The following is a 144179-nucleotide window of genomic DNA, read 5'->3' as shown; positions in this document are numbered from 1 at the left end:
TTTGAGAGTCCCGTGCATAATTTTAACATCCGTGGCCATAGGGTAAGCAATTTATATTTGAAATCTGAACGTTTCTATAGATGTACGGACCGTAAATGGAGAAAGTGCAAACACCAGGTTGAAGTTGATCCATGACTGTAACGGGAGTTTATGTACCGCAGGGTTAAGACTACAGTAGCAGTTAATAAATAGACGAACAAATGAATAAATATACTTTAACGTGCGGAATCCGAAACAGGCAGCGATGTGATTCTGAATTTTGTTATGATTACGGTGATTAGTGACACCTGGGCGAGTGAGTCGTGTAACTTTCCCGACGTTAAACTGTGTATGTGTTCAACAACACAACCATGCAGCCTTGCAGTTTAAACGCAGATTTCAGCTTGGGAAAATAACCCTCCAACTGTTTTGGGTACGTGGAATCTGTTGCTGGTTCATAGTCATTAGTCACCATTGCGTTATCGTGGTATTATTCCTGTTCTTGCTATTATGTTGCAAATTAGTGTGTGTGTGTGTGTGTGTGTGTGTGTGTGTGTGTGTGTGCGGGGGGACAAAGACTCGGTCGAGAGAGGCAGAGAAATGCAGACGATGCCTTGCATTGCACAGAGGTGCGTGAGCATGACAAGGATTTAACTTCATTTAAATCAGCACAGTGTAAGCACAGTGTAAGTTAATGTCAGTCAGCGCCGTCAGCGCCATCTTCATAATAGATAAATACACATTCAGAACAGAATAATAATATTAAAAAAAAAAAAATACAAAAAAATATTTTTTTCTTTTTTTTTTCCTCGGGTTTTTTTCGGGTTTCGGGCCTAACATGATGGAAATAGTCGGGGTCGGGCCGAGCCTCGGGCCGGCCCAGTCGGGCCCAGTTAGGGCCGAGCCTTAATTTTCAGGCCCGTTGAGAACTCTACCATGAAGTGACTCACCACATAGGCAAAAAAACGCCTACCCTGAAAGTGGGAGTTCCAAGTAAATCTTCTGTCATTTTCTACCTGCTGGTTGTTTTTAGATCATACTTGCACAGATGGTCTACAGGTAGTGTCCCTACATCCCAAAACAATCAGAATGCCAATATGTGGTTCTATTGTGAATCAGCAGCCTTTTATATAAGGCCTTAAATAGGCGGAAATAGCAAAAAGTTTACTTTTCTGAGCAATATTTACTTGTAACTTTGGTCCAGCTCTTTATCAGGGGTAGAACTAGATGTGACATTGTTTTTTCATGTCTTTAAGATGTCCTCTTCCTGAAATGGATGGTCAGAAGTTTTACTTTTACTGCAAAAGTCATGAAATTCATCCACAAAGTGACTCACCACTGCCAAAACACGCCTACCCTGAAAAAGGGAGTTTGAAGTCAATCCTTTCTCATTTTCTACCTGATGTTTTTTGTTTTACATCATACTTGCACAGATGGTCTACAGGTAGTGTCCCTACTCCCTACATCCTAAAGCATCAGAATGCCAACATTTGGTTCTATTGTGAATCAGCAGCCTTTTATACAAGGCTTTATTATAGGCGGAAATAGCAAAAAGTGGACTTTAAAATATTCACGTGGAATACTGGTCCTACTCTTTTATCAGGGGTAGCTTTTTTTCCATAACTTTGACTTGTCCTCTTCATGAAATGGATGGTCCGAATTTTTTCTTAGATGTCGAAATTCATGAGATGTATCCATGAACATTTGCAAAAAGAAAAAAACAATGCCTAAAAGTCCCTACCTACCTAAGTTAATCCTGCTTTAATGACCACCTACTGGTTGGATTTACATCATATTTGCACAGATTGTCTACAGGTAGGACCCCAACACCCAAAATAACCAGAAAGATATGTCAAAAATATTCTGTATTGTGAATCAGCAGGATTTTAGGCTCCTAGGCCTTGTTAAATATTATATTATGACGTGTTTTTTTTCAGAGTTACTTCTAATCCTAATATATTACTGTAAAATGCCTGCAAACAAAATGACTGCTTACTAACAGGACATGTATTCTGATACCATGTTTTTACCCACTCCATATTCATGTGGAATCTAAGGATGTTTCTCAGGTAGGCCAAATATCCTGATGCCTCAAAACAGATGGAATGACAAAATATAGTTCTATAAGCCTTCTATGGTAGCCAGACTTAAAATGCTGTATGGGCTAAGTAGAATACACTACTGTGAGCCATTCTTAATGAATAATCATCAATCAGCAGCTTATTCTCAATTTCATAAATTTATTTACTTTTTTGAGCAGTGTGAGGGGGGGGGTGACTGACTGACGGGGGCCAAACCGTTTTCCATAAGCTGCTGATTGATGATTATTCATTAAGAATGGCACACAAAAAGTGTATTCTACAGCATGTACTTAAGCCATTCTGCATTTAGGTTGTATGGGCTTATAGAAATATATTTTGTCATTCCTGAAGCTTTGAGGTGTAGAGATATTAGGCCTACCTGAGGATCATAGATTCCATATGAATATGAAGTGGCAGGGTAAAACATGGTATCAAATTGTATTCCCTGAAGCAGTCATTTTGTTGTATTCGTAGGCATTTTACAGTATTAATAGATCAGGATTAGAAGTAACTCAGATTTATTTTATGCCTTTAACCAGGCCCAAGAGCCTATAAAACCCTGCGGATTCACAATACAAGACAATTTTAACATTTGTCTGGTTGCTTTGGGGTGTAGGGGTCTTACCTGTAGACAATCTGGGCAAATATGATCCCTTTTTCATGCATTTCACTTTCTTGGTGCAGAAACTTTATTGAAGAATGTCATGACCTTTGCAGTCAATGTAAATAGTTGATTGGTTGATAGTTAGATGACAAGTCAAAGTTATGAAAAAACAAGGTCAGGTTTTGTTCTACCTCTGACCAAAATCACAAGTGAATATTCCTATTTCTGCCTTGAATAAGGCCTTATATTATATCAAGGGCTGCTGGACACTACCTGTACGACCATCTGTGTATAAGTACAATGTGAAAACAACCAGCGTGTAGAAAATGAACTCCCTATTTCAGGGTAGGTGTGTTTTTGCAGTGGTGAGCCACTTCATGGATGAATTTCATGACTTTTGCAGTAAAAGTAAAATTTGGGACAAAAAAAACAATGTCACATTTTGTTTTACCACTCAAGGGTCCTTCTGGCCGATCTTCACGGTCACAACTTTTTTCTGTTCTGGCCCCACAGTGGTGGAATGAACTCCCCACTGATGTCAGGACAGCAGAGTCACTGCTGAAAACCCACCTCTTCAGGAAACACTACCCTTCCTCTTCGCCTTGCCTACTTGTTGTTAACTAGTTGTACAAACTCTTGTTTTATTGTTTTATTGGATCTTGTTTATTCGATACACTTATTTGGTTTAGCACTTGCTCATTTGCATTTGATTTTCCTATTTTGCCTCATCTGTTTATGAAAGTAGGTATCTGATATATTGCACTTTTACTTTAGCGCTAGGTACAGTATACTCTTGGTTGCTTGTTTTAGAAGAGAATGCACTTAATACTTCTGGTGAATCAGTGTGATTAGTAGTTTCGTTCTCTACCTATGTTGAATGCACTTATTGTAAGCTTTGGATAAAAGCGTCTGCTAAATGACTGTAATGTAATGTAATGTACCCCTGATAGAAGAGTAGGACCAGTATTACATGTGAATATTCCTCAGAAAAGTCCACTTTTTGCTATTTCCACCCATAATAAAGCCTCATATAAAAGGCTGTAGACCATCTGTGCAAGTATGATGTGAAAACAACCAGCAAGTAAAATGAGAAGGGATTGGCTTGGAACGCCCTATTTCAGGGTAGGCGTTTCTTTGCAGTGGTCACTTAATGGATGAATTTCATGACTTTTGCAGTAAAAGTAAAACTTCTGACCATCCATTTCAGGAAGAGGACATCTTAAAGAGGTGAAAAAACAATGTCACATCTAGTTCTACCCCTGATAAAGAGTTGGACCAAAGTTAGAAGTATATATTGCCCAGAAAAGTCAACTTTTTGCTATTTCCGCCTATTTAAGGCCTTATATAAAAGGCTGCTGATTCACAATAGAACCACATATTGGCATTCTGATTGTTTTGGGATGTAGGGACACTACCTGTAGACCATCTGTGCAAGTATGATCTAAAAACAACCAGCAGGTAGAAAATGACAGAGGATTTACTTGGAACTCCCACTTTCAGGGTAGGCGTTTTTTTTTGCCTATGTGGTGAGTCACTTCATGGATCAATTTCATGACTTTTGCAGTAAAAGTAAAACTTGGGACAATCCATTTCACGAAGGGGACATCCTAAAGATGTGAAAAAACTATGTCCCGTTTTGTTCTACCCCGGGGAGGGGTATAGTCAACTTTTGGGCTTTTGGTTCCTGCACTATGTGTGTGTGTGTGTGTGTGTGTGTGTGTGTGTTTTATCCTCTGAACAGATATGTACAAGTTATGTTTGTGTATTATAATGCATTTTTGTTTTATAACGTCAAACAATCCTAAAAGGTGATGTTGTGCTGCTAATGAACAGACTAACAGAAGCATTGTTTGAGTTTGACGCTCCAGCGTAGACCTGTTACAATTATTACATAATCGCCATAGTCGCAAATATTTGAGATAATCACAATTATTTTTGCATAATCGTTTCCATATTGAAAGATTTTCACACATTTTCAAATATAAAAAATAGCAGAAATAGCTGACAAGCTTACAATGAGTCACTTCGTGACGCGTTGTAAGCTTGTAGATTTGCTAGTATTTTTTTATTTATTTTTCTTAGTTAAAAAAAGAAGAAGTCAATAATAGTTATTTGTCATATCTGCCCTGTGCAATTAACTCATTCCCTGCCAAGAACGTAAAAAACGTAATTATTTCCAATTAACAATTCTGCCAAGAACGTAAAAAACGTAATTTTTATAAAACATTGATTTTATAAAGATCTCACCGTCCTTCATCTCTGGAAGTGACACATTTCATTGTAACACACCCGGATACGGAAATGACGTCAATCGAAGATTTTCGTTTCCGCCTGCTTCCTGTTTAAGTCCCCCTCTAAAACGCCATTATCTCGGCTTTGTTTAACTCCGCCGTGGAACGCTGTTTAGAAACGCTGTTTAGAAACGCTGTTTAGAAACTGCTACTGCTGCAAAATGGAACGTCGCCGATTGAAAATGTCTTCTCTGGGCCACTCACACAACTACCCTGTGTGTCTACAAACAGTTGAACACGCGATCATAAGGGATTTAGCGAGGTCTGTGGCAAGGTGAAAAAGTTAAAATAGTTTTTACGCTGGGCTGGAGGAGAAGGACTCCGCCCCGATCGGAATGTCTGTTGTCTGAGCGACGTGCACGGATCGCCGGTGTGTTTATAAACGATTGGACTTGCGATCATAATGGAAAAAAAAATTTGTGAAAATGTTTTAAGTTATAAAAATAAAAAAAAACACTAAATTGCTGGCAGTGGGCAAACACAGCCAGAAATAAGTCTGGCAGAGAATGAGTTAAAAACACTATTAAATCGTTAATCGCAATTATTTGAGTGACAATTAATCGTCAACTTAAATTTGGAATCGTGACAGCCCTAGTTCAATGTTCTGATACAGTGTTGTTTGTGTTTGTAGGTCCAGTGTTCTGCTATGATACAGTGTTGTTTGTGTTTGTAGGTCCAGTGTTCTCCTATGATACAGTGTTGTTTGTGTTTGTAGGTCCAGTGTTCTCCTATGATACAGTGTTGTTTGTGTTTGTAGGTCCAGTGTTCTCCTATGATAAGTCCACCTCCTCTTGCATCGGAACACATGTCCTGCTGCCCGACCCTTATGAGACTCAACGGTAAGACCACCACCATCTAGTCCACTGCTGCTCAAAGTGGGGTCCGGGGACCCCCAGGGGTCCTTGACTGTCTCCCAGGCGGGCAGAGATCATTCTATATGTTCCAGTTCCAACGTTGTCTGCTCATTCTTTTAGTTTTCTGTCCTCACTTCCACTGTCACTGGTTTTCATCCTGTATCGTGTGTGTGTGTGTGTGTGTGTGTGTGTGTGTGTGTGTGTGTGTGTGTGTGTGTGTGTGTGTGTGTGTGTGTGTGTGTGTGTGTGTGTGTGTGTGTGTGTGTGTGTGTGTGTGTGTGTGTGTGTGTGTGTGTGTGTGTGTGTGTGTGTGTGTGTGTGTGTGTGTGTGTGTGTGTGTCAGGGTGTTAGTAGCAGACTCTCTGATCAAAGGAGGAGGACAGGGACTGTTTGCCAAGATAGATGCTGATGCTGACACTGTGGTGTCCTTCTACAACGGAGTACGCATCACACACTCTGAGGTACAGCTTGTGTGTGTGTGTGTGTGTCGTCAACTAATTCAACTGTAGAATTTGATTGAATACGTTATTAATAAATTGCAAACATTACAGCAAGTACAATCACCAAAGCAATGCTAAAAGAATAACACAAAAAACCCTTTTAGGGTGGTTTAGAATGAGCATAGGAAGTGGTGAAGTTTGATGGCTGGTGGTACAGAAGGGCGTTCCACATTTGGTGGCAGAGTAGTATACAAGTAAGACGCGCGAACGCTGGAAGCGAACGCAGCTCGAAAATATTGTGTATTTACGGACTTGTAATCTGTGTTATTTCACCGTGATGGGGAGAGAACTGTGTGTGTGTGTGTGTGTGTGTGTGTGTGTGTGTGTGTGTGTAAGCTCCACTTGGTCGGAGGCGCGGCTTCTCCTCCTCCCGCGTTCGCAAACACATTCATATCCACGTTTGTGCCGAATTTGGGGGGAACAAAAAATTACAAAATTTAAAAAAAGAGTTATCATAATGAAACTTCCTGAGTTGATTACTTACATGAAGACAATGATTTATCGTATTACAAGTTTTCTGAAATTGTGTATTTAAATATGCAAATTAGGCATTTAGTCCATGAGCCAGAGCCCCAAAATTTAGCCAGATATTGAATATTCCCTCTTTAAAAACCTTTGACTCCAACATCTTAACAAAATGAATTAAGAATGTTGACTCTGGCTTTGTCCAAAGTTCCAATGTTGATTCTGGAAAGTTATGCAAATTCAGTTATGCATATTTTCCTAATGCCTAATTTGCATATTTAAATATACAATTTCAGAAAACTTGTAATACGATAAATCATTGTCTTCATGTAAGTAATCAACTCAGGAAGCTTCATTATGATAACTCTTTTTTAAAAGTTGTCATTTTTTTTCACCTGTCATGTACGTATGGGGAAAATAACAAAATGTGTGATAACCATGAAAAAGCTACTCCTGTGGAAAGGTTATCATATATTTATTTACTCGTATTGACCCTATGAACAATTTAATATAGGTTTGGTTTTGCCCACTCTTTCGATAATCATTGCTCAATTTTGTGGCTCTGGCTCATGGACTACCTAGCATAATGAGCAGGGCTTATAGGTGAGTCTAGGTGTGAGGTAGAGTTCTCAAATTAGACGTTTTCGGGCCCAAAATCTACGCTAATTAGTCAGGCCGGGCCGAGCCTCGGGTTCTGTGAAGAAGAAAAAAGACCTCTAGTTGTATAAAGTGGTACTACATACATAATGAATCCTCTCTTTTTCTTTGTGTCTCTGTGTGGGCGTGGCCAGGTGGACAACAGGGATTGGTCCCTGAATGGAAACACCATCTCATTGGACGAGGACACGGTGATTGACGTCCCTCAGCCCTTCGACCAGACGGACAAATACTGTGCTTCACTGGGTCATAAAGCGAACCACTCCTTCACCCCCAACTGTAAATATGACCCGTAAGTATGTAGATATGACCCAAATATGATCCATAAATACTGTAAAATATACTGTAAATATGACCCGTAAGTATGTAGATATGACCCAAATATGATCCATAAATACTGTAAAATATACTGTAAATATGACCCGTAAGTATGTAGATATGACCCAAATATGATCCATAAATACTGTAAAATATACTGTAAATATGACCCGTAAGTATGTAGATATGACCCAAATATGATCTATAAATACTGTAAAATATACTGTAAATATGACCCGTAAGTATGTAGATATGACCCAAATATGATCTATAAATACTGTAAAATATACTGTAAATATGACCCGTAAGTATGTAGATATGACCCAAATATGATCTATAAATACTGTAAAATATACTGTAAATATGCCCCGTAAGTATGTAGATATGACCCAAATATGATCCATAAATACTGTAAAATATACTGTAAATATGACCCGTAAGTATGTAGATATGACCCAAATATGATCCATAAATACTGTAAAATATACTGTAAATATGACCCTTAAGTATGTAGATATGACCCAAATATGATCCATAAATACTGTAAAATATACTGTAAATATGACCCGTAAGTATGTAGATATGACCCAAATATGATCCATAAATACTGTAAAATATACTGTAAATATGACCCTTAAGTATGTAGATATGACCCAAATATGATCCATAAATACTGTAAAATATACTGTAAATATGACCCGTAAGTATGTAGATATGACCCAAATATGATCTATAAATACTGTAAAATATACTGTAAATATGACCCTTAACTCATTCAGTGCCAATGACGTCGCAGACGTCACGTTTTTCATAAGCCCAGAGTGCCAATGACGTCTGAGACGTCATGAAAAAAAAAAAAAAAAAAAACTGAATGAGTTAAGTATGTAGATATGACCCAAATATGATCCACAAATACTGTGCTTCACTGGGTCATAAAGGGAACCACTCCTCCACCCCCAACTGTAAATATGACCCGTAAGTTACTTTAACTCTTTAACTGCCAGACAGAGTAACAGTGTAATAGTGTGCCACTAGTGCCGGCCAAAACGAACTGTACCTTCGGAAAATCATGGAATAATCTCTGTGAGCCCCGGCCCGTCCTCACGGAGAATATCACTAGACGCACGGGGGTGTCGTAGCATAGGTGATCCATTGCAGAGCTGTGGCCATTTGAATGCGGCTTGTTTTTGCCGATAACTCTTTCACTGCCAGAGTATATTCATTAATAAACTCACCCACTGCCAGCGATGTTCGTGTTTTATAACCTTTTCAACCGGTCACAGAAATGTTATATTCATTATAACCCATCGTCTGATCGGGTGCGTAGACACACAGGATCCACGACCTGGACCCCCAGAGGAAAAACACCCGCGAGGTAACTTTCATGGGCGGAGACACGCTGAAAGCAGCATATAACGGCACAAATGCACGTCTGTCCCACCTCCCCAACTGACCACAGAACATTTATATATGTTATGATCCGCGAGTCAGACCGTTGGTAAACACAAAGGGGAGAACTGTTCGTCGTCCAGAGAAAAGAAAATATAACCGGAGCTTTCCCTTCGTTTGTCAGACCATGTTAAAACTACCATGTCTAGCCAAAACCTAAGCAAAAGTAAACAAGCTTTTATTTTTCAATCAAGCAAGTCAATTCCGGGTCTATCGTCATCAGGCAGTGAAAGCATCATTCATAGGGTAGATCAGCGCTACTCAACCCGCGGCCCGCGGGCCGCACGCGGCCCCAACGCAGCGTCTTGGCGGCCCCTCATGGTCAAACCACTCATGGTCAAACCCCATGGTTAAGCACAGGATAAAATATACATTTCCATTCAAATATATGGGTTGCTAAAAATTTTTTTTTTCAAAAACAAACATCAATTGTTACAGGTATAATGCATAGTTTTCTATGCATTTCAGTTTTTTTGGGGGGTTTGACCCCCATTTTTTTGCAGCCGCGCGGCTATGCCGCGCGCCCAGGGTAGGTGTCCCTTATTTCAATCTCTGGGAGTTGGCAACCCTAACCTTGCCATACCTTAGCTTTTGCTGAACTGATGCCACTGGACATACACACAAAATAAACAGGTACAGTGAAAAGAATATGATGTCAAAATGTACATTTTCTTATAACAATAACAATGCGTAGTGTGTGTTACAAAATCTAAAAATCTAAAATAGGACCGTCATTTTTAGCTTGCGGCCCCTCGGACTTTTGGTATTTTGCTGAGTGGCCCCTGAGCCATCTTAAGTTGAGTAACCCTGGGGTAGATGGTGGAGAACCCCTGAAAACTTGTTGGTGGCAGGCTACGCCTTGGCAGAATTTGACGAGAAATCTCTTCGTTGGCAGGCAGAGAGTTATAAATATGACCCAACCATTCAAACCAATCATCAAAAGGTGCCCAGAAAGGTGCTCAAGGTGCTCATTGTGCGGCACCGAGTGCCGCACAATGAGCAATATATTTTTTAAAACAAACATTTTTAACTAGAATCTTTGCTTCTGGGGGGTCCCTGGAACAAATATTTTTGAGATGGGGGAGGGGTCGGCGGCCAAATACATATAATTTCGGGGGTCCTTGACATGAAAAAGTTTGAGAACCACTGATTATAGCAACATAAGTAAAAAAAAAAACCAAAAAACTGTTAGGATTTAGAAGACATTTGTAGAACCCCCAGAAGCAAAGAGTTACAAATGTTCGCTTTAAAAACATATATTAAAAGATTTGCACACATTTTCATGATTAAAAAAAAAATAGCAGATCTACAAGCTCATAGCATGGCACTCGGTCTTAAAATGACACAGATGCGTTAATGGATTAAGTGCACGTTGATGATTTGACACACTTTGACTGTGTGTGTGTGTGTGTGTGTGTGTTCTTCTTTTTTTCCCTCAGTTATAACCATCCCCGGTTAGGACCTCTGAAATGCCTGCGCACGCTGCGGGCGGTGCGCGCGGACGAGGAGCTGACGGTGGCGTACGGCTACGACCACCAGGGGGCGGCGGACCGCAGCGGCCCCGAGGCCCCGGACTGGTACAAACTGGAGCTGGAGGCCTTCAAACAGACACACCCCGGCCAATGAGAACGCAGCGCGGGGTCACCCGGGCCGATGAGACGCGGCTGGCCAATGAGAACCAATGTCTGACAATGACATCACTGCCGCCGGGAGTTATTTTCTCCATTGAAAATACCATAGCGTGTGCTTAGCATCGTGTCTTAGAAGAACTGTGTTCCAAAAATAAGCGAATGAGCCTTGAAGTTGAAGCTTCAACTGAAGGTGAAAGGACTCTTATTTATCCAAAGATTGTGAAAATAAATCGCCGCCTACATGAATGACTACAATTCTCAGGCTTAAAAATGACCTAAAGACTACATCTCCCATTTTACCCAGCTGCGTCCGGATCACGGCTCTACTGTCGCACATAATCAGCATCACGTTGTGTTGCTCTGGATTTATTCTTTGTGTAGGAGAGTAGCGTTGTCACTTCTCTGTTTGTTCCATCAAACACACTGAATAATAACTAAACTAACCAAATAATAACTAAACAAACTAAATAATAACTAAACTAACCAAATAATAACTAAACAGACCAAATAATAACTAAACAAACTAAATAATAACTAAACAAACTGAATAATAACTAAACAAACTAAATAATAACTAAACAAACTGAATAATAACTAAACAAACTAAATAATAACTAAACAAACTAAATAATAACTAAACAAACTAAATAATAACTAAACAAACTGAAGTCACCAAATCTAAAGAATGTCGGGCCGGAACGTTTTTGATGGAGCTTCAGTGGGGGGGACTCTGAGTCACGTGACTTCCTACTGTAGTTTCCAACGCCACTTCCTGTTACCTGTCGAGGAAGGTTGTGAAAGGAAAAGACGTGCAGTCCGTCCGTTCTCTAGATATATCGACATTGACAGTCTCGCGATACTTTGGCCGTTCAGAAACATACTTTGTGCCCTTTAGATACCTCTTATAACATGATACAGTGTACACATCTCTTTAGATACCTCTATAAAATGATACAGTGTTCACATCTAGAAGCAACACAAACAATGTGTGATAATTATGTCTTCTTTAACCCATTAAGACCTGAGGCGATTCTTAAAAATGTTTTTTAAATCCTAACAGTTTTTTGAAAAAAAATCTAAAATATATCTTTTCACGATTTTTCAAAAATAGCAGATCTACAAGCTCATAGCGCGGCACTCGGTGCCGCGCTATGAGCTTGTATATCTGCTATTTTTGAATAGCCAAAGAAATCTAAAGTGACACAGATGCGTTCCAGGTCTTAACACATTCCATGCCAGAGTTTAATATCATAATGTACTCACCAGTGCCAGCGATTTATTGTTGTTTTTTAGTTTTTTTCACCTCGCCACAGACCTCGCTAAATACCTTATGATCGCGCGTTCAACTGTTTGTAGACACACAGGGTAGCTGTGTGAGTGGCCCAGAGAAGACATTTTCAATCAGCGATCGTCCATTTTGCAGTAGTCTCAGTTTCTATTAAACAGCGTTCAGCGCGGAGAAAAACAACACCGGAGATAATGGCGGATTAGGGGAAGCTTAAGAGCGGCGGCGGATGGGAACGAAAATCTTCGATTGACATTCTATTTCCGTTTCCGGTGTGCTACAATGAAAGTGTCACTGTGAGGGAGGCCTACAATGAAATGTGTCACTGTGAGGGAGGCCTACAACGAAATGTGTCACTGTGAGGGAGGCCTACAACGAAATGTGTCACTGCGAGGGAGGCCTACAACGAAATGTGTCACTGCGAGGGAGGCCTACAATGAAAGTGTCACTGCGAGAAAAATAAAAAATAAAAGACCACTTCGCGTAGAACTACGCGACTGGCACGCTGCGCAATTATTTAGGTTTGCGTAGAACTACGCGATTGGCACGCAATGTGTTAATGGGTTAATATTCCTGAACCGATTATATGACAAAGGTCGCAATCGTACAGAAATAATGTTTGTTCATGAGCTGGTCCAGACGGCTCCATCCACTGCCATGGATTTCATCAAACCTCCGGTGTGAGGTTTGCCACCCATGAGCGTCATGTCATATCATATCTAGAGAACGGACGGGACTGCGCGTCTTTTCCTTTAAAAACCTTCCTTGACAGGTACCAGGAAGTAATAACTAAACGTGCACGTCTTTTCCTTTCAAAACCTTCCTTGGTACGGCAGCAGAACTCATTGTATTTTCCCCAAACACGGACGTTGTAACAAATGTAACTCGATATCAGAAACGACACCAGAGTCACGAACCTGATGATAGAACGAACCTCTTGGCTGGTTTGTTTGTGTTTGGAACACAAGTAGCATCAGTGACGTCAGGACTTCTCTCTCTACAAAATATCGCAGCATGGCACCCGTGGACGCCAAAAATGACCCCCCCCCCCCCCTTTCCTGTCCGTACCGCCCGTGTTATGACGAGAAACACCCAGAGGAGGGCGCAGTTATTTGGCCACCACACAGAACTTGTTCCCCTGTAGCTGCTAACTGCCTCCAAGACCAGGCTTTGGGTCAGAAAGCGTCACACGTGACACTAACCTTAAAGGAGAGACATTTTAAGTGTTATCTTTGATGTGTCGCTTATCACTCACCATCCTTGAAAGGGACGTTGAGTTATTTCAGAGAGTCCCGTGTCGTCATTTTTTCGACCCCCTCCGTTGGCATAATGGGAGCGCGTGCCTAAGTGAAATTCGTCTATTATAACCGATGCAAAGTTATTTTTTTCTCTACTACTACTCATTGTAGAGTCTCATGATACTCAAACATGCACTGAAAGTTCCTGAGAGGCTAACGCTAATGCCGAACGAGCTAACGCTGTTTGCTTATTTCTGTTGCCAGGTTCTGGGAGAGAGTAGTAGTAGAGAAAAAAATAACTTTGCATCGGTTATAATAGACGAATTTCACTTAGGCACGCGCTCCCATTATGCCAACGGAGGGGGTCGAAAAAATTACGACACGGGACTCTCTGAAATAACTCAACGTCCCTTTCAAGGATGGTGAGTGATAAGCGACACATCAAAGATAACACTTAAAATGTCCGGATCTCTCCTTTAACTCATTGAATCCGGTGGAACGCATCTGTGTCATTTTTTGATTTATTTGGCTATTCAAAAATAGCAGATATACAAGCAGATATAGAACTGCTATATTTTGAAAAAAAATTAGAAAAATGTGTGCAAATCTTTAAATCTATATTTTTTTAAAACGAACTTTTGTTCCAGGGACTTCCAGAAGCAAAGATTAGAGTTACAAATGTTCGCTTTAAAAAACATATATATTCAAAGATTATATTTCACGATTTTTCAAAAATAGCAGATCTACAAGCTCACAGCGCGGCACCGAGTGCCGCGCTGTGAGCTCGTAGATCTGCTATTTTTGAATAGCCAAAGAAATCTAAAATGACGGAGATGCGTCCCCCGGGATTGAATGAGTTAAATAAGCAGCTAAATGTGACGCCTCTCTCTGCCCTCTGTAGCTCACATACAGCTAACACTGTTCACCCTGAGCGGGTCTGGTGCTTGTAGATCAGTGTTTCTGGTGCTTTTAGATGAGTGGTTCTGGTGCTTTTAGATTAGTGGTTCTGGTGCTTGTAGATCAGTGTTTTCCAAAAGGTGTGTGGAGGCACACAGGTATCCAGGTGTGCCTTTGGATTTTGGGACAATGACACATTATTATTAATTGCAATATATATACAGGTATACAACAACATATTTTGTAATGAACTATGAATGAACTATGAATACATATAAATGAACTATAAATAGCTAACCTAGCAGCTCACGTTGTGAGCAAACGTGAGCTTGTAGATCGGCTATTTTCTTTTCTATTTTTGAAAATGTGTGAAGGTATGAAATAGGACATAAATGGTTGAAGTTTTTATTTGACGTTAGTCAATAAAAATAAACATTGACAAAGCTGTGTTTATAGAGGCTGTTCTGAACAGATGTGAATACAGATGTGACAACCACTGCCTTTGACAATAGGACAATTCTACTGTGACTGTACAATTACGTGTGTGTGTGTGTGTGTGTGTGTGTGTGTGTGTGTGTGTGTGTGTGTGTGTGTGTGTGTGTGTGTGTGTGTGTGTGTGTGTGTGTGTGTGTGTGTGTGTGTGTGTGTGTGTGTGTGTGTGTGTGTGTGTGTGTGTGTGTGTGTATAATTAATAGTAATACAAGTAATTTATTAAAATATCTCAACCTGACATCTGGAAGTCCTTTACAGCTGTGGACCTGCCTGGTTGTGAAGAATAAAAACCTGCATCATCTCATGTCTATCATGAAGATATATATATATTGTTCTATACATTTTACAACTATTATGTACTTCATAGTCTACACATCATGTCTGTCTGTCTGTCTGTCTGTCTGCCTGCCTGCCTGTCTGCCTGCCTGCATGTCTGTCTGTGTCTCATGGATTGTCTTGCTTCATGATTTGCTTAAAACTAGGATGTAAAAAAATTATTTTCTGTTGAAGGACAATCTGAAACAGCAAAGCATCATTGAATGTTTTTCTTTTTTCTGCCATCTCTGCATAGATGAAAGCTGAACTGGACCAAATCTCACCTGTAGTAAAGGAAAGCAAACAACATTTTCTGTATAGGTGTTAAATATCTCTATATTGTGATAGTAATCATTGCTATAGAGTGTTTGTTCAGTAACAAGAGTCTCCCTGTCTCTCCAGGTCTTTAGTAAACAGAAAATTCATTTTCAGGTCGGGATATCAATTTCATCCAATCAGGAGAGATGCACTACATGATGCAACAAGTTAAATTGAAAGTGAGGAAACAAAGAAGTGAGCAGACAAAATTGTAGATGTAGGAATGATAGGATGAAATTGGCCCCCATGAAAATGTATATTCTTCTGTTGGGGAGACAAGGAGACCTCTGGTTACTGAGCAAACACAATATAGTTTTAACTTTAAAAAAAAATCACTCAAATGAATTTTAAATCACTCAAACTGGCTCCATTTTAATATATTTGTCTCTCTTCATGAAAGTCGCTTTTGGCCTTGTTGTATACATTGATTATTGAACAAAAATGCAACCTGCCAGTTGCACTTTAGAGCCTATTGACGAAGTATCCTGCACTTGTTCACTACCTTTAAAGAAGTAGCCTACCAGCACTTGAAGAAGTAGTCTGTCTACCTACCTACCAACCAGTGAAAAGGTAAAGCTGTTCACTTCAATGCAAATGATCTTGAACACACCTGCAGTCAGTCAGGTGGTTAATGTCTAACCTGCACCTGAGTCAACACACACACACACACATACACACACACACACACACACACACACACACACACACACACACACACCGGAATACATGCACCATACAGTAGGCTACACCGCGCTGGAAACAAACAAGTAGGTTAAATACAGCTTTATGTATTTTATAATGTAATATAAAGCACATTTGTGTTGGTGTTAACACCCTCAGTAACCTCAGTAAGCTGTGATAAATGGTTAAACACAGTCTAACTTTATAAATATCCACACAGTTCAAAACAAAAGGAGCCACGATTCATCAAACTGTTGTTTCATTTTGCTCTGGATTGTAAAAAGTCAAAGTTGAGATGTGATCTAACGTCTTTCAACGTTTCTACCGTCCTATAGTCTGTCTATAGGTTTGAAGCATGTGTAAATGAAATGGACCAGTATCATACAGGGATAGTTTTAAAGGATCTGCTGTGTTTTCCAGGTGTGAAGTGTGAATGGACCAGTACAGATATTATGTGTTTATCAGGTGTAATGGACAGGTATTATGTGTTTTCCAGGTGTAATGGACAGGTATTATCATGTGTTTACCAGGTGTAATGGACAGGTATTATGTGTTTTCCAGGTGTAATGGACAGGTATTATGTGTTTTCCAGGTGTAATGCACAGGTATTATGTGTTTTCCAGGTGTAATGGACAGGTATTATGTGTTTTCCAGGTGTAATGGACAGGTATTATCATGTGTTTACCAGGTGTAATGGACAGGTATTATGTGTTTTCCAGGTGTAATGGACAGGTATTATGTGTTTTCCAGGTGTAATGCACAGGTATTATGTGTTTTCCAGGTGTAATGGACAGGTATTATGTGTTTTCCAGGTGTAATGGACAGGTATTATCATGTGTTTACCAGGTGTAATGGACAGGTATTATGTGTTTTCCAGGTGTAATGGACAGGTATTATGTGTTTTCCAGGTGTAATGCACAGGTATTATGTGTTTTCCAGGTGTAATGGACAGGTATTATGTGTTTTCCAGGTGTAATGGACAGGTATTATGTGTTTTCCAGGTGTAATGGACAGGTATTATGTGTTTACCAGGTGTAATGGACAGGTATTATGTGTTTACCAGGTGTAATGGACAGGTATTATGTGTTTACCAGGTGTAATGGACAGGTATTATGTGTTTTCCAGGTGTAATGGACAGGTATTATGTGTTTACCAGGTGTAATGGACAGGTATTATGTGTTTACCAGGTGTAATGGACAGGTATTATGTGTTTACCAGGTGTAATGGACAGGTACTATGTGTTTACCAGGTGTAATGGACAGGTATTATGTGTTTACCAGGTGTAATGGACAGGTATTATGTGTTTACCAGGTGTAATGGACAGGTATTATGTGTTTACCAGGTGTAATGGACAGGTATTATGTGTTTTCCAGGTGTAATGGACAGGTATTATGTGTTTTCCAGGTGTGAAGTGTGAATGGACCGCTACAGGTACTTGGTGTTGAACCAGCAGGGGGTCCTGGGTCTGGGGGTCCTCCAGGTGGCCTGTGCGGGGCTGTGTGTGGTGTGTGGATTCATAGACGCTGCTTTCCGTAAGACCACCGCGCTGAGCTCCACCCGGACCCCGGTGTGGGGGGGACTGGTAAGACCCTTTATCATCCTACAATACTATTTATATAATACAGTGGTTCTCAACCTGTGGGTCTGGTCCCCCAGGGGTTGTGTTGTTAAAATGTTTTTAAAATATTCAAGAATGTTAAAATGAAAATAAACTAGAAAATGTGCTCCTCGGAGCACAAGTCTCCGCCAGCAGACCCGTGCTATTTTAATCAAATGAAATCACTTACCCTATCTTTAACCATAGTTCTCTAGGAATGTTCTAATATCCTTTCGATGTTCTTTACAGACTCTTGTACTTTTTCTTCCAGAGATTATAGCAATCTTTGCTGTGTCATGTTGTCAGCATTTGTGGCTCGTCTTCGTTTTTTGTCATTTAGGGATTCTTTGTCTCTGTTTAGTGTTCTTTGTCTCTGTTTCTTAGCTTTGGCCTTCTGCGCCTTTGCTTCTTCATCAGGTTTCAGATGATGATTTGCTGCTTCTTCAGTTTGCGTAATGGGAGTTAGTTTCATTGTGTGATCTCAGCCTCTCCTGTCTAAGCTATTTATATATTTATATTACATATTGTGATGTCACGTGAAACTGACCAATGTTAGGTGTTCTCAGAGGGACACACACACGCACGGACGGGTGATTTGTACTGGAAGGTACTGTTCCAATCAAGACTGATTGATCCTGTCTTACCTCACTTCAAAAACATAAATGCATTTTTGAAGTGACACACCTATTTATAGGATTTAATTTCGTCATGCGTCCCTCTAGCCAATCAAAAGCATTGGTGTCAACATATTGTCACGTGTCACGTGGAGCTTGACCAATGTTAGCTTGGCTAGGGGGGGGGGACACACAGCGGGACGAAGCGAAAACATACTCTCCGCCTCCGGCGGAGACAAAAAGATGAAAATAAATAAATAGCAGATCTACAACAACGTGGTCTACTCTAGCCTGTCTAATTCCCAGAAAATAATTAGATTTTTGAACTGAATATAATCTTTACAACAGTGGTTCTCAAAGTGGGGGCCGGGGACCACCAGGGGTCCGTGAGAAGGTTCCAGGGGGTCCCTAGCAAAATGAAATAATATAGCGTCAACATCTGTTAATTACTTTAAACTTATATACGTACGTGAAAATGGCAGATCTACAAGCTCACAACTTGTGATCTTATAGATTTGCTATTGTTTTTATTTTGTATCTTGAAAACATTTGATAAATCCATGTTGTAATATAATTTAATACATGTTGAATGGGCAAAAACTAATATGTTGGCCCAGGGGCTCCCAAACCTTTTAGCTCCAGACCCAAAAGAGAAATGTGACGTCTCCCCGGGACACAAACTAGTGAAAATAGCAGATCTACAAGCTCACAACACGTCGCCATGTTGGCGACGCATTGTGAGCTTGTAGATCTGCTATTTTCACCACTTCTTAAAATATATACATTTTCTTTTTCTAATTTTTTTTTTTTTAAATTAATTTTTTTTTTGGTTTATTTCGGAAATTCTTTTGAAAAATGTATTTGTTTTTAATGTATTAATTTATTTGAAAAAATAATAAAGAATGGGTCTCGACCCAGTGTTTGGGAACCACTGCCGTACAGACAACAGACGGTAAACGGCTCCAGGTTTATTTCCTGTTACAGTGTTTATCAGGAGCTGACAGGAAATAAACAAGTGGTTGCCTAGCAACGTAGTTCCACTGACATGATCTACATCATGATAACGTAAAGGGGTCATTTTAACACTCTGTATTTTACTGTGCACTAACTTTATAAAACACGTGTCTTATAGCCTTGTTAATGTTTAATTAAAGGAGCACTTCACCCTCTTTCAACCTTATCTTCATATAACTGCTCCTAACTAAACCATTATAATATGACACCATGTCTGTCTACTCTGTGTCTCATTGTTCAGAAACCTACCTACCAGTGACATCATCGATGGGGATTCTAAGCTAATAGAAACTACAGCCTTTCTCTTCCTGGAAAGGTAGCATGCTGAAATAGAGGCCATTGTTCTTGTATTCATCATTTAAAAGAAGAGTTTAAAATCTTGTTTGAAATGACCAACTTGCTTACCGATGATGTCACTGGTAGGCAGGTTTCTAAACTGTCCACAGCCCTCCTCTGAGACAGAGTAGACAGAAATGGTGTCATTATTATAATGAGCATTAATGAGGACCAGTTATATGAAGATAAGGTTGAAAATGGGTGATGTGCTCCTTTAATCTTCTTTGTGGTTTGTGTCTGCTTGTAGATTACAGCTGTTCCAGGAGTTCTGGCCTTGTTGGCCTCCCAGAGGAAAAACCCCACACTGGTAAGTAGACAATATATCATGTATTTATATCTCTGCTGTCTGTCGGGTAGAAACCAGCTATGTCCAGAATATTAACTTTTCGGCAAATGAAAAAAACAAAACATGTTTTTAAAACGACACAATACTGCCTCAGAGTTTGTATTGTGACTTTATAACTCCACCAGAAACTCCCTCCTTGCTGGCGCCCCGGCGTCTGCCATCAGACCTCTGGAGCTTGTTCAGAAAGCTGCGGCTCGTCTGGTGTTCAACCGCCCCAAGTTCTCCCACACAACCATCCTTCTCCGTTCTCTACACTGGCTCCCCGTAGCGGCTCGCATCCAGTTTAAAACCCTGGTGCTATAGCTAAAGGAACAGCTCCTTCTTACCTCCCGGCTATGGTCGATGCTTACACCCCTGCCCGACCACTTCGGTCTGCCGCCTCGGGGCGACTGATTGCCTCGTCGCTCTAGAGTCCTTCTGGCTGATCTACACGGTCAAAACTTTTTTCTGTTCTGGCCCCACAGTGGTGGAATGAACTCCCCACTGATGTCAGGACAGCAGAGTCACTGATGTCAGGACAGCAGAGTCACTGATGTCAGGACGGCAGAGTCACTGGTGTCAGGACGGCAGAGACACTGGTGTCAGGACAGCAGAGTCACCATAGACATATAAAGGTAGACGCCTCCTCTGGCTCCGAAGCGTCTGTATGGCGGGCGCGCTTCCGCTTCCCAAGCTTCCTTGGGGGGCAGCTGGAAATGTCCGCGTGCGTCACAGAAGGGGGCGTTCAGTAGGCCAATGAGAGGCAGGTGGGGGCGGGACAACTAGATTCTGACAAGTCCTGGAAAAGACGCGCTGTGATTGGCCAGTGCCCGTTCCCCCCATTTCCGGGGGGAACGGGCACTGGCCAATCACAGCGCGTATGGCGGCCACCATACGAAACGGGTCACTCCAACGAACTGCAGAGGCCAATGAGGTATCTAGGTTTCTATATCTATGAGAGTCACTGCCTATCTTTCGCCGCAGGCTGAAAACCCACCTCTTCAGGAAACACTACCCTTCCTCTTTGCCTGGCCTACTTGTTGTCAATTAGTTGTACGAGCTCTTGTCTTATTGGATCTTGTTTAGTCGATACACTTATTTGTTTTAGCTCATGCTCATTTGATTTAGCTATTTTGTCTCATCTGTTTAAGGAAAATAGGTAGCTGATATATTGCACTTTTACTTTAGCGCTAGGTATACTCTTAGTTGCTTGTTTTAGAAGAGAATGCTCTTAAGACTTCTGGTGATTAGTAGTTTCGTCGCTTTGGGTAAAAGCGTCTGCTAAATGACTGTAATGTAATGTTTATACAGTGCATTGTCAGATACTTGAATGTGTCCTTATACTCCACTAACTCCATTTGAGCTGTATGTGGGTAAAGTGATGATAATATAAGGACACATTCAAGTATCTGACAGTGTATAAAGTCACCATACCAACTGTGATGAGACAGTATTGTGTTGTTCTAAAAACATTTTTTTTTTGTATTTCCTGAAAAGTTCATATTTTGGACATTGCTGGTTTCAGCCTGACAGCAGAGATATACAGCTCTGAGGCACTGTTATACATTTGGTCTAATGTGTCTATCTGTCTGTCTGTGTGTCTGTGTGTCTGTGTGTGTGTGTGTGTGTGTGTGTGTGTGTGTGTGTGTGTGTGTGTGTGTGTCTGTCTGTGTATCAGGTCAGTTGTATGGTGGTGTCGGCCATCTTGTCGTGCGTTGCCGTGGTGATGATGTCTGTTTACTCCTGTGTGACGCTGAGCTACGGAGAGGAAGAGGAGGAGGTCTTCTACCATCACCACAGTCCTGATGTGGTAACACACACACACACACACACACACACACACACACTAATTTTAACATGTTAAAAATAAAATATTTCATTCATTCATATGACGGAGACGCTGTTACTTACATAGAGTACTGAGTACTTCTACCAGTAGAGTACTGAGTGATATGCTGTTACTTATAGAGTACTGAGTACATATACCCATAGCCTACTGAGTACTACCCATAGAGTACTGAGTGACATGCTTATTGTATCATGAAGACATATGTCATGATGATTTTGTGAATGTAACCTTAACTGTACCTTTAATATGTGTGTCCTTGTTTGCTCTCCTTTATGTGAACATAAGTAAATTAACCCATTAACTCTTTCACTGCCAGACTTATTTCAGACTGTGTCGTCCCAGTGCCAGGAAAAAGGTGCATTTTTCCTCTGTTTGTTTTTTAACATTGAAGTGAATGGAGCAGCAATTTTTTGGATAGCGTTATCTCCTAGTTCCTTTGAGATAAAAAAAAAAAAAAAAAATCAGAAAAAAATAATAATAATAATAAATAATAATAATATATTTTTTTTTTTTTTTTTTTATATATTTTCGTCATTCCGTCATTGGCCATGATAGCCATAGAGCCATTGGATGGGAATTCCTGTTTTTGGCAGTTAAAGAGTTAAGACCTGAGGCCGATTCTAAAAACGCCGTCTAAATCCTACGTTTTCTGGAAAACTTGAAAAGAAAAAGAAAAAGAATCCTGCTATTTATCGTCTCTTTCGGGTGGAAACCTTGTATGTCCAAAACTGTAACTTTTCAGGATTCAAATTCAAAAGCATCAAAAGTAGCAGATCTACAAGCTCGAAACGCGTCGCTTCGCGCCGCGTTTCGAGCTTGTAGATCTGCTACTTTTGATGCTTTTGTGTGACGCTGTAGTGTGATCAAGTATGGAGTTAATTTACGAAAAAACACACACAAAGTTAGAATATGGAGATAAGAGTTTTCTGCCCGACAACAACGATATATAGCAACAACTAAAATGACACAGAGGGGTTCCCAGCTTTAAGTGTGTGTGTGTGTGTGTGTGTGTGTGTGTGTGTGTGTGTGTGTGTGTGTGTGTGTGTGTGTGTGTGTGTGTGTGTGTGTGTGTGTGTGTGTGTGTGTGTGTGTGTGTGTGTGTGTGTGTGTGTGTGTGTGTGTGTGTGTGTGTGTGTGTGTGTGTGTGTCAGACCTTCGTGCTCCATGGCATGGTGAAAGGAGCCAACGCCACCATCCTGCTGACCTGCTCACTGAGCCTGCTGCTCTGCAGCCTCATGTCCTACGCAGGCTGTCGCAGTCTGCCCTCTAGTGGATGCTACGATGCTCGCACCGGACTGGTGCGTCTCTCACACACTTTTATTCATAAAGCACATTCACATCCACCAGGGTCGACCAAAGTGCTGTACAGGGTCACATTAGGTAGGTACGGTAAAACAGACTGACCAAAAATGAAAGAAAAGATTAAAACAGGAAGAATGAAGAGAGGCAAAACAAATAAAAACATTATACAATAGGAGTGTAGAAATGGGGCTAAAAACAGCATTTCAGGATTATACTGTAAAGGCCAGGGTTCACACTTTAGACTGAGCTAAAGGTCAGGGTTCACACTATCAGACTGAGCTAAAGGTCAGGGTTCACACTATCAGACTGAGTTAAAGGTCAGGGTTCACACTATCAGACTGAGTTAAAGGTCAGGGTTCACACTATCAGACTGAGTTAAAGGTCAGGGTTCACACTATCAGACTGAGTTAAAGGTCAGGGTTCACACTATCAGACTGAGTTAAAGGTCAGGGTTCACACTATCAGACTGAATTAAAGGTCAGGGTTCACACTATCAGACTGAGTTAAAGGTCAGGGTTCACACTATCAGACTGAGTTAAAGGTCAGGGTTCACACTATCAGACTGAGTTAAAGGTCAGGGTTCACACTATCAGACTGAGTTAAAGGTCAGGGTTCACACTATCAGACTGAATTAAAGGTCAGGGTTCACACTATCAGACTGAGTTAAAGGTCAGGGTTCACACTATCAGACTGAGTTAAAGGTCAGGGTTCACACTATCAGACTGAGTTAAAGGTCAGGGTTCACACTATCAGACTGAGTTAAAGGTCAGGGTTCACACTATCAGACTGAATTAAAGGTCAGGGTTCACACTATCAGACTGAGTTAAAGGTCAGGGTTCACACTATCAGACTGAGTTAAAGGTCAGGGTTCACACTATCAGACTGAGTTAAAGTCCAGGGAGAAGAAATGAGTCTTTAGTAAAGATTTAAACACATCTAATGAATGAGAAGAGTGCATGATCCATGGACTACAGATGCAAATGAGCTCTACACTGAAGTCCAGCATATTCACACCTGATCATGTCTACGATAAGTGTTCTTTAACGTGCACTGTCCCTGTCAAATAAACAAAGAAAGTTAAGTAACTCTAGAATACACCACTGTTTCTCAACAATCGGTCCGGGGACCACTAGGGGTCCAAAGGGACCCTTAAGGGTCTATCACGCTCAGTAAACACTGATGGTTTTACAGTGTAGATTGGAGTCCCAGAGATGAAACATGGTAGTAAATGGGGGTTTGTGGTCTAATGCATATAAAATGGTGGAGAATCACTGAACTAAACTATACTGGAAGCCCCGCTCTACACTGTACGATCCTCAGTGTTTATTTAACTCTGAGTTACAGACCTGTAAGGGTCCATTTTAGGCCTCCTGGTGGTCCACAGACCAGCCTTTGAGAACCAGGGGTCTACACTGTGAGTGACAGCGTTCCATACTGTCCCTCGTCCAGTGGATGAATCTGTCAGTTCACACAATGACCTGAATCCTGAAACGTATGAATAAATAATGAACAACGTGTGTGTGTGTGTGTGTGTGTGTGTGTGTGTGTGTGTGTGTGTGTGTGTGTGTGTGTGTGTGTGTGTGTGTGTGTGTGTGTGTGTGTGTGTGTGTGTGTGTGTGTGTGTGTGTGTGTGTGTGTGTGTGTGTGTGTGTGTGTGTGTGTGTGTGTGTGTGTGTGTGTGTGTGTGTGCGCGCGCGCGCTTTCAGGAGACCCTGGTTCCTCAGACAGACCCCTACACAGACACAGAGTTGTGTGCCTGGCAGGGTAAGTTTTTACCCAAAATAACTCATCTACAAGATCACAACGCATGCACCACCCACCTCTATTACACCTGCTTTTCACCACCAGAACAAGATCCATTGCAAGTTTAAAACAAAGTAAAGCACAGGGAACGTATATTTGCTAACTTTATTATCTAATCACAAATGTCATTGCTTTACATTATAAAGCAGAGGGAGAAGTCTTCAAGGTCTGGTACTGGATGGTGTGGAAGCTCTTTCTGGCTTCATCCTGCAACACACATTACAACAACACACAATACAACAACACACAATACAACAACACACATTACAACAACACACAATACAACAACACACAATACAACAACACACAATACAACAACACACAATACAACAACACACAATACAACAACACACAATACAACAACACACATTACAACAACACACAATACAACAACACACAATACAACAACACACATTACAACAACACACAATACAACAACACACAATACAACAACACACAATACAACAACACACATTACAACAACACACATTACAACAACACACAATACAACAACACACAATACAACAACACACAATACAACAACACACAATACAACAACACACAATACAACAACACATTGTTATGTCACAATGACAGTGTAGAATCACATGTTCATGCATAGTTTGATTCAATGTGTGCTTACAGACCTGAGTTATTATTAATACTGAAAAATAGAGAGTCTACTTACCATCTATTTCTTGTATTTCACACCTTTGTGGGCTGCCTCCAGGAGTGGCCTTTTGGACAGGAACACATAGCTGTGCACTCTTCAGTGAAGTTTATACACATTTTGTACAATTATCTATTATTGTACCTCTGCCTTTGCTGCTGATGTCAAAGTCCGTTCTACACACAGTGCAAAATGCATGAACTTCGTCAATGCGAAATCATTCTATGAACTCTAGTTCCTTGCTCCATTGCTCACAAAAAGAAAAAAAAGTGGTTGATTATCTGCGTTTCACAAACCGTAAGCCTACTAGAGCAGTGAGCGCAGTTTCATCCACAACACCGGCCGGTTCCCACGGCAGTCACATGTAAACAAGCATGGGAGGCGTTCTCAGTGTGAGTGACTGTTGAGCGAGCCAATGACGAAACAAAACACTTGCAAAAAACGCAGCAATGCGGAGCCAATAGGCTGGCTGGCTGCCAGCTGATATTATACCAATGAAACGTGAGAATGACCGTGATATGTAAATGTATGCCAGTAGGCTGGCTGGCAGAGCTGTATTCTATAACAATAACACAGGAGATTTATGTAAACGACACATACACTGTAATCACTCTCACAAAAACCAGACAATTACTCGTCCGGCCAGAGGTTGAGCTGGAAGGAGGACAGCTGGGTCAAATACCGGACTGTCCGGCCTTAAATCGGACGATTATTTTTTTACTTTTGATACTGGCATACTTAACTCTGCATATTCTTGTATTTGTATATACTTCTGATTCCTGAAATAAACAAAACTGGGGAAAAAAAAGGTTTATACAGATTTACAGCTCTGCCTTGACACTGTCTATTTGGAGACTATTTATTTCATCCCTCCACGCTGTTGTCATCATAGAGAACACCCTTTCAGTGTGACATTACTGCAGGCAGGGTATTGAGCAGCCACTTTCTTCAGATTTGGCAGTGGAACATCTTTTTCGCAGAGCAGCTTCAGGTATCGCTCCTCACCGTGGGCCTCCTCCATTTCAGCAGAGCTCAAAACTGCCTCCACAGTCCCATACTCCTCATAGAGGTCATCCATGGTGATGTCCTTCAAATTGCAGGCCTTGGCAGCAGCACTGAACTCTTCAAAGGGAACACTTGAATCACTTGACAGATCCAATTTGGAGATTTTGCTGTGAAGGCTGCTGTCATCAAAGTCATACATATCTCCCAAGTACTTCCTAGCCCTCTCATAGAATGTAGTGAAGTCAGCATCACACTTCCTGGTCTGGTCTGGAGTCAGCTGACTCAGCTTGGTGTTTACAGCAAATCCAAAGAAGTGGTCATCATGTCGCGTTGTGTAGGATAAGGGCTAAGCAGTTAGCAGCAATCATATCTTTCTGGGCCTGTTTTAATTTTTGATAGACACTGTTGCGCCTTCCGTAGTGCACACGTGCATTGTCTGCAGTGTATGCTGAGACTTTATTCAAATCCAGCTCAGATTCTTCTAACTTGGTTAAAAGCTGATGGGTGATGGCTGCTGATGTTTCATCACCATCACTATAGAAGTTCAGAAGGGCATTCTGCACACCTTTCTCAAAATGCAAATATCTCAGGCTCAGCGTGATGGGAAAGCACTTTGTTGTTGTGCCTTTATTGGAAGCATCTCTCTCTCTCTCTAGGTCGTCCTCAGACGAGCCCTCCATCGTTGCTTCCAGTCATCCCGACTCTCCATACATCTGGCCAGCTCATTGGTGCTATGGGCTCCTGCATCCTTCTTGAGCGTGTCCACATATGTTAGTGTGGGGCGTCCTCTTGACCGGTGCCCATGTGTTGGTTCCCACAGCACCAGTTTGCTGGCTGGCAGCTCTCGGTGCCTTTGGCAGTGTCCTGCTAGTCTCATTCTCCTTACAGCAATCTTCTCGCTCACCCTTGGTATTCCCTCATACAGGATTCTGTTGGTAACATGCGCACTCTTGCTGATGTTAAGCACTGCACGCAGCATCCTGGTGTAGCACCCGTCCAGGGACTTCTCAAGGGCTGGTTTCAGGGTCCAGCATTCACTGCCATAGAGAAGAACGGACTCTACTGTCGCGTAGAAGAAGCTGAGTTTGATTTGGCGGGGGAGATTGGAGTTCCATACACTGGTCATGCCATTCAGGGCCCTCCATGCAAGTGCCTTCCTCACCTTAAGATCTTTCTCAGTTGAGTTGACCCATGAGCCCAGGTATTTGAAGTCCTCGACTTCTTTCAGCACAGATCAGCAGAGAGAACGGAAGCTCATTGTCCTTTATAATCAGTGTGGGTCTACACCGTGGGTCTCCACCGAAAATGGTGCCGGTACATTTTCACAGAGTGCTTTAGCCTTTGTTTGTCCACATGTGATGCCTATAGCTATGGGTGAATCGTTGTAGATTTCTCTATTTCTCTATCCACTTTAATGCCACAGTGAACACTACCTGTAGGACTGATGGTGTTTGACAGAGTGATATACTTTACAGAGCTCTGCTGCTGTTGTTCTGTCCTCAACTGGTGATCCAACAGGGTGGAAAAAGGATGAGAGGCTTGATGCACAGCACTCTTCACATTTGCGCGATGTTTATCTGTCAAAGAAAGCAGGCCTTTCAATTGTACCTCTGCCTTTGCTGCTGATGTCAAAGTCCGTTCTACACACAGTGCAAAATGCATGAAATTCGTCAATGCGAAAGAATTTCATGAACTCCAGTTCCTTGCTCCATTGCTCACTAAAAGAAAAAAAAGTGGTTGATTATCTGCGTTTCACAAACAGTAAGCCTACTAGAGCAGTGAGCGCAGTTTCATCCACAACACCGGCCGGTTCCCACGGCAGTCACATGTAAACAAGCATGGGAGGCGTTCTCAGTGTGAGTGACTGTTGAGCGAGCCAATGACGAAACAAAACACTTGCAAAAAAAACCTCAGCGCGTTCACGCAGCAATGCAGAGCCAATAGGCTGGCTGCCAGTGGTGATAAAATTACTCAAATTATTTACTTAAGTAAAAGTACCAATACTGCAATATAAAAATACTCTGTTACAAGTTAAAGTCCAGAATTCAAAATGTACTTGACAAAAAGTACAAAAGTATTGGCATCAAAATGTACTTAAAGTACCAAAAGTAAAAGTACTAAATATTTGAAAATAGCAGATCTACAAGCTCACAACGAGTTGTGAGCTTGTAGATCGGCTATTTTCAAATAGCCTAGGTATAAAATAGGGCTAAAGTGGTTAATGTATGTTTCATTATATCATCATTTATATCTGAAAAGTAACTAGTAACTAAAGTTTTCAAATAATTGTAGTGGAGTAAAAGTACAATATTTGCCTCTGAGATGTAGTGGAGTAGAAGTAAAAGTAGTGAAAATTGGAAATACTCAAGTAAAGTACAAATACCTCACAATTGTACTTAAGTACAGTATTTAAGTAAATGTACTTAGTTACTTTACACCACTGCTGGCTGCCAGCTGATATTATACCAATGAAAGGTGAGAATGACCGTGATATGTAAATGTATGCCAGTAGGCTGGCTGGCAGAGCTGTATTCTATAACAATAACACAGGAGATTTACAGAGACATGTAAATGACACATACACTGTAATATCTCTCACAAAAAAACGGACAATTATGAGTCCGGCCAGAGATTGAGCTGGAAGGAGGACGGCTGGGTCAAAAACCCACAGGGCTCTATAATGTACTTGGTCCCCTCCTTTTCCCCCTCTACACCAAATCCCTTCAGATCATATCTGTTGTCATGTTCCTTCTGTGCCCACTAGGTGGCGATGACGTCAGGCTCTTCAACTGTCCAGCCGGGTCAACAGTGGACAGGGAGGAGGAGGCCCCGCCCACACTGCCTGCCTACAGCCGACTGACATGACCCCATGATGACCCCATGTGACCTCTAAGAGGACTACAACACACTGACATGACCCCATGATGACCTCTAATAGAGGACTACAACACACTGACATGACCCCCTGATGACCTCTATTAGAGGACTACAACACACTGACATGACCCCATGATGACCTCTAATAGAGGACTACAACACACTGACATGACCCCATGATGACCTCTAATAGAGGACTACAACACACTGACATGACCCCATGTGACCTCTAATAGAGGACTACAACACACTGACATGACCCCATGATGACCTCTAATAGAGGACTACAACACACTGACATGACCCCCTGATGACCTCTAATAGAGGACTACAACACACTGACATGACCCCATGATGACCTCTATTAGAGGACTACAACACACTGACATGACCCCCTGATGACCTCTAATAGAGGACTACAACACACTGACATGACCCCATGTGACCTCTAGAGGACTACAACCATAGATATATAAACCTAGACACCTCATTGGTCTCTGCAGTTCATTGGAGCGACCTGTATCGCGGCCGCCATTTTGGAGAAGGTAAGCTTCCTGACTACTGGTATCTATTTTTAGACAACTAGATTCTACCAAGTCCCGCAAAAGACGCGCTGTGATTGGCCAGTAGTCAGGAAGCTTACCTTCTCCAAAATGGCGGCCGCGATACAGACGCCTCAGAGCCGGAGGAGGCGTCTACCTTTTATATGTCTACAGACATTTAAAAAAACACCAACGTGTGTCAGCTTGCACCAGCTTCAGGGTGTGATAAACAAAGTCACAGAGTAGGCCTTATAGGTGTGTCCCAGTGAGGACCTGCAGTCTTTCCTCTGGCCACCTGGGGGCATCATACAAATACTGTTTTTTTGATTGATTGAATATTTTATTAGGCATACATGTAAAAACAATGGGGGGGGGGCGGGGTGGCTCTCTAACAGGAAAAATGGTACTACCTCCCCTTTTGGCCTCCTGAAAGGTGAAATAATTTCTGCCAGGGACTCAACGTAAGAGAAGATTTGTGCATTTTTCAAAATATTTCAAGATTTATCAAAATGTTTTAAATGAAATAAAAATCACACCCTGTGTGAAGTGGGCGGTGTCTTGCTAGCTAATCACAATACTGAATGGAGTCAACCAATCATGTACAAAAAATAAATACATTTATTGAAACACTCTTTATGAAAGAGTGAAAGAGTGTGTGATTCACTTAAAAAAAACAATAAATGTGTTTTTTTTAAAGTGCATAGTCCTATTTATAGGGCTATGCACATGTGTCATGTTTCCCTAGCCAATCACAGTCCTGAATAGACTGTGATTGGCCAATCACGGTGCAGGGTTAGGGGGGTACACTGGTGGCCAATCACAGCGCAGGATTTGGTGTGCAAATATCCAAACCTCACATATAAGGGCGGTTTTCACCGCCCAAAAATAGCCGATCGCTTGTAAGCTTGTAAGCTCAAAACGTGATTGGAATGCGTTGTGATCATGTAGATCAGCTATCCCAAACAAAGTATAACATAGGATTAAAGTTGTTTATTTTGTTTATAAAGTTGTGGATTTTCTGTCTTCTCCAGCCTAATGTCTGAGATATCTCCCTTTGAACGGGGTGACTTGAGTGGAGGAGTCATTAAGCGAATTACTCAAACCTGGTGTCTTTTAAGATGGTTTATTTACTACACACACATATACAAACATAAATCTCTAGTCTAGTACACTCTAATACCACTACAAGGAGCACAGTAAGTTACATGGTCAGTTGTTAGACACCAGTCAGGTTAGGTTAGTACCCTGTTACCAGGTACCGGTTAGGTAATTAAACCTGATGAGAGAGAGAACAAGCACACAACACACAACAGTATTAAGGATATGAATTCACCCCATTATGAACACATCAGAAATACAAACATTACAGTGTTAAACTCACGTACTATATTCCACTCTCGTCATGATGAATCTGACACCACTAGCGAATCAAGACCCTTTATAACTCTTGGTTACATCCAGGAAGAGCTGCCTCTGGGGTTGGACTTATCCCCCATAAAGCATTGCAGTTTGCAGGCACTGGTTTCCTGTTATGTTTCCCCTCATTGGATCACTCCAATGTGGGTATCACTCCGCGGCGGAGGGATACATTCGAGGTAAGGATTAACTGATTCACTACCGTGCGCACCTGTGCGTGCGTGGGGGTGTGGCCTCCCCTATATAGGCACACCACACCCACGCGCGCCTGCTTTTTCATTTCTCGGCGGAACATTCAGGTTCAAGGTCGGTAAGTGAGCAGAGAAGGTATGTAACCTCTACTATAGCTCAATTATTTCACATCCAAGTGTTCTCAGTGGCTAGGTTTAGCCTGGAGCTGCTAACTTTGTAGCCCTCCTCACGAGAACTCTTTATTATTGTGCCGTGTGTACCATTTATGCTGGTTGCTAAATGTTTGTAGCGCTGTTAGCGCTGGTTAGCAGCCGGCTGCACTAACCAAGCCTCAGCTTGTACTAGCTTTGCTAGCTGTTCTGAGGTCTTTTTGTGCTTTCTTTCCTTGTTTCGCAGGAATCCCAATTAAAGGAAATTCTGCTTTATATTATTATATATATATTATAGTTTGTATTTACAGTCAGTTTTACCATAACCTGGTGCTGACTGTTATTCCCCTTAGCTGACAGGCATCTCCATAACCTGGAAGCCTGGTCAGACTGTTGTGCTTTATATTTCAAATTTTGTGTTTTCAGTCAGTTTTACCATAACCTGGTGCTGACTGTTATTCCCCTTAGCTGACAGGCATCTCCATAACCTGGAAGCCTGGTCAGTCTGTTGTTTGCTGACTACATTTATTGCTGTTTAGGGGATAAGTGTAGTGTTTTCAGTTACAACTGTGACCCAGGTGTAAGACCCTTACGGGGCGGCCATTGTCTTTGGGCCTCTCCCCTGGTAATTCCCTTACCGGGTGCAGTGCGTAGGGAGAGGCGACCCTGCCACGGCGTGCCAGGGGCACGGGGCCACTACAGGATGTCAGCCCTTTGTGTCAAGTGCAGAGAGGACATCCCACCTGGGGATGCGCATGCATCTTGCATGCACTGCCTGGGGCTGGTCCATGCAGAGGAGGCGGTTAGGCGCCCTAATGGCTGCCTGTACTGCTGTGTCTTCTCTGAGCGCCTGAGAGTGGCCCGACTGGGGGCCATGCGGGCCTGGGTGGCTCAGGCCTTGGCTCCAGCTGAGGACCGTAGATCTCCGCCTCCCTCCGGTGTGGTGAGCCGCCATCACAGTAGTCCTGCCCGCAGTGCGGGCGGGCGTGGAGAGCTGACCTGGCATCAGCAGGTGGACGCTGACCAGGGAGACGACATTCTCTCAGTGGAGGCCAGCGAGGGCCTTTGGCTGGGAGATGACGCCGGCACTGTTAACCGCAGGTCCGAGCAGTCAGCGGGGCCCTCTGAGGGGGGCAGTGACCGCCCTGATGTGGCCCCTGCCATGCAGGAAGGGGTCCAGGACCTTGTAGAGAGGATCAGAGTTACCCTGGACATTGCCCAGGAGGGTCCTCCGGGCAGCCCAACAGTGGTGCCCATATCCAGTGCCTTCAAGGAGGCCATGATGGAAGGCTGGGCTGAAAAAAGAGGCCGCTTCCACTTTACCTCTGATTCAGGGCCATGGGCTTTCATGGCAGAGCCTGATTCCCTTGGCCTCCGGGAGTACCCAACCATGGACTCCATGATTGCAGCCATGGTCCTGCCAGATAAGGACATCATTGGCAAAACCCCCCGTCTTAAGCCTGGTCCTCCCAGGACGTTTGACGAGGACCTCAAGACGGTCTATGGTTCACTGACAGCGGGGGGACGCCTGTCTAATGCAGTGATGCTCCTCCACGCCTACCTGCAGAGCTTGCTGCCCCAGGTCACAGGGGATAGAGGACCTCTCACTCAAGAGGTGAAACTGGTCTCTGACCTGATCGGCCAGATCCAGAGAGACATGGCCCGGGCTAATGGGAAAGCCTTGGGCCAGATCGTGACTGCTAGGCGCCACCTTTGGCTGGCACAGACCAAGCTGCCTTCCTCTATGCAGAGCACGTTTGCTGACCTCCCCCTGACCCCCGGTGTTACCTTTGGGCCCGGGGTCGATGATATCTTGCGGCAGACGGACAGGGTCCGAAAGGATCGGGAGACCCTGAAACATTTCATGCCTCCACCTCGGGTCCGTGCCCCTCCTTTCAGGCCAGGCCGACCAGACCGAGGTGGCCCTCCACCGTCCGGGAGGACGGCAGAGTCCTTGCCTACTCGGCAGCCCCAGGCTGCGTCACCTAACCCGGCTCAGAGGCGAGTCGACAGGCGCAGAGAGGGGGACCGCCGTCGGGGACGCAACGAGACTGGAAGGCCCAGACGCGCCACTCCTAAGGGGGGCGGGCCTCAGCAGTCAACCTGACAGTGTCGCCGGCCTCGGCCGCTTCTCCCAGGCCCAAAGGGCAATCTGGGAGGAGCGGGTGGAGTCCCCATGGGTTCTTTCTACCATGCTCCAAGGGTACAGACTCCAATTCCAAGGCCGGCCGCCTCCATTCACGGGTATCCATCCTACAACAGTGGCCGACCCCCTGAAGAGGGAAGTGCTACGGAAGGAGATATCCGTACTGCTGGACAAGGACGCCATCAGGATACTACGGCCGCTAGAACGGCTAGGTGGGTTCTACTCGACCTATTTTGTCATTCCCAAAAAGGGCGGGGGGCTTCGCCCTATTCTCGATCTGCGAAGGGTGAATCGCTGGCTAAAGCGGTTAAAGTTCCGTATGCTTTCCCCAGCTCGTGTTCTTCAGGCCATGTCGAAGGGCCTATGGTTCACGACGATCGACTTGAAGGATGCGTATTTCCAAATTCCCATGCATCCATCCTGTTGGAAGTACCTCCGGTTCGCCTTCGAAGGGAGGGCTTACGAATTCATGGTCCTTCCCTTCGGGCTTTCGCTGGCGCCACGGACATTTACCAAATGCATGGTGGCAGTCCTCGCGCCCTTGGCAGCCAGAGGTCTGACGATACTAAACTATCTGGACGACTGGCTAATTTGCGCTCACTCCGAGGAGGAAGCGAATTTAGCCACACACAAGGTTGTGCTCCACATACAGCAGTTGGGGTTGGTGTTGAACCACGAGAAGAGTCACTTGACTCCATCCCAGGCTGTGACATTCATAGGGATGTCTTTGGATGCACAGACAATGAGGGCGTCTCTACCGCGGGTAAGGGTAGAGACGATCCTCTCATTCCTGAGCCGCTTTCAGCGCGGTCAGAAGGTGACAGTGTGGGAGTGCCAGCGTCTGTTGGGCTTGCTAACAGCGGCCTCACTGCTGGTTCCTCTAGGCCTGCTCCATCTCAGGCCTCTACAACTGTGGTTCAACTCCCACAGATTTCACCCGAAACGACACAGACATCGTCGCCTTGTGGTGACAGCACAGTGCCTGAGGGCGCTGTCGAGGTGGCACTCACGCTCCTTTCTATGTCAAGGAGTGGAGCTGCACAGGGTGTGTCGCAGGGAGCTAGTGTGCACGGACGCCTCCCTGGCAGGTTGGGGAGCAGTGCACAATGGCAGGTCAGCGAGTGGCCAGTGGAAGGCCCCGTGGCTGGGCAGACATATCAATGTCTTGGAGCTCAGGGCAGTGCACCTGGCTCTTCAGAGTTTCCTCCCGTCCCTAAGGGACAGACATGTGTTGGTGAGGACAGACAATGCCTCAGTGGTGGCCTACATCAACCACCAGGGGGGGGTGAGATCTCCCCGTCTGCACAGAGTGGCAGAGAGGTTGCTCTTGTGGGCTCATGCGCATCTAGCTTCTCTACATGCAGCGTTCATTCCTGGGGCTCACAACACAGCAGCGGACATGCTCTCGAGGGCAGGGCCGCAAGAGGGGGACTGGCGCCTGCACCCTCAGGTGGTGCAGCAGCTGTGGATGAGGTTTGGCCGGGCCCAAGTGGACCTCTTTGCCGCCTCAGGGAACACTCAGTGTCCCCTCTGGTTCTCAGTGACGGGGCCTCCGGGACCCCTGGGACTGGATGCTCTGGCCCACGACTGGCCAGAGGAACCGCTGTATGCATTTCCTCCAATTCCCTTGATCCCTGCAGTGCTGGACAGGACCAAGCAGGCAGGTCACAGGTTGATACTAATTGCCCCATTTTGGCCGAGGCGCCCATGGTTCAGTCTCCTGTCTCTCCTTGCAGGGACTGCATGGCAGTTGCCCCTGAGGCCCGACCTGCTCTCGCAGGCCGGGGGGACCCTGTGGCACCCCGAACCACGGCGGCTCAATCTGTGGGCCTGGCCCCTGAGCGGCGCCAGTGGTCAGAGCTAGGCCTCCAAGAGGGGGTGAACGCTACTTTGCAGGGAGCCAGGGCTCCTTCTACTAATGCAGCATATCACTTGCGCTGGCGAATCTTTAGTTCTTGGTGTGCAGCGCACAGCCTGGACCCAGAATCCTGCAATGTGCAGGCCATATTGCAGTTCTTGCAATCCTGTCTGGATAAGGGATTGTCTGCCTCCACTGTGAGGGTGTACTTGGCAGCCATCTCTGCTGGTCATGTCCAGCTTCCAGAGGGTTCGGTGGGGAGACACCCCTGGGTCTCTAAGTTCATGAAGGGGGCCAGACGTCTGCGTCCAGCCAGAGCTAAGAAGGCTGTACGCTGGGATCTGGACATTGTTTTGTCAGCCCTTACTAGGCCTCCATTCGAACCCCTCGAGGCTGCTTCGTTGAAGCACCTTTCCTTGAAGGTGGCCTTTCTACTAGCAATCACTTCCACCAAGAGGGTTGGCGAGTTGCATGCTCTTTCAGTAAGCCCTGAGTGCTTCCAGATGGGGCCTGACCGGAGGAGTGTGGTTCTTCGACCAAATCCTTCCTTCTTGCCGAAGGTCCTGTCTGAGGGGTACGTCAACAGTTCCTGGTCTCTATCTGCTTTCTCCCCATCTGCAGACGAGGAGGGGCATGGTTCCGCTCCCAGTGTGCTTTGCCCTGTAAGGGCTCTGCAAGCTTATGTGAGTCGCACGCAGTCGCTGCGCAGGACAGACCAGCTCTTTGTGTGCTATGCAGAGCGGGTCCTGGGGTCAGGTCTGTCTAAGCAGAGGCTGTCCCATTGGATTGTGGACGCAATCCAGTTGGCGTATGGGCTGGCTGGTAGGCCTGGGCCAGTTGGTGTGGTGGCTCATTCCACCAGGGGAATGGCCACATCTAGAGCCCTCCTGCGGGGGGTTCCACTCTCTGAGGTGTGTGCCGCAGCCAGTTGGGCCTCATCTGCCACCTTTGCCAGATTTTATAATGTCAACGTGGCGACACCTAATGCATTGGTGTCGGCAGTTCTGGGCAGCTCCTCCTGACCTCACAGACAAGGCGGCCAGTTCGGGGTAGGTTCTATGCTTTCAGCCTTCTTTGTTGGCCTGACTGTTCCTACCTCAACCACCAGGTGAATCGGGTACTTCTATACCCACATTGGAGTGATCCAATGAGGGGAAACATAACGTAGGTTACGAAGGTAACCACGGTTATGTGACCCTATTGGATCACTCCAATCCTGTCGTGGTGCTTGAGGCGCCTCGAAATGTTCTTCAAGCAGGCGCGCGTGGGTGTGGTGTGCCTATATAGGGGAGGCCACACCCCCACGCACGCACAGGTGCGCACGGTAGTGAATCAGTTAATCCTTACCTCGAATGTATCCCTCCGCCGCGGAGTGATACCCACATTGGAGTGATCCAATAGGGTCACATAACCGTGGTTACCTTCGTAACCTACGTTCTCCCAGGGCAGGCTAGCTCTGGCCTTCTGCTTAGTCAGCCATTAAGGTCAGCTCTTATTAGGGCATTAAACGAATAGTGATTTATGGTATTCGAATTATTCGACCCAAAAGTATTCGAATAGTCGATTATTCGGTTTGATTATAAAAAATAAAATAATAAAAAAAAGTTTTTTTTTTTTTTTTTTTTTTTTTTCAATGGCATTGATGACTCGACTCAATGAATGCGAGTTGACGTCACACCAGAGCTCACAGCTGCGTGTCTGCTCTAGAAAAGCCACTAAAAAAAAAAAAATCTTAAAAAAAAAAAAAGAAATCCCTTTTTTTTCTTTTCTTTTTTTTCTCGAATAATCGAATAGTCGGTTTGATATTCGAATATTCGAATATTCGGCTATTCGGTGAATGCCCTAGCTCTTATCTCTAGTTTGGAAACCCCCCACCTGATAGTGACGTCAGTTTCCTCCTAACATACATGTTATCTGTCCCCCTCTCTTCTCCTTGGATGAGATGTTACAAGTTATTTATGGCTTACAGACCCTGGGCTTCCCAGTAATGAAGCCTCACTTACTGGGACTTGTGCCTATATCTGTCTGCCATTCACTATGGTTATACTCCTAAATATAAACACATTACTACTGTATATGGCACTTAATCATATGCAATTTCCCTGCTGGACACATGGATTATTGTACAAAAGTGGTTAAACTGTTCCTTGATATGATACCAATATTATTGTAATTTATTGTAATCCTAGTTTATACAATTGTAGAATTGTATAATATAGTTAATGCACAAGCATATCAGCACCCAAATGTGCCTATAAGAGCCCTTACGGGTCCATTTGGTTCCATTTGTACACTCTCAGAGTTACAGACCCGTATGGGGTCCATTTAGAACCCCCTCAAGGACCCATGAGGGTCCCTGGACCACACTTTGAGACCCACTGGTGTAGCAGAGTGTTTCCAGTGAGTCAACACCCTGACTCTGTTTGACCAGAATGGAACAGAGCCTTCATTAGTATCATTGGTAACAACCTGTGAAGGAAGTAAGGAAGAGGCCCAGTTTCTTTACAATATGTCTGCTGTGCATAGAGAGACCTCTGTTCCACTTTGTGGTGAAGATGTAACAGGTTGTTTGTTGAGATAAACTACATTGTGTTTATACCTGATGCATTATTAAGTAAGTCATGTTTCCTTTCTGTTTATTGTCTCCGCCAGGCCGAAAGGCATGGCGAGAGAGTATGTTTTACCCCCTGTCCGTCCGTCTGTCCGTCCGTGTGTCCTGTCCGTCCGTTACCACCTAATCTCCGGCACCGTTTGCCCAGCCGCTGCGAAACTGTGCACACACACTCCCTGGATGCCAAGTCAGAACCTCTGGCCCAAATGCTTCAGATTGGCCTGTTATAGCGCCACCAGGAGGCCGATTTGTGCAAAACACATTTATTGATACTACTCCCTCAGATTTTGTCCAAACATCACACAAATCGGTACACAGTATCTCTATAGTCATGTGATCAACACGGATCTATCCGATTTCCCACATTACCTCCTGATTGCCTAAGATTGGCTTCCAAAGTTTACAGGATTGGTCCGTTTTCAACAAAATGCCTCAAATCATGAACGCAGCTTGCGATTTCCGTGAAATTTCACACGCACATTTCTATTAGGCCAAGGAAGACATGCCACCCTTTTACCATTGGCCTGTTATAGCGCCACCAGCAGGTCTAATTGTGAAAACACATTTTTGGAACAAAATGCCTCAAATCATGAATGCAGTGTCCGATTGCAGTGAAAAGCCTAAGAAGAAATGGCACACTTTTCACATCGGCCTATTATAGCGCCGCCAGGAGGACACAATAACCTACCTGACCTGGCGGAGACCTGTGCTCCGAGGAGCACTTTTTCTAGTTTGAGTTTGTTTCCTTTCTGTAGTATTTGTTGAGTTGGTAAATATGTATGCCTGTAAGTTTGTTCATGCCTTAGTTTATTGATCGATGAGTTATTTTTCTCCATTTAGTTCAATCATCATTTCATCCTTGCATTTATCTGCATGGCGTTTGAATTTAACAGGCATACTGATGTAGGAGTTATCTGTGTGTGAAAAGACATTCAACTTCACACCCAACCTGATAGCTTTTACAAAGCAATTAATCGCTAATCAGATGTCGGCCAAAATTACAATATAGTTTATAAATAAATGTAATTGCTGTCGCGTCGTTTACAACTCTGCTGATTACAATGAAGAACTGGTGTTGGTCACTACTTGGATGTTGTCTTTTTGATTTATTTGTGCATTTATATATATTTATTCAAATGACATGACAGAATAAGTGACATGATTGTAATGTTACCCATGGCTGGTGTTTAGGTGTGACTGATTAGACAACATGTTAGACTCTGATGTAGACTTACAGTATTGGGTCATATTGTTGCTTCCCTCAAAATAAATCTCTAAATATTGTTTTAATCAAAGACGGAGTGCCTTGGATTTATTTTCTTTGCCAGTCTGCAGTCCTGCACCTCACCCTAGGTCGTCCTCAGACGAGCCCTCCATCGTTGCTTCCAGTGATCCCGGTTCTCCATACATCTGGCCAGTTCGTTAGTACTTTGCGCTCCTGCATCATTCTTGAGTACGTCCACGTATGTCCTTGTGGGACGTCCTCGTGACCGATGACCGTGTGTTGGTTCCCACAGTAACCAATTTGCTGGCTGGCAGTTCTTGATGTCTTTGGCAGTGTCCTGCTAGTCTCATTCTCCTGGATGCTATTTTCTCGCTCACCCTTGGGCATTCCTTCATACAGGGTCTTGTTGGTAACATGTGTACTCTTGCTGATGTTAAGTACTGCACGCAACATTCTGGTGTAGCACCCATCTAGAGACTTCTGCAGGGTTGGCTTCAGGGTCCAGCATTCACTGCCATAGAGGAGAACAGACTCTACCGTTGCATAGAAGAAGCTGAGTTTGATTTGACGGGGGATTTCCACTTGGGAGTGAAGCAGTACTTCTTTGAAAAACCTTTTGGTCAGAGATAAAGTACCTTTAACAGCCAATAGGGGGAAACCTCACACTTCTAAATGCTAATTGTGAACGCAAAGAGGTTGATTACATAATACATACCGTTTACTTTTAGTTGCAAAATATCAAAAAAACAAAGCTTACATGTATAGCCTTTATAGACAAAGTGAAATCTATTGTTTTTTCAAATTGAATAAATGTGTATATACGTACGTATGCCAATATTTTCTCCACTTTTCGTAATGTCTGTCAGCAGATTTTGTGTTTCACACTATTATCACACTTAGTACTTTTTACGTCAATTCAGCTGTGAAGAAACCCACAGCATGAAACAGCATAATGTCAACATCAGTGTTATCGTCCATCTATAGAAATAACTTCCGCTTTCTCACTGTTCTCTGTCTTATCATCTTACTGTAGCATCCTGGACTGGGCTATTATTGGGTGGGGGTGATTACCCAGAATGCCCTGCAGCACATACAGTTCTGTTATTATTTGTATTGGGTCTGAGAGGGATTGTGGTGTGAGGATGAATGTGTAATGCTATTTCATGAAAAAAAGCATGTTTTAATTTCTTGTGACGGTAGAGATGTGAGGCATCTCTTACAGGTTCACTGTCTTGCTCAAGGGCAGTGAAGGCCTGGAAGTTCATCATTATAGGGGCCAAAGGTCATTTGAGCTTTGGTGTTTATTGCACCCATTTCGGTTGCTGTCAATGCACTGAATGGGACATTATCACGTTTAATCAGACTATTGACTAGTGTCTAAATCACACAATGGTTGCTTGTTTCTCTACCTGGCAACACCAAGTTGCCAGGTTCTGGGAGAGAAACAAGCAACCAGTGTTAAATCGTTCGGCATTAGCGGTAGCCTCTCAGGAACTTTCAGCGCATGTTTGACTATCATGAGACTCTACAATGAGTAGTAGTAGAGAAAAAAATAACTTTGCATCGGTTATAATAGACGAATTTCCCTAAGCCACGCACTCCCATTATGACAACGGAGGGGGTTGAAAAAATGACGACAGGGGAATCTCTGGAAAAAAACAACGCCACTTTTTACGTCGGTAGGTGAGTAACGACACATCAAAGATAACACTTAAAATGTCCGGAATTCTCCTTTAATACAAATCTAAATAAAATGTTTTAAATCTTGTTGAAAAAAAAAATCCTGCCTAATGATGATGTCACTGGTAGACGGGTTTCTGGACTGTCCACGGTACTCCTATGAGACCAAGTACACAATAATTGTACCATTTTATCATGAGCATTAGTGAGGGCCTATTATATGAAGATAGGTTGAAAATGGGTGAAGTCCTTTAATGGTCTAAAACCTCCTAACTCCACTTGAACTGTATTTGGGTAAAGTGATGATAATATAATGTATTTGGGTAAAGTGATGATAATGTATTTGGGTAAAGTGATAATATATGGACACATTCAAGTATCTGACAATGTTTAAATGCCTGATGGAGGGGAAAGGATCTGGTTGGAATAACGTGTTCCTTCCACGTGCTACGTCCTACCGGGGGAAACTCCCCTCTGTCTGTCAGGTGATAAGAAGTGGCTTGCTAGCTTCTCATGCATTGAAGGAGGCATGAGCTCAGTTCTGGGCTCTTCCTAGGCTGGCAGAGGGAGAGTAGCGCCCAGGATTACATAGGCAATTGGCACTGTGTGGAGAAAAAAAAGGGTTACAAAATCGTGGGATACAAATAAAATAAAAAACGTTATTTTCCCCCCCGTTTCATGACAAGTTAATATTTTGGACATAGTTGGTTTCTGCGCAACAGCAGAGATATAGTACACTTCACATTGAAAATAATGGTTTTATTTGATGGCCTTGCAGATCTGATATTCGACAACATCAAAGGTCAAGTGGCCTTGACCCTAAAATGATGAAATTCCGTGCCTGGTGTGAGATATGATCTCCATGTTGAAATGTTGTCCAGTAGATTCTACTGGACAACATTTCAACATGCATTTCAACATGCATTTCAACATGCATTTCAACATGCATGTACCCAGACAGCAGAGCTGACAGGTGGGGAGGAGAAACACAGACCTGGGGCTGGTCTCTGGAAGATGGTAAACAAAGAGCCATATATTTTAGGTGATACGATGCCATACTTTTGCCCAATCTTTATTACTTTTTATTTGGCCAAATATGTATTACTTCCAGATCTACTAGTTTAAAACTTAGTTATGTTTAGTTCAGTAAGTTCCATTTATAGAGTTATACTGAAGTGTGTTTCAGTCAGTCATGTGACCACCTCCACCACCTCTTCTTCTTTTTCATCTGAAAAACCCTCCAGACAGCGTTTATTTTTTCTTCATAAAAGGCGGTTTCACTTCCTGTTTCCTCTAAACAGACCAACAAACACCACATGTTTTATCATTGGTCAGAATGTTGTGTTGCAACGTAATGATTGGCTGATCCACAGAGAGGGTGTGTCAGAGTGGAGCGTTTGGTTTCATGTTGAATCTATCAGCCGTCACAGAGACACATCTCTACATCCACCTCTGACCTATGACCTCCACCTGCCTCTCCATCTGACCTACGACCTCCACCTGCCTCTCCATCTGACCTACGACCTCCACCTGCCTCTCCTCCGACCAGCCCTCCTCTCCTCTATTCTCCTCTCCTCTCCTCTCCTCCGACCAGCCCTCCTCTCCTCTATTCTCCTCTCCTCTCCTCTCCTCTCCTCCGACCAGCCCTCCTCTCCTCTATTCTCCTCTCCTCTCCTCTCCTCTGACCAGCCTTCACCTCTCCTCTATTCTCCTCTCCTCTCCTCCGACCAGCCCTCCTCTCCTCTATTCTCCTCTCCTCTCCTCTCCTCTCCTCTGACCAGCCCTCCTCTCCTCTCCTCTCCTCTCCTCTCCTCTCCTCTCCTCTCCTCTCCATCCAGAACACATGGAGTCTGTGTTTGTTCTACTGATGATGACAGTTGGACTGTCTCATGGTGAGAAGCTGCTTTATTCACTATTTAACACATTATTCATATTCACCATTATATCTACTAATCATATTCATTATTATATCTACTAATCATAATATTCACTATTATATATTCGCTATTATAATCTGCTACTCATATTCATATTCACTTTTATATCTACTAATCATATTCACTATTATATGTACTAATCATATTCACTATTAAATATACTAATCATTTTCATATTCACTATTATATCTAGTGTCAACAAGTTGTTTAATTCCATTCACTCTATGAAAAAGAAACACATTTATTCAGATAAATGTGATTTGCTTTCATCAGTCACATTTCCCAGTGATTAATTGTTTCGTATGAAAGCAAATACAGTGCATGTTTTTTACTCTCCATTGACAATGTTATGAAGTCACATGCATTTTGACTTTGTGTATGAACACGGTTTAGGAAGCATATGGGTAACGTGCGGCCCGAGGGCCAGACCTAAAAAATAAATCAGAATTTGAGGCAAATTATTTTAGCTCGATTCCAAATTTTGGTAATTAATATTTACAATTTCAGTCCATACCTGTATTCCACTGATGGAGGTTAATTGTACTGTATGTACTCAAATGGTAAATATCAAATGTTTATAATTGTGAAACATTCTGCCTTGAGTCTTGAGACAAACTTGACCTACTGTATGACTTTATGAACAGTGCTACAGCGATCAGCTGTTTCATACGTGCTCTTCAAAGAGATAGCGTCTGGGGACAGGAGTCTCTGTCTCCGGCTTCAGACAGCAGGCATAAATGTAACTTTGAAAAGTTAATCTGTGTAACTTAAGAAGGCCTACATATTATTTACTCTGTCTACCAGTGAATCATTTTTAGGGTATCCATGTTTCACTCAAGAGTGTAAATGTAACCATTTCCTAAACCCTGTTCATGTGCCTAATCCAAGCTCACCACTACAGCGATCGATCATGCTGTATACGTTTTTGTCATAAAGATTTTACATATCGGATCTCATGGTTACCATTCACGTTCCCATTCGCGTTCCCATATAGCCTATATTATTATTTCTCTGCCTGTAAACCAAATGAAGCGTAGCACTAGACAACATGTGAGGTGTGAGTGGGATTGAAACGATATTTAAAATGGTACCCCTGCTGTGTGGGGGAGGAGGAGACAGAGCCTGTGAAGCCCAGAGGCGAGACAGTGGTCAATGGAATTGAGGAAAAAACGGTCAATTTGATCTGAAGTTGGTCTGTGTGGTAGTTGGTCTGTGTGGTAGTTGGTCTGTGTGGTAGTTGGTCTGTGTGGTAGTTGGTCTGTGTGGTAGTTGGTCTGTGTGGTAGTTGGTCTTACTGCCGTCATGCAAGTGTTAACTCACTGCCAGCCCGGGCGGGGAGGAGGGGCCGCTTCAGAGCAGATCCACATGGACACCATGTGACTTGAGGACGCACACAGGTTGTGACTCGTTATTATTTAGGCGGCGGAGAAAATTCCAGTTTAGGCTTATCTTATTGTCTACTGTATATATATTTCAGCCATTTGAAAATAGACGATCTACAAGCTCACAATGTGTGGAGCGTTGTCCAGGGTGTTTTAGAGAAGAGAGAAGAGTTTTAACCATAATAGATCTGTATGTGTATAGATGGGATTGGGATGGGATTAATAGAACTGTGTTAATTACCCATTACGGGTCCATTTGGTTACATTTGTACACTCAGGGTCCATTTGGTTACATTTGTACACTCGGGGTCCATTTGGTTACATTTGCACACTCGGGGTCCATTTGGTTACATTTGTACACTCGCGGTCCATTTGGTTACATTTGTACACTCGGGGTCCATTTGGTTACATTTGCACACTCGGTGTCCATTTGGTTACATTTACACACTCGGGGTCCATTTGGTTACATTTACACACTCGGGGTCCATTTGGTTACATTTGTACACTCGGGGTCCATTTGGTTACATTTACACACTCTGGGTCCATTTGGTTACATTTGTACACTCGGGGTCCATTTGTTTACATTTGCACACTCGGGGTCCATTTGGTTACATTTACACACTCGGGGTCCATTTGGTTACATTTGTACACTCGGGGTCCATTTGGTTACATTTACACACTCGGGGTCCATTTGGTTACTGTACATTTGTACACTCGGGGTCCATTTGGTTACATTTGTACACTCGGGGGCCATTTGGTTACATTTGTACACTCGGGGTCCATTTGGTTACATTTACACACTCGGGGTCCATTTTGTTACATTTACACACTCGGGGTCCATTTGGTTACATTTGCACACTCGGGGTCCATTTGGTTACATTTACACACTCGGGGTCCATTTGGTTACATTCACACACTCGGGGTCCATTTGGTTACATTTATACACTCGGGGTCCATTTGGTTACATTTACACACTCGGGGTCCATTTGGTTACATTTACACACTCGGGGTCCATTTGGTTACATTTACACACTCGTGGTCCATTTGGTTACATTTACACACTCGGGGTCCATTTGGTTACATTTATACACTCGGGGTCCATTTGGTTACATTTACACACTCGGGGTCCATTTGGCTACATTTGCACACTCGGGGTCCATTTGGTTACATTTGCACACTCGGGGTCCATTTGGTTACATTGGTACACTCTGGGTCCATTTGGTTACATTTACACACTCAGGGTCCATTTGGTTACATTTATACACTCGGGGTCCATTTGGTTACATTTACACACTCAGGGTCCATTTGGTTACATTTATACACTCGGGGTCCATTTGGTTACATTTGCACACTCAGGGTCCATTTGGTTACATTGGTACACTCAGGGTCCATTTGGTTACATTTGCACACTCGGGGTCCATTTGGTTACATTGGTACACTCAGGGTCCATTTGGTTACATGTGTAAAGTTAACACTAATCATTTAACAGTGTAGAGACATAAACCATAAACAGATGAAAGATGTCAGATAAAGTTAGTGCTGACATCTTAACCTCAGCTTCTGTTTTTTCACTCCTCTTCTTCCTCTGTTTGTGCGTCTTTAGCACAATAACTCCTCCTCTTCCTCTGTTAGTGCTGTCCTGTCTTTACCACAATAACTCCTCCTCTTCCTCTGTTAGTGCTGTCCTGTCTTTACCACAGTCACACACAGTTACTTAGACATAAACAGTGTTTATACAGACGTTATTAATCATCATATAATAATGTCTCATCCCATCTATACACATACAGATCTATTATGGTAAGAACTGCATTAAACACATGATACATACTGTAAGCTCTATACACATACAGATCTATTATGGTTAGAACTGCATTAAACACATGATACATACTGTAAGCTCTATACAGATACAGATCTATTATGGTTAGAACTGCATTAAACACATGATACATACTGTAAGCCACAATTATTCAACATTTTCCAATACTTTCAAGATTATTATTTTAAATCACATTATATACAGTACAAATTGTTTTAAATCACATGATTATATACAGTACAAAGTGTTTTAAATCACATGATTATATACAGTACAAAGTGTTTTAAATCACATGATTATATACAGTACAAAGTGTTATAAATCACATGATTATATACAGTACAAAGTGTTTTAAATCACATGATTATATACAGTACAAAGTGTTTTAAATCACATGATTATATACAGTACAAAGTGTTTTAAATCACATGATTATCAAAGTGTTTTAAATCACATGATTATATACAGTACAAAGTGTTTTAAATCACATGATTATATACAGTACAAAGTGTTTTAAATCACATGATTATCAAAGTGTTTTAAATCACATGATTATATACAGTACAAAGTGTTTAAATCACATGATTATATACAGTACAAAGTGTTTAAATCACATGATTATATACAGTACAAAGTGTTTTAAATCACATGATTATATACAGTACAAAGTGTTTTAAATCACATGATTATATACAGTACAAAGTGTTTTAAATCACATGATTATATACAGTACAAAGTGTTTTAAATCACATGATTATATACAGTACAAAGTGTTTTAAATCACATGATTATATACAGCACAAAGTGTTTAAATCACATGATTATATACAGCACAAAGTGTTTTAAATCACATGATTATATACAGTACAAAGTGTTTAAATCACATGATTATATACAGTACAAAGTGTTATAAATCACATGATTATATACAGTACAAAGTGTTTTAAATCACATGATTATATACAGTACAAAGTGTTTTAAATCACATGATTATATACAGTACAAAGTGTTTAAATCACATGATTATATACAGTACAAAGTGTTTTAAATCACATGATTATATACAGTACAAAGTGTTTAAATCACATGATTATATACAGTACAAAGTGTTTTAAATCACATGATTATATACAGCACAAAGTGTTTAAATCACATGATTATATACAGCACAAAGTGTTTTAAATCACATGATTATATACAGTACAAAGTGTTTAAATCACATGATTATATACAGTACAAAGTGTTTAAATCACATGATTATATACAGTACAAAGTGTTTAAATCACATGATTATATACAGTACAAAGTGTTTTAAATCACATGATTATATACAGTACAAAGTGTTTAAATCACATGATTATATACAGTACAAAGTGTTATAAATCACATGATTATATACAGTACAAAGTGTTTTAAATCACATGATTATATACAGTACAAAGTGTTTTAAATCACATGATTATATACAGTACAAAGTGTTATAAATCACATGATTATATACAGTACAAAGTGTTATAAATCACATGATTATATACAGTACAAAGTGTTATAAATCACATGATTATATACAGTACAAAGTGTTTTAAATCACATGATTATATACAGTACAAAGTGTTTAAATCACATGATTATATACAGTACAAAGTGTTTTAAATCACATGATTATATACAGTACAAAGTGTTTAAATCACATGATTATATACAGTACAAAGTGTTTTAAATCACATGATTATATACAGTACAAAGTGTTTTAAATCACATGATTATATACAGTACAAAGTGTTTTAAATCACATGATTATATACAGTACAAAGTGTTTAAATCACATGATTATATACAGTACAAAGTGATCAATAATATCTTCTGTTGATACAGTCAGTGAGAGGCTGATGGATGAGGTAAAGCAGTCACATGGTCTGAATGCATGCTGAGAGTGACATACAGATGTATATATATCAGTGGTATTTGGCTGCATGGACCCCCAAAGATTTGAGTTAAAAATGTTCGCTTGAAAAAATATATATTACACTATATTCAAAGATTTGCACAAATGTTCACGATTTTTCAAAAGTTAGTAGATCTACAAGCTCATATATCTGATATATCTGAAAAGCCAAAGTATCAAATATGTTTAAAGAGGTTAACATGATTGTGATGCTGTATTATTATTAGCTAATTTAGCTGGAGACCCCTGCGGGTCCCTGGACCCCACGTTGAGAACCAATGACATACAGGATTAATCAGTCATGTTCACATGCACACACACACACACACACACACACACACACACACACACACACACACACACACACACACACACACACACACACACACACACACACACACACACACACACACACACACACACACACACACACACACACGCACACACACGGCAGCATGTCCATCTGCTCTGGCTTGTAACGTTTCCTTCTCCTATTTCCACGTATACTATGGAGTGACGTCACTGTAGATCATATTTAATTATATTTTAGGGTGAATGAAGTCATCTGTGGTTACATACATCTTGGGAAGTAATAGCTATTAGACGATCAGTTATGACTATAAGAAATGATAGATGTTCCTAATGTTTTTATGTGTTATGTTTCAAACTGTCCAGGTTTGCAGAACCCCTGTGATGCCAGACAGAATGGAACTCAATGTTATGCAGCTGTGGGAGGAACCGTTGATCTACGACTGGTGGAGAAGATTGAGACAGGACGTGAATACACATGGTCAAAAGAGGCAAAAGACCCAGTATTCGAGTTTAGAAGGAATAGGTTTAGGGTTGCAGATAAATACATAAACAGATCATCCTTTAATGTCAGTAGTGGGACATTTAAGATGAGTGACATCACAAGGAGTGATGAAGCTCATTATGTCCTTGTAGTCGCTGACTCATCATCAGGAAAGGCCATTGAAACTAAACATCTCCATCTGTCTGTTCAAGGTAAAGTGTTACTAATAAGAACTGATATAAAATAATCAATAATCATTGTGTAGATAACTTGTCTGGCCTTCTGTTGTTCTCTTGTTTGATCTCCTTCCCACTTGCCCCCCACCCCTCTTCTTCTCCCCCCCCCCCCCCCCCTCTTCTTTCTATGGAAATTAACGTTGCGATGGGAACGATGTACAAAAACGAATTTCACCCACTTGTTTACCTTGTAAACCTGTGATGTGACAATAAAACTGATTCTGATTCTGATTCTGACAACAACAACATATTCCAGTATCTCTTAGAGACAACATCACTTTTCTATTGTTGTTAAGTTTAGTTTACAGTAGTTTAGTGAAGTTCAATAAAACATTGTTATAAACCTTCACTGATTACACAGATGATTATGTTCAGCTCTGAGAGAACATCTACAACTACTGCACTTTCATATTAATGTTACTTTAATTAATCATTCATTGCTATGAATCTACATTTTAACACTAAATATATCATAATATAAGTTGTTTCCCTAATTACATGTCAATATTTTACCAGTGAGAGTAGAGACTAGAAGAACTGTAAATAAAATGCATCAATGCAGCACTGTCATTACAAATAGTGACTTATACCACATAACCAAAAACGTTAGTCATGGACATGATTATCTGCTATAAATGCAAACTATGGTACATTGTAAGTTTGACAATGTCACATCTATCAATCTAATGTCTTGTGTCTTCCACTGTGTTTTAACTGTGTGTCCTCCAGCTCCAGTGTCTCCTCCTAAGCTGTCCTCTGAGTGTCTGTCTCAAGGACAGATGAGGGTGTCCTGCTCCTGTGAAGGGGACAGTGTCCAGTACAGCTGGACTCTGGATGGACAAACCCTGACAGACAAGCAGCTCCTCTCTGGACATCATGACACACAGAGCATCACACTGACTCTGGGGACATCTGGACTCCTGATCTGTGACGTGAACAACAGTGTTAGCAGTGATGTTGCTGATCAGAACATCTCACCATGTCCAGGTGAGACTGAACATGATTATAACTGATGCTGATGAACATGACAGTAATGAATACTAATAATAATTGTAATAATAATAATGAATTGAGTCCTCTTGTTGGTATTCATCACAGTACATACTGTAGGTGACATTTGTCCTCTGCATTAACCCATCCTAACTATTAATACAGCACTTAGGGAGCAGTTAAGGGTTAAGTGCCTTGCTCAGGGACACTTCTACACATAGACTTACCAGACCGGTGCAGAACCAGTAACCTTCTGGTTACCATGACAACACTGACTCATTAAATCCAGTTGTTTGCTTATACATTTGGGTCAGTGGATCAGGAGGTCCAGTGGTTTGATCCCTGGCTCTCCCTATAGGTTAGTGTCCTTGAGCAAGACACTGAACCCCTAACTGCTGCTGATGAGCAGCTTGTACGGTTTCCTCTCTCATCAGTGTGTGATTGTAAAGCCCTTTGGATAAAGGTGCTACAGTATATAAATGCACCATTTTACATTTACTTTTACCCACCATGTGTGTCTGTTAGGCTTCAAATTCATCAACTGCACCTCATCCAACGGGACACAGATATCAGGATGGGTGTTTGATACTGACACCTCATGTCCCACACCGACTACAACACAGACGACAACAACAGAACTACCAACAACAACACCCGGTGAGAGTTCCAGCCTGGGTAAGGACCTTTACATCCTCCTCTCACATCCTCCTAACCTCCTCTCACATCCTAACCTCCTCTCACATCCTAACACTCAAACCACTGCTCTGACCATCAACACAGATCAACACATTCATCCATCGTACTTCATTAAGTCCTCATTCATTCTGGTGCAGTGGTTTGATTATCGACATTTTCTTCTTGCATTTGAATGATGTAAATGATCAACTCATGAGCATGAAAATCGTCACTTATATTTTTATTTTTATGTTGGTCATATGGAGATATATACAGGATATCAATCAAGAAAATGTGTTCTCAGGTGGCTCAGTGGTAAAGTACCTGTCCACCACAGTGTCTAGGTTTTCAAATCCCCCACAGTGCATCTGGCTTGGCTGAGTGTCTATACTCAGTTGTACTCCTATGGGCTGGGGGCGGAGCCTGTCAGTGGGGGGTGTTGAACGGGAGGAGTAGGGCGAAAGTGCTACGTCCTCTCGGTGGGGGCTCCTCACTGGCAGGTGAGTCAGTAGGAAACGACAGCAGTGACAACACAGACATGTGTGAGGAGAGGAAATAATTAGCATATTTGGCACAATGACAAAAAGAAATGGGTAAAAATAATTGGCTATTCTACATTTAGATAAACATATACTAATGATAATTGTGTAAAATGTATCCATTGTGATGTGTTGTGTGTAGATCACGGTGTGTATCTCTACTTCCAAGTGGCTGAAATGTGCGTCCTGCTCATGGTGAGTGTTGGATTCTACATTTACTACAAGATGAAGACCCGCCCTCCTCCTCCACAACAACAACAAGACCCGCTTTACGGCAACATGGTTGTCATGGAAACCCAGTAACTCCTGTGTTTTAAAGGTAGAAAAGTGATATTTTTTTGGTCAAAACAAAACTGTTTTTTGAAAGGTTAAAGGAGTAGTTCACCCAAACAATGACTTATTTTCTATCAATTACACCACGAAGCCTTGAATTCATGGAGATGTTTAGTTTTTGTCTCATTCCTGAGAATAATTTGATGACCGGCAGAGACTACTTAAAGAGTCTTAAAGAGTCTCCTACTGAGCAGCCACCCGCTCATCACATTATTGGCTTAAGAATGCGACAAAAACTAAAAAATCTCCATGAATTCAAAGCTTCATGATGTGTATAATTGATAGAAAATAAGATTTTTGTTTGGGTGAACTACTCCTTTAAAGCACTATATTCTGATAGTAATCATTGCTATAGAGTGTTTGTTCAGTAACAGCCCCCCCCCCCCCATTTCTCCAGCTCTTTAATAAACAGTAAATACATGTTCAGGTTGTTGCACATTTAAACCAAATCAGGGCAGAAGTACCTCTTTATCAGCTTCATTTTGATAAGTGTTCCAGTTCCTATTTAGTCTGCTCATTACTGTGTGTCATCACTTCTAATTTGACTTGTTTATCCTGTATGAGTTCTCTCTCCTGATTGGATAAAACTGGTATCCTGGCCTGAACATAATATTTTCTGTTTACTAAAGAGCTGAAGAGACAGTGAGACTCCTGTTACTGAACAAACACTCTATAGCAATGATTACTATCAGAATATATAGTTATTTAACAATTATTTTAACAAAGTAATATCACTTACCCTACCTTTAAACTCTATGCTCTTTTACTGTTCAGCCCCTCTTTCTCTCTCCACTTTGGAATGTTAATCAAATAGAATCAGATTGTATTTATGTTTTTACAACCGTATAGTCGACCAAAGTTCTGCACAAGTTCAAAACAAAGCAGTACGTCTAAAGTGAAAAACATACATATTATGATTTACAATGTAGACATTTATCAGACGCTCTTAATGCTGAGTGATTTACAGTAATCAAGGTAAACACAAGGTAATACATTATATGCATAGAGACAGTGTTAATGTGTCTGTAATCTAGGATCATAGGTAAACCAAGAACCTATCATCAGTCTAAACATTATAATATCAATAAATAAACTGTACATTAAAACTATATAGAAACTATAGGATGTCAGGTCAACACATGAACCTGGTATCTGTCTAAATAACATTCTATCTAAAATACATGTTAACCTTTGAATAAGACTGCATGGTCGTCAAGACTACGGCCTACGGGCTAATAATGTATGTGTGTAAACACAACATACAACAACTACACACACACACACACACACACACACACACACACACACACACACACACACACACACACACACACACACACACACACACACACACACACACACACACACACACGAGAATTAAACAAGAATTATACTGTACATGTAGGCAGTGATGGAAGGAGGACTCGCATGTAAAAGTAAAAGTATCAATACTGTGATAATGAGAAACACTTTACTTGTTACAAGTAAAAGTCCGGAATTAAAAATTTACTTGAGTAAAAGTACAAAAGTATTGGTATCAAAATGTACTGAAAGTACCAAAAGTAGAAAGTACTCATTATGCAGAATGTCCCATTTCACAAGTTTTGTGAATGTATAAAAATGTGATGCGACGCATTGTGAGCTTGTAGATCGGCTATTTTCAAATGGCTGAACTGTAGGGCTGAAGTGGTTAATGTTTTGTAATAATAATAATACGTTTTCAAATAATTGTAGTGGAGTAAAAGTACAGTAATTGCCTCTGAGATGTAGTGGAGTAGAAGTAAAAGTACTCAAAATTGGAAATTCTCCAGTAAAGTAAAAAATAGCTCAAGATTGTACTTGAGTACAGTGAGTAAATGTACTTAGTTACTTTCCACCACTGACGATAAGACAGAGAGCTCTTATAAAGGAGAAGTTAAGATGAAGTGGTTTATGGTTGATGTCTCACACGCTGACATTTAACACTTTCATGCTGTGGCTTTTTAACAGTTGAGCTGACATAGAAACAAGCTGGAGGATTAATACTAGAGAAGCACAATTCTTTGCTCATTTAAAATGTGTGGCTTAAAGTTGAGACTATGTTGGCATAATTAGTGTAATTCATTTTCATCCTGTTTGTAAATTCAGATATTTTTCTTAGATATGCAGATATTTTACTTAAATATATTTAACTTGTCAATGAAGGCTGTGAGCTTTGTTATGAGATTTAGCTTTTGCAATAAAAACCTTTAATATATTGTTCATCATTTATCTGTTGAGCATTTCGTTTGACATAGTAATAATGAGTTGTATTTATAATGCACTCTACGTACAAATCTCAAAGTGCTACAATCAGGGTAACATATTTGTATAAAGCATGACAAAGATTATTGGTAAAATTTGCATTTTATTAATTAAAAAAGTTACATAGTGGTGCTTTAAAATGTGTGGCTGAAAGTTGAGCTAATATTGGCATAAACATATAAGTTAAACTCATTTCATCCTGTTTCTAAATTCATGCAGATATTTTACTTAAATATATATTACTTTGTCAATGAAGACTGTACATGCGAGCTTTGTTATGAGATTTTGCTTTTGCAATAAAAACCTTTAACATATTCTTCACCATTTATCTGTTGAGCATTTGTTTGTAAACAAAAAAAAAACGCATTTAGAAGTGTGTGGTTTCCCCCTACTGGCTTTTAAAGGGTACTTCATCTGATCTAATCTAGAACATTGATTCATAATAAATGATCAAACACTGAATGTGTTTCTCAGGAAAATGTGACTTTTCTCTTGTCTGGGACGCTCACTGTAATGTTACTCACATAGAGGCATTCAGGAATGGACTCTATGCACAGCAGCCATATTGGAAAGAAATTGGGCCTCTTCCTTACTTCCTTTAGAGGTCTTACCAAAGTGTAGTTAATTTCAAGGATGCCCATAACTCTGAGAGTGTACAGTGTACAAATGGAACCAGATGGACCCTTACAAACTGATTTTGACATATTAAACTATATTAACTGGGCTGGAAAGTGCAAAACAACAATCTCTGTTAGCACGTAATTCGATTCGAGGCATTGTTTTTCGGTGTAGTATAGACCCTATTAGCTCCTATTCTCTTCATTAAAAGGCTAAGTGATATTTTTTGGATGAAATCACTTCCAATTTCACTTGTTTAACCTGCAGCCTGTGTGAGTTCTCTCTCCTGATTGGATAAAATTGGTATCCTCACCTGAACATGTATTTTCTGTTTAATAAAGAGCTTAATATACATGGAGACTCCAGACCGACCCCCCACCCCACTTTGAGATAAACTGCTGTAAATAATAATGGATTTGCCGAGAGTGCAAAAACAACGCCCTCCGGCGGCACGGACTTCGATAGGTGTTGTTTTTTGGTGTAGCCTAAAACCCTTCTCTCCTGTCCTCTGCATTACCAACGCAAGTGTCAAACCATAAACAATTTAAGAAACAAAAGAAGGGTAAAGAATGTACAGTTGGTGGGGTCACAGCATTGTGTAAACAGAGCTTTATGTCACGTTGCAACTTGGGGGGAAAATGGCTTCTCGAAACCACTGTTAACAGTTATAAAGTGTTATAGGCCTACATGTTGGCAAGGCTAGCTTTGTGTGAAGCCTTTGGAGCCAAATGGCAGCAATCATTCAGGAAGCTGCAGTCACTTTTGGGACAATTAGCAGCATTTTCCCAAAAACTATTTAAAATAGTATCCAAAAATCCTCAGATTTCAAATGTGTTTAAATGCTCCGTTTATATAATGGTAAACCGATGAATTCGTCAAAACATGGAAAAACGATTAAATCTGCCGGCACGGAATTCGATAGGTTTTGTTTTTCGGTGTAGCAGCATGCCATGCACAGACCCCTATCTGCCATTCTCTTCATGAACAGCAGGCGTCGCTGTTTGACCGCAGTCAGTGCAGCAGGCAGCGTGGTCACCTGTAGGAGGAACGGCTTTGTAACTGTCAACTAATGACAGGAGGAAGTGTGTGACTGTACCTGTTTGGTGTGTGTGTGTGTGTGTGTGTGTGTGTGTGTGTGTGTGTGTGTGTGTGTGTGTGTGTGTGTGTGTGTGTGTGTGTGTGTGTGTGTGTGTGTGTGTGTGTGTGTGTGTGTGTGTGTGTGTGTGTGTGTGTGTGACTGACTGACTGCATGGGGACTCATATAACGCAGTGTCTGTCTGCTCATTACATCCACATGGTTAATGGTTAATGGTACATATGGTTTAATTCAGTGTAATGTCATTTAATGTGATCTGAATGAAATGCGGCTCCATGCTGTCAGACTGGGATGTTGTTGTTTGGCTCTATTGTCGTTTCTGTCTCTCACCTGCTGGTTCACCTCTGTTCATAATGAAGGTAAGTTCATCATTATTATTTCATTCATATTTAACTCCTGAGAGTGTACACATGGAACCAAATGGACCCTCAAAGGGTCCATTTGGTTCCATTTGTACACTTGTCCTGAGTTTGTACACTTGTCCTGAGTGGCCAGCTCTGGACACTTGTTTGTTGTGAGATGTTGATTTAGTAGCATTTTATTTATATATATATATATATATATATATATATATATATATATATATATATATATATAATTTAATCAACTTTCAATGACTACTTTTAAAATTAAGTCAAGAAGTGACCTTTTTACAATGATTTAAGATGATTCTGTCTGTCTGTCTGTCTGTCTGTCTGTCTGTCTGCCTTAGCCTTAGCCTGGGATCAAGACTAGCCTATCATAGACGCAGTGGTGTAAAGTAACTAAGTAAATTTACTCAAGTACTTTACCTCAGTACAATTTTGAGGTATTTTAACTTTACTGGAGTATTATTTCCAATGTAGGCTACTCCACTACATCTCAGAGACAAATATTATACTTTTACTCCACTACAATTATTTGAAAACTTTAGTAACTAGTTACTTTGAATTTTGTGACTATTTTGATTAAAACATACATTACCCACTTCCACCCTATTTCGGTCATTTGGAAATGGCCGATCTACAAGCTCACAATGCGTGGCATCATGACGCATTGTGAGCTTGTAGATCGGCTATTTTCAAACGATTTTTAATACATGTTATACACTTGAAAACTGTCTGTCTCTCCCTCTCCTGTCCTTTTCATGTACTTTAATGACTTTAACTGCTTGGCTTAAAGGGCAAGACCACTTTGGTAGAGGTTTGGGTTGTGTATTTACCTTGCCATGATGTAACTCCAAAGGAGGACAAGAAATCTAAAATAATTGCTCCATTGATTAGAAATTGATAATTCAAAATATGCTCCTCATTGACTTACATTGTACGGTAAAACAGCTCTCAAAGTCACTATTTTAGCACGTAAACGAACACAATCAAAGCTAATTCAGACAATTTATTTATTTTATTTTAATTTATTTTTTTTATAAAAATGTCAACTTCCTGCTGATTTTACTACTTGAAGATCCGGATCCACGGATCCAGTCCGGGTTTTCTTCTTAATAAAAATAGCAAAATCAACAGGAAGTTAAAATTTTTTATTAAAAAAACAAACAATACTGGGTTTGGTGATGTTCTATATTGTCAGAATCAACTTTGTTTGTGTTTGTTTATGTGCTAAAAGAGTGACTTTGAGAGCTGTTTTACCGTACAATGTAAGTCAATGAGGAGCATATTTTGAATTATCAATTTCTAATCAATGGAGCAATTATTTTTGATTTCTTGTCCACCTTTGGAGTTACATCATGGCACTACACAACCCAAACCTCTACCAAAGTGGTCTTGCCCTTTAAGGACTTTGCATTCGCTAAATAAATAAACTTTAATCATATGCTTGAACTGTTCCTAAAGGCTGTAGGCTCCATCATTTAGAACATTGCTTCTCAAAGTGGGGTCCGGGGACCCCCAGGGATCCTTGAGGGAGTTCCAGGGGGTCCCCAGCTAAATGATGGATAGTTAGGAACCAAATGGACCCTTATGGGTCTGTAACTCTGAGAGTGTACAAATGGAACCAAATGGACCCGTCCATTTGGTTCCATTTGTACACTCTCAGAGCTACATTAACATTGATTTTACAATATAAATTGGGGTCCCAGAGATAGAAATGCCATTAAATGGGGGTCCGTGTCAAACTGGGGGGTCCTTGAGATTAAAATGGTTGAGAATCACTGCTAGAGCCGTAAAAATCTTCTCTTATGGGGGTCCCTGGCATATCTTTTCAAAATGGGGGTCCGCGGGCTAATAAATGTCAATTTGGGGGTCCTTGACATGAATACGTTTGAGAACCACTGATTTAGAAGATACTGTGAGGTTGTTTACATAAAGCAGACTCTACTGTGACAGCTACTGATACATGCTGGTGGTGTATATGACATACCAAGGTGTAGGGTTTTTTACTTTTTTTATTCTTATTATCCTTTCAGTATAAAACTACAGAGTGACTCTTGTTTTTCCACTCTTTCTCTTTCTTTTTTGTTCTTCACTTGTTTTTTTTTATTATTATCATTATTAGTATTATTATTACTTGTATGCTATTGCATTGTCTGAAGGAAGCCGAACAAAAAGAAGCAGGGGTCATCACCATGGCAGCTTGTGATGGACATTTTCATTCATATTTCATTTTTGCCACGGACATGCAAAAATAATCATCTTACCAAAAACACAGTGGCCTAGCCCTATATGTATACTAATGGACTCCTCATGTGTCATAGGGTCTATTCCAATGTGCTGCACATTTTAAAACAATAGTATGTCTGCATTAACTACTGAGCCACTTAACCACCAACACATTAAAATCCTAATTATTTTGGATAATAATAATTGAGTCTCATCAGTACAGACAGAGCTTCAACCTCTAAAGGGCCACGTGGGTGATTAATATTATACATCATATGGCTAATATAGAGAGATTGTACGGCAGCTAGTGGATTCCATTAAGGTGATCAGGTATTCTCTGTTGATGAGAAAGTCCAAGGCATGCACATGTAACAATGGAAAAAAGACACACCCTACAAGCTCCACTTGATTTGTTTTTGATTTATTAGACATAAATCATGATTACATGTTAAATGCTTCTCACGGAAACGTCAAGGATAAAATGCCAGTGGAACACTGGAACAAGGAAACTTGAGAGGCAAAAAGGATAATGTACATGATGAGTGATTAATGAATAGCCTGGTAAACCCTCCCTCCGGAAATCTCATTTCTATTTGATTCCAGGAGTGAGTCTGGCCTGATATCCCATTGTGGGGGTTTCTAGTGGAATTACCAGCTAACCGAGCCTATCAGCGTCGTCGCACATCGTTCTGTGATTGACAGCGACAGTTGGCCAATCAGGTGGCGAGTTCGAGTGAGCCCAAAACACGAACGGCAGCCATCTTTTTCTGTCCGCTATATTCTCCGCTATTTTTTTACTTCAAAAAGCTCTCTAACTTCTATTTTGAGGCACGGAATTTACTTATAAGATATCGTTTGGATAGAATTTAGTTGTTTAACTTCATATATGTGGTCAATTAATCATGACAAAGCCTATTTAAAAATAAAAATTTAGAGAACCGGTAGGGGTGGGCAGTGACACCCATCCGAATAAGGCAACCCATTTTGGGCCCCGAAAGTCTCAAAAGTCCCGTTGCGTCACATTAGACTGGTGAACTGCTGATTGGCTGAAGGGGAAAAATTATCATTGGCTGAAGGGGTTGTCAGTCAACGGTATTACTCCCGCCCAACTCCAGCCCACAGCCAATATTGCAGAAAGGCGGATCAGGCCAGACTCACTCCTGGAATCAAATAGAAATGAGATTTCCGGAGGGAGGGTTTACCAGGCTAATTAATGAAGGGCATGACAGGATTCTAAATGAATGCAGTGGCACAATAGTTTAATGTGAAGGCACCTGACTTTGATCAGACGTGAGCTAACTTTTAGGTTGCAGGAGGTCCTAGGCTGTGGATGGAGAGAGATTTCCATGGATTATGATTGTGGAGTGTTATTATAGTTGTCAATTATTGAAATCCCAAACATGGAATGTGCTTGGACCATGATGCCACATTTAAAGGAGAATTTTGGACTAAGGTTTTCTTACCTTTCCTATGATGTTATGATATCTTAGGATGAATGGTACAGTAGAAACATTTCTTAACTCATCCTGGGTCTGCCACAGCTTAAAACGTGCGCGGATAGGCCTTGCGTTAGATCGCATATTTTAATAGCTTTTTTTTTTTGGAGATCTGACGTTCATACTGACAGAACACTGTAAAAAAAAACAGAAGTCTCGCTAGACGAGATTGAAATCTCGAGATTTCAATCTCGTCTAGCGAGACTTAGGTTATTTATTTTTTTCACTATGAACGTCAGATCTAAAAAAATATTTAAAAAAAAGCTATTAAAATACGCGATCTAGCGCAAGGCCTACCACCTGCCAGTATACAGTGGATAACTTCCCAGTCTCCAGGTTTTCTAAAGTATAGCTACCACTTTAACCCTGACATCCCAATTTTGGGCATGTCATTATAAGCTAAAAAGAACATTGATTGATTGATTGATGTAGTTTATTTAGTAAGACATGAGAATAGTACATGACAGTACATAACAGTACATGGAAGTAATTCACAATACAACTAAAACTGGAACTCTCATTAAGCACTAAGCTTGTTTAAGATGAGAACCCCATGCACACAAATCATGATGTCATATAAGAGGCAGACAGATATACACACTACTATACAGAATGTCATACAATCAGCTTTCAGGTTACTGGTATGAATAGAAAAAATATATATATATATATATATATACAAAAGAGGAAAATGAAGGGGGGGTAGGTTAAGACTTAGACAGAGGCCATTTTCGAATTGCAGAATCTTTAGGGCAGTTTTGAAAGTGAGTAGGGTTTTACACTCCTTTACTCCTTTTGGTAGGGCATTCCACATTTTTGATATATTAATATCATGAGAACGAGTTCATTCCCTTAGTTGAGCCAAATCTGGGTTGAACATGATTTGTGGAGCTGCCTCTGGTGTTATGATCATGGACTTCATTAATTCATTCATGGAAGTATTTTGACAAATACAGGGGGATCCCAATGTTGTGGTGTATCTTGAAGACCAGGCCCATAACAAGTTGCTGTACTCTGTCCTCAACCCTAAGCCATCCAATCCTAGCAAAATGAGCAGGGGTTAGATGGGTTTTGTGATTGAGGCCAAGAAGTAGCCTTACAAGTTTGTTTTGGGATGTTTGGAGCCTTGTTTTTAAGGCCTTGGAGGTGTTGTGATACCATGAAGTGCATGCATAATCATAATGACCTTGAATGAGGGCCCCTGCAAGAATCTTCAGAGTATTCTTACTGACTAGACGATCAATCCTCCACAAATAGCGTGTTGTTTGGTTGACATTTTTGATCACTTTTTCAGCATTTTTGTTACCAGAGAGGTTTGCCTCCAAGATGGAGCCCAGGTAGGTAATTTCATCCTTTCTTTTGATGACATCATCACCCACTTTGATCGTGAAACTCTCTGCCTTGCTAAGGTTAGGACTGGACCCAAAGAGGATGGATTCAGTTTTACCCAGGTGTAAAGAAAGTTTGTTGTCAGAGAGCCAGATGCAGATCTTGTTGAGTTCGGAGCTGAGAGTTTTCTCAACCTGCAGCCTGTCCCTGTCCGAGACTAGCAGGGCAGAGTCATCTGCGAACAGGAACAGTTTGCAGTCGCAGGCTGATGACATGTCATTCACATATATCAGGAACAGTAAAGGTCCTAGTATACTTCCTTGTGGGACACCACAAGTCACAGGGAGGGGGGGGGACTGGGTGCCGTTTACTTCCACCACTTGCTCCCTCCCTTCCAGGTAGGATCTCATCCAGTTCACTGACGTATCATCAAAACCTATTGCTTTGAGCTTATTGATCATAATTGGGTGATTGACGGTGTCAAAGGCCTTCTGGAGGTCCAGCATGACCATGCCGCAATATTTGCCCATCTTGTTTGATAGAGTCGTTCAAATAGAGAAGGCATGTGTCAGTGGAGTGGTTTGTTCTGAAACCAGATTGGAATTTGTAGATTAGATTTTTTTCGGCAAGATACTTATCGACCTGTTCATAGACTATTTTTTCCATGACTTTCGAGATGGAGCTAAGAATAGAAATAGGGTGGTAGTTGCCAGGGTCTAATTTGTTTCCTTTTTTGTACAGAGGGGTCACCCTTGCTTTTTTTAAAATCGTTAGGGACCCGTCCCTGTATGATGGAGAGGTTTATTATGTGGGTAATGATTGGAGCAATGGAGGCGGCCGAGTCTTTTAGAAATTTGGCGGGGATATTGTCGAGGCCTGTGTCTCTGTGTTGATGAAGAGCACTAAATTTTTTAAACACCTCTTCTGTTTTCACAGGGGAGAGTTTAAAATCATCTTTGCGTACACCCTGTTTTTCATAAAATGAGTCAACATGCTCTTCACCATAGCACCCAGAGTGAGGGGGTAGTTTTTCAACCAAATCTGATCTACAAGCTCACAACATGCTGTAATGTGTTTTGATTGATTGATTTGGATAATAATAATCCAGCTTGTAGATCGTTTTTCCCCCCCAAATGATATTTTTACTTATTTTGATAAGTGGCTTGTTTTCAAATGTGTAGCGCTGTGGAATAGAGTAGACAATATGGCACATCAGGAGTCCATTATTATATATTTAGGGCTAGGCCTATGTGATTCTGGTAATATTACCTTTTTAAAAAAATGCACATTTAGCTATTTTCACAGAATTGAGGCAGTTATTAGCAATCGTTTCGTTTAGCTTAGTCTTGTTGTCTTCACCTGATGCAATTGTGTGTACAGGACCGGTACCATGTGCAATAGGCCAGCTAAAAATCTCCTGCAACTCATGTCATGAGCATGTTACTTTACGAGTCACCAAAGTTATATGTTTCTACATTATAACGAATAAAATATATAAGCTATATCTAGATTTATTTTTCAAAATAAAAAATGTGCCACGGACATACAGTAGACATGTCTTGCCACAGACATGTTTGTCCGTGTACGGACATGCTGATGACCCCTGAAAATACGTTACAGTGGTGGAAAACAATACAAGAACGCTCGCCCCGGGCCAAATCCGGTGACCCCGGAACGGTCGCCACCAAGTATTCCTAAACATAACCTCAGTAAAACTTCTTTATTTTATTTAGTATAAATCTTTTTATTGGAGAAAACCTCAGTAAAACTACGCCTCAACCTAACCTTATTCCTAACCTTAACCTCCATAAAACTGTCTAAACCTAACCTTATTCCTAACCTTAACCTCAGTAAAACTATGTCTAAACCTAACCTTATTCTTAACCTTAACCTCAGTAAAACTATGTCTAAACCTAACCTTATTCCTAACCTTAACCTCAGTAAAACTATGTCTAAACCTAACCTTATTCCTAACCTTAACCTCCGTAAAACTATGTCTAAACCTAACCTTATTCTTAACCTTAACCTCAGTAAAACTACGCCTCAACCTAACCTTATTCCTAACCTTAACCTCAGTAAAACTATGTCTAAACCTAACCTTATTCCTAACCTTAACCTCAGTAAAACTATGTCTAAACCTAACCTTATTCCTAACCTTAACCTCAGTAAAACTATGTCTAAACCTAACCTTATTCCTAACCTTAACCTCAGTAAAACTATGTCTAAACCTAACCTTATTCCTAACCTTAACCTCAGTAAAACTATGTCTAAACCTAACCTTATTCCTAACCTTAACCTCAGTAAAACTATGTCTAAACCTAACCTTATTCCTAACCTTAACCTCAGTAAAACTATGTCTAAACCTAACCTTATTCCTAACCTTAACCTCCGTAAAACTATGTCTAAACCTAACCTTATTCCTAACCTTAACCTCAGTAAAACTATGTCTAAACCTAACCTTATTCATAACCATAACCTCAGTAAAACTATGTCTAAACCTAACCTTATTCATAACCATAACCTCAGTAAAACTATGTCTAAACCTAACCTTATTCATAACCATAACCTCAGTAAAACTATGTCTAAACCTAACCTTATTCCTAACCTTAACCTCCGTAAAACTATGTCTAAACCTAACCTTATTCCTAACCGTCCTTAACCTCAGTAAAACTATGTCTAAACCTAACCTTATTCCTAACCTTAACCTCAGTTAAACTATGTCTAAACCTAACCTTATTCCTAAACTTAACCTCAGTAAAACTATGCCTAAAACGAACCTTATTCCTAAACGTAATCTAAGTAAAACTATGTCTAAACCTAACCTTTTACTTAACTGGAGCATTTCCAATTGTCTATACTTTTACTTCTACTCCACTACATCTCATGCACCTGTTTGCACCAAGATGTAACAATAAAACTCAACCTTGAACCTTGATATTCAGATAAACTCATGTTGGCATTATTTAATCAAACGATAATGTTGAAATAATAGCAATAATAATGTTGGCAGCAGCAAGCAGAGGCTTGGGAGGTAGAGCAGTAGGTTGGCTTATAATAAGCAGACTTGGCAACAGCATCATGGCTCAGAACAGTGGCAGTTCTAGCTTGTATATGGTGCCCTGGCGACCCGACACATTGTGAGCTTGTAGATCAGCTATTTTTGGCTAATGTTCCCAAAGAATATGGACGCTGGGGTTCAAGTGGTTAATATAATAACTGTACTTTGGGGCATTTATAGTGAGATTTTATCTTTTTCTGGGCAATAATTCTTATTCTTATTTGAATGTAAGGGAGTTGGAAACCCTAAGTGTGTCACAAAATCCCAAGTCACACCTGGACTGTGAGACAAGTACAGGTGTGTGTGTGTGTGTGTGTGTGTGTGTGTGTGTGTGTGTGTGTGTGTGTGTGTGTGTGTGTGTGTGTGTGTGTGTGTGTGTGTGTGTGTGTGTGTGTGTGTGTGTGTGTGTGTGTGTGTGTGTGTGTGTGTGTGTGTGTGTGTGTGTACGGACGTTGTGAGCGTTGTGAGCTTGTAGATCTGCTATTTTCAAATGGCCTAGGTTTAAGATAGGGCTGAAGTGCTTAATGTGTGTTTTATAATGTAATCATTTATATCTGCAAAGTAACTAAAGTTTTCAAATAATTGTATTGGATTAAAAGTACAATATTTGCCAAAGGGGTGCATATTTTTGATAAGCACAAACGGACATGCCTGCCAACCATTTGTGTCTGACAGTCAGAGGCGCGTTCACGTGGAGAATCATTTGCATCGCTCCATGTCCCATTTAAGACCATAAAAGGCAACCGGAAACTGACGGAATACATCACCACTCTTCAAAAGGGACAGATCTACAAGCTGACAAAGCGACGCGACGCACCGCATGACAAGTTGTAGATCAGCACAAGCGAGTCCCTCACACGATTAAACGTTTATAAAGTAAATAGCCGACTCTCACCTGTAATGAAGAGAATAAGAAGTTTGTTTACACTTTAACCACACGACCAAAGGCTAATAAAACTTGGAATGGATATTATATTGTTGCGTCCCCTTCTAGGGGAAAAAGAGACGCACCATAAAGTGGGAGTGAAACCCGTTTTTATTTTGAACTTAATATATATTTACATGAACTTAAAGGTATTCTAGTTACTTTAAGCCGAAATTAAAAAAAAAAAAAAAAAAAAAATATATATATATATATATATATATATATATATATATATATATATATATATATATATTGCATTTTTCCCCTCTATCAGCCACTATATAATGATGTTGGGGTGTTTTCCTGCATTGAAACACAGCCCTCTTTCTGAAATCCGTATTTTCCCTACTATTTATGTTTTGACATCCGTGTATCCGGCTCTGTCTGGGACGTATGAATGAAATGAAATGCACGCATGTGCGCGTCCGGCGAGTTCGAGTGAAACCGAATGGAACCGAGTGCAGCCGACAAAAACGTAACGGCAGCCATTGTTTTCTCTGCAGTGTTTTTACTTTCGGTTTTTAAACTTTAAAACGCTCTCAAACTTATTTTTTGAGGCACAGAATTTACTTTTAAGATAGCGTTTGGATAGAATTGAGTTGTTTAACCTCATGTATGTGGTCAGTTAATCATGATGACAGATTCTATTTAAAAATACAAATTCAGAGTACCGGCAGGGGCGGGCAGTGACACGCATTGTATCCGAATAAAGCAACCTATTTTCGGCATGGCCCTTTCAGGAGTCCCCCCTGCGTCACCCCCTGGCGGTCGGGGAAACGAACTGCTGATGAGAGATTTTTTATCTCTGAAGTTGCCTAGAATCCCTTTAAATAGACTTAAACGTGTGTGTGTGGGCAGGGGTGATGGCCTCCATAAGATGAATCTGAGGGCGGAACGCACACGTGTTGCATGACGAACTATATGTAAAAACGTCAGAGGCTTGACATGTTTGACATTTCTAAGCCGTTTCAATATGCAAATAACTCAACCTGTATTGTTAGAAGGATGCATTCCAGATAATTTAAATGCTGCATTCATCCCTAGGTACAGTATGTGCAGAAACCGGTTTAATAGTTTCACAGGCTGTAACTAGACCTGCTCTGGGGCAGTTACCAAGCAGTGGTGTAAAGTAACTAAGTACATTTACTTCACACTAATTATTATACTTTTACTCCACTATACAGTTATTTGACAACTTACTTAGTTACTAGTTACTTTGTAGATTTTGATTATTATTACAAAACATACATTAACCACGTCAGCCCTACATACATTTCGGCAATTTTAAAATAGCAGATCTACACAATGCCTCTGCGATGCGAGGCATTGTGAGCTTGTAGATCTGCTATTGTCAAAAGATTCTTATACATTTGAAAAGTTGTTAAATGGGACATTCTGCACTATGAGTACTTTCTACTTTCGGTACTTTAAGTACATTTTGATACCAATACTTTTGTACTTTTACCCAAGTAATATTTGAATTCCGGACTTTTAATTGTAACAGAGTATTTCTACATTGCAGTATTGATACTTAAGTAAACCATTGTAGTACTTTTCCCTCCACTGATAAACGGTAACTTCATCAGTATGGCTGCTTGCCACATGCTCCACAATGAAAACAGTCACAACAGTTTTCAGTCTTTTCAGGTTTCACGCGTACAGTATCCTTGTCCAGGTGGCGCCTGGCGTGTCTCACCCCCCTCTGGCGTGTCTCACCCCTCTCTGGCATGTCTCACCCCTCTCTGGCATGTCTCACCTCTCTCTGGCGTGTCTCACCCCTCTCTGGCGTGTCTCACCCCTCTCTGGCATGTCTCACCTCTCTCTGGCGTGTCTCACCCCTCTCTGGCGTGTCTCACCCCTCTCTGGCATGTCTCACCCCTCTCTGGCATGTCTCACCTCTCTCTGGCATGTCTCACCCCTCTCTGGCGTGTCTCACCCCTCTCTGGCATGTCTCACCCCTCTCTGTCGTGTCTCACCCCTCTCTGGCATGTCTCACCCCTCTCTGGCGTGTCTCACCCCTCTCTGGCGTGTCTCACCCCTCTCTGGCATGTCTCACCCCTCTCTGTCGTGTCTCACCCCTCTCTGGCATGTCTCACCCCTCTCTGTCGTGTCTCACCCCTCTCTGGTATGTCTCACCCCTCTCTGGCGTGTCTCACCCCTCTCTGGCGTGTCTCACCCCTCTCTGGCGTGTCTCACCCCTCTCTGGCATGTCTCACCCCTCTCTGGCATGTCTCACCTCTCTCTGGCGTGTCTCACCCCTCTCTGGTATGTCTCACCCCTCTCTGGCATGTCTCACCCCTCTCTGGCATGTCTCACCCCTCTCTGGCGTGTCTCACCCCTCTCTGGCGTGTCTCACCCCTCTCTGGCGTGTCTCACCCCTCTCTGGCATGTCTCACCCCTCTCTGGCATGTCTCACCCCTCTCATGGCGTGTCTCACCCCTCTCTGGCATGTCTCACCCCTCTCATGGCGTGTCTCACCCCTCTCTGGCATGTCTCACCCCTCTCATGGCGTGTCTCACCCCTCTCTGGCATGTCTCACCCCTCTCTGGCATATCTCACCCCTCTCTGGCGTGTCTCACCCCTCTCTGGCATGTCTCACCCCTCTCATGGCGTGTCTCACCCCTCTCTGGCATGTCTCACCTCTCTCTGGCATGTCTCACCCCTCTCTGGCATGTCTCACCCCTCTCTGGCGTGTCTCACCCCTCTCTGGCGTGTCTCACCCCTCTCTGGCGTGTCTCACCCCTCTCTGGCATGTCTCACCCCTCTCTGGCATGTCTCACCTCTCTCTGGCGTGTCTCACCCCTCTCTGGTATGTCTCACCCCTCTCTGGCATGTCTCACCCCTCTCTGGCATGTCTCACCCCTCTCTGGCATGTCTCACCCCTCTCTGGCGTGTCTCACCCCTCTCTGGCGTGTCTCACCCCTCTCTGGCGTGTCTCACCCCTCTCTGGCATGTCTCACCCCTCTCTGGCATGTCTCACCCCTCTCATGGCGTGTCTCACCCCTCTCTGGCATGTCTCACCCCTCTCATGGCGTGTCTCACCCCTCTCTGGCATGTCTCACCCCTCTCATGGCGTGTCTCACCCCTCTCTGGCATGTCTCACCCCTCTCTGGCATATCTCACCCCTCTCTGGCGTGTCTCACCCCTCTCTGGCATGTCTCACCCCTCTCATGGCGTGTCTCACCCCTCTCTGGCATGTCTCACCTCTCTCTGGCATGTCTCACCCCTCTCTGGCATGTCTCACCCCAGCCCAGCCCAGCCCAGTACCAAACAATAGACAGTGGAGAGCTGATCCTCTGGCTTTGAACAGCGTCAGCCCTAGTGAAGTAATGCAGTCCTGCTGCATTTAGAGCTTCTTTAAGCATTTAAAGTCTGGGACGCATCTGTGTCATTTTAGATGTTTAGCTATTCATTATCTCATACTTTGGCTATTCAAAAATAGCAGATCTACAAGCTCGTAGCGCGGCACAGAGTGCCGCACTACGAGCTTGTAGATCTGCTATTTTTGAAAATTATTTTTGAATATATTTATATTATAACTCAAATCTTTGCTTCTGGGGGGATTCTACAAATGTCTTCTAAATCCTAACAGTTTAAAAAAAAACGTACAGTATGTTGCTATAATATCAGTGGTTCTCAAACTGTTTCATGTCAAGGACCACCAGAAATGATATGTATTTAGCCGCGGACCCCCATCTGAAAATAGTTTGTTCCAGGGACCCCCAGAAGCAAAGATTTGAGTCAAACATGTATACTGTATATACAGTATATATTCAAAGATTTGCACACATTTTCACGATTTCTTTCCAAAAATAGCAGATCTACAAGCTTGTAGCGTGACACTCGGTGCCGTGCTATGAGCTTGTAGATCTGCTATTTTTGGATAGCCAAAGAAATCTAAAAATGACACGGATGCGTTCCCGCCCGGTCTTAAAGGGTTAATACATGATCCATCCAACATGCCACGCCCTGGCCCATGCCAAAGCCACGCCCTGGCCCATGCCAAAGCCACGCCCTGGCCCATGCCAAAGCCACGCCCTGGCCCATGCCAAAGCCACGCCCTGGCCCATGCCAAAGCCACGCCCTGGCCCATGCCAAAGCCACGCCCTGGCCCATGCCAAAGCCACGCCCTCCTCACCAGTTCTTTGTTCTATAGCAGTGGTTCTTGTCTTTGATTTCTTGTCTTTGTTCTCTAGAACACGTTATGCCGGGTTTAAAGTATATTATTAACCACTTTGAACCTGGTATATCACTAGTTTGGACATAATCGTTTCAACTTCATAATAAAACAAAATTTAGAAAAGATTAGAAATTTGATAATTCTAAATATACTCCTCATTGACATTATACAGTGAAACAGCTCTCTTATTTATTTATTTTATTTTTATTAAAAAACAAACAGTACTGGGTTTGGTGATGTTCAATATCAGCGGTTTTCAAACTATGGGCCGTGACCGAATGTGGGGTCGCGGGAAGGTGCTGTTGGGCTTTGGCAACCAATTATATACATATTTTTTAATCAAAGAACGAAAAAAAAACCCTGTTCTATATTGTCTGAATCAACTTTGTTTGTGTTCATTTACATGCTAAAAGCGTGACTTTGAGAGCTGTTTGACCAAAGAGGAGCATATTTTGAATGACCAATTCCTAATCAATGGATTTGTTGTTACATCATGGCAAGGTAACTACACAACCCAAACCTCTACCTAAGTGGATTTGCCCTTTAACCAGTTTGTTCCTTGTGACATATAACCTTTTATTTACACAGTGTGGCTTGATCAACACTGGCTAACACTTTCTGTCTGTCTGTCTGTCTCTCTCTCTCTCTCTCTCTGTCTCTCTCTCTCTCTCTCTCTCTCTCTCTCTCTCTCTCTGTCTCTCTCTCTCTCTCTCTCTCTCTCTCTCTCTCTCTCTCTCTCTCTCTCTCTCTCTGTCTCTCTCGCTCTGTGTTTGTCTCTCTCTCTCTCTCTCTCTCTCTCTCTCTCTCTCTCTCTCTCTCTCTCTCTCTCTCTCTCTCTCTCTCTCTCTCTCTCTCTCTCTCTCTCTCTCTCTCTCTCTCTGTCTCTCTCTCTCTCTCTCTGTGTCTCTCTCTCACAGTTCCTCCAGCAATGGACCCAGGAGGTGTGGGGGTCCTATACCAGCGTCTCCTCCAGGCTGAGGCTGCAGCCCAGAACGTGAGCAGAGACCTGGGCAAGGTGCTGGAGGAGCTGCTGGTACAAAACATCACCCCACCTAGCATTCAGCCTGGCATACAGCCTGGCATACAGCCTGGCATTCAGCCTGGCATACAGCCTGGCATACAGCCTGGCATTCAGCCTGGCATACAGCCTAGCAGCAACAGCTCCTCAGGTCAGAATATACCGATACATGACATTTCTATTTTTTGGGGTTCTTCTTGGTTTTCTGACCTCAATTACACCCAAAAAAACGGAACTTTGACGGGGGACGAGCCTGTCAATAATAAGGTGTGTGTGTGTGTGTGTGTTGTGTGTGTGTGTGTGTGTGTGTGTGTGTGTGTGTGTGTGTGTGTGTGCGCGTGTGCGTGTGTGTCAGCAGACATGTTGTCGGTGGGAGGGTCTGGGATGCAGGTCAACGCCCACTTCTACCTGCCTCACCTGGCCCACCATCCAGACAGCCTGACCCCCAACGTGGTGCTGGGACACAGACGCACTGGAGGTAACACACACACACACACACATTTTAATTTATTCATGTCCACACAAAAATCCACAAAATCAAGGCACATGTCCTCATGAAACGACAACCATGTGACCCAGCCCTCCATGGACACCAGCAGTGTCTCTGGTCATGTGACCCAGCCCTCCATGGACACCAGCAGTGTCTCTGGTCATGTGACCCAGCCCTCCATGGACACCAGCAGTGTCTCTGGTCATGTGACCCAGCCCTCCATGGACACAGTAGTGTCTCTGGTCATGTGACCCAGCCCTCCATGGACACAGCAGTGTCTCTGGTCATGTGACCCAGCCCTCCATGGACACTAGCAGCAGTGTCTCTGGTCATGTGACCCAGCCCTCCATGGACACAGTAGTGTCTCTGGTCATGTGACCCAGCCCTCCATGGACACAGTAGTGTCTCTGGTCATGTGACCCAGCCCTCCATGGACACAGTAGTGTCTCTGGTCATGTGACCCAGCCCTCCATGGACACCAGCAGCAGTGTCTCCGCATGGCGGCTGCCAATCATAGCAGAGACGGCACAACACTCTGCCAGCCCTCCTGCCTGGTCTCTGGGCATCCTCCCAAGTTGTGGAAACCCCCCTCTAACAACCAGTCCAAGGCTGGACCACCAGAGGAAACAGAGTTCCCAGTCCACTCCCACACTGAAGCCCGGAGCCAAAGCGCTCTCCGTAGCGTAGCTGCTCCCATGAGCCTGAAAGTCTGTCCGTCCATTGCTGTTCCTCGGCCAGCATAGCGGACACACACACAGCGCTAGAAGGCCGCCGGGTCTTTATCCACCGCCGGGTGGTAGTTACACCGCCTCTCTGCCCGGTAGCTGCTCACGGGAAGGGCCGCCAGCCCGCCAGCGGTTCCGGTAGGAGACGCAAAGGAAGACTCTTTGTGTCTCCATCCGGAACCGCTGTGGGTCATCAAATTACTGGCAACAAAAAAATATCCATGAATTCACGTCTCCATGGGGTGGACTAATCCATATTTTTTGGGGTGAACTATCCCTTTAAGCAGTCACTTCTTCTCACCCTGCCTCTACTGTAGTTGGTTTAATGAAATGCTGCCTCTGGTCTGTAGCATGTCTGCTGTCTGGGTTATAAAGTTAAGAGATAAGATAAAATGTCCTGGACTGGTTACAGGAGCCAGGAAAAGAAACAGCTGATAAAATGATGTGCAAAGCAAAGGACTCATAATGAATGAACACAAGATGTTGCTGTGCATTTTGAACCAACCACATGAACCCTAGTATAGTGTCTAGTGTCTCCATTCTGTGGGCCAAAGTTTGGCTAAAATAGCAAAAAATCTCACTCAGGATAAAGAGTGTGTGTGTGTGTGTGTGTGTGTGTGTGTGTGTGTGTGTGTGTGTGTGTGTGTGTGTGTGTGTGTGTGTGTGTGTGTGTGTGTGTGTGTGTGTGTGTGTGTGTGTGTTCATAGTGTCCATAGTGTTAGGAATACCTACAGTGAGGAGAGAGAAACAGAGCTACCTGCTGAACACGCTGAGCTCTCTGTTCTTCAACCTAACGCCCTCCCAACGCCAAGACATGCTCATCGTTATCTTCGTTGCCGAGGTAATGCAGATGCGCACGCACGCACGCACACACACACACACACACACACACACACACACACACACACACACACACACACACACACACACACACACACACTCTCTTGTGTGTGTGAAACGGTGCAGGTGCATAAAGGTAAACATAGCAGTGAGTGAGGTGAGAAATGATGATGTCATTCTGGAATATGTCGTTAATGTTTAACCCTTTCAATCCGGGAACGCATCTGTGTCATTTTTAGATTTATTTGGATATTCAAAAATAGCAGATCTACAAGCTCATAGCAAAATATTGTTGCTACAGTATATCAGAGGTGCTCCAACCTTTTCTTGTCAAGGACCCCCAAAATTATGTTTTTGGCTGCCGATCCTCATCAAAATATGTTGTTCCAGGGACCCCCTAGGGACCCCCCAGGGACCCCCAGGGACCCCCCAGAAGCAAAGATTTGAGTTAAAAAGGTTTAAAAATATACATATATATTCAAAGATTTTTTTTAAATAGCCAAAGTATAAAATGATGTATAAAGGGTTTAAAATGATTGTGAATCTATATTAACACATTTTGCTGGGGACCCCCTAGTATCCCCCCAAGGACCCCTGGGGGTCCCCGGACCCCCAATTATGACAGTTTTGATTGAATACTTTATTAGCCCATTAAGACCGGGAAAGCCTCAGTCATTTTAGATTTTAACATTATTTTATACTTTGGCTACTCAAAAATAGCAGATCTACAAGCGAGTGCCGTGGTATGAGGTTGTAGATCTGCTATTTTTGAAAATCTTGAATGTGTGTGTGCTTGGATTATTATTACAAAACACACATTACCCACCCGCTCTAGATACATTTTGGCCATTTGAAAATGGCCGATCTACAAGCTCACAATTGCGACGCATTGTGAGCTTGTAGATCTGCTATTTTTATACATTTGAAAACTATACATTTTGCATAATGAGTACTTTCTACTTTTCATACTTTAAGTATTTTGACACCAATACTTTTGCACTTTTATTCAAGTACATTTTGATTTCCGGACATTTGCTTATAGCAGAGTATTTCTACATTGCCGTATTGATACTTACACTTAAGTAAAACATTTTAGTACATTTTCCATGTGTGCGTGCGTGTGCGTGTGTGCGTGTGTGTGTGTGTGTGTGTGTGTGTGTGTGTGTGTGTGTGTGTGCGTGTGTGTGTGTGTGTGTGTGTGTGTGTGTGTGTGTGTGCGTGTGTGTGTCACAGGTGTGTCACAGGTGTGTCAGTTTGCTATCAATCATCATGCATGTTTTCTTAGCCTTATCAGTAACAGAAGAACCTGTTTTTCTGTTACTCCCTCTTTCCATTTATAATCCACACTGGTGGAAAAAGTACTCAAATTCTTTACTTAAGTAAAAGTATCAATACTGCAATATAGAAATACTCTGTTACAAGTAAAAGTCCGGAATTCTAAATTTACTTGAGTAAAAGTACAAAAGCATTGACATCAAAATGTACTTAAGTACCAAAAGTAGAAAGTACTCATTATGCAGAATGTCCAATTTCAAGTTTTCAAATGGATACAATGTATACAAATATTTGGAAAATAGCAGATCTACAAGCTCACAATGCGTCACGATGCGACACATTTTCAAATGGCCAAAATGTATATAGGGCTGAAGTGGTTAATGTATGTTTTGTAATAATAATCAAAATCTACAAACTAGTAACTTCAGTTTTCAAATACAATATTTGCCTCTGAGATGTAGTGGAGTAGAAGTAAAAGTACTGAAAACTGGAAATACTCCAGTAAAGTGAAAATACCTCAAAATTGTAGTTAAAGGTAGGGTAAGTGATATGTTTTTTTTTGTTATTTGTTTTGTTAAAAAGGTTAAAGTACTATATTGTGATAGTAATCATTGCTACAGAGTGTTTGTTGGGTCACATGGTCTCTCCAGCTCTTTAGGAAACACAATATAGTACATGTTCAGGAAGGTGACAACATTTAAGCCAATCAGGAGAGAGCACTGAAAATGCATTTTCTGTTTAATAAAGAGCTGGAGAGACATGGAGACTCCTTTTACTGAACACACACTCTATAGCAATGATTACTATCACAATATAGAGCTATTTAACACTTATTTTAACCAAAGTAAATCACTTACCCTACCATAAGTACAGTACTTGAGTACATGTACTTAGTTACTTTACACCACTGATAATCCAGAACATGTAACTAAAGTCCTGCTTTCTCCTCTTCTCTTTGTTGTCCTCAGACAGACTCTCAGTATGTGTCCAGTGTTGCAGACACAATAAGCAAGAAGTGAGTACTTCTCATTTTGCTGCCCTGAGGGCAAGTTTACTTAACTTCTGTCTCTGTCTCTGTTACAAAGTACTAGTCCATACCCGGTCGACGCATCCGTTGGGGGATATGCGCACATGATCTGGCAACCCGGGAGGCAGTTTGTATAAATACTTCTGGTCAAATATTACTCCCACTACAAGTGAAAGTTACTCTACTGTGTGTGCTTGATTTCAAGTACTTGAGAACTTGCTCTTACAAATACATAGTATTCAGTACAAAACAATACATTATAGATACCTACAGTAACAACTTTACTAAATTAAAATAAAACACCAGGCTTGACAAAGAAACCATGTATTTATTTTCAATCCAATGAGACCAAGTCTAGACCCAGACTCTGCTCCTCATTAACCATCCCTTTAGACAGACTCTGCTCCTCATTAACCATCCCTTTAGACAAGATTGAACAGAAACATAGGAACTGTTACTCTTAAGGTCTGCAGGTTAACCCTTTCCATTCCATGATGGCTGGCTGTTGTTACAGTTTCCAGAAGGAGGTGCAGTCAGGCCTTTTGGAGGTGGTCTCCCCCTCCCCTCATTATTACCCCAACCTCACCAACCTCCCAGAGACCTTTGGAGACTCCAAGGACAGAGTCAAGTGAGTAAACCGTCCTTTTAACCCTTTAAGAACCGGGAACGCATTATAAGATTTATTTTGGCTATTCAGAAATAGCAGATCTACAAGCTTGTATACATCCTCTATTACTTTATTTTTTTGCAAATCTTTAGTTTGAATGTATATATTTTTTAAACCTGCTCTTAAATCTCCCTACCTCAACATGTAATTGTTTTTTAACTTACAAATGTTCTGTTATGGTCTTATTTTGTTGTTTCTGTGTTTTATACCTGTATGTGCCTTTAATTGTTGATGTTTGTGTGTGTAATCTCGTCAGCATTGCAAATGAGGGTAAACCTCAACGCTCTTTTCCAGAATAAATAAAGGTTTCAATGAATCAATATTTTTTAAAGCTAATATTTTGTACAATGTTCTTCTGAATCAACGCCTCGCAACGCAAGCCTTTGTGAGCTTTGTCTGTGGAACCGAGTTAAACTAAACGTAATGTCTCAACTCCTACATTTCCAAGTGCTTATCAGGGTGGGGGGTCCCCAGTTCATATATGATTACTTTGGGGGGTCCCCAGTTCAAATATGATTACTTTGGGGGGGTCACAGTCTGAAAAGGTTGAGAACCCCTGGCTTATAGTATGATGATGATTATGTCTCTGCATGAGGTATGAATTATGCTGTGTGTGTGTGTGTGTGTGTGTGTGTGTGTGTGTGTGTGTGTGTGTGTGTGTGTGTGTGTGTGTGTGTGTGTGTGTGTGTGTGTGTGTGTGTGTGTGTGTGTGTGTGTGTGTGTGTGTGTGTGTGTGTGTGTGTGTGTGTGTGTGTGTGTGTGTGTGTGTGTGTGTGTGTGTGTGCGCGTGCGTGCGTGTGTAGATGGAGAACCAAACAGAACCTGGACTACAGCTTCCTCATGCTCTACGTTCAGGACAGAGGAGTTTATTATGTTCAGGTAGGATTCATGATGTTCAGACACATGAAGCTGGTTTACCATTAGATCCTGGACTGACCTTTTACAGATATTTACCAGTAAACAACATTGACTCTGTTACTGTCCCTGTACGAACCCTGCTCACACACACACACACACACACACACACACACACACACACACACACACACACACACACACACACACACACATACGCACACACACACACACACTTGGGAAATGTAAGCTTGGAATGCAAGCATCGCCCTGGTATTGTTTTGCAAAGTGACAATGAACTTGAACTTCCTTAATCCGGATTTAGACTCCCTACCGGCTGTGCGGCAGTGCCGTCGGCGCGGACACCGAAAACGGACGATCTACAAGCTCACAACGCGTCGCAGCGCGACGCGTTGTGAGCTTGTAGATCTGCTGTTTTCTATGTTTTCTTTGTTTAAGCGTCACACAGAGAGATGGGAGGAGAAACACACCTTAAAGGTCTTTTGGAAGGTGACACCACACCTACATGAAGACAGGTGGTTTATACAGCCTCAGAGGAATAGAAGGGTTAAGGTGTAAGGGTAGTGTAGGGGGTAACGGTGGGGTTAGGGTGTGATAGTTCAGGGCGAAACTTAATCTCTCAAGACCAGTGATATAAAATAAGTACATTAAGTACTGTACTTAAGTACAATTTTTGGTATTTTTACTTTACTGGAGTATTTCCAATTTTCAGTACTCTTACTTCTACTCCACTACATCTCAGAGGCAAATATTGTACTTTTATTCCACTACAATTATTTGAAAACTTTAGTAACTTTCTTTTTTATTTTTTCACATTAACCACTTCAGCCCTATATACATTTCGGCCATTTGAAAATAGCCGATCTACAAGCTCACAATGAATCGCATTGTGAGCTTGTAGATCTGTTAGTTTCAAAAGATTTTTTATACATTTTGAAAACTTGTGATGTGGGACATTCTGCATAATGAGTTCATTTAGACACTTCAGCTCAGAAATAACCAGACAGTTAATGAACCATTTACCATTTATTAACCATTACCATATTAACCATAACCCAATATGCAATGATATTGCATTAAAGTTTGGCGGTGTGACTCTGCTCATGTGATATTACTGATTCTTGTGCAAACATGACACAGATCTTCAATCACAAATCCCCAGAGCAGAGCAGAGCATTCAATCCAATTTAATTAAAGTGTCAAATCACGACAAGTTGTCTCAAGACACTTTACATGTAGAGAAGAGACCCGACAATCCCACCCTGAGCAAGCAATTTTGCGACAGTGGCAACGAAAAACTCCCTCTTAACTGGGAGAAACGTCAGGCAGGCTCTAGGGTGGCGGCCTTCTGCCTCGACCGTGTCGGGGGAAAGAAGAGAGAGGGAGAGACAGAGGAGAGACAGAAAGCATAAGCATAAAATACAGTTTAACATAACATTGAACCTTCAATGCATAATTAAACAACCACAATCATAGTACAATCCATAGAACACAGTACAATACACAGAATCATAGAACCACAGTACAAACACAGAATCAACCTATAACAATAATAACTAGATGCCACGGGGAGGAGGCCGGGGAGGTGGAGGGAATTTGAAAACAAGCAGCTGTACACACCGCTTAAACAGCGAAGCACGTAGACTGAACAGAGAACAGAGGCTGCTTAAATGAACCGCCCGAGTTGCACTGTGGGTATGAGGGCGTGAGTAATTAGCTTGAAGCGAATGAGAATGACAAGAGGTTGAACGTACTGACTTAAAGGAGTACGACTGTATAACTGATAGCGAATGGGGGGCGTCCGGGGAGTGTGAATGAAGTACATAAACATTCTGCCTTCCGTGTCTACATGAACTATCGTTGCACTGGATTACTTTCTACTTTTGTTGATACCAATACTTTTGCACTTTAACTCAAAGTAAATTTACAATTCCAGACTTTTATTTGTAACGGAGTATTTCTACAGTGCAGTATTGATACTTTTACTTAAGTAAAAACATTTAGTATTTTTTCCACCAATGCTCAAGACAGATTCAGAGCTCAGCTACTGACAATTTCAAAGGAAAAATATGTTGTTGTTTTTTTTATTCCTTTTGACGATGGGTTCTCAGAGTGGGACAAACCAAACGGTATATGATAAGCAGTGGTGGAAAAAGTACTCTGATTTGTTACTTAAGTAAAGGTTTCAATACTTCCATGTAGAAACACTCTGTTACAGGTAAAAGTCCGGTAATAAGAATTTACTTGAGTAAAAAGTACAAAAGTATTGGCATCAAAATGTACTTAAAAAGTATTCCTTATGCATTCACAAGTTATCATTATGTCTTAAATGTATGAGAATCTTTTGAAAAAAGCCAACGTTTAAAGGGGATTTTTGCCCCACGGTTTTCTCACCTTTTCTATGATGTCATGATATCCTAGGATGAATGGGACAGCAGAAACTGTCATAACTCCACCCCGGGTCCGCCACAGCTAAACATTTCAAAGACGAGATTTCAAATCTCGTCTAGCGAGACTTCCGGCGGGGCGCATTCAAGACAATCACGTCGCATAGTGTTCTGTCACTATGAACGTCAGATCTCACCCCCCCAAAAAAAGAAAAAAGCTATTAAAATACGCGATTTAGCGCAAGGACCAGTTTTTAGCTGTAGCATTCATCCTAGGATATCATAACATCATAGAAAAGGTAAGAAAACCAAAGTGGTTAACCTTTGTTTTGTAATAATAATCAAAATCTGCAAAGTAACTAAAGTTGTAACTAAAATAATTGTAGTGGAGTAAAAAGTACAATATTTAAAATAAAACATAAACAATTCATTACAATTAAAGTTAGTAACTAAGGTTACTAAGATTACTAACTAAGGTTACTAAGTTAAGGTACTAAGATTAAGGTTCTCCAAGCTCCTGTAATAGAAACTTGTGTGTGTGTGTGTGTGTGTGTGTGTGTGTGTGTGTGTGTGTTCTAGCTAGAAGATGACATCATGGCAAAGGCCGATTACTTCAGCACAATGAAGAACTACGCTACCCAGCATGCATCTGACCCTTGGCTCTTCCTGGAGTTCTCACAGCTTGGATTCATAGGTGCGCACGGCACACACACACACACACACACACACACACACACACACACACACACACACACACACACACACACACACACACACACACACACACACACACACACACACACACACAAATGGTCACAAATATGTAGCATTCATTGTGTGATTCCTCCAGGCAAGATGTTCAGAACCCGGGACCTTCCCATGGTGGCCCAGTTCTTCCTGATGTTCCACAGAGACAAGCCCATTGATTGGCTGTTGGATCACATCCTGTGGGTCAAAGCCTGCAACCCTGAGAAAGACGCAGTGAGTCTCCTAGAATGATGGCTAAACCCTATTTTATATGATATTATATTATGTATCTCTCTACTCTTGCCTGTATCTTTGTTTCATCCTTAACCGCGGTGCTGCAACTACTCTATACCCCAGGGTTTGTGGGGGTCCCCACATGACAGTGAAGTGACAATTTAAGGACTTTTAAGACCTTTTTAATACCTCACAAAGAAAGAAAAGAAAGAGACCATTACTGCATCAAAAGTCATCAACAAACTATACTATAAAAACTGGTCAAACATTGGCCAAATTGTCAAATAATTTAAGAAAGAGGCAAAAAATTGGCAGCAGGTCTACAAGCTCACAACGGCTCGCAAAAGCGAGCCGTTGTGAGCTTGTAGATCGACTATTTTCACTTTTTTTTAATCTAGAGTCAAACTAAATGTAATGCCCCAACTCCAAGTGCTTGTCAGGGTGGGGGGTCACGGCCTGAAAAGGTTTAGAACCTCTGCTCTATATGACCTGTGTGTGTGTGTGTGTGTGTGTGCGTGTGTGTGTGTGTGTGTGTGTGTCTGTCTTTGCAGAAAGACTGTACCATACAGAAGGCCCGTCTCAAACAGAGGTACAAGCCCTCACTGTTCCAACATGTGGGTCTGCACTCCTCTCTGCCTGGGAAGATGCAACCACTCCAGGTACAGTCTGTCTGTCTGTCTGTCTGTCTGTCTGTCTGTCTGTCTGTCTGTCTGTCTGTCTGTCTGTCTGTCTGTCTGTCTGTCTGTCTGTCTGTCTGTCTGTCTGTCTGCGCTCACTCTCCCTTTTGCTGTCACTCTTACTAACCACCAGTGGTGGAAAAAGTATTCAAATTTTTTACTTAAGTAAAAGTATCAATACTGCAATGCAGAAATAATCTGTTACAAGTCAAAATTTACTTAAGTAAAAGTACAAAATTATTGGTATCTAAATGTGGTTAAAGTAACAAAAGTAGAAAGTACTCATTATGCAGAATGTCCCATTTCAAGTTTTCAAAATGCATAAAAATCTTTTGAAAATAGCAGATCTACAAGCTCACCATTTGTTGCATCGCGATGCATTGTGAGCTTGTAGATCTGCTATTTTCAAATGGCTGAAATGTATATACTGTAGGGCTGAAATGGTTAATGTATGTTTTGTAATAATAAGTAACTAGTAACTAAAGTTTTCAAATAATTGTAGTGGAGTAAAAGTACAATATTTGCCTCTGAGATGTAATGGTGTAGAAGTAAAAGTACTGAATATTGGAAATACTTCAGTAAAGTAAAAAATCCTCAAAAGTGTACTTGAGCAAATGTACTTTACACCACTGACCACATGGATTAAAGTTCTCCGTCATCAGCGCGTGCTGTGTGACGTGAAATACAAGAAAATATTTCTCCGGTATTCACGGAAAAAGACATGTTTCTGAACTGTCCACAGCCCTCCAATAAGACACAGACAATAAGGTGTCATCATCTTATAATGAACATTTGTGAGGACCAATGATATAAAGATAAGGTTGAAAATGGTTGAACTGCTCCTTTAACAAGGCCAATATATTTTGTAGTACAATTGGTTGTACCAGCTTTTGTTTTATTGGATCTTGTTTATTTGATACTTATTTGTTTTAGCTCTTGCTCATTTGATTTTCCTATTTTGTCTCATCTGTTTATGAAAGTAGGTAGCTGATATATTGCACTTTTACCTTAGCGCTAGGTATACTCTTAGTTGCTTGTTTTAGAAGAGAATGCACTTAAGACTTCTGGGGCCAGTTGCACCACCCCACACTAAGTTCAAACTTAGCCTAGTTATAGCTTAAATGGCTTTTTAAAAAGCCATTTAACCCATTTAGCAGGAAAGTATCAGTGTCATTTTTAGATTTCTTTGGCTATTCAAAAATAGCAGATATACAAGCTCATAGCGCGGCACCGAGTGCCGCGCTATGAGCGTGTACATCTGCTATTTTTTGTTTTTTTATGTGAAAATGTGTGCAAATCTTTAAATATATATATATATTTTTAAGATATAACTAGGCTAAGTTTGAACTTAGTGTGAGGTGGTGAAACTGGCCCCAGGTGATTAGTAGTTTCCTTCCCTAACTATGTTGAATGCACTTATTGTAAGTCGCTTTGGATAAAAGCCTCTGCTAAGTGACTGTAATGTTAATGTACAATGAATTGGCATAACGTGTCCACTTTTGGACTCCTGTCGGTGGAAACACAGACATTTCACATTAACCCCACTATTAGACGTCATATCAACACCCTGAACAAGGCTGTTTTAGACGTCTTAACGGACATGAAAGAGAACCTACACACCATGTGATGTCACTAAGTGACCCACTAAGTAGGTCACTGACTGTCAACCACAGTTGATGTAGTGTGGAGGTTTGAATGACACCCTGAATGACACCCTGCACCCACTGTGGCCTCTGTCTGTCTGTCTGTCTGTCTGTCTGGCAGGGTTCGATACCGCTGACATACACCTATAGGTTAACCCGTTAACTCATTCACTGCCACCGTCCCCTTGCCAGCGAAAACGATTTTACTGTACCTTTGAAAAATCATGGCATATTCTCCGTGACCTCCTTCCTCACGGAGGTCGGCGCATTACTATACACCCACGGGGGTCTGGTAGAATCGGGGAAAAAATGGCCTGCCGCGATCCTCCATTCCAGAGCTATGGCCGTTTGAATTTGGCTTGTTTTTTGAAAAACACTTAGAAAACAACAGAAATACGAGAAAATTTTACTTTTGTGAATCCTTTAACATGAAAGGAGGCGATCTTTTTTTGTTGTTTTGATCACGTTATTTCTGGGTGTACTCTTCTTCGGTGGTGCTTGGATCATTCACAGACTGCACAGCAGTGAATGAGTTAAGACCGGGAACGCATCTGTGTCATTTTCTGATTTCTTTGGCTATTCAAAAACAGCAGATCTACAAGCTCATAGCGCAGCACCGAGCTACGAGCTTGTATCTGTTATTTTTGAAAAATCTTTGTGCACATATTTGATTATAATTTATATATTTTTTATTGGGAACATTTGTGACTCAGATCTTCATGGGGGTCCCTGGAATCCGCGGCCAAATACAAATAATTGTGGGGGTTCTTGACATGAAAAAGTTTGAGAACCACTAATATAGAAACATACGTTTTTAAAAAGATTGTTAGGATTTAGAAGACATTAAGTAGAATCCCCAGAAGCAAAGATTTGAGTTACAAATGTTTGCTTTAAAGATATATATATGTTCAAAGATTTGCACACATTTTCACGATCTTTCAAAAAGTAGCAGATCTACAAGCTCACAAGCTTGTAGATCTGCTGGGTTAAAGGTAGGGTACGTGATAAAACTTTTTTGTTAAAAGGTTACATTACTATCACTATATTGTGACAGCAATCATTACTATACAGTGTTTGTTCAGTAACAGGAGTTTCCCTGTCTCTCCAGCTCTTAAATAAACAGAAAATACATTTTCAGATGGGTTGCACATTTTCAGCCAATCAGGAAAGAGTAACCGTTTATATCAGCTTAAAATACAGTTCTGATTCTGTCTGCTCATGTCTTCTGTCATCTCTTCCAATTTCACGTGTTTAATCAAAGTCCTTTAATCAAATCAAATTAAAGTGTGAGTTATCTCTCCTGCATGGTAATATTGGTATCCCGACCTGACAATGTGTTTTCAGTTTACCAAAGATCTGGAGAGACAAGGAGACTCCTGTTACTGAACAAACACTTTGAATACTATCACAATATAGAGCTATTTAATACTTATTTTAACAAAATATATCTCTTACCCTACCTTTTAAAGGGATAGTTCACCCAAAAAATACTTTTTTCCAATGTCACCCCATGGAGACTTGAATTCATGGATATTTTGTAGTTTTTGTCTCATTCCTAAGACAATAATTTAATAACCAGCGGACTGGATAGGCAGCGGTTCCGGTAGGAGACACAAAGGAGACTCTTTGTGTCTCACACACACACACACACACACACACACACACACACACACACACACACACACACACACACACACACACACACACACACACACACACACACACACACAGTGTTATCAGAACACCTGCAGATATGTCTGTAGGCTTTTGAGTGAAACTTCCCACGAGTGGCTTAAACCTCAAGGCCACCAGACATGGAAAACACACCATGTTGTAGCTTTCCCACGGACACCGTGAGACCTCGCAAGTACACGTTTTTTAATCGTCTCAACTTAGGATTTATCGCCTCAACTCTCCGACGCGTACATGCACACGAATGCCTTTATTTACTGGGAATAAAAAGAAGTTTGACCCAGTTAAAAGTGTGTGCTGTTTAAAGGGCTAGACCGCTTTGGTAGAGGTTTGGGTTACCATGATGGAACTCCCAACAGTGGTGGAAAGTAACTAAGTACATTTACTTAAGTACCGTACTTGAATACAATTTTGAGGTATTTGTACTATACTTGAGTATTTCCAATATCCAATACTTTTACTTCTACTCCACTACATCTCGGATCCAAATATTGTACTTTTACTTCACTACATTTATTTGAAAACGTTAGTAGTTACTTTGTAGATTGTTATTACAAAACATTACATACATTTGAAAATAGCAGATCTACAAGCTCACAATGCGTCGCATCACGACGCATTGTGAGCTTGTAGATCTGCTATTTTCAAAAGATTTTCATACATTTGAAATCTACATTCTGCATAATGAGTACTTTCTAGTTTTGGTACTCTAAGTACATTTTGATACTAATACTGTTGTATTTTTACCCATGTCAGTTTTGTATTCCGGACTTTTACTTGTAACAGAGTACTTCTACATTGCATTATTGATACTTTTACTTAAGTAAAAAAAAAAAAACGTTTTCCAACACTGTTTAAAGGGCAAGACCGCTTCGGTAGAGGTTTGAGTTGTGTAGTTACCTTACCATGATGGAACTCCCAACGGTGGGCAAGAAATCTAAAATAGTTCTGCTCCATTGACTAGAAATGTATCATTCAAAATATGCTCCTCATTGACTTACATTGTACAGTGAAGAGGCTCTTTTAGTCCATAAACGAACGCAAACCAAGCAGATTCTGACAATATGGAACATCACCAAACCCGGTACTATTATATAAAATAATAAAAAGTCAACTTCCTGTTGATTTTGCTATTTTTATTAAGAAGAAAACCCAGACCGGATCCGCAGGTCCGGATTTTAAAATAGTATAAAGATGTGAACTTGTATAGATATTCAGGGTGCTGTAGTAGGAGTTTTTTTTTTTGCATCAGTGCACTCCATAAATATATTACAGCAACACTGTTCTTAAATCACCATCATGTCGTGATTAGAAAAATCCATGAAAAGCAGTCTGCGACCACTGCTGCTATCTGAGCTGAGAAAAGGTTTACTCTTCATTTAGGCGGCTGCAGTTATGATTTGACCCAAAACAAATTGCAACAAAAGGTTTCTCAATGGTTTATTGTAGTATCAGGTGTACTTAATAACATATCAAAAGTTTACCAAAATCGGACCACTAGAAAGGTCCGATTTTCAAAATGGCCGCCACCAGATCCTTAAAATACCATTAATCCTTCATTATTCATCCTAGACAAGTAATTTTGGTGCCTAACCCCATGTGTTGGTGATCTTGGATCTAATTAGGATAATATAAATTATAGTCAAGTGATTACAAGTATGCAATTCGTTATAAGTATGGTTATAAGCATATTTAACAATGTAATTGGACATTTCTCCCTTTTCTACGTGCCATAATGCCCAGGATTGGTGAATGCATGTAATTCACATTCTGTTGAAGCTTTCAGGAGATTTCTTTTGATACCAATAAATAATAAATTCATTATTATTGGGTGGTACTTTGACATTTGTAAAAGCATGGCTGTAAGTGACAGACTGGGAATGGTACACACATCTTGGAAGAAATTCTTTACCGAGAAGTTTCTTCACTATTTGTTTGTAAAGGTGTCTGCCCAAAAATAAAATAATAATCCTAGTCCCCTAGGGCAATGGTTCCCAAACTGGGGGTCAGGACCCAACGGTAAACAAACCAACATACAGTATAAATGTATACAGGGTATCTGCACATTTCTAAAGTGACAACTTAATGACTCTTAAGACCTTTTAAATAGCAAATTGGCCAAATTCTCAAATATCACAGTGGAGAGATATGGCCCCTTATGGGCCTGGAGATGATGTGCTTGTCACTCACAGACATCTTATTCCTGAGATTGTAGTAGTTGTGTGGGGTTTTAGTGCAAAAGTCTTTTATTTTGTGATTGGTACTGCTGGCAATAACCTTGAACTTTGAGCTTTTTTTCTGGATAATTTTAACATCAAGAAGGCATAGGAGACAGCCCATGACGCCCTGGGCTCCAGTCTCCCATAGAATCCCAATCTAACCAACCTCCACACTGTGTCCAAACAAGCATTGCTTTCTGTATACACCTAATGGTCAGACTAATTTTTTTGTTCTGGAGAGGGGAAAGGGTGCTCTGAGCCATAATGATAAGTCACGGGGCCCCTGGGAATATTAATGGTGAGCCACCAACCAGACACCGACTCTCCTGTGAGCCAGTCCTACATAGGGACACCCCTGTCTGCCTGACACACAGTCATGCACCACGTGGAGGTCTTACAACCACCACTATGGGGGGTCCCTCCACACTAACTATGGCCACTCACGAGTGCCCATCTCGGGCATAGGAGCCAGCATGGAGGTCCACTTGGGACCATTGGGACTATCCAGTGAGCCAGGCGACATAGGGACACTCCTCTCAGCCTAACGCATAAGCTTAATTTCTGCCTCCTCCTCACTCGTCCTCCAGCGTGACTTAGAAATTGTTTGCATCCCAAATGCTAATTTGCTTTTGGAGTTGCTGAGAACGAGGTGAGCGCAGGCTCCCTAAGCCACTTGGAGTGAAATATATCAAGATACAAGTATATCTTTCATGTATCGTTTGCGGAACTGTCTTCGTTGAAATGCGTGGCGTATAATTTCTCCTCCTCCACATGACAACCCTCCGAGCTCCGGAATAGTCCAGCAATCCAACTGTGTCATACGTCATAATTGCTGTCACTTCAAAATGACGCTCCTCGCCTCCTCACCTCCTCGCTCGGAGGCAGGGCTAAGGCGGGAGTGGAGGACTTGATGATGGACACTTGAATATTGGAATTTGGCTATCGCGGTGTACAACGTGGAGGTCTTAGAACTACCACCACAGGGGCCGACAAGCCCCATTCTCTTTAACTGCCTTTGAGCACTCGTCCTGAGCTCCCAAGTGCCCCACTATAGCTTTAATGGGACATGTCTGAGCCAACTGTTGGAGGTTTTGCACCTCGGACATGGGGAAGAGGAGAAGCTCAGGGTCTCCTTGGCTCCTATAACTTTGCTCTTCTGTGCTCCAAGTGCCCAGGGAGCAATCCAGAGACCCCCACTCCCCATACTCCCCTCCACCCACCTGAGGGCAACCCTAGGCCCACTAAACAATACACCAGACCCCCTTTTACCTCCTCACACAAGAGACATGGGTTTTGACAGCTCTGCACTAACCTCCGTAGCCACCCCCATCCCTCTTTACTCACTCACACTGATTGCCTTCGTAATGTGTTAAAAAGTTATTCAAAAATCTTTTTAATGTTTTTCAAAATCTTGTGTGATTCACATTTGATCCACAGAGCTATCCAAAACTTTTCAATATTGCATGCAATACTATATCAACTGACAATATTCTCTTTCTCTGCCACCTTCTGAATGACTGAAAAATGTGACTTTGAGGATATCTTGAAGCCTTGTTCCAGTAACATTACATAATTAGTTTAGTTAACTTGGAACGGGTGACCATTTCAGAGGGTTTAATAGAGTCACAAACAAAATATTGGATTTTACAATTATCTAATTGTATCTCTGCAATTTGGACACGTCCAGTGGATTTCTAGGCTCCCAAAACATAGGGTAAGACACAAAAAGTACTTGTTTAGGATGAATAATGAAGGAGTTAGGTTGTTTTAAATATTTTTTGGCCATCTTGGACGCCATCTTGAAAATAACAACTTTCCAGTGCTCAAACTTTGGTAAACTTTTAGTATGTTATTAAGGACACCTAATACTGCAAGAAACAGCTGAAAAACGTTTTGGGTGAGGTGCTTTTTTTTCATAACTGCAGCCGCCTAATTTGATATGAAGCCTAGAGTGTTATGATGATATGATGACGCCACAGCAAAGCCAAAGGATTTAGGCTACATTTTGGCAAACAATTTCTTTATTCTCAAATGATGCATAGCCTGCAGGCATCTGACTAACGTATCACGTTTACTCAGGGAGCATAGGCTTCCTCTAGTCAGGCTACATGCACACCTGTTCACCCCACATGTACCATCACTGATCCACTAAACAAAACACTGCAATTGGTTTCACAAACTATCATAACATGCTATTGGTTTCACAAACTATCATAACACGCTATTGGTTTCACAAACTATCATAACACGCTATTGGTTTCTCAAACTATCATAACACGCTATTGGTTTCACAAACTATCATAACACGCTATTGCGCACAATGCAAAAGAATGCCCTAACATGGCAATGAGGTTTAAGCAAATGACACAAGGAGTTCCAGGGGGTCCCCAGCTAAATGATGGATAGTTAGGAACCAAATGGACCCTTATGGGTCTGTAACTCTGAGAGTGTACACATGGTCCATTTGGTTCCATTTGTACACTCCCTGAGTTGCATTGATTTAACAATATAAATTGGGGTACCAGAGATGGAAATACCATTAAATGGGGGTCCGTAGCCTAATGCATGTCAAACTGGGGGTCTTTCAAATTAAAATGGTTCAGAATCACTGCTGGAGCCGTAAAAAATCTTCTCTTATGGGGGTCCCTGGCATATCTTTTCAAATGGTGGTCCGTGGGCTAATGCGTGTCAATTTGGGGGTCCTCGACATGAAAAGGTTTGAGAACCACTGCCCTAGGGGGTGCTGCCGCACTCTCAGCACCCCAACTTCCCACGCCTATGTAGATATGCTATTTTTTTCTGGCCTTGATGCTCACGGTTAAAAAACTTTGATGTCCTCAGACTCCTCACAAGTTGTGTGTGTGTGTGTGGGGTCCAGGATAAGGACTTTGGGAAGCAGACCTTGTTCCAGGCCCACAGTAACCCCCCTGCGGAGCTGGACAGCACGCTGACCCACTACCAGCAGCACAGCCTGGAGCGGGCCTACCGGGGACTGGACTTCTTCTGGGCTGTGACCCCCCTCAGGGGAGACCACATCCTCATCCGCTTCACCCAGCCCACTCTCGTCACAGGGTCAGTATATCATCCTCTATAACCCAGCCCACCCATCAGTGTTGATTTTGACAGCACATTTTGATGTAGTTTTAGTCATAGTCTTTTGAATAAAATTCCATTTAGTTTTAGTCATGTTTTAGTCGACTAAATATCATCAGATTATAGTCGACTAAATCTACAGTTGATTCATTCTGGTGGTGCCTTGATGGCGTCATAATGGCTGATTTGACACTTGGTCGCATGCTGAAAATAGCAGATCTACAAGCTCACAACGTGTCATGCTGCAAGCTTGTAGATCTGCTATTTTCAGAGCGCAACACCCGAGCACAAACAAACATGAAACGACTTGTCTTTTAGTTCTACTGGATCTCTTCTCCACTAGATCCCTCACTAACATTTTACTCTAGTTTTTATTTGTTGACGAAATTGTCAATATATTTAGTCTTAGTTTTAGTCATCATAGCTTAGTTTATATTGAGTTTTCGCCAATGAAAAAAAAAGGTAGTCGGCGAACATTTTTTGTCATAGTTTTAGTCGACAAAAACATTTTAACGCCACAAATCTTGCATCGGGTCTCCCTGGCACAAGACGTTTTCAGATGGGGGTCCGTGGCCAAATACATATAATTCTGGGGGTCTTTGACATGAAAATGTTTGAGAAGCAGTGGGTTTACAGACAGTGAACTCATCACTCAGCACGAGAGGCGTTTGACAAAGTGACAATAATCCGTATTTCAAAAAGCTCTGATGTATTGCATTGTGAGCTTCTAGCTTGGCTATTTTTATTTATTTAAAAAAAAAAAAAGATATTGGGAGAGACATTTTGCATACTCTATGACAGGGCTACTCAACTTAAGATGGCTCAGGGGCCACTCAGCAAAATACCAAAAGTCCAAGGGGCCGCCATAAAAATGACGGTCCTATTTTGGATTTTTCGATTTTGTAACACACAAGAAAATGTACATTTTGACATCATATTCTTTTCACTGTACCAGTTTATTTTGTGTTGTGTGTATGTCCAGTGGCAGACACCTATCCTGGGCGCACGGCAAAGCCGCGCGGCCGGAAAAATTTGGGGGTCAAACCCCCCCAAAAACCCGAAATGCATAGAAAACTATGCATTATACCTGTAACAATTGACGCACCTGTATGTATGTCTGTCTGTTTGTTTTTGAAAAATGTTTTAGCAACCCATATATTTGAACGGAAATGTATATTTTTATCCTGTGCTTAAAAAAAAATATATATATATATTTTTTTTTTTTTTTGGACCATGAGGGGGCCGCCAAGACGCTGCGATCGGGCCGCATGCGGCCCGCGGGCCGCGGGTTGAGTAGCGCTGCTCTATGATGACATGCCCCAAATATGGGCATCAGGTTGACAGTGGTTAATGAATGTATTTTTTGCAAACCTGTCCATAATGAAGTAAATGAAGGCCCGGCTCTAACTGGGCCGGCCCGAACAATTAGCATACTTTTAGGCCCAAAAACCCGAAAATGTGTGTACTATGCACTTGATATCCTCAAAGTCACGCATCCAACAAGCTTTGAACTGAACAGATTGGACCTTCCGTTCCAGAGATAATGGCCAAAAGATCTTGAAAACGGCCACTTTCGCCAATTTTCGATGTTAGAGTTTTGGACATTTTCGGCAGTTTTTGTTTTACAACATGGGCTAGGAAGGTCGGACGGCGACGAACTGTGGCTCTGTGGTTATTGACTGAGAAAAGTACTCTGGATGTGGAATATTGGGGAATTTCTGGTCATGAGAAAGTCAGTGAATTTCACATGTATAGAACATGTACCACACGCACACGCACGTGCACACACACACACACACACACACACACACACACACACACACACACACACACACACACACACACACACACACACACACACACACACACACACACACACACAAAGCGTTATCAGAACACCTGTAGAGGCCTGCAGGCTTTAGATTAAATTAAACTTCCCACGAGTCATAACAGTCCAAGGCCACCTGGCTGCAATGCATTCTGGGAACTCATTCTGGGGAAAAAAAGGGGAACAAAATGTCTTATTTTTTGCCTCTGGGGGGCTTTTTACCCCCGTTTTCTCCTTTAATTTAGCCCTCATGCTAAATGAATTCCTCCCCACACACATTTCTGTGTGAACATGAACATGGGCCAATTTCATGTGTGTGTGTGTGTGTGTGTGTGTGTGTGTGTGTGTGTGTGTGTGTGTGTGTGTGTGTGTGTGTGTGTGTGTGTGTGTGTGTGTGTGTGTGTGTGTGTGTGTGTGTGTGCACGTGCGTGTGCACGTGCGTGTGCGTGTGCGTGTGGTACATGTTCTATACATGTGAAATTCACTGACTTTTTGTGTCATAGAATGGCAAAGGAGATAAGAGGTGTCTGCCCAGCGGTATATGCAATGTGTTCCTCTGGAGTGAGAGTGTAAATATAGTAGCCCTCTCCATCATCAAAGTTGCATCACCCCCTGGCGTAGACGCTCTGCTAAACTAACAACAACAACACAAAGTTGAGCTGACTTCAACTTCTTTCAGCTCCAATGACGCAGTGAAGCGTCAATCAAGCAATCATTACTGTTTGTATTTCCTCTCACAGTTCCTGCTCTGTTCTGTAAACAGAGGAACAACTCATCCTGTCTGTGAACCAGTTCCCTGCACGCTGTTTAACCCTGCTTGAGCCAGAGGGTCTCAAAGAGGGGTCCGGGGACCCCCAGAGGTCCTTGAGGGGCGTTCCAGGGGGTTCCCAGCCAAATGTGATAATATAGCATATAATTTAACCACTTCGATCCTATATATATATATATATATATCGGCTATAATAGCAGATCTATAAGATCTATAAGATCACAATGCGTGGCAGATGCGACACGTGGCTCAGGGGTAGAGTGGCCAGTAGAGTGGCCGGATGGAGAACCGTGAGGTTCCCAGTTCGATCCCGGGCTCCCCCAGAGTTAGTGTTGAAGTGTCATTGAGCAAGACGCTGAACCCCTAATTGCTCCTGATGAGCAGGTTGGTGTCTTTCCTCCTCCATGGGTGTGTGAATGTGTGAATGTAATGCACAATCTATGTAAAGCGCTTTGGATGAAAGCGCTGTATAAATGCACCATTTACCATTTGTGAGCTTTCAGGTCTGCTATTCTCAGCTGTTCTCTTCACGGTGACGGAGAATGAATTTTTTTTTGCAATTCAGAATATGGTCACCCTTTCAATATACAGATTTTTATTTAGATATTATATTGTTTTAGACTGATGCAATAGGTTATTGGTTTACCTGTGATCCTAGTTTACTGAGACACTACACTGTCTCTCTGTCTCTATGTATTCTATGATCCTATAGTTTACTGAGACACTACACTGTCTCTATGTATTCTATGATCCTATAGTTTACTGAGACACTACACTGTCTCTCTGTATTCTATGATCCTATAGTTTACTGAGACACTACACTGTCTCTGTATTCTATGATGCTATAGTTTACTGAGACACTACACTGTCTCTGTATTCTATGATGCTATAGTTTACTGAGACACTACACTGTCTCTGTATTCTATGATCCTATAGTTTACTGAGACACTACACTGTCTCTGTATTCTATGATCCTATAGTTTACTGAGACACTACACTGTCTCTGTATTCTATGATCCTATAGTTTACTGAGACACTACACTGTCTCTCTGTATTCTATGATCCTATAGTTTACTGAGACACTACACTGTCTCTGTATTCTATGATCCTATAGTTTACTGAGACACTACACTGTCTCTGTATTCTATGATCCTATAGTTTACTGAGACACTACACTGTCTCTCTGTATTCTATGATCCTATAGTTTACTGAGACACTACACTGTCTCTGTATTCTATGATCCTATAGTTTACTGAGACACTACACTGTCTCTCTGTATTCTATGATCCTATAGTTTACTGAGACACTACACTGTCTCTGTATTCTATGATCCTATAGTTTACTGAGACACTACACTGTCTCTCTGTATTCTATGATCATATAGTTTACTGAGACACTACACTGTCTCTGTATTCTATGATGCTATAGTTTACTGAGACACTACACTGTCTCTGTATTCTATGATGCTATAGTTTACTGAGACACTACACTGTCTCTGTATTCTATGATCCTATAGTTTACTGAGACACTACACTGTCTCTGTATTCTATGATCCTATAGTTTACTGAGACACTACACTGTCTCTGTATTCTATGATCCTATATTTTACTGAGACACTACACTGTCTCTCTGTATTCTATGATCCTATAGTTTACTGAGACACTACACTGTCTCTGTATTCTATGATCCTATAGTTTACTGAGACACTACACTGTCTCTCTGTATTCTATGATCCTATAGTTTACTGAGACACTACACTGTCTCTCTGTATTCTATGATCCTATAGTTTACTGAGACACTACACTGTCTCTGTATTCTATGATCCTATAGTTTACTGAGACACTACACTGTCTCTCTGTATTCTATGATCCTATAGTTTACTGAGACACTACACTGTCTCTCTGTATTCTATGATCCTATAGTTTACTGAGACACTACACTGTCTCTCTGTATTCTATGATCCTATAGTTTACTGAGACACTACACTGTCTCTCTGTATTCTATGATCCTATAGTTTACTGAGACACTACACTGTCTCTCTGTATTCTATGATCCTATAGTTTACTGAGACACTACACTGTCTCTCTGTATTCTATGATCCTATAGTTTACTGAGACACTACACTGTCTCTCTGTATTCTATGATCCTATAGTTTACTGAGACACTACACTGTCTCTCTGTATTCTATGATCCTATAGTTTACTGAGACACTACACTGTCTCTCTGTATTCTATGATCCTATAGTTTACTGAGACACTACACTGTCTCTCTGTATTCTATGATCCTATAGTTTACTGAGACACTACACTGTCTCTGTATTATATGATCCTATAGTTTACTGAGACACTACACTGTCTCTGTATTCTATGATCCTATAGTTTACTGAGACACTACACTGTCTCTGTATTCTATGATCCTATAGTTTACTGAGACACTACACTGTCTCTCTGTATTCTATGATCCTATAGTTTACTGAGACACTACACTGTCTCTCTGTATTCTATGATCCTATAGTTTACTGAGACACTACAATGTCTCTATGTATTCTATGATCCTATAGTTTACTGAGACACTACACTGTCTCTGTATTCTATGATCCTATAGTTTACTGAGACACTACACTGTCTCTGTATTCTATGATCCTATAGTTTACTGAGACACTACACTGTCTCTCTGTATTCTATGTATGTGTTTACCTTGTTTACTGTAAGTCACTCTGGATGAAGAGCGTCTGATAAATGCATTTGAATACTTTTAATGGTCATAAATGTAAACAATAAGTGGTACGTTACATAGTAAATTGTAAAGTGATTGGACGACTGTTCTAGTCTAGTACTGGTTGTAACTATACTCTCTGTGTTCCAGGTACATGTTCAGAAGTGGGAACGCCGAGACTCATGGAGATCGTTTCTACAACACAACACTGGAGGTGTTGCCAAGCAACGTGAGTTCATTACTGTGTGTGTGTGTGTGTGTGTGTGTGTGTGTGTGTGTGCGCGAGCTTCAGGTGTCGTTGCCTGACAGGTAAGCAAGAAATACCACAAACAGGCTATCTACTATCACTCCTGTGTGTGTGTGTGTGTGTGTGTGTGTGTGTGTGTGTGTGTGTGTGTGTGTGTGTGTGTGTGTGTGTGTGTGTGTGTGTGTGTGTGTGTGTGTGTGTGTGTGTGTGTGTGTGTGTGTGTGTGTGTGTGTGTGTGTGTGTGTGTGTGTGTGTGTGTGTGCGTGCGTGCGTGCGTGCGTGCGTGCGTGCGTGCGTGCGTGCGTGCGTGCGTGCGTGCGTGCGTGCGTGCGTGTCACCTGACACTCCCCATCACATCATGGGTGTAAATTAAAGCCAGTCAGTCATAGAATGGTTACATGTGAGATAAGAGGTAAACATGCTACACAGCTGTGAACTGTTGAGTTACTGATAGAAGCTTTTGTTATACACCAGTAAGGGGGGAGGGGGGGGGGGGCAAGGTTAACAACCACTTACATTATAGGGAGAACATTTAGTTTGCCACCATAGACCACAATGTAATGCTTAAAGGACAAGACCACGTTGGTAGAGGTTTGGGTTGTGTAGTTACCTTGCCATGTTGGAACTCCAAGGGTGGACAAGAAATACAAAATAATTGCTCCATTGATTAGAAATTGATAATTCAAAATATGCTCCTCATTGACCTACATTGTACAGTGAAACAGCTCTCAAAATCACTCTTTTAGCACGTAAACGAACACGAACAAAGCTGATTCAGACAATATAGAACATCACCAAACCCACTACTGTTTTTTTTTAATCTTTTATAAAAATGTAAATTTCCTGTTGATTTTACTATTTGAAGATCCGGACCCAGTCCAGGTTTTCTTCCTCATAAAAATAGCTAAATCAACAGGAAGTTAACATTTTGTATTAAAATAAATAAACAGTAGTGGGTTTGGTGATGTTCTATATTGTCTGAATCAACGTTGTTTGTGTTTTGCCTCGTTGCTATTGAACACCCTTCACGTCTCTGCGTGGGTTTTGACAAATATTGAACCAATGAAAAGTATTAAAAAGCACTTCTGAGTCTGACTAAACCTCCTACTGTAACTCCATTGGATCCTCAAAGTGTCGTTCAAACCTCCTAACTCCAACTCAGTTTGGTCCATCATTAGCCTCGATCTCCAGGCTTTTATTGTTTAGTGTTGCTAAAAAATAAAAGCCTGGCCCAGCGCGTCGGTGTACTCGGTATAAGGAAGTGTTTCACTTCCCAACCAACCAGAGTGCAGTGGGCGTCGCTCGTAATGTTGTGTTAACGGGGCGGGGGTTGACGGACAGATCGGTGAACCAATGGGATCAGCCGCAGTCTCTCGCCGGCTCTTTACACCCGCCCCTCTATACACGAAATCAGGAGCGTTGGGGCAGTCTAGTCCATCATTGATTTAGAATGACTAAGTCAGACGGGAAATAAATCTCCACATTGATGGTCAATAACCTCCTTACTGCTGAAAAGACAAACTCATATGTTGGACGTAGTTGTTTTCTGCCTGACAGCAGAGATATCTTATGCAGGAAAAGAGACCGTCAGGATCGTAGACATATAAAGGTAGACGCCTCCTCTGGCTCTGAAGCGTCTGTATGGCGGACGCCAGTGCCATCTATTAGAGAGTTACGCCAACTCCGTTCACTTCTTCGGGCCAGGTCTTCTACATACACATACATTAGCGAATAGTGACAAATCCCTGAACCGGAAGTACATGGAATGCATTGAAGTGGACGGCTCCTTGTCACTATTTCCAGCCCCATGAACCACGTGACCAACGCTGTTTCTGACCCCTCATTGGCGCAACTCTCTAATAGAAGGCTCTGGCGGACGCGCTTCCGCTTCCGGGGGGGGGGGGGGCAGCTGGAAATTTCCGCGTGCGCCACAGAAGGGGCGTTCAGTAGGCCAATCGGAGGCAGGTGGGGGCGGGACAACTAGATTCTGACAAGTCCTGGAAAAAACGCGCTGTGATTGGCCAGTGCCCGTGCCCCCCGGAAATATGGCGGCCACCATAGGAGACGGGTCGCTCCAACGAACTGCAGAGGCCAATGAGGTATCTAGGTTTCTATATCTATGATCAGGATAGGATAGGATCTCATCAATCCGGGAACGCATCTGTGTCACTTTAGATTTCTTTGGCTATTCAAAAATAGCAGATCTACAAGCTCATAGCGCGGCACTCCGCGCTATGAGCTTGTAGATCTGCTATTTCTTTTAAATTGTGAAAATGTGTGCAAATCTTTGAATATATATATTCTACATATGTCTTCTGAGCTTGTAGATCTGCTAATTTAACATTGTTATGATAACCTGTTCTTCTTCAACAGCAATTTATTAGACATCAAGAGCAGCTGGTTGCCGGTCCGAATCCACGCTACACAGCAACCGAGGACGGCTTCATCATTGTCGGTACTGTCACTCAGTCTAATCGGTGTGTGTGTGTGTGTGTGTGTGTGTGTGTGTGTGTGTGTGTGTGTGTGTGTGTGTGTGTGTGTGTGTGTGTGTGTGTGTGTGTGTGTGTGTGTGTGTGTGTGTGTGTGTGTGTGTGTGTGTGTGTGTGTGTGTGTGTGTGTGCTCACTGTTTTATGGAATCTTCTATTCTCTCAACCCATAAAAATGGCTAAACAATGGGTCATATGGAACCATTGTTTGTGAACCGCTGTTAACATTACAACCAAGGACATGTCGTCTCCACAAAGCACTTTCACCAGGAGGGTTTTGGAATAGTTTGAATACACATTACTGTATTAGAACACAGTCTCACACACATTACTGTATTAGAACACAGTCTCTCACACATTACTGTATTATAACACAGTCTCACACATTACTGTATTAGAACACAGTCTCACACATTACTGTATTAGAACACAGTCTCACACATTACTGTATTAGAACACAGTCTCACACATTACTGTATTAGAACACAGTCTCACACACATTACTGTATTAGAACAGAGTCTCTCACACATTACTGTATTAGAACACAGTCTCTCACACATTACTGTATTAGAACACAGTCTCACACACATTACTGTATTAGAACACAGTCTCACACATTACTGTATTAGAACACAGTCTCTCACACATTACTGTATTAGAACACAGTCTCACACACATTACTGTATTAGAACACAGTCTCACACACATTACTGTATTAGAACACAGTCTCTCACACATTACTGTATCAGAACACAGTCTCACACACATTACTGTATTAGAACACAGTCTCACACACATTACTGTATTAGAACACAGTCTCACACACATTACTGTATTAGAACACAGTCTCACACACATTACTGTATTATAACACAGTCTCACACACATTACTGTATTAGAACACAGTCTCACACACATTACTGTATTAGAACACAGTCTCACACACATTACTGTATTAGAACACAGTCTCACACACATTACTTTATTAGAACACAGTCTCTCACACATTACTGTATTAGAGCACAGTCTCTCACACATTACTGTATTAGAACACTGTCTCTCACACATTACTGTATTAGAACACAGTCTCACACACATTACTGTATTAGAACACAGTCTCACACACATTACTGTATTAGAACACAGTCTCACACACATTACTGTATTAGAACACAGTCTCACACACATTACTGTATTAGAACACAGTCTCACACACATTACTGTATTAGAACACAGTCTCACACATTACTTTATTAGAACACAGTCTCACACACATTACTGTATTAGAACACAGTCTCACACATTACTTTATTAGAACACAGTCTCACACTTCACTTTGGTGCTCATTACAAAGTCCTTAGGCTGGTTTTATAGCAGAGAGAGAGATGGATGATGATGCAGAGAGAGAGAGAGAGACAGACAGACAGACAGACAGACAGACAGACAGAGACAAAGAGAGAGAGCGTGACATGCACACGCGCGCACACACACACACACACACACACACACACACACACACACACACACACACACACACACACACACACACACACACACACACACACACACACACACACACACACACACACAGACAGAGAGACAGAGCAGAGACAGACAGACAGACAGAACAAGGCTCATTGTGGAAGAACAACTTGTAGCAGCGACTTTGGGCTTCATTTTCTGTAAAGTGGATTGTAAATATTGGTGGTTGTGGGTTTTTTTTGGGCTTGTTTCTAAAGTGTAGTTGCTTATTTAGGCTTGTTGTCTAATGTTGTTTAAACCAGTGGTTCTCACCCCCCCATGTTGTGCCAGGGACCCCTTACCACATTTGTGTTAGTTAAAATGTTTTAAAAATATATTTTCTTAGATCTTTTTTTGCATAATAGGTTTTTTAAGTGCTCTTGTGGCCCTATAGTTGCTTCCAGTGGTGTAAAGTAACTAAGTACATTTACTCAAGTACTGTACTTAAGTACAATTTTGAGGTAGTTTTACTTTACCGGGCTCACAACGCGTCGCGGACGCGTTGTGAGCTTTTACTTCAGTAAAAGTACAACTCAAACATTCAAACATTTTAGTACTTTTACTTTTGGTACTTTAAGTATATTTTGATACCAATACTTTTGTACTTTTACTGAAGTAAATGTAGAATTCCGGACTTTTACTTGTAACAGAGTATTTCTACATTGCAGTGTTGATACTTTCATTTAAGTAAAACATTTGAGTTATTTTCCCGCCACTTGTTGCTTCTTTTGGACTTGTTTTCACAGCTGGTTGCTTATTTATCTTGCAAAATGTCAGAAGCAGCAGAACAGGTGTGAATGAATCAGCTACTTTCACATAAAATGAGTCATGATGAATATAAAGCTCACAGACCTCAAGGCCACGTGTGACTTTCAGAGACAATACAATACAAGCCCTGTTAGTAGTGTGAAGGCCAGGGTGGAACGATGCCAGGACACCAAACTGGTTTTAAGATAAAGAATGTTGGCTTTGTTAAGACTCTCTCCATGCATGTTTACATGTCATGTGTACATAGGGATTAAATATTATATTATTAGAATATTTTTAAATTAGAGTTAACAAACACTCTGTTAACTCTTTGTTAAGACTGGTGCTTAAAGTTACTGTGTGCATGGGTCTGTCTGTCTGTCTGTCTGTCTGTCTGTCTGTCTGTCTGTCTGTCTGTCTGTCTGCCTGCCTGCCTGCCTGTCTGTCTGTCTGTCTGTCTGTCTGTCTGTCTGTCTGTCTGTCTGTCGGTCTGTCGGTCTGTCGGTCTACAGCAGTGGTTCTCAGACTGTGGGTCAGGACCCCCAGGGGGGTCCCCACATGATTTTTTGGGGGTCCCCAGATGACTGTGAAGTGGACTTTTAAGACCCTTTTAAAACATTAAAAAAAAAAAAAAAAAGAGAAAAAATACCATTACTGCATCAAAAGTAATCAACAAACTATACTATAAAAACTGGTCAAACATCAGGCCAATAGTCAAATAATATAAGAAAGTTTACATTTTTATTTTTTTTATAGCCGATCTACAAGCTGCGAGGAGGTGTGAGCTTGTAGGCCTGAAAAGGTTGAGAACACTGGTCCACAGTCTCTGTTCTGTATGTTTTCTGTCAGGAGAGTTTGATGATCTGGTCTGTGTGAGGGTGAGATACAGGCAGTACTGTGGTCTGTGTGAGGGTGAGATACAGGCAGTACTGTGGTCTGTGTGAGGGTGAGATACAGGCAGTACTGTGGTCTACTGTATCTAATTGCGAACGCAGCGGAAGGAGCGCAAGTGGAGCTTACTATGAAACCGTGCTCGGGTTGTGTGTGTGTGTGTGTGTGTGTCTGTGTGCAGTATTGTGTGCACTCCCTGTGTGCAGCCGCGCCCCCATGTCACTCACGCTCTCATTGGCTGCTGACAGATCTCAGAGTGCACTACAGTGTGGCTGAAATCCGCCTGCCCCTGGGTGACTAATTACACTCCTCTGAGAGAAATATAGCAGCTACAGTCAAAAATAACACATCTAAAAGCATCTACACGAGTTCATCTATTGGGATATCTAAGAATTCCATGTCATTTGTGCATATTTCAGGCCGGATAGCAAGTTGAAAACGCCTTAGTTTGAGGACAGTTCCTTTCTATTCTTCTTATTGTTATTTTCGAGCTGCGTTCGCTTCCCGCGTTCGCGCGTCTTACTTGTGCGTATATTATGTCTGTGGTCTACTGTATCTAATGTGTATATTATGTCTGTGGTCTACTGTATCTAATGTGTATATTATGTCTGTGGTCTACTGTATCTAATGTGTATATTATGTCTGTGGTCTACTGTATCTAATGTGTATATTATGTCTGTGGTCTACTGTATAATGTGTATGTCTGTATGTTATATTCTCTCTCAGGTGAGTTTGAGGACGGTCTGTGTGAGGGCCAGATAGAGACGGTACTGAGGCCCATCTCAGCTCTACGTCTGAAGGTTCACTCTGACTCTGATGTCTGGGTCCTGCTGAGTGAGGTACGTGTGTGTGTGTGTGTGTGTGTGTGTGTGTGCGTGTGTGTGTGTGCGTGCGTGTGCGTGTGCGTGTGCACACACGGGGCACACACAAAAGAGGGTCTGGTCTGCACTGCCTTCAGCCGCGGTCACAATGAAAACACTCAAACACCACTATAGGGTTAGGGTACAAACTGTACAAAGCACAACACACACACACACACATACACATACACACACACACACACACACACACACACACACACACACACACACACACACACACACACACACACACACACACACACACACACACACACACAATGTCAACTACAAATGACAGATTGTTGTCATTGTTTGTCAAAGAATGGAGCTTATATTTGCACACATGAGAAAGAGGAGATAAAAGGCTGAGTCATGTTAGGGCATAGAGTTGCTCGTAGCAGACTAAAGTCATGTCGTCAGACACAGACACCTTGTATCTCCATATATTCAACTTTTCATGTTTTTATTTTTCATAAAGTATCATGAATATTTCGTCGTACGAGAGTGTCGCGGATCTAGCGTTTTTTTGCTCTTTTTGGAAGCTAGATTTTGAAGGTGAAAGTGGTTAAGTGTGTCTGTGGGTTTTCTAAATATTGAACCAATTAAAAGTATTAAGAGCTTGCAGTGGTGGAAAGTAACTAAGTAGATTTACTTAAGTACTGTACTTATAGTACAATTTTGAGGTATCCAATTTCCAATACTTTCACTTCTACTCCACTACATCTCAGAGGCAAATATTATACTTTTACTCCACTACAATTATTTGAAAACTTTAGTTACTTTGTAGATTTCTATTATTATTACAAAACATACATTAATCACTTCAGCCCTATGTACGTTTCAGCCATTTGAAAATAGCAGATCTACAAGCTCACAATGCGTGAAAGATTTTTTTGACATTTTATACATTTGAAAACTTGTGAAATGGGACATTCTGTATAATGAGTACTTTCTACTTTTGGTACTTTAAGTATATGTTGATACCAGAGTACTTCTACATTGCAGTATTGAGACTTTTACTTCAGGAAAAATGTGAGCACTTTTTTCCACCACTGAGAGTTTGTGACTAAATAACTACATAGGATCCATTCTAACTGATGGAGCTGTTTTTCCTCATCACCTCTATATAGTACCCATAATGACTTTTACATGGCCCGTTATGGGTTAGGTAACATAAACAATGACATAGTAGGATAGGATGTGACTTAGATGAGTTTCCGGGCGACGGTGGACTCCGTGGATTGGATGAGAGGAATGATGATAGTCGTCGTCAGATGAGGATGATGATGGTAGATGATGAAGATGATGGTGTGACAGTTTATCTTGGACAAACAGCGTCCAAATGTCTCAAACAACACGTTGACCTCGGCTCTGACCGGCGTCGCTGGTCAGTGGTCACTCCGTGGCACTGAAAGAATGGCTATCGCAGAGAAGAACACCGAGATGTATTGTTCTGGAAACAGTTCCGAGATTAACCTCCTAGTGTTATGGTTAACATACCAGGCTGAACCCATCAGAGCAAAACAAAGTTAGTGGGACTCTAAGGGAGAGAGTGTTATCTCAAACAGAGCCAGCTCAGAGGCCTTGCACAGAGAGAGAGAAAATAGGAGACTGCTTGACATATTATATCAGAGATGACATTTTAAGCAGGTTTATGACACTAGACCAGGGGTCTGCAACCTTTGAAGTCAAAATAGCCATTTTGGACAAAAAAATAAATGCCGGTGCTGCGCCAATAAATGTGTTGCAGGCTTTGATGCAAATTTGACAGAAATGTTGAAACTTGTTATTTATTCTACACATCTTTACAGTATTGGAGCACGAAATAATCTATATCTCATATTACAGCGATGATAAATACAATTTTAAATGTGGAAAAAATAAAGAAAAACATTATTAATTTCCATATATTGTTTTCTATAGCTACCGGGAGCCACAAATGAAGGGCTAAAGATCCACATGTGGCTCCAGAGCCGCAGGTTGCAGACCTCTGTCTGCACTAGACAAATTATAATCAACAAGATCATCTCTATCACTAACATTTTGATTTTTTCTAACCTTTTCATTTTCTGAAAAGTTCCAGTTTTGGACAAACAGGGTTTCTGCCTGACAGAGCATTTCCAACATGCATTTCAAGGTGTTTTGGTAATGAATGTACGGCATATCTCAACCATGCATTGGTTCCACATTTAAAGCACTTCTACTGCAAACATTAGAAGAAAGGCTAATTACATAAAGTTACATGACTTTAGTCACTCCCTGTTTGTCTGTCTGTCTGTCTGTCTGTCTGTCTGTCTGTCTGTCTGTCTGTCTGTCTGTCTGTCTGTCTGTCTGTCTGTTACATCCACAGAGGAAAGGTTATCTTATGGGATAAACTTTAGAAAGCAATAACAGCCAGTATTTCAATGTTTTTCATTCACTTTGTATAAAACCTTTGGGACAAATAGCAGCAAGTTATTCAATGTATTTAAAGGTATTGCTCTGTTTGTATTGTACAGTGTTCCTATGTACCCAGGTCACATGATGCAGACAGTGCAGGAATACTCTCTCTCTCTCTCTCTCTCTCTCTCTCATCTATCATGTCTTTATAGTCTCCAGTTAGTTCCTTGTTTACAATACATGTAAATCCCAGTCCCCCCCCCCCCCCCCACACACACACACACACACACACACACACACACACACACACACACACACACACACACACACACACACACACACACACACACACACACACACACACACACACACACACACCAATGATTCACAACGCAACTAGTCTCAACTTTCAACAACTTCGCAACCAGTGGTGGAAAAAGTACTCAAATGTTTTACTTAAGTAAAAGTATCAATACTGCAATGTAGAAATACTCTGTTACAAGCAAAAGTCTGGAATTCAAAATGTACTTGAAAAATAGTATAAAAGTATTTGCATCCCATTTCAAGTTTAAAAAAAAATAAAAATCTTTTGAAAATAGCAGATCTACAAGCTCACAATGCGTTGCATCGTGACGCATTGTGAGCTTGTAGATCGGCTATTTTCAAATGGCCGATATAGGGTGGTTACTGTATGTTTTGTAATAATAATCAAAATCTACAAAGTAACTAGGAACTAACGTTTTCAAATAGTTGTAGTGGAGTAAAAGTACAATATTTGCCTCTGAGATGTAGTGGAGTAGAAGTAAAAGTATTGAAAATACTCGAGTTGTCCTTAAGTACAGTACTTGAGTACAGGTACTTAGTTACTTTTCACCACTGGCAACATTTTGTTACTTTCCCTAAAAGAGAAAGGGAAGAAGGGGGAAAAGGGGAGAGATAAATAAATAAAAGAGAGAGAGATAAATAAAAACAATGTATCTACATATTGACATTTACATATATTTGCATGTACTGTATAAGTCAGTGTGCGTGTGCATTTCTGTATTATGTGTTGGTATGTGGCCGTGTTTCCTTGTTTCTAACAATAGCTCAGCTCAGATTAAAAACATTTCAGTTCTCACACAGAACTGAACTGCAGTGTTAATGTGAGAGAAGGAAACTGAAAGGGAATTGTCCCCATATTCTTCCCAGTTCCTTAGTAACAAACTATAACAATGTCATAAAAAGCAGCAGCATCGTGTTTTATTACATAATAAGTCCAAAGGTTTTAGCTGTAACGTCCTTTTGTCTTATGTTTCCTCCCTGTCAGATATTCATTAAAGTTTGACGTCCAGAGAACCAGACACTACTGCTACACGGGCCCAGAGACGCATGGACCAGTGCTTCCCTCTAGTGGACAAAGACATTTATTGCAACTATCCTTGCTTCTTTTTTTCTACAGGGATTTTTATGAAGTGCCTAAAAAAAACTAACTGTGACTCGCTGTGTAATAATAATAATAATAATAATAATAATAATAATGGATTTTATTTATAATGCACTTTACATTTGTGAAAATCTCAAAGTGCTACAATAGGCAGGTCAACATGAAGAAAACATTGAAACTATAATCCATTCCTCTGCTGAATAGGGATGTTCCATATTGACTTATTTTTGGGCGGTGAAACCGCCCCTATAAGTGAGGTTTGGATATTTGTACAACAAATCCTGCGCTGTGATTGGCCAAAATGTACCCCGCCTAACCCTGCACCGTGATTGGCCAATCACAGTCTATTCAGGACTGTGATTGGCCAGTGTCACATGACACATGTGCATAGCCCTATATAAGAAACCATAACTTTAAAAAAAACATTAATTTGTTTTTTTTAAGTTATGGTTTCTTCCATCATAAAGAGTGTTTCAATAAATGTATTTATTTTTTGTACATGATTGGTTGACTCCATTCAGTATTGTGATTAGCTAGCAAGACACCGCACACTTCACACAGGGTGTGATTTTTTTACCAATATCCGATATTCCGAAATTGTCCAACTCCTCATTTCCGATACAGACATTAACCGATACCGATATATGCGGGCCTTTTCACCAAAAGTCAACTAATTGTCAGGTAACAACATCACATATCTAATAAAATAAAATAGCTATAATATCAACATAATATCGAATAAATCTAATATAATAGAGTGATGTTTTCAATTAAGTCAGTCCCGGGACTCACTGGTGGTCATTCGAATGAGTCCCACTAATCTTAGATTAGATGTTGGCCTGTTTGACAGAGCAGAAGCATAATTGCTTTGATGCCTATAACATTAACGAGCGTCAACGAGCGTCAGCTGGACACAGTCACACACACCTGCCCTCTGCAGTGCTCTAATTTGAAAGTGACTGGAGTCTCATTTCTCTGCAAAAGCCCTTGAATATGATGGAATATGATTAAGGATTACTGTGATTATGGTAAGCTCACATTTCATATCACACACCATACAGTAAGAACTCCTGTAACTTATTAAAAAATAAAATAATAATAATAATAATAATAATAATAATAAAAAAACGATACAGATATTTTCGGATATTACGTTTTTTATGCTAATATGGGCCGATAATATGCGACATCCCTACTGCTGATTTTGGCCGTTCTCTATAGATTCTTTAAAGAATGAATGCACCGATATAGTTTTTCGTTCCCGATTCCAATTCCCATAACTTAACGTAACGGTCGATACCGAGTACCGATCTGATACCAGTGTGTGATTTAAAACAAATCTAGGACAGTGGTTCTCAAAGTGAGGTCCAGGGACCCTCAGGGTTCCTTGAGGGGGATCCAAATGGACCCTTACAGCCAGGTCTGTAACTCTGAGAGTGTACACATGGAACCAAATGGACCCTTACAGGTCTGTAACTCTCAGAGTGTACACATGGAACCAAATGGACCCTTACAGGTCTGTAACTCTGAGAGTGTACAAAATGGTTCCATTAGTGGGAGAAAATCTTTGCTTCTGGGGGTCCCTGGAACTAAATATTTTGAGATGGGGGTCCGTAGCCAAATACATATCATTTTGGGGGTCCTTGACATGAACAAGTTTGAGAACCACTGCTCTACCCGATACCAGCATGTTAGGCAGTATAACGGCAGCTTTTCCGTAACTGGTGTCGGTGTGGGAACCATTCTAATCAAACAGTAGAGTTAGGACAACTCCCTGAGATCTAGTTTCCAATCAAAACAAAGGCCCGCCCAGTGAAAAAAAGATAAAATCCCAGTGTATACTTGAAACCCAAGCATCCATATTCTTGGGGGAACTATTCGCCAGAAATAGCCAATCTGTGAGCTTGTAGATCGGCTATTTTTTGACAAAGACATTTGGTGTAGAGAGAAAGGGAAAAAAGCGATCCAAGTACAGAGACGACTCAGGTCCATGTTGACTAAGTCTAGAGGGTTTAAGTGGATAAAAGCATCCCTGGCTTAATACATTATAATTGCTCTTTATAACTAAACATTAAAAACACCTTAAATATTGTATTTATTTTCGTTGCAAGTTGATGATGTCATTTGTCCATGTGTGGTCTATAGCCCTATGGAATGTTGTTATTGTCCTAATAAAAAAAACATCTTAATACTTCCTACAGTTAATATGAGCATCAAAACAATATTTTAAATACATACAAGGGACACGTCTTGTATCTCAACTCCCAGTGAGGAGCCTCCACTGAGAGGACGTAGAGCCTTCGTCCTACTCCTCCCGCGCAACACTCCCTGGCAGGCAGGCAGGGAGGAATATGTGCAAAAACTTTCACCACGGATGGGTCCTAAACCCTCTTATAGGAGCGGTTGCACCTCTCAAAAATAGCAGATCTACAAGCTCATAGTGCGGCACCGAGTGCCGCGCTATGAGCTTGTAGATCTGCTATTTATTTTTTTTATTGTGAAAAATTTGTGCAAATCTTTAGGTTGAATATATATATACTTTTTTAAAGCTAAAGTTTTTAACTCAAATCTTTTAACAAATTCACTAAAAGAAAAACAAATGTCTTGTAAATCCTATAATTGTTTTTTACTTACGTTGCTCATTATTATTATCAATGGTTTTCAAACTGTTTGTGTCAAGGACCCCCAAAATAATATGTATTTGTCCGCGGACCCCCTCCCATCTAAAAATATTTGGTTCCAGGGACACGATTTTTCAAAAAAATAGCAGATCTACAAGCTCATAGCGTGGCACTCTGTGCCACGCTATGAGCTTGTAGATCTGCTATTTTTGAATAGCCAAAGAAACCTTCAGGCTTAAATTAACTCGGAGAGTTAAAGGACGACTTCACCCATTTCCAACCTATCTTTATATAGTTGGTCCTCACTGATGTTCATGGTCAAATGGTACCATTTGTGTTTACATGGTCTGTGTCTCAGAAGGAGGGCTGTGGACACTTCAGAAACTCTCCAGGAATAGAAAGCCTGCAGTTTCTATTAGCTTGGATTCCCCACCGATGATGTCACTGGTAGGCGGGTTTCTGAACTGTCCACACAGCCCTCCTCTGAGACACAGACCGAGTAGAAATAAACGGAAAAGCATCTTTTGTCATTTTAGAAGTTGCTCTGTATAGGATTTTGTTCTGAAAACGTAGCTTAGGATTTAGAAGGCCTCAGGTCTAAGTTAGCCTGGTAAACCCCCTCCCTCCGGAAATCTCATTTGCATTTGATTTCAGGGAGGTCTGGGATTGCGCAGGGAGTAGAGATGGCCGAACACTGCGTGTCCGAACCAATCAGCGGCTGCTAGGGGCGGGATCATCCAATCACCTGCCTAGTAGCTTGAAAAAAAGAAAAACTGTCTGTCATCGATTCTGCGACCGAAGTCTCAGATGGGAAGTAGGCTGTGAAACAAATGTGTGTCGCAAGCTTCTTCCATTTGACGGTGTCAGGTTAGGTCTAAGTGGGTTAAAACAGGGAAAGCGTTTGTGTCATTTTAGATGTTTGCGTTGGCTATTCAAAAATAGCAGATGTACAAGCTTGTACATCTGCTATTTTTGTAATTTTTTGAAAGTGTGAGAACTACTGATTTAGAAGGCCTTTGTAGAATATGCCTCAGGTCTTAATACAAATGGAACCATATGGACCCATGTTTGGTTCCATCTGTAAAACCCCAGAGGTTACAGACCCGCATAAAGGCTCAATTTGGACCCCCCGGTGGTCCCCGAACCCAACGTTGAGAACCACGGTGCTCAAAGCACTGACCCTGAAGGGTCTGACCGCTGACCTGGAGCACCGCTGGCTTCTGACCACCAGAGGGCGCTCTCATCCTGCGAGGTGTGAGAAGTAACCACTGTGACAACAAGTTATTTATTATTTTATTATGAACTATTTTAAACTATTTTTGTTTAAACAAATAAAGAACAAGACTGTGACACAGTGTCTATTGAATGTTTCATTTCAGAAAGGCCTGCTACCTTCACATAATCTACAACATCGTGTGTGTGTGTGTGTGTGTGTGTGTGTGTGTGTGTGTGTGTGTGTGTGTGTGTGTGTGTGTGTGTGTGTGTGTGTGTGTGTGTGTGTGTGTGTGTGTGTGTGTGTGTGTGTCCATTGGAGCCATGGAGAGCACAGGCTCTCCCACTTATTTGTTTTTGTGATTAAGAAAAACACATCACTTTCTTATAGTGATGTGTAGTATATATATATATATATTATAGTTCACCCTCAAAACATTTTTCCCCCTATGTATTAGTCACCTCATGGAATTCATGGATATTTTTTAGTTTTGGTCTCATTCCTTATCGATGAATTCAAGTCTCCATGAGGTGACTAATCCATAGACACAAAAGTCCTTTTGGAGGTGAACTATCCCCTTTAAGGGTTAGTTTCTGCTCACCCCCATGTGTCCTGCTCAATGGTTTGATCCAGTGCCATCTATTAGAGAGTTACGCCAACTCCGTTCCCTTCTTGGGGCCAGGTCTTCTACATACACATACATTGGCGAATAGTGACAAATCCCTAAACCGGAAGTACATGGAACGCATTGAAGTGGACGGCTCCTTGTCACTATTTCCAGCTACATGAACCACGTGACCGACGCTGTTTCTGACCCCTCATTGGCGCAACTCTCTAATAGAAGGCTCTGGTTTGATCCATTTGAACTGGGGCGGGGCCGGCTCTCCACAGTGAGTCACACTGGAGAGAGCATCATGACAGAGACTGAGCACTGGAAGTCTGTAAAAGTAAGATTGAAACGTTTAAAAAGCGTAACCAGACTGTCTTTACCACTTCAGGTGAATTAAAGTATCTCCTCCTGCCAGATTCATATTTAGATCTTAGTAGGAAAACAACTGCCATAATTAATGACTCATCATCATCATCATCATCATCATGGCGTTGCTGAAGTTACTGCATCAGTTTAACTCCATTAAGACCGGGAACGCATCTCTGTCATTCTAGATTTGAGCTATAACCATTATCTTATACTTTGGCTATTCAAAAATGGCAGATATATAAGCTCAAAGCGCGGCACCGAGTATGAGCTTGTAGATCTGCTATTTTTGAAAAGTTGTGAAAATGTGTGCAAATATCGAACATTTGTAACGGTCAAATGTCTCAACAAATGTCTTAATTTGTCTGAAAAACTATTGTTTCTATATCAGTGGTTCTCAAACTTTTTAAATGTCAAGGACCCCAGAAATTATATGTATTTGGCCGCGGACCCCCATCTCAAAATATGTTGTTCCAGGGACCCCCCAGAAGCAAAGATTTGAGTTTAAAATGTTCGCTTTAAAAAAGTATATATATTCAAAGATTTGCACACATTTTCACGATTCTTCAAAAATAGCAGATCTGTGCCACGCTATGAGCTTGTAGATCTGCTATTTTTGAATAGCCATTAAAGTGGTTACACAGATGCGTTCCCGGTTTTAATGGGTTAAATTCAGCGAACATTTAGTATAATATGCATAGCTTTAGGCTGTACAACAGTATGCTATGACATCTCATCACCAACGCGTGCCTAGCCAGAGCTTTCAATCTCCAAATTAACACTAATTATAAACTCAGGACAATAGATAAACAGGATACTGTCCACTGACCGTGTTATCATCTAGAAATGATGATGATAATCTAGTTGTTTGGTGGAATACATGACTGACATGGTGAGTATAGCCTGATCTTCTTGAACAGATCTAACAGGCCGCTGTGCCGGTGTTATAATTATTAATTTCAATTCAATTCAATTTTATTAAAGTGACCCCTGAGCAAGCAATTTTGCGACAGTGGCAACGAAAAACTCCCCCTTAACTGGAAGAAACGTCAGGCAGACCCTATAGGCTCTAGGGTGGGCGGGGCTAGGCTCTAGGGTGGGCGGGGCTAGGCTCTAGGGTGGGCGGGGCTAGGCTCTAGGGTGGGCGGGGCTAGGCTCTAGGGTGGGCGGGGCTAGGCTCTCGGGGGGGGGGGCCTTCTGCCTCAGCTTTTATTATAGCTTATAGATATTGATAAAGAGATATTATTGCTCATGGCTGTCAGGTTGTGCAGAAGCGCTGCACTGTGGTGGTGTTGCTGCATGACGTGCAGTGGTGCAATACCACAAGTAAAAGTTGCAATACCACAACATAAAAAAACCTCTGTTACAAGTAAAAGGCCTGTACAAAAATATTGGCATCACAATATACTTAAAGTACCAAAAGTAAAACTACTAAAATGTTAGAAAATAGCAGATCCACAAGCTCACAACGTGTCGCGATGCGACGCGTTGTGAGCTTGTAGATCGGCTATTTTCAAATAGCCTAGGTATAAAATAGGGCTAAAGTGGTTAATTTATGTTTTATAATATAATAATGTCTACACGCAAAGTAACTAGTAACTAAAAGTTTTCAAATAATTGTAGTGGAGTAAAAGTACAATAGTTGCCTCTGAGATGTAGTGGAGTAGAAGTAAGAGTATTGACAATTGGAAATACTCCAGTAAAGTCCAAATGCCTCAAAATTGTACTTAAGTACAGTACTTGAGTAAATGTACTTAGTTACTTTCCACCACTGATGACGTGTGCCTGTACTGCAGGCAGCAGGCAGGCTGAAGCATGCATTGTTATCGTTTTAACTAATAATTAACATTAAGGACTAATAAATATGCAAGCCATAATGGCCTTAGTGGTTGGTACATTTATATAGCTTTGTGTGTCTTCTGTGCAGTTGTCTATATGTTTTGCTAGGATTTCTCTAATGATTTAAATTCATCGACGTGAATGTAGGCCTACTGTATCAATGCTTAATTCATTAACTTCAAAGACTTAGTGACTTAGGCCTTAGTGATTAGTAAATGTATTTAGTAATAGCTGTGTGGGTCTGTCTGGCTGTCTGCCGTGCATCTGTCTGTTTTACTATGATTTCTCAAATCATTTTAATTCATGATGTGAATGTACAGTATCCTATCAATGCTTGTAAGCCCTGCAGTTAACCATGTGGGCATGTTAATTATGTTTAAGCAAACTTCAAGTACTCATTTTAGACCTGGTCTTCAAGATACACCACAACATTGGGATCCCCCTGTATTTGTCTAAATACTTCCTAAATGTTAATGAAGTCCACGATCATAACACCAGAGGCAGCTCCACAAATCATGTTCAACACAGATTTGGCTCAACAAAGGGAATGAACTCGTTCTCATGCTATTCATCAAAAATGTGGAATGCCCTACCAAAAGGAGTAAAGGAGTGTAAAACCCTACTCACTTTCAAAACTGCCCTAAAGATACACCTTCAGGAGGCTGCAATTCGAAAATGGCCCCTGTCTAAGTCTTAACCTACCCCCCTACCCCCCCCCCCCTATTTCTTTTTCTTCTCTTGTACATTTGTTTTTACTCTTCATACCAGTAACCTGTAAGTATGACATTCTGTATAGTAGCGTGTATATCTGTCTGTCTCTTATATGTCATCATGATTTGTGTGCATGGGGATCTCATCTTAAACAAGCTCAGTGCTTAATGAGTCTCTTTAGTAGACCTTGTATTGTGAGTTTGTACTTCCATGTACTGATGTTCTCATGTCTTACTAAATAAAGTACATCAATCAATCAAAACCTGAGCGCATGCAAACATAATGTAAAGACTATATGGCCAATACATAATAAATAAGGTGGGCCTTACATATTTCTAGATGTCCATGCGTGCCCCTCTGGACAAAGATGTCTATATATGACTTACTTACTTTACCAAAACAAACAATAGTGGCGTGTCCACTTTTGCATCTGTTGTCGTCAGGGGATATGGGATATGGAACATGACTTATTATACCTCATTTTGTATAATGTTGATGATGTTATAAATGTTTTTGTCCTTGGTTGTTGTGGTTACTACTGTTGCCATGCTGACATCATGGAGCCCATATTTGGGTACAGCTAACTTAGAACTCCATATATGGACCTGGCTGATACATCTGAGTCTGATAATAGGGACTCCATATTTGGGCATGGCAGGCCGACCTGCTGAGACTCCAAATATGGATATACATAGTTGACCTCACCGGAATGACACAAGCATTTTAGCAGACAAAAAAGGCTCTGCAATCTCAGAGAAAATCAGAGAAACCTCAGATTCAATCAGCGTTTCCCCAAATCTCTGACGATCTCCATGCTCCAAGACTCTTATCTTCAAGACCCTAGACCAACTGCCATCAAGGTAAGAGTTCAGCATCTCCAGTACGAACCAGTATATTTGGCCTTGCAGCCCAGATAGCCCAATGCCGGGCCCTTTTCACTTGTACTATTTCAGCCTTTCTGTTACCAAGTCTTGAACAACCTCGCAGACCACTTGGGTTAGACATTTCGGTTCAAGTTCTGATCGAACACCTCTGTGGTGGGTCTTGGTTCCAGACAACCCAGTCAACCCTTATTTGAGTAGTATTTTTCAGTTAGTTGACTAAAACCTTGTTAGATTAACGTTAACATTAGCTGGACTGAACATTCCGCTCAAGTATGATGAGCACAACAGAAGATGGAATCCTTTCAGATGATGCAAATGTCCAACTAGTGAATGCCCCCAGCTCTGCAAGAGAACAACGCAAGAAACACAAGTCGGACATGTGCCTGGGAAACAACGAAGTCAAGAGCCGCGCTGTGGTCAAATACTGTGCTGCACCGCCCCTCGTAAACTATGTATTGCTGCAGAAGACCGACTTGAAGCTGCCCCCTGTCAACTGGTTGAGAGAGAACCCTCAGCTTGGGGGAGGACGCGCCAATGTGTCCGGCAACAGCGGCAGCAGCAAGAGCAAACCTTTCTCCAGTTTCGAGATGGCGTACGACTTCATCGACTTCATCGGAGAAGACGTGGACGTGGTGGCGGACTCGGAGAACGTCAAGAAGCTGCTGAAGATCCCCTACAGCAAGTCTCACGTCAGCATGGCCGTGCACTGTGTGGGAAGGACCTTGCTTCTGGACGAGTTGAACATTCAGGAGCTCTTCATGAGTTCCTCTCAGATGGGCGACTGGATGTGGCTCAAGGAGTTCTACCAGCGACTGACGGACAAAAAGTGGAAGAGAAAAGAGAAGAGTAAAGAACTCTGCTATCAGCAAGCGATCCTGTCAACGTTCCTCTACTACAGTATAAATGGCATTGGGGCCGTGGAGCCCTCGGCAAAAGATCCACATCAAAGGGAAGAGGAGAATGGAGCCGACGAGTTCAGTCCATCCTGGCCGGCTACCTTCACCGCCAGCAGCGCGTCTTACTCTGACTTGGAGGAATCTAAAGCTCCCAAACAGGAAAGCATTTGTTCTGTGGACAGCGCCGCATTCACCTTGGGCCAAGTGGCGAACTTCTTCCCCAAAGACCAAACCCCGCCTCGATTCTTCAACGAGGGAGAAAACGGTCAGGGTCTGAGGAACAACTTCGCCAGGAACATCATGTGGACTTTTGAAGACATCCACATGCTAGTGGGATCTAACATGCCTATCTTTGGAGGACGCCAGCACCCGGCTATCAGCCTGCGGCTCAGGGACCACAACAAGCCCATCAACATTCTGACCGGCATCGACTACTGGCTGGACAACCTGATGTGCAACGTGCCGGAGCTCGCCATGTGCTTTCACGTCGACGGCGTCGTCCAGAGGTACGAGGTGATAAAGACGGAGGACATCCCCGACCTGGAGGACTCCACCTTCTCCACCAGGGAGGTGAGGGACATCGCACGGAACATCCTCTCCTTCCTCAAGTCCAACTGCACCAAAGAGGGACACACCTACTGGCTCTTCAAAGACAGCGGCAGTGACATCGTGAAGCTCTACGACCTCACGACGCTGTGCGAAGAGGCCGAAGAAGAGGAGAGGTGTCAGAACCCGTTCAGCCTCCCCGTGGCAGTGCTGCTGTACAAGGTGGCCAGCAACTTAAAGAAAGAAGCCCGGAGACGGAACAGGAAGCACTACGGGACGATCAGAACTCTGCTTCTGAACTGTGTCAAGCTGTTGGAGCAGGAGGAGAGACACGCCGAGATCGTCGCGTCGGCCCATTACATGCTTTCGAAGCTCTTCGAGCTCGACGAGCCGCCTGAAGAGGAGGAGGAGAACGGAAACAAGTCGCTCCCGGACGCCGCCGGTTCAGAGGACAGCAGCTACAGTGACACGGAGTGGGATGAGGAAGAGGAACCGCTAGGCAAGAATGGCTCCTACAGCACGCACTCCTCCGACCGTCTGGACGACAGCAAAGCCGTGGCCGTGATCCGCTCCGTTGGCGACCTTTCTGTTCCAGAGAGATACACGTCCACTCATCGGATCAGACCAAACTGTGCTTTCCCCGTGTCTCAGGACAAGGAGGAGAGGTGCAGACACGTGCTGGGATGTGTCCTGAAAGGACTGAAAGCGGTGGATGAAGGAAAGAAGGAATGTGATCTTACAGCCGCCGAACCAAACACCCCCATACCTCTCCTGTACAAAGACAGGAGTGCGAGCGGAGCCTGCGGCGCAGAGAAAGGCCTTAGTCTCCTGGACAGAACGGGGTCCTTCAAGGAGGACCAAAAGCCTCCGACGTGCTCCGGGATGATCCCCGGCTCCTGGCAGCACAGCATGAAGCTAAAGCTCTTCCTGAAGGCCTCTAGGGCGTACTACGTCCTGTCCGACGCGGCCACCGACCTGCGTAAATACGGACGTGCTCTGCGCTACATCAAACTGGCCCTGCAGTGCTACGACTTCTGCTCTGTGAGCAACGCCGTGCATCCGCAGGTGCTGCTGTTCCACTACCGGTGCCTGTCGCTGTGTGGAGACATCCAGCTGATGCTGGCCCAGAACGCCAGGAACAGGGCCGCCTACCTGGAGGAGTACAGCTACCACACAAGAGAAGACCAGGAGATCCTGCACAGCCTGCACCGGGAGAGCGGCTGCCAGGCCTTCGCCGCGGCCACGGACTTGGCCGCGACGACGGACCCGGAGCACCAGCTGTTTGTCAGCAGCAAGTGCTACGAGGCTGCCTACGACGTCGCGCTCAACTCCGAAGTGTCGAAGCTGGGCCACGGAGAGGAAGAGCTGGCGCAGGCGCTGAGGCGGCTGGGCAACATCCGCAACGAGATGGGCGTCTACTACATGAACCGGGCAGCGGCCATGCCGGCCGCCGAGAAGGAGGTGAAAACCGCGGCGGTGTCGGCAGAAGAGCAGGAACTGTGGAGGAAGAGCTTCGCCTGCTTTGAGGCGGGCCTGAAGGACTTTGAGACGATCCGCGACGGCGCCAACATGGCCTTGCTGCTGTGTAACACGGGTAGGCTGATGAGGGTCTGCGCCCACGCCCATCGCGCCGTCTCCGCCGTCCAGGGCGCCGGAGGGGAGTTCTCTCCCGAAGAGGCTCTTTACTACAACAAGGCCATAAACTACTACGTGTGCGCTACGCAGTCGTTAGCCAGCAGGGGCAGCCACCCGGCCGTGTGGGACGGCGTCAACTGGGAGCTGTGTACCACCTACTTCAACCTGGCCACGCTGCTCCAGGACCACGCACCGCTGTCCCGCAAGGCCCCGGAGCAGGTGGAGCGGGAGGTGACGGAGGCCATGATGAAGTCGCTGAAGTGCTGCGACCCGCAGACGGAGTCGTCTCGCCAGCCGCTCCACCGGTACAGAGCGGCCGCCATCCACCAGCGGCTGGCCTCCATGTACCACGGCTGCTTCCGCAACCAGGTGGGTGGCGAGCGCACGAGGAAGCAACACCGGAGCCTGGCGGAGCTGCACTACGGCAAGGCCGCGTGCTTGTTCCTCGTCCTGAAGGACGCGCCCTGCGAGCTGCTCCGCGCCCTGCTGGAGAGGGCTGCCCTCGCCGAGTTCACCGCGGTCGGCCAGAGCAGCAGCGGCGGGGCCAAGCTGAAGATGCTGACGGGCGCCCTGGAGATCATGACGCAGACCCACCACGCCTTCCAGCTCATCCGTGAAGTACTGCTGAAGATGTCCGACCCGGCCAGGCCGACGGTGGCGGCCGAAGAAGGGTCCGTCGTCTCTACAGGACTCGACCTCCAGGAGGCGATGAAGTTGACGGCGTTGTTTGAGCCGAGTTTCTCCTCCCTGCTGCTGCAGCTGGTCAAGCTGACGACGGCCGCCGTGAAGTGCAAACCCAGCGGTAAGGACAAGGACCTGCTGAAGACCTATAAGGACGTTTACTCCACGCTGCTGCGCGCCGAGAAGAACACAGCGCTCCTCAAGCGCGTCGAGCTCTACCTGGAGCTGCTGCGGCAGCTAGCGGTCAGCGGCGGAAAGTAAACAAAGTACATTTACGTAACTGCAGTGTTGATTTTCTCGACTAAAACTATGACGAAAAATGTTCGTCGACTACCTTTTTTTCACTGACGAAAACAAAATAAAAAACGAAATAGATATAAGGTACGATGACTAAAACTATGACTAAATATATTGACAATTTCGTCAACAAATAAAAACTAGACTAAAATGTTAGTGAGGGAACGAGTGGAGAAGAGATCCACGAGAACTAAAAGACAAGTCATTTTATATTTGGTTGCGCTCGGGTGTTGCGCTCTGAAAATAGCAGATCACACGCGTTGCATCGCAACATGTTGCATGCATGTTGCGATGCATGTAACATGCATGCAGCATGCAGCATGCAACATGCAACATGCAGCATGCATGCATGTTGCATGCAGCATGCAACATGCAGCGACAAGCAATTTGCGACAGCATCACCAACTATTTTCTCTCTCTCCGTTGTGCTTGAGCTGCTGCCTGCATAAACTGTACAGCCTTTTATGGCAATAACTGACTGGTGTTTTTACAGTGTAGGGGGCAAGCCGTCTACAAATGTCTGTCTAATATCACTAACCATTGGACTGATCAAGGCTGAATGTCTTGCTGAAGTACCGCCATGCTTTGTTCTCTCCACATTTTATTTTATTTTATAATGGAAGTCAAGGGACTGATCTGTCAACACCTATAGATATGCAAATATACATATATTATGTCCTTCTGTCTGTCTTCTTTATGCCCATATAAGGAGCTCTCTGTATCTGACTGTCTTTGTCCGTTTTATGCCCATATATGGATATCTCTGGATCTGACTGTCTGTGTCCTTTTATCCCCATATATGGAGCTTTTTAAACGGACAAATACATGAAAAACTTGACATGAAAAACGTTTTAGAACCACTGATATTATAGCAACATAAGTTTTTTCAAAGATTTACTGTTAGGATTTAGAAGACATTTGTAGAATCCCCCAGAAGCAAAGATTTGAGTTAAAACATTTCGCTTTATCCGCAATGTGCAATTTCTCAACATTTTGCCTTTGTAGTTCAACTGTGATGACTTTGAAATTTAGCTGGTAATGTAAAACCTACAGCGGGGGAGTGAATTTAGAGTTTTTAATCTGAGTTTTAACCCATGACCCATTTTAGTTCAGTCCTGTTTTTATCAGCAAAGAACTTCTATAAAAGCAAGAATTTTGTAACTCCTGATGATCTAGAAAAAGTGATCCACACATTTATCTTTTTTTACCATCTAGATCATTGGTTCTCAGAGTGGGGTCCGGGGACCCCCAGGGGTCCTTGAGGGAGTTCCAGGGGGTCCCCAGCTGGAGATAGTTAGGAACCAAATGGACCCTTATGGGTCTGTAACTCTGAGAGTGGTGTACAAATGCATTAGATTAACATTGATTTTACTATACACATTGTGGTCCCAGAGATAGAAATGCCATTAAATGGGGGTCCGTAGCCTAATGCATGTCAAACTGGGGGTCCTTGAAATTAAAATGGTTGAGAATCACTGCTAGAGCCGTAAAAATCTTCTATGGGGGGTCCCTGGCATATCTTTTCAAATGGGGGTCCGCGGGCTAATAAGTGTCAATTTGGGGGTCCTTGACATGAAAAAGTTTGAGGACCACTGATCTAGATGTAACTCCATATCCTCTGGCCTTACAAAGAAAAAAATCTCCTCTCCAGTTAGTTGAGAATGCAAATTTCACCAATTTTAGCCTTCCTTCATTGGTTACCTATTCATTGTAGAATTGATTTCAGGATTTTATTGATCATTACTTTTAACTACTTAAATATATAGGCGATTGCTTTATGCCAAGAAATACCTGATCACAGTGCATCGAGTTGCGACACGTTGTGAGCTTTTGTGTATATTTGCAAAATGGTTGCATGTCCACGCGGTGATGTCAAAAGCATCACTTTGCGCACTTTGCGTCATCACAGGTGTGATTGTCCAAAAACAGTGATGTACTTAACGATAGAATTAGAAGGTCTGCAGACTGCAACTATCAATTATTTTATCAGTGAATAATCGGGTCACAATGGATCAACCACTTAAGATTATTTTATACTTTGTCACACAATGCAACACGTTGTGAGCTTGTAGATCTTGTAGATTAATCGCCTAATCGATTATTTGAATAATCGATCATCAAAACAAATAATAATCAATTACATCTAAGTTAGATTAACTGTTGCACCCTAATTAGAACGGATTCGGGCTCCAAGCGTACAAAGAGGACGAACAAAGGCGCCTGACCTGACGAACTGCATGGGTGCCTGTCCTGATGAACTGGATGGGTGCCTGTCGTCCTGCGCAAAACGGTGTCGTTAGGCACGTGTTGTGCGTGTGACGTCAGAGACCAGACGTCCCTCAGACTATATGAGGTGTGGATTCTGCTCTCAGACGTCCATTCTGAACAAGGAGGTGCTTGTATTTTAGCCAGAGGTCTATCGAGACAGAGCAACGTAGAGACAGACAAGAGACGCAGAGACAATACGTCCACTTTGGTGACTGTCGTGTACAATCTGTAGTACTAAGGACGCACTTCTTGAAGAGGTGGCCACAGCCGTACCTGCTTTCAATATTTAATCAAACAGAACCGAGATTTCATACTCGACTTTAACTGCCTTAATACAAAGAGAACACAGTTCAACATGGAAAAAGACTACTACGACATCCTGGGCCTCAAGAAAGGGACATCGTTGGACGAAGTCAAGAAGGCGTATCGCAAACAGGCCCTGAAGTACCACCCCGACAAGAACAAGGCGCCGGGCGCCGAGGAGAAGTTCAAGATGATCGCGGAGGCCTACGACGTCCTGGGAGACCCCAAGAAGAAGGACATCTACGACCGCTTCGGCAAGGAGGGCCTGAAGGCGGACGCCGGCTGCGGTGGGGGAGGCGGTCCGGGCGGCTACAGCTTCCAGGTCGACCCCCACGCCTTGTTCGAGGAGTTCTTCGGCGGCCACAACCCCTTCGACACCTTCCCGCAGTTCGTGCGCGTCGGGGCCGGGGGCAGTCCCAACCTAGGGGGCATGATGGGGGGCGGCGGGGCCCCCGGGGGTTTTCGCACGTCGTTCAGCCCCGGCGGAATGGTGGGAGGGATGGGAGGTCCCGGTTGCGCCACGAAGCACAAGGACCCCCCCGTGGTGCACGAGCTGAGCGTCACCCTGGAGGAGATCTTCTCGGGCTGCACCAAGAAGATGAAGATCTCCCACCGGCGCCTGAACCCGGACAAGTCGTCGCGGACCGAGGAGAAGATCCTGGAGGTGCAGATCAAGCGGGGCTGGAAGGAGGGCACCAAGATCACCTTCGAGAAGGAAGGCGACGAGTCGCCCAACAGCATCGCGGCCGACGTGGTGTTCGTGGTCAAGGACAAGCCGCACCCGGTGTTCCGGCGCGACGGCTCGGACATCATCTTCCCGGCCCGGGTGTCGCTGCGGGAGGCGCTGTGCGTGGGCTGCACGGTCAACGCGCCCACGCTGGACGGCCGCACCATCCCGGTGACCACCAGCGACATCGTGTGGCCGGGCATGAAGCGGCGCATCACGGGGGAGGGGCTGCCGCTGTCCAAGGCGCCCAGCCGGAGAGGGGACCTGGTGGTGGAGTACGAGGTGGAGTTCCCGGAGAAGCTCAGCAAGAGCGCCAAGGAGGTGATCTCACAGGCGCTGCCGCCGTGTTGATAGAATGTCCAGGAACCCAAGGCGGTGGACTCTCTCTTTTTCCCCGGTGTTTCGCCCAGGTGGGCGTGGTTCTTGAGGTCCGGTTCAAGCAGAGTTTCTGTGAGGTTAGGGTTAGGGTTTAGGCATAGAACCACACACACCGGGGCCAAACACCAAAGAAAGGGAGGAGCCCCAGGACGGAGGATTTCCCTTTACAGAAACGCTGTTTCCCTAAAGAATGTGTCGGGACCATTAAGACCGTAAAAGAAAATGGACATCGTCACGCCCCCTGGTTTCTACAGACCGTAATTGAAGCCTATTTTTTAAACGATTTCAAATACGCCATCTTTCTATATCCGGTCAGAAATATTTACTCTGAAATCAATGCTATTGGTTAGGACCAGAGCGGGGGGGTGGGAATGAATGCTATTGGTTGTGTAGCTTGTCAATCAAAATCATCACAAGGTAGCCACGCCCGTCCTACAGCATACCCTACTTTATCTTCAATTTTAAAATACATGGGACCATAATTTACCAAAATGCATGTCATGGTGATTGAAAGAAGACTTTAAACTAGCATATAGTATTTATGACTGTTTATTAAAGGCATACTAGGTAACGTTTTCAACAAAACTAAAGTTAAATTGTATATCTTTTGTGAGTGGCAAAAGTTTCACTACACCCACTCCATGAATTTCACCCCCGGAAGCCTTTTATTTATATATTTTATATTGAACGTGGACTGGGGGGACTTTCCCGGGGAAATGACGTCATCTGGCCGGAAAACGGAGGTGGAAATGCACTGGTTTCCTGTTTGGCCAGGAACTACCGCAACGGTTTCCTGTTTGGCCAGGAACTACCGCGCTAATAACAAAAAGGAACCTCACGCTGATTTTAAGAGAATGTAGGATTAGAAGATCGAAAAAGAACAGAAAAAGAAAGCACAGCTCATGGTAACTAACGCTCCACTGGCTAAGAGAAACGATCCGTAGATAGTATAAAACAATTAAAAGATCGCTTTTTGAAACGCTTCCGGCTTCCGGTGAAAACGAATGGAATTCTGGGTAATCGAGGATTACGGAAATTGTATGCAGTGACGGTAGTGACCAGCAGAGGTTGCTAAAAATCGTTAGTTGTGAATTTGCATTGTACAACTTTAAGGTAATAAAATCAAGTGTTAAGTTCGGCAAAAACCCATCCGCTTGAATAGAGCCTAATTGCTTCTGACACCAGCCGGGGTGAAACAGAGAGACTTACAGGCCATTCATATGAACTCGGGACACTTTCTCATTTTTTTCCCCCTTTTTTATATTTACTACAATTTTTTTTGTTATTATTTTTTCAAAGGATGTTCATACAATTTCCAGGAAGAAATCAAACATTTTTTTTATAGTTCTAAAGCTGCTCTACAAGCTCACAACATGTCACGATGTGACGTGACGTGGTGTGATTGGCTCTTTTCACTATTAAATAGGGCTTAAGTGATTGATTAGAAGTTGGTCAGACTTTCCGCTTCAAGGTCATTCTGTCAGCAGCGATGGCGGTAGTTTGGGAGGCATTGCGTCGGAGCTTGGACAGCAGGGGCGCGGCCACTGCGTTGTGATTCAAATCAACAGCCAATGAAGAAAAGGGGGCGGGATCCACATGCACTGGGTGTTGCATCTAAATAGGATCGACGGGAAGCAATTTCCCCTTGAGAAATTGCGGCCGCCATTGTTGTGTACTGCTGTTTGCCTCTCGTCTGACTTTTTAGACGAGTTGCACAGCTCTCAGACCGGTAAGAGGCGTGTCCGCTCAGATTCTGAGCGTAAGTTACATCCCGCCCACAAATACCAGGGCTCTGGCCCAGAAGTTCCTCGCCGAGCTGGCGAAAACTTCTGGGAACTCAGATTATGATGGCGGTGAAAAGCAGGGGCTAGTTTGGAAGAGACACGAGACAACTTCCTGGTGAAAAACCTCACCTCTGGAATCAAGAGATGTCCCGATAGCATTTTCTCCTTCCCACAACGATACCAATGCGTAACAAAAGTCTAGGAATAAATAGCAATTCCCTTAATAATTCTAAAGTGCAGCCACAAGTTATTAAAATAATAATATAAATAGTACATTTAGAGTACAGCACTGCACTATCAATTGAAGCATTCAAAATAAGTGATTACTATTGTAATACATGTATGTATTTTGGATGAAAGTCTGTCATTTACCTTGATTATTAGATTTTAGTTTAGTGCATTTATAGTGAGAATATTTGGATTTTAGTTTAGTGCATTTATAGTGAGAATATTTGGATTTTAGTTTAGTGCATTTATAGTGAGAATATTTGGATTTTAGTTTAGTGCATTTATAGTGAGAGTGACGTGGCAACTTGTGTGTGGGATGAGATGTCGGCAAGGTTCTGACAGCTGGAGGGGTTGTAGGGTTGGATCAGGCTTTGAAGATATGGGGGTGCCGTACCTTTGGTTGCTTTGTAGGCCGACAACAGTGTTTTGTACTCTGTGCGGGGGGGCAGTAACTTGGAGCCAGTGGAGGGAGCGGAGAAGGGGGGGAGACATGTGAACATTTTGGCTGGTTGAAGACCAAGCGTGCTGCGTTGATATGGATTTCAGACTTCATGTGAGCAGCCTATGAGGTCAGCCATCTATGGACACTGTTTCTATGATATGACTGCAACTTTGGGCAAGGTTTCAGCTGCAATCACGGCTCCCCATTGACTGCCCTTATAGAATTAAGGTTGAACTAGTGCAAGTGTGTTGTGTAATTGTGTTGGTGTGTTGGTGTGTAGTCATGTTTATGTTGGTGTTGTGCAGTTGTGTTATGGAGTCACATGATCAAGATGTATGATTCCGATTTTTCAGATTTCATTCTGATTGGCTATGGCTTCCTTGCTGCCTTCCAAAGTTAGGGGCCCTGGGTAGGCAACCTGGCCTGGCGGTGACCTGCGCATTTTCTAGTTAAGTATTTGTGAAAGTCACTTTCAGAAAGTGTAAATCATATTATGTGGTAAAAAGTGTGTCGGTCTATACGTCTCCGTACACAAATATGCCCAAATATGTCGTTTCACAATGATGTCATCAACATTACATAATATGACTTAAGTCTGGCCCAAATATGGAGTTCCATTCGGCTCCAGTCTGGCCTTCAAGTATTGTGATAGCGGGTAGTTCTCAATATAGAACTACCCGAACAGAGTTACGGACCAGTAAGGGTCCATCTGAATGGACCAGTATGTCCCTGTATGTAAGTAATCCCTATGACCAATAGTGAAAATAGCCCATCTTCAAGCTTGTAGATCTGCTATTCTTGAATAGCAGCACTTTTTTAAAACCTTCTATAACAAGTTGGACTGATATTGCATTTAGAGGTCCATTTTGGACGATTACCTCCAAACAGACACGACGGTCTCATCATGGACCCCCATTTGATACAAGTTGTTCTTTCTCTGGGACCCCACAGTGTACAATCCTGAATGCTCATTTTTATTTCAATTACGTTTAATTCAAGTTATTTTCCCGTGGTGGTAGAGGCTGTGTGAGGTAGAGCCGTGGTGGTAGAGGCTGTGGGAGGTAGAGCCGTGGTGGTAGAGGCTGTGTGAGGTAGAGCCGTGGTGGTAGAGGCTGTGGGAGGTAGAGCCGTGGTGGTAGAGGCTGTGTGAGAGGTAGAGCCGTGGTGGTAGAGGCTGTGTGGGAGGTAGAGCCGTGGTGGTAGAGGCTGTGTGAGGTAGAGCCGTGGTGGTAGAGGCTGTGTGAGGTAGAGCCGTGGTGGTAGAGGCTGTGTGAGGTAGAGCCGTGGTGGTAGAGGCTGTGGGAGGTAGAGCCGTGGTGGTAGAGGCTGTGTGAGAGGTAGAGCCGTGGTGGTAGAGGCTGTGGGAGGTAGAGCCGTGGTGGTAGAGGCTGTGTGAGAGGTAGAGCCGTGGTGGTAGAGGCTGTGGGAGGTAGAGCCGTGGTGGTAGAGGCTGTGGGAGGTAGAGCCGTGGTGGTAGAGGCTGTGTGGGAGGTAGAGCCGTGGTGGTAGAGGCTGTGGGAGGTAGAGCCGTGGTGGTAGAGGCTGTGGGAGGTAGAGCCGTGGTGGTAGAGGCTGTGAGAGGTAGAGCCGTGGTGGTAGAGGCTGTGGGAGGTAGAGCCGTGGTGGTAGAGGCTGTGTGGGAGGTAGAGCCGTGGTGGTAGAGGCTGTGGGAGGTAGAGCCGTGGTGGTAGAGGCTGTGGGAGGTAGAGCCGTGGTGGTAGAGGCTGTGTGGGAGGTAGAGCCGTGGTGGTAGAGGCTGTGAGAGGTAGAGCCGTGGTGGTAGAGGCTGTATGGGAGGTAGAGCCGTGGTGGTAGAGGCTGTGAGAGGTAGAGCCGTGGTGGTAGAGGCTGTGAGAGGTAGAGCCGCGGTGGTAGAGGCTGTGAGAGGTAGACCCGTGGTGGTAGAGGCTGTGAGAGGTAGAGCCGTGGTGGTAGAGGCTGTGTTGGAGGTAGAGCCGTGGTGGTAGAGGCTGTGGGAGGTAGAGCCGTAGTGGTAGAGGCTGTGGGAGGTAGAGCCGTGGTGGTAGAGGCTGTGGGAGGTAGAGCCGTGGTGGTAGAGGCTGTGTGGGAGGTAGAGCCGTGGTGGTAGAGGCTGTGGGAGGTAGAGCCGTGGTGGTAGAGGCTGTGGGAGGTAGAGCCGTGGTGGTAGAGGCTGTGTGGGAGGTAGAGCCGTGGTGGTAGAGGCTGTGTGAGGTAGAGCCGTGGTGGTAGAGGCTGTGGGAGGTAGAGCCGTGGTGGTAGAGGCTGTGTGAGGTAGAGCCGTGGTGGTAGAGGCTGTGTGAGGTAGAGCCGTGGTGGTAGAGGCTGTGTGGGAGGTAGAGCCGTGGTGGTAGAGGCTGTGGGAGGTAGAGCCGTGGTGGTAGAGGCTGTGGGAGGTAGAGCCGTGGTGGTAGAGGCTGTGTGAGGTAGAGCCGTGGTGGTAGAGGCTGTGTGAGGTAGAGCCGTGGTGGTAGAGGCTGTGTGAGGTAGAGCCGTGGTGGTAGAGGCTGTGGGAGGTAGAGCCGTGGTGGTAGAGGCTGTGGGAGGTAGAGCCGTGGTGGTAGAGGCTGTGTGGGAGGTAGAGCCGTGGTGGTAGAGGCTGTGGGAGGTAGAGCCGTGGTGGTAGAGGCTGTGAGAGGTAGAGCCGTGGTGGTAGAGGCTGTGGGAGGTAGAGCCGTGGTGGTAGAGGCTGTGTGGGAGGTAGAGCCGTGGTGGTAGAGGCTGTGGGAGGTAGAGCCGTGGTGGTAGAGGCTGTGGGAGGTAGAGCCGTGGTGGTAGAGGCTGTGTGGGAGGTAGAGCCGTGGTGGTAGAGGCTGTGAGAGGTAGAGCCGTGGTGGTAGAGGCTGTATGGGAGGTAGAGCCGTGGTGGTAGAGGCTGTGAGAGGTAGAGCCGTGGTGGTAGAGGCTGTGAGAGGTAGAGCCGCGGTGGTAGAGGCTGTGAGAGGTAGACCCGTGGTGGTAGAGGCTGTGAGAGGTAGAGCCGTGGTGGTAGAGGCTGTGTTGGAGGTAGAGCCGTGGTGGTAGAGGCTGTGGGAGGTAGAGCCGTAGTGGTAGAGGCTGTGGGAGGTAGAGCCGTGGTGGTAGAGGCTGTGGGAGGTAGAGCCGTGGTGGTAGAGGCTGTGTGGGAGGTAGAGCCGTGGTGGTAGAGGCTGTGGGAGGTAGAGCCGTGGTGGTAGAGGCTGTGGGAGGTAGAGCCGTGGTGGTAGAGGCTGTGTGGGAGGTAGAGCCGTGGTGGTAGAGGCTGTGGGAGGTAGAGCCGTGGTGGTAGAGGCTGTGTGGGAGGTAGAGCCGTGGTGGTAGAGGCTGTGGGAGGTAGAGCCGTGGTGATAGAGGCTGTGTGGGAGGTAGAGCCGTGGTGGTAGAGGCTGTGTGGGAGGTAGAGCCGTGGTGGTAGAGGCTGTGGGAGGTAGAGCCGTGGTGGTAGAGGCTGTGAGAGGTAGAGCCGTGGTGGTAGAGGCTGTGGGAGGTAGAGCCGTGGTGGTAGAGGCTGTGGGAGGTAGAGCCGTGGTGGTAGAGGCTGTGTGGGAGGTAGAGCCGTGGTGGTAGAGGCTGTGAGAGGTAGAGCCGTGGTGGTAGAGGCTGTGGGAGGTAGAGCCGTGGTGGTAGTGGCTGTGGGAGGTAGAGCCGTGGTGGTAGAGGCTGTGGGAGGTAGAGCCGTGGTGGTAGAGGCTGTGGGAGGTAGAGCCGTGGTGGTAGAGGCTGTGGGAGGTAGAGCCGTGGTGGTAGTGGCTGTGGGAGGTAGAGCCGCGGTGGTAGAGGCTGTGGGAGGTAGAGCCGTGGTGGTAGAGGCTGTGGGAGGTAGAGCCGTGGTGGTAGAGGCTGTGTGGGAGGTAGAGCCGTGGTGGTAGAGGCTGTGGGAGGTAGAGCCGTGGTGGTAGAGGCTGTGGGAGGTAGAGCCGTGGTGGTAGAGGCTGTGGGAGGTAGAGGCTGTGGGAGGTAGAGCCGTGGTGGTAGAGGCTGTGGGAGGTAGAGGCTGTGGGAGGTAGAGCCGTGGTGGTAGAGGCTGTGGGAGGTAGAGGCTGTGGGAGGTAGAGCCGTGGTGGTAGAGGCTGTGTGGGAGGTAGAGCCGTGGTGGTAGAGGCTGTGTGAGGTAGAGCCGTGGTGGTAGAGGCTGTGGGAGGTAGAGCCGTGGTGGTAGAGGCTGTGTGGGAGGTAGAGCCGTGGTGGTAGAGGCTGTGGGAGGTAGAGCCGTGGTGGTAGAGGCTGTGTGGGAGGTAGAGCCGTGGTGGTAGAGGCTGTGAGAGGTAGAGCCGTGGTGGTAGAGGCTGTGTGGGAGGTAGACCCGTGGTGGTAGAGGCTGTGAGAGGTAGAGCCGTGGTGGTAGAGGCTGTGGGAGGTAGAGCCGTGGTGGTAGAGGCTGTGTGGGAGGTAGAGCCGTGGTGGTAGAGGCTGTGTGGGAGGTAGAGCCGTGGTGGTAGAGGCTGTGGGAGGTAGAGCCGTGGTGGTAGAGGCTGTGTGGGAGGTAGAGCCGTGGTGGTAGAGGCTGTGTGGGAGGTAGAGCCGTGGTGGTAGAGGCTGTGGGAGGTAGAGCCGTGGTGGTAGAGGCTGTGTTGGAGGTAGAGCCGTGGTGGTAGAGGCTGTGAGAGGTAGAGCCGTGGTGGTAGAGGCTGTGGGAGGTGGAGCCGTGGTGGTAGAGGCTGTGGGAGGTAGAGCCGTGGTGGTAGAGGCTGTGTGGGAGGTAGAGCCGTGGTGGTAGAGGCTGTGGGAGGTAGAGCCGTGGTGGTAGAGGCTGTGGGAGGTAGAGCCGTGGTGGTAGAGGCTGTGTGGGAGGTAGAGCCGTGGTGGTAGAGGCTGTGGGAGGTAGAGCCGTGGTGGTAGAGGCTGTGGGAGGTAGAGCCGTGGTGGTAGAGGCTGTGTGGGAGGTAGAGCCGTGGTGGTAGAGGCTGTGAGAGGTAGAGCAGTGGTGGTAGAGGCTGTGTGGGAGGTAGAGCCGTGGTGGTAGAGGCTGTGGGAGGTAGAGCCGTGGTGGTAGAGGCTGTGGGAGGTAGAGCCGTGGTGGTAGTGGCTGTGGGAGGTAGAGCCGTGGTGGTAGAGGCTGTGTGGGAGGTATAGCCGTGGTGGTAGAGGCTGTGTGGGAGGTAGAGCCGTGGTGGTAGAGGCTGTGGGAGGTAGAGCCGTGGTGGTAGAGGCTGTGGGAGGTAGAGCCGTGGTGGTAGAGGCTGTGGGAGGTAGAGCCGTGGTGGTAGAGGCTGTGTGGGAGGTAGAGCCGTGGTGGTAGAGGCTGTGTGGGAGGTAGAGCCGTGGTGGTAGAGGCTGTGTGTGAGATAGAGCCGTGGTGGTAGAGGCTGTGGGAGGTAGAGCCGTGGTGGTAGAGGCTGTGGGAGGTAGAGCCGTGGTGGTAGAGGCTGTGGGAGGTAGAGCCGTGGTGGTAGAGGCTGTGGGAGGTAGAGCCGTGGTGGTAGAGGCTGTGGGAGGTAGAGCCGCGGTGTTGAGGCTGTGTGGGAGGTAGAGCCGTGGTGGTAGAGGCTGTGTGGGAGGTAGAGCCGTGGTGGTAGAGGCTGTGTGGGAGGTAGAGCCGCGGTGGTAGAGGCTGTGTGGGAGGTAGAGCCGTGGTGGTAGAGGCTGTGTGGGAGGTAGAGCCGTGGTGGTAGAGGCTGTGGGAGGTAGAGCCGTGGTGGTAGAGGCTGTGAGAGGTAGAGCCGCGGTGGTAGAGGCTGTGTGGGAGGTAGAGCCGTGGTGGTAGAGGCTGTGAGAGGTAGAGCCGCGGTGGTAGAGGCTGTGTGGGAGGTAGAGCCGTGGTGGTAGAGGCTGTGGGAGGTAGAGCCGTGGTGGTAGAGGCTGTGGGAGGTAGAGCCGTGGTGGTAGAGGCTGTGGGAGGTAGAGGCTGTGTGGGAGGTAGAGCCGTGGTGGTAGAGGCTGTGGGAGGTAGAGCCGTGGTGGTAGAGGCTGTGGGAGGTAGAGCCGTGGTGGTAGAGGCTGTGGGAGGTAGAGCCGTGGTGGTAGAGGCTGTGTGGGAGGTAGAGCCGTGGTGGTAGAGGCTGTGTGAGAGGTAGAGCAGTGGTGGTAGAGGCTGTGGGAGGTAGAGCCGTGGTGGTAGAGGCTGTGGGAGGTAGAGCCGTGGTGGTAGAGGCTGTGGGAGGTAGAGCCGTGGTGGTAGAGGCTGTGGGAGGTAGAGCCGCCACACAATAAGGTGTGGTCTGGGGAGCTTTGTGTTTAGACCACCTTTCCTTAACCCTTTAAGACCGGGAACGCAGCTGCGTGTCATTTTTAGATTTCTTTGGGCTATTCAAAAATAGCAGATCTACAAGCTCATATCGCAGCACCGAGTGCCGCACCACGCACGCTTGTAGATCTGCTATTTTAGAAAAAAAATTAAAACGTGAAAATGTGTGCAAATCTTTAAATATATGTATATATTTAAAGATTTGCACACATTTTCACGTTTTCTATTATATATATATATATATATATATATATACTTTGCTTCTGGGGGTCCCTGGAACAAGAACAACATTTTTTGAGATTCACGGACAAATATACATCATATCATTGAGAACCACTGATATTATAGCGGAAAAAAAACTGTTAGGATTCAGAAGCAAAGATTTGAGTTACAAATGTTCACTTTAAAAATAGACACATCTTCACGATTTTTCGAAAATAGCAGATCTACAAGCTCATAGCGCGGCACTCTGTGCCGCGCTATGAGCTTGTAGATCTGCTATTTTTGAAAAGCCAAAGAAATCTATAAATGACACACAGACGCTTTCCCGGTCTTAATGGGTTAATAGCTACATTGATTCTAACCACTGTGTTTGGACGCCTTGTTTCCATGTGATGTTTCAGTGTCGTGAGCTTTTGTTTCCCCCGCATCTCCTCACATCATTATATCACATTATTAAAGGGATAGTTCACCCCCAAAATTACTTTTCTTTCCTATCGATTACTCCTACCCTATGGAGTCTTGAATTCATGGAGATTTTAGTTTTTTGTCGCATTCCTAAGCTAATAATTTGATGAACAGCTGAGTCTCCTTGTGTCTCCTACCAGACACTCCGCTGGTCATCAAATTATTGACTCAGGAATGCGACAACAGCAAAACCATCTCCATGAATTCAAGGCTTCATGGGGTGTGTAATTGATGAAAAAAAAGTATTTTGTGGGGTGAACTACTCCTTTAATGCTGCTCCCATAGATGGTGGAATGTAGTTGTCATCCCCTTCCAGTACATTGATTACATTCTATCGGTTTAATTAATGGAACACCCGATTGATTGATTGATTATTGATTAATTTATAGATTTAAGTACATCAGTAGAACGAGTAAAAAAAAAGCAGCACATGGATGAGACACAACAAAGCCGAGGGCTTGTTTCCATTGTGGTCCATTAAACATTCAACACTCAAAACAACTGGACGAACAACAGTGCAGCAAACACGAAGTAAACATTCAACAGTCAAAAAAACGATGCAGCAAACAACAATGCAAAAGGAAAATGTACAAAATATGCAGTTTTAAAACGGTTCATGATAATGACATTGAAAGGAGGTGAGGGGGGGGGGGGGGGCAGGTTATGACACATGGAAAAATGCCACTCACAAGTAGCCTCGGAAACCCATGCTTTTTTTTTTGTTACAAAAGAAAAAAAGCCTGGGGGAGCCATGCAGGAACGATGGTCTTGAGCCTTGTTATCTCCTAACCAATCAGAGTGCAGAGGGGCGTCGCTCTAAATTTGTTGACGTCAGCGTGCTCCGTGCACAGGCCGGGGGGGGGAGGGGAGGGGAGGCGGGGACATAGATTGGTGAAGCAATAGGAAGCCACGCACAAATCCGGGCGGCTGTGTTTGGATCCGCCTTTCAAGACCATCGATTGAGCTCGTAGCCTCAGGCTACTCACAAGAGACAGAGCAGAGCTGTTTGTAAGGTCACAGGAGCATAGGCATTTGACCTCTGACCTTGCCCCCCCCCAATTTCAAGTGTGTACCTAAGAGCTTCCCCTACACTGGAGAACTCGTTCCACAAGTACACTGCTCCTTTCAGTGTCTTGAAAACCAGACACATCGAGAGCTGGGAAACAATTGTTTTCCCACCCTGAGCTATCCTAGACTAATGTAGTCTGATTATCAGCCTGAAGCTGCGTGGAGCTTCAGGCTGACGTTGGCTCCAGTGTAGGCAATTACAAGGGGGAGGGGATTCGAATTTCCCTAAACCAATCACAAGAGATCCACGGATCCGCCTACATCTGACGTCATCGCACAGCTTCATTTAGCAGATATTCGCTGATTGGCTCGTCGTTAGACCCTACCCCTACCTCCGACTCTCATTGGACAATATATTTTTGTATCGCATAAGTCCTAGGTTCACATTTACAACACCAGACCAAGAGGGGCGGTTCACTCAGAGAGTGGGCGGGGTCTATGGTCTGGAACCAGGCTAAGACACCGCCCACTGGGAAAGACCTAGCCGGTTGAGTGTCTAAATGGAAGTACCGCCGCCCCAAGGAAATGACGTTGACGCTTTACAGATCTGTTTACGTTCTCCGTGAATGAGTCAACAGTCAAGTGTTGTGATTGGTCGAAAAGGATAGTTTCCGGGCGACGGAAGTCCCACCCCATATGAACACTCTCTACATTAGGTTGTGAACAGGCTTTTCTCCTCGGGAGATGAGTAAAGGCTGGGAACGAGGCTACGTTAGCGGACAATTGCAAAAGTGGCAGAGAGGAGTGATGATTGGTTAACGTAGGTTACAATTTCCGGGTAAGCCAATCAGAGACAGAGTTGAGCAGGGCCTTATGGGGAAAATACACACACAAACACCTGCGCACACACACACACATACACACACACACACACACGCGCGCAATGGCAAAGTCTCACAGACAGTGGCAGCTGTGAAATATAACCATTATTTGTGGACATAAAGGACACAAAAAAAAAAGTAAACTGTGTATACCTTGTATTATGTTGTATTGTTCCACTACATTTCATAATGATAATTGCTACAACGATAGAGAGTTGTCTTTTCTCTTACTGTGCCACAGAACAACACAAAAACTTCGAAATTGCGTGCATATGTACGGCGAGTCCCACGGTGGGCGTAACCAGTCGCAACCCGGAAAAACCCGGAAGCAGAGCAGTCCCCACAACAAAATTTACGATTCTGTGCCTATCGGTACATAACTCAAACGGCGCTGAGTAGGCACAGGCGAACGTCACACCGTTCAGGACGGCAACTCGGTCGCCTTAGCTCCCTCGGTGGTCCTTCACGGGGTGACAGTTCGCCTGTGACTGCGCGCCTCCGAAATGGTTTTGTCACAAAGGGAGCGCCGTACATATGCACGCAATTTCGGGGTTTCGAGGCGACTATCCACGGAATGAAGTGCACTCGTTCCGTGCAATGTTACGTATATCTCTGGAGATCGGGTTTCTGTCTAAATGTGTCCCCTAGTCACACAGGGAGGGTGGAGTGCAGAGACATCCCACTGACTTGGTGAGACGTGTTCCCCTGCCTGTCCTCCTTCCTCTTGCTCTCATCGTTCTTGTGCTTCTTGCGTTTGGATTTGTGCCGCTTGTGCTTCTCCTCCTTACACCCCTCCTCCCTGTCCTTTGGCTCGTCCTTGCTCCTCCGACGCTTGTGTTTGTGCCTGTGTCGTTTTTTCTCCTTGTTATACCTGTGTCCACCTATGTCCTCCTTCTCTGTGCCGTCGTGTTTGTGCTTCCGTTTCTCCTTATACGATGTGGCTATTTCTCTGTCCTTCTCCTCCTTCTGCTTGTGGTCATTTTTGTGCTTCTTGTGTTTCTTCTTCCTTACAATATACATCTCGCTGTCCTCCTTAGTCTCGAGAGTGTGCCTGTCTTTCTCCTTACGCCTGTCTCTGTCTTTCTCCCTACGCCTGTCTCTGTCTTTCTCCTTATGCCTGTCTCTGTCTTTGTCCTCCTTCTCCTTGCTCTCGTGCTTGTGTTTTGCCTTCTTCCTTACAGGACACACATCGCTGTCCTCCTTACTCTCACGCTTGCGCTTGTGTTTTTCCTTATTGTCTTTCTCCTCTTTGCTCTCATCAGTGCGTTGTTTGTCTTTCTCCTTAACCCTGTCTCTGCCTTTCTCCTTCTCTTTGCCCTTATGAGTGTGCATGTCTTTCTCCTTCTCTTTGTCCTTATGAGTGTGCATGTCTTTCTCCTTCTCTTTGTCCTTATGAGTGTGCATGTCTTTCTCATTCTCTTTGTCCTTATGAGTGTGCATGTCTTTCTCCTTCTCTTTGCCCTTATGAGTGTGCACGTCCTTCTCCTTCTCTTTGCCCTTATGAGTGTGCACGTCCTTCTCCTTCTCTTTGCCCTTATGAGTGTGCACGTCTTTCTCCTTCTCTTTGTCCTTATGAGTGTGCACGTCCTTCTCCTTCTCTTTGCCCTTATGAGTGTGCACGTCTTTCTCCTTCTCTTTGTCCTTATGAGTGTGCACGTCCTTCTCCTTCTCTTTGCCCTTATGAGTGTGCACGTCTTTCTCCTTCTCTTTGTCCTTATGAGTGTGCACGTCCTTCTCCTTCTCTTTGCCCTTATGAGTGTGCACGTCTTTCTCCTTCTCTTTGCCCTTATGAGTGTGCACGTCTTTCTCCTTCTCTTTGTCCTTATGAGTGTGCACGTCCTTCTCCTTCTCTTTGCCCTTATGAGTGTGCACGTCTTTCTCCTTCTCTTTGCCCTTATGAGTGTGCACGTCCTTCTCCTTCTCTTTGTCCTTATGAGTGTGCACGTCCTTCTCCTTCTCTTTGTCCTTATGAGTGTGCATGTCTTTCTCCTTCTCTTTGTCCTTATGAGTGTGCATGTCTTTCTCCTTCTCTTTGCCCTTATGAGTGTGCATGTCTTTCTCCTTCTCTTTGCTCTTATGAGTGTGCATGTCTTTCTCCTTCTCTTTGTTCTTATGAGTGTGCATGTCTTTCTCCTTCTCTTTGCCCTTATGAGTGTGCATGTCTTTCTCCTTCTCTTTGTCCTTATGAGTGTGCATGTCTTTCTCCTTCTCTTTGTTCTTATGAGTGTGCATGTCTTTCTCCTTCTCTTTGTCCTTATGAGTGTGCATGTCTTTCTCCTTCTCTTTGTCCTTATGAGTGTGCACGTCCTTCTCCTTCTCTTTGCCCTTATGAGTGTGCATGTCTTTCTCCTTCTCTTTGCCCTTATGAGTGTGCACGTCCTTCTCCTTCTCTTTGTCCTTATGAGTGTGCATGTCTTTCTCCTTCTCTTTGTCCTTATGAGTGTGCATGTCTTTCTCCTTCCTGTGTTTATCCTTCTTTACAGTTTGTATCTCGCTGTCCTTCTTGATCTCATGCTTGTCTTTCTCCTTATTCCTGTCTCTGTCTTTCTCCTTCTCCTTGCTCTCATGTTTGTGTTTCTCCTCCTTCACAGTATGCACCTCCCTGTCCGCTTTGCTCTTATGTTTGTGTTTCTCCTCCTTCACAGTTTGCACCTCCCTGTCCGCTTTGCTCTCATGTTTGTGTTTCTCCTCCTTCACAGTTTGCACCTCCCTGTCCGCTTTGCTCTCATGTTTGTGTTTCTCCTCCTTCACAGTTTGCACCTCCCTGTCCACTTTGCTCTCATGTTTGTGTTTCTCCTCCTTCACAGTTTGCACCTCCCTGTCCGCTTTGCTCTCATGTTTGTGTTTCTCCTCCTTCACAGTATGCACCTCCCTGTCCGCTTTTCTCTTATGTTTGTGTTTCTCCTCCTTCACAGTTTGCACCTCCCTGTCCATTTTGCTCTCATGCTTGTGCTTATGTTTATGTTTATATCTATTTTCTCTGCCTTTCTCCTCCTTGCCCTCATTCTCCTTAAACCTGTCTCTGTCTTTGTCCTTCTTGATGTCATGATTGTGCTTCTCCTCCTTTACAGTATACACCTCCCTCTCCTCCTTGCTGTGTTTCTCATTCTTTACAGTATATATCTCGCTGTCCTCCTCCTTGCTCTCATGCTTGCGCTTACGTTTCCTCTTCACAGCGTCCCTCTCTGTGTCCTCCTCCGTTTTATCTTCATGTCTGTCTCTGTCTTTCTCCTTGTCCTTGCTCCTGTGCTTGTGTTTCTCCTCCTTTACAGTATGCACCTCCCTCTCCTCCTTGCTCTCATGTTTGCGCTTACGTTTCTTCTTCATCACAGCGTCCCTCTCTGTGTCCTCCTCTGTGTTCCCGTGCTTGTGTTTGCGTTTCCCCCCGTCATCCCTCTCCCTGTCCTTATCCTTGACCTTTCTCTCATGCTTGTGTTTGTGCTTCTCCACCTTCTCCTTCCTCTTCTCCTTCCTCTTCTCCTTCCTCTTCCTCTTGTGCTCATGGCGGTGGTGGCCGCTGGGGGAAGAGGCCTCTTTGGAGAAGGATGGCACGGGCGTTGCGGGTGTAGAGAGCGCAGGCCGTTCAACCGACGACGGCGGTTCTTTACCCGGTGTGGAGGGTCTCTCTGGCGGGCCGAGGTGATCGGAATCAGAATCGAGATTCTGATCGAACGCTTGGCTGTCAGCTTCCACATCGATGTCTTCCTCTTCCATCGCAGTGAACCTGACCTTGTAGCGTCCTCCTCGGCTCTCGTCCTTGTCTTGTTGCCGTAACACCTGACCTGGCTCTGGAGGACAGTCCAGAGGGGTCTCCGCTTTCCTCTTCAAGTCCCGAGGGGAATGCCGCATGCCGCCGACTCCTGGCGATGAGATTGGGTCTGGCTCCTCGTCCGTTGTGGCGTAACCCGGGCCGGTGCCGTGAATGTCCATACTACCAGGAGGAGTGTCTGTCATGGTATCATTGACCCCCAGCTCAGGCTTGAGCACAGCTTTCTTCTCTTTCGGGTCGAGCTGAACCGGGCCCGGCTCTGGTAAGGGCAGGCAGGAAGGACGCGTCAGGCCAAACAGGGTGTAATAAAGGTTGACAGCGTCACAGCGCAGCCGCCAGTCATGGCAGGTGCCGGAGTTCATGAGCTTCCACAGCTGGTCGACCAGAGCTTCGTTACAGAGAGATGATGAGACCGTTGCCTTGGCGAAAGGCGGGTTCTTGGCCATCATGCCGAGTATTTTGTGTTTGACATAGTGGACCGGGTCGTTCTGGACCATGTCGAGAAGCCACTGCAGCTCCGCCGAACTCCTCTCAACTCTCGTATAGTCCACCAGCGCCTCCAACGCAGCGACACGAACGTCCACAAAGTGTCCGTACTCGGCGTAGGACATGAAAAGCGAGGGGTCGCTGGGAATATGACCGTTCTTCTGAAGCTGACGGATGGCCCTCAAACAGCTGACAGTGATGGTGTTCCTGAAGCTGGGCAGCAGTTTCTCCATATTGAGGAATCTCGTAATCTCCTCCAGGACGAGTCGAACGTCCGCGTTCAGATCGTCCACCGTCCACACTTTGCTATCGACGCCGAAGGCCGGGGTCAGAGAGTTGGTCAATGCGTCGACAAGATCCGCACGGTAGTAGTTGTCAGAAAAGGCATTCTTCCGGTTGTCGTTGTACTTGATCAGGTTGACGATGAAGCTGAGAACTTCTTTGGGACAGAGGTCCTGGACGTCTCTTAACAACGCCATGGCAACTGGCATAGTCTTTTGCAGAAAGTAGCTCTGGAAATTACTAAAGTCGTTGGTTTTGACGATGTTGGGACACATTTTACAGCAGAACATCGTGGTAAACAGGGACTTAAGGGCCGGCGGGCCCTGCCACGTGTCGACCAAGGCGTTTGCTATCTTGGCGAGTCGGTAGCAGGCCTGCATGCGGACCTTGTAGAAGCACTGTTCGTTCTCCAGAACGTCAGTCAGGGCCAGTCTGGAGGCGGGCGTAGGGAACTTCTCCAGCGCCGCAACGGCCTCCTCCTGCGCCACCACGTCCCTCTCGAAGCGGAGCTGGTACTGCCACATGAAGTCGGCCTGCTCGAACTCCACCTTCCTCAGGACGGACATATCTGGGTCGATGCGGATCCACAGCAGGGGGGAGTCTGCATCCATGGCCGAGAGGTCCATGTCCACCTCCTCTCCGTTCATCAGCGGGATCTTCTTCTTCTTGTTGCGTCTGCTCTTGGAGTGACAGGGGATATCGTGTTTGAGGCCGTTCTCCTCGAGCTGGAGCGTGTGGTTGAACGATCCATCAAGCTCCTGCACCGTGACCTTGATGGGACCCACATACTTCTGGGTACCCGACGACGCGTAGTCCTGTCGGATCTCCAGCTCCAGGACGTTCCTCTTCCTGTTGAAGGCGAAGCTGCCAAAGAACTTCACCACAGCGCTCTGGTCGATCCACTGTTTGATGAGCGGGGCGATGTCTTTGCCCGAGACGTTAGAGATCAACTTGAGGAAGCCGTGAGTAGAGACGAGCATCAGGCTCCACGTGTGAGTCTTCTGCTTCTGAGTGGATGCTGTGCCGGCCAGGCTGAGGAGTTTGTTGATGACCTGCAACATGAACTCCATGCTGATGCGGTTCTCGATCAGCCTCATCACCAGGTGAGCCTTGCGTCGGAACATCTTGTAGTACTCCCAGGACAACGTGTGGGGACGCTTGATGGAGAAGTGGAGGTGAGATGGTGTCGGGTTGTTCTTCTCTTTGCCTCCGCTGGAGGTTGGATGCAACAGGACACCTCCCGTCTTCAGTTCGTATTCCACCAGCTTATCCAGCTCCTCTTTGACCCAGTGTCGGTACTCGTTGACTCCGAAGGTCTTCTTCAGGTAGAGTCCGTAGATGTAGCCCGAGATCCCCTCCAGCACCCACTCGTCGGCCCAAGACGTTCTGGAGATGAAACAACCAAAGAACTGCTGCGCCAGGGCCTGGGCCAGACAACGGCGCGTTAGCGGGCTCTGGTCGATGATCGTAGCGCTGTGGAGCAGGTTGGTGCTGAGGATGCTCATGGACGCGTAAGAGGACACCTGCACGTAGGCCTCGTCCACAAACACCGTCTTGAAACAGGCATATGGGTAGCGACACGTCAGGATCTCCTCGTAGAACTCGAAGATGTCGTGGAGGAAAGACATGGAGTGTCTGAGCAGCGGCAGCAGCCGGGGCAGACAGAAATGCGTCACCTCCTTCATGTAGGGGTCCACGAGGATCTGGAAGGGCCCCACGGCCAGCGAGATGTTGGGGGCGGCGGTGGGCACGTCGAGGGCGTAGTGGAAGGTCTTCTTGCTCATGTCCTGGGTGTAGACGGTCTCCAGCAGGTCCCCGCAGGACACGGCCGTCATGGAGGCGTCCACGGTGAACTCCAGCTTCCAGGTGCACAGCTCCGAGAAGGAGTCCACGCAGGGGAACCAGAACCTGGCCCCGGAGTTCTGGTGTCCGAAGGAGAACACGTGAGCCGCTCTGTCGGCCATGCTGCCGCCGTCCTCAGCGTTGGGCACGACGAAGTGGAGACCCCCCATGGGCTGGTCCAGGTGAAAGTCCACGTACACTTTCAACGCCTTCGGATCATCTCGTTGTTTCCAGAGGTCAGACGTCGGGACTTTGATGTCCAGCTCTCCGTGTCCGGCGTCGTCGGGGTCCACAGCGCTCACCGCAGCCGTGTAGGCGGCCGTGAAGTTGTTGAGGTTCCGCTGCTTGGCCTCGTGGCGGCAGACCTCCAGCGTGGGGTCGCTGTAGCTGAACACGGCCTCCAGCTCGTTCACGCGGACCCTGTAGATGCGACACTGCTTGCAGTTGAGCCTGATCCTGGTCAGGTTGACCACGGTGGGCACCACGGTCAGCTCCACATGGCCGGTCACAGACTTCTTCTGGAAGTTGACATTGCTGACGCACACCACCTGCTGGGTCACTTTGAAAGGACGGGGGCTTTCTGATCCTTTGTCCTTCTTCCTGTTCATCTTTCAATCATGCTAGAAAGGGGGGTTTTATGGTTGTTATCTATTGGACGTCAATTCAAACTATGTATAATTTGTATTCATTATTACTGTACAACTGACCCGTTGAGTTGGGATTGTCTTTTGTATTGTCCTGTATTGTTTAATCTGGCAAAGCTGTGTAATTGTTCTGCCTCTTGGCCAGTTTGTAGTTGTCAAAGAGACTGCTGAGTGTCAATGTGATTTTACTAGTTGTTTAATGGTTATATATTACTTATAATAATAAAGCGTGGAGCATATTAAACGTAAATAATTGAACTGCTTAATGTAGAGCTATGAACATAATATAAACAGTAAATAATCCGACACTTCAATCAAACAGTCAATAATCAAAGTGCTTAATTTATTAATTTAGTTTCAGCACCATAGATAATGAACACCTAATATAGATTCCTTGTGTGACGTCAAGCACAACACAAGCCGTTGCCTCACGATGCCGATCTGTGCAGGTGCAGGTTGTGTTCATTCTGTCGGCGAAAGATGTTTAGACGTAAACCTTTTTTCACTGATGAAAATGTCAAAAACGAAGCTATGATGACTAAAACTATGAATACAGGGACAATTTCATCAACAAATAAAAGCCAGAGAATGTTAGTGAGGGACTAGTGGAGAAGAGATCCAGTAGAACTAAGACTAGTGGAGTAGAGATCCAGTAGAACCAAGACTAGTGGAGAAGAGATCCAGTAGAACTAAGACTAGTGGAGAAGAGATCCAGTAGAACTAAGACTAGTGGAGAAGAGATCCAGTAGAACCAAGACTAGTGGAGAAGAGATCCAGTAGAACTAAGACTAGTGGAGAAGAGATCCAGTAGAACTAAGACTAGTGGAGTAGAGATCCAGTAGAACCAAGACTAGTGGAGAAGAGATCCAGTAGAACCAAGACTAGTGGAGAAGAGATCCAGTAGGCCTGCAGACTTATATGGGCAATTTGGCTGTTGGCCTGAGCTGGGGGGGGCGGGAGTAATACCGTTGACTGACAACCCCTTCAGCCAATCAGCAGTTCGTTCCCCTTCAGCCAATCAGCAGTTCGTTACCGCACCACCAGAGCAAGGTCACACAAGCAGACTTTTGAAAGGGCAATGCCGAAAATAGGTTGCTTTATTCGGATACATGCGTGTCACTGCCCGCCCCTGCCGGTTCTCTGAAGTTTTATTTTTAAATAGGCTCTGTCATGATTAATTGACCACATATATGAAGCTAAACAACTAAATTCTATTCGAACGATATCTTAAAAGTAAATTCCGTGCCTCAAAAAATAAGTTTGAGAGCGTTTCGAAGTTTTGAAAGAGAGACGAAAACAGCGGACAGAATTTCAATGGCGGCCCGTTCCATTTGTGTCGGCTGCACTCCGCTCCATTCGGGTTCACTCAGGTTCCACCTGATTGGCCAACCTACACTGTCAATCACAGAACAATGAGTGAGGACGCTGATAGGAGAGTTCAACTCCGCAGAAACGCCCAGACAGCCCCGCAGGCCAGACTCACTCCTGATATCAAATGGAAATGAGATATCCGGAGGGACGGGTTTACCAGGCTAATGGGTGCATGCCTCACACTAAACTCCATATATGAGCATTATATGGGACAGACACAGACAGATACAGAAATCTCCATGTATGGGCATAAAAGGTAAAAGGGATACAGACAAACAGACGGGTACAACAGGTATGGTATAACCGGGTAGGGCATGCAATCCCAGCTTGCATTGTTCCTGACTTGCGTAATCCCCGAGTAATTTCTTGTGGTGCCAGAAGAGGAGTTACAGTCCATAATTCTACTGCTTACAGTGATACTGTCTTTATACCTTTTGTTAAAAAAGGCATCCATATGTGTTGTTATTAAGTCGTCATGGTTACCCAATACGTCTGAGTGATACCAGGTTACTATGGTTAGGCCAATACATGCTCCTTCCAACGTCGCAAAATCTTCCGGTTCGGACAGGCCTTCCAAACTATAGTTGGGAGAGTCAGGTGGAGGGGGGTGCACGAGGTCCGAGAAAAGGTTCTGAGACCGCCCATCAGAAGTCTGGAATGATGTCAGTTTGTAGTTATATCACCTCCCTTTCTGAAGAAGCATGTCTGACATCATGAACCCCATATTTGGGCACGTCTGACCTGGAATTCCATATTTGAGCATGGCCCTCATCATGACAACAAGAGCGCCAAGCTTTTTATAAGTTTATAAGTCAATAACTATAATAGACTAATATTAGAACAAACTTACAAACAAAAGTTACTAAAACAAATAGTTGTTTTTAACTTTAAAAATAGTTATATCTGTGGTGTTAAGGGTCACAATTGACCCGTATACCATAAACTTAAACTTTATAGCATAGTAAATGCTAATTGAGGACAAGTTTCTCTCACTCTCAAACATGTTAACATTGAATATTGAAAATACTCCAGTTAGGTAAAAGTACCTCAAAATTGTACTTAAGTGCAGTACTTGAATAAATGTACTTAGTTACTTTACACCACTGGATGCATTATTGTGTCAGACAGGAACAAATACTGTATTTACTGTAAGGATGTTTTTTCTCATGTGCTGCAGGCTGTTGACAGATCCAGGTAGAACATGTTTGAAGACAAGAACCCTCGCCCCAAAACACACTCGCCCCGGTATTCCTATCCTCAGTAAAACTATGTCTAAACCTAACCTTATTCCTAACCTTAACCTCAGTAAAACTATGTCTAAACCTAACCTTATTCCTAACCTTAACCTCAGTAAAACTATGTCTAAACCTAACCTTATTCCTAACCTTAACCTCAGTAAAACTATGTCTAAACCTAACCTTATTCCTAACCTTAACCTCAGTAAAACTATGTCTAAACCTAACCTTATTCCTAACCTTAACCTCAGTAAAACTATGTCTAAACCTAACCTTATTCCTAACCTTAACCTCAGTAAAACTATGTCTAAACCTAACCTTATTCCTAACCTTAACCTCAGTAAAACTATGTCTAAACCTAACCTTATTCCTAACCTTAACCTCAGTAAAACTATGTCTAAACCTAACCTTATTCCTAACCTTAACCTCAGTAAAACTATGTCTAAACCTAACCTTATTCCTAACCTTAACCTCAGTAAAACTATGTCTAAACCTAACCTTATTCCTAAACTTAACCTCAGTAAAACTATGTCTAAACCTAACCTTATTCCTAACCTTAACTTCAGTAAAACTATGGCTAAACCTAACCTTACCGACGTCTGAGTGCCCCTGGTATCAAAAACAATAGATACAAGCACTCATTTGTTCCTGCCTCAATTCGGGCAAACAATGTTGCCAGGGACCGATAGAGGATAATGTGACTGATGGTGATGGTGAATAAGAAACAAGCACTTTATGCAGGCACCTTATATTCTGAATTTAGCCCTTTATTTATCTTATCTCTTTGCACTTTATTGTGATGATGATGATGATGATGATGATGATGATGAAAAAGCACTTTATCTCTTTATCTCTTGCACTTTACTGTGATGATGATGATGACGATGGATCAAGCACTTTATGCCGGCACTTTATAATTCCCTTTTTATCTCTTGTGATGATGATAATGATGGTGATGGTGATGAAAACAAGCACTTTATCTCTTTATCTCTTGCACTTTACTGTGATGACGATGATGATTGCACTAGATGCGCCCAGATCTATGTTTTTATGCTATGGTGTTTCATGTCTGCTGTTGTCCTGTACTGTCTGTATGTTTTAAACCACTACTCTGGCTGTAAACCCAATTGCCCTTCTGGGACATTAATAAACTTGAACCTTGAACCTTGAACCTTATTCCTAAACTTAACCTCAGTAAAACTATGTCTAAACCTAACCTTATTCCTAAACTTAACCTCAGTAAAACTATGTCTAAACCTAACCTGCTTTTGACACAATTGATCACAAAATTCTAATACAACGCCTGGAGTACTGGGTTGGTTTGTCAGGCACGGCCTTGTCTTGGTTTTACTCCTACCTAACAGGCAGAAGCTATTTTGTCAGTCTAGCTGACTTTGATTCAGACAAACACGACATCTGTTCTGGTATTCCACAGGGCTCAATTCTTGGTCCTTTATTGTTCTCCCTGTATATACTGCCGCTGGGAGAACTCATCACCGATGACGGAGTGAATTTCCTTTTCTATGCTGATGATACCCAGCTATAACATTTCTGTAGCTCCAGACGACCCCTGCGCTCTAGACCCGTTGTTGACCTGTCTGTCCAGTATAAAATGCTGTATGAGCGAGAACTTTCTTAAGCTAAATGAGGATAAAACAGAAGTTCTCATAATTGGTTCTAGTGAGCAGAGAAAATCAATAATAAGTAGACTTGGTAACCTGACTGTAGAAAGTAACACCACAGTAAAGAACCTGGGGGTTATTATTGATTCTGAATTGAATTTTAATACACACATTAATCATGTTACCAAGATTGCTTTCTTTCATCTTAGAGATATTGCGCTAATTAGAGGCTATCTGTCGTTGGACGATGCAAAAACGTTGATCCACGCTTTTGTTTTCTCTCTGCTTGATTATTGCAATGCACTTTACTCTGGCCTGCCAAAGAAAACAACTGACAGATTACAACTTGTTCAAAATGCGGCAGCCAGAGTTTTAACTAAAACTAAGATGAGAGAACATGTTACTCCAGTTCTAGCTTCACTACACTGGCTCCCGGTTGTTTTGAGGATTGATTTAAAAATTATTTGACTAGTTTATAAAGCTCTAAATGGTCTGGCACCTTCTATGACTGCCTCTATGACTGCCTAGACTAGAGAGATATGTTCCACACCGCCCCCTCAGGTCTTCAAGTGCTGACTTAGAGGTGCCTACAATGACTTAAATACACGGTGAAGCAGCATTCTGCTTCTACGGACCGACAGCGTGGAATAAACTCCCATTACACCTAAGACAGGCACCCTCTGTGGATAGCTTTAAAGCACAGCTCAAGACCGACTTCTTCACTCTTGTTTTTAGCAGATTTTTTGGTTCCCCCGAACACGGGCCAATTGTGTTCGTGTAGACGCTCGACAAAGCCAGATGCA

The 144179-nt window shown here is 43.5% G+C and overlaps 7 protein-coding genes and 1 long non-coding RNA gene across 8 annotated transcripts in view; 7 read left to right on the top strand and 1 right to left on the bottom strand.

Moving 5' to 3' along the window:
* The window catches only part of setd7 (SET domain containing 7, histone lysine methyltransferase), a 19797-nt gene extending 7895 nt beyond the window's left edge, over window positions 1-11902 (top strand). The window contains exons 5-8 of the mRNA XM_080416621.1: window positions 5713-5794; window positions 6153-6270; window positions 7566-7723; window positions 10638-11902. Of these exons, the coding sequence (XP_080272747.1) occupies window positions 5713-5794; window positions 6153-6270; window positions 7566-7723; window positions 10638-10824 (545 nt within the window). The 3' untranslated portion in view covers window positions 10825-11902. The remainder of the gene's footprint in view (window positions 1-5712; window positions 5795-6152; window positions 6271-7565; window positions 7724-10637) is intronic.
* A 5570-nt stretch (window positions 11903-17472) lies between these two features.
* On the top strand, window positions 17473-29442 carry LOC308076509 (uncharacterized protein; the record flags this gene model as incomplete). Its single annotated transcript, XM_080416839.1, has 6 exons — window positions 17473-17637; window positions 19864-19923; window positions 21620-21751; window positions 22942-23088; window positions 24799-24856; window positions 29335-29442. The coding sequence occupies 6 exons, from the start codon at window positions 17473-17475 to the stop codon at window positions 29433-29435; spliced, it is 663 nt and encodes a 220-aa protein (XP_080272965.1). The 3' UTR covers window positions 29436-29442.
* Window positions 29443-42707: 13265 nt separating this feature from the next.
* Window positions 42708-54466, top strand: LOC308076501 (uncharacterized protein). The gene is made up of 5 exons (XM_080416828.1): window positions 42708-43158; window positions 49028-49357; window positions 50111-50368; window positions 50897-51046; window positions 51728-54466. Exons 1-5 carry the CDS (start codon window positions 43110-43112, stop codon window positions 51886-51888), a joined length of 948 nt encoding a protein of 315 aa, XP_080272954.1. The 5' UTR covers window positions 42708-43109; the 3' UTR covers window positions 51889-54466.
* A 1580-nt stretch (window positions 54467-56046) lies between these two features.
* LOC308076493 (alpha-1,3-mannosyl-glycoprotein 4-beta-N-acetylglucosaminyltransferase B) lies at window positions 56047-105476 on the top strand. The gene is made up of 15 exons (XM_080416816.1): window positions 56047-56274; window positions 70415-70666; window positions 70874-70993; window positions 72438-72571; window positions 74814-74860; window positions 75387-75500; window positions 76343-76418; window positions 79382-79496; window positions 79653-79783; window positions 80335-80442; window positions 88893-89086; window positions 94570-94648; window positions 97040-97121; window positions 101040-101152; window positions 104862-105476. Exons 1-15 carry the CDS (start codon window positions 56181-56183, stop codon window positions 104877-104879), a joined length of 1677 nt encoding a protein of 558 aa, XP_080272942.1. The 5' UTR covers window positions 56047-56180; the 3' UTR covers window positions 104880-105476.
* A 2356-nt stretch (window positions 105477-107832) lies between these two features.
* Window positions 107833-108949, top strand: LOC308076518. Its single transcript, XR_013932289.1, has 2 exons — window positions 107833-108194; window positions 108472-108949. It is a non-coding gene; the product is annotated as an uncharacterized lncRNA (long non-coding RNA).
* Window positions 108950-113599: 4650 nt separating this feature from the next.
* On the top strand, window positions 113600-117241 carry LOC308076385 (erythroid differentiation-related factor 1-like; the record flags this gene model as incomplete). The annotated part of the gene is made up of 1 exon (XM_080416620.1): window positions 113600-117241. The coding sequence occupies one exon, from the start codon at window positions 113600-113602 to the stop codon at window positions 117239-117241; it is 3642 nt and encodes a 1213-aa protein (XP_080272746.1).
* Window positions 117242-119900: 2659 nt separating this feature from the next.
* On the top strand, window positions 119901-120926 carry LOC308076384 (dnaJ homolog subfamily B member 1-like; the record flags this gene model as incomplete). The annotated part of the gene is made up of 1 exon (XM_080416619.1): window positions 119901-120926. One exon carries the CDS (start codon window positions 119901-119903, stop codon window positions 120924-120926), a length of 1026 nt encoding a protein of 341 aa, XP_080272745.1.
* An 11847-nt stretch (window positions 120927-132773) lies between these two features.
* On the bottom strand, window positions 132774-139112 carry LOC308076382 (transcription initiation factor TFIID subunit 2-like; the record flags this gene model as incomplete). Its single annotated transcript, XM_080416614.1, has 4 exons — window positions 132774-133131; window positions 133243-133442; window positions 133602-134090; window positions 134607-139112. 4 exons carry the CDS (start codon window positions 139110-139112, stop codon window positions 132774-132776), a joined length of 5553 nt encoding a protein of 1850 aa, XP_080272740.1.
* Between the last annotated feature and the right edge of the window lie 5067 nt (window positions 139113-144179).

This window comes from Gymnoscopelus braueri (assembly GCF_963280865.1).
Source record: "Gymnoscopelus braueri genome assembly, chromosome: 20".
Lineage (NCBI taxonomy): Eukaryota > Metazoa > Chordata > Actinopteri > Myctophiformes > Myctophidae > Gymnoscopelus > Gymnoscopelus braueri.
The sequence above is the reverse complement of the archived record's forward strand: the minus strand, read 5'-3'. Positions and strand labels throughout refer to the sequence as shown.

Coding starts and splice junctions, on each gene's coding strand:
- LOC308076493 (XM_080416816.1), top strand. CDS start 56,181: ATGCGGCTCCATGCTGTCAGACTGGGATGTTGTTGTTTGGCTCTATTG. Junction 79,497..79,652: donor CTCACAGCTTGGATTCATAG/GTGCGCACGGCA, acceptor TGATTCCTCCAG/GCAAGATGTTCAGAACCCGG. Junction 89,087..94,569: donor CAGCCCACTCTCGTCACAGG/GTCAGTATATCA, acceptor TCTGTGTTCCAG/GTACATGTTCAGAAGTGGGA.
- LOC308076501 (XM_080416828.1), top strand. CDS start 43,110: ATGGAGTCTGTGTTTGTTCTACTGATGATGACAGTTGGACTGTCTCAT. Junction 50,369..50,896: donor GAACATCTCACCATGTCCAG/GTGAGACTGAAC, acceptor TGTGTCTGTTAG/GCTTCAAATTCATCAACTGC. Junction 51,047..51,727: donor CGGTGAGAGTTCCAGCCTGG/GTAAGGACCTTT, acceptor TGTTGTGTGTAG/ATCACGGTGTGTATCTCTAC.